Source organism: Rutilus rutilus (genome assembly GCF_951802725.1).
Source record: "Rutilus rutilus genome assembly, chromosome: 18".
Taxonomy (NCBI): Eukaryota; Metazoa; Chordata; class Actinopteri; order Cypriniformes; family Leuciscidae; genus Rutilus; species Rutilus rutilus.
In genome coordinates this window covers 16,981,862-17,103,757 of record NC_140231.1, presented here as the reverse complement: position 1 = coordinate 17,103,757, position 121,896 = coordinate 16,981,862, and the positions used below count along the sequence as shown (strand labels likewise).

The 121,896-nt window shown below is 38.3% G+C and overlaps 11 protein-coding genes across 18 annotated transcripts in view; 7 read left to right on the top strand and 4 right to left on the bottom strand.

The window, feature by feature from the left end:
* Window positions 1-423: 423 nt before the first annotated feature.
* On the top strand, window positions 424-9,509 carry sart1 (spliceosome associated factor 1, recruiter of U4/U6.U5 tri-snRNP). The gene is made up of 20 exons (XM_084387596.1): window positions 424-954; window positions 1,445-1,499; window positions 1,656-1,711; window positions 2,714-2,840; window positions 2,952-3,057; window positions 3,161-3,238; window positions 4,935-5,034; window positions 5,161-5,303; window positions 5,930-6,136; window positions 6,220-6,323; window positions 6,404-6,555; window positions 6,685-6,809; window positions 7,630-7,794; window positions 7,880-7,990; window positions 8,079-8,166; window positions 8,258-8,348; window positions 8,442-8,577; window positions 8,660-8,749; window positions 9,067-9,188; window positions 9,268-9,509. The coding sequence occupies exons 1-20, from the start codon at window positions 693-695 to the stop codon at window positions 9,284-9,286; spliced, it is 2,337 nt and encodes a 778-aa protein (XP_084243722.1). The 5' UTR covers window positions 424-692; the 3' UTR covers window positions 9,287-9,509.
* Window positions 9,510-12,281: 2,772 nt separating this feature from the next.
* hif1al2 (hypoxia inducible factor 1 subunit alpha, like 2) lies at window positions 12,282-26,250 on the bottom strand. Its single transcript, XM_084387062.1, has 14 exons — window positions 26,026-26,250; window positions 24,597-24,823; window positions 24,391-24,521; window positions 24,220-24,304; window positions 24,033-24,109; window positions 23,397-23,572; window positions 23,195-23,301; window positions 22,794-22,941; window positions 15,643-15,800; window positions 15,485-15,558; window positions 13,816-14,063; window positions 13,648-13,720; window positions 13,174-13,291; window positions 12,282-13,099 (listed from the first exon to the last, which is right to left on the bottom strand). The coding sequence occupies exons 1-14, from the start codon at window positions 26,124-26,126 to the stop codon at window positions 12,834-12,836; spliced, it is 1,989 nt and encodes a 662-aa protein (XP_084243188.1). The 5' UTR covers window positions 26,127-26,250; the 3' UTR covers window positions 12,282-12,833.
* A 2,145-nt stretch (window positions 26,251-28,395) lies between these two features.
* Window positions 28,396-38,574, top strand: dpp3 (dipeptidyl-peptidase 3). The gene is made up of 18 exons (XM_084387061.1): window positions 28,396-28,487; window positions 30,264-30,564; window positions 30,645-30,734; window positions 30,837-30,974; window positions 31,057-31,131; window positions 32,069-32,159; window positions 32,281-32,414; window positions 32,539-32,669; window positions 33,663-33,721; window positions 34,180-34,374; window positions 34,470-34,582; window positions 35,003-35,095; window positions 36,029-36,091; window positions 36,204-36,328; window positions 36,406-36,526; window positions 36,613-36,792; window positions 37,537-37,699; window positions 37,820-38,574. Exons 2-18 carry the CDS (start codon window positions 30,295-30,297, stop codon window positions 37,960-37,962), a joined length of 2,184 nt encoding a protein of 727 aa, XP_084243187.1. The 5' UTR covers window positions 28,396-28,487; window positions 30,264-30,294; the 3' UTR covers window positions 37,963-38,574.
* Window positions 38,572-47,131, bottom strand: rin1a (Ras and Rab interactor 1a). The gene is made up of 11 exons (XM_084387060.1): window positions 46,825-47,131; window positions 44,130-44,321; window positions 43,916-44,030; window positions 43,704-43,776; window positions 43,516-43,607; window positions 42,064-42,620; window positions 41,482-41,980; window positions 41,080-41,388; window positions 40,068-40,199; window positions 39,814-39,980; window positions 38,572-39,698 (listed from the first exon to the last, which is right to left on the bottom strand). Exons 2-11 carry the CDS (start codon window positions 44,316-44,318, stop codon window positions 39,384-39,386), a joined length of 2,448 nt encoding a protein of 815 aa, XP_084243186.1. The 5' UTR covers window positions 44,319-44,321; window positions 46,825-47,131; the 3' UTR covers window positions 38,572-39,383.
* A 611-nt stretch (window positions 47,132-47,742) lies between these two features.
* Window positions 47,743-54,945, top strand: rbm14a (RNA binding motif protein 14a). The gene is made up of 5 exons (XM_084386721.1): window positions 47,743-47,789; window positions 48,728-49,091; window positions 49,174-50,023; window positions 50,189-53,669; window positions 54,252-54,945. The coding sequence occupies exons 2-4, from the start codon at window positions 48,743-48,745 to the stop codon at window positions 50,469-50,471; spliced, it is 1,482 nt and encodes a 493-aa protein (XP_084242847.1). The 5' UTR covers window positions 47,743-47,789; window positions 48,728-48,742; the 3' UTR covers window positions 50,472-53,669; window positions 54,252-54,945.
* A 297-nt stretch (window positions 54,946-55,242) lies between these two features.
* On the top strand, window positions 55,243-69,981 carry actn3a (actinin alpha 3a). 2 transcript variants are annotated; one of them, XM_084388105.1, is made up of 21 exons: window positions 55,274-55,607; window positions 60,965-61,079; window positions 61,592-61,711; window positions 61,843-61,929; window positions 62,755-62,842; window positions 63,092-63,170; window positions 64,202-64,283; window positions 64,373-64,458; window positions 64,570-64,662; window positions 64,798-65,028; window positions 65,139-65,286; window positions 65,391-65,541; window positions 65,643-65,751; window positions 66,528-66,668; window positions 66,898-67,080; window positions 67,209-67,343; window positions 67,437-67,616; window positions 67,777-67,923; window positions 68,022-68,087; window positions 69,196-69,354; window positions 69,463-69,981. In XM_084388105.1, the coding sequence occupies exons 1-21, from the start codon at window positions 55,473-55,475 to the stop codon at window positions 69,619-69,621; spliced, it is 2,694 nt and encodes an 897-aa protein (XP_084244231.1). In that variant the 5' UTR covers window positions 55,274-55,472; the 3' UTR covers window positions 69,622-69,981. The 2 variants fall into 2 exon arrangements, with proteins under 2 accessions (XP_084244232.1, XP_084244231.1); XM_084388106.1 differs by lacking the exon at window positions 63,092-63,170 and having other exon boundaries at window positions 55,243-55,607.
* Window positions 69,982-70,998: 1,017 nt separating this feature from the next.
* On the bottom strand, window positions 70,999-75,470 carry slc29a2 (solute carrier family 29 member 2). Its single transcript, XM_084386775.1, has 13 exons — window positions 75,377-75,470; window positions 74,332-74,374; window positions 74,082-74,160; window positions 73,863-73,996; window positions 73,564-73,703; window positions 73,285-73,419; window positions 72,937-73,034; window positions 72,688-72,766; window positions 72,482-72,615; window positions 72,249-72,348; window positions 72,087-72,172; window positions 71,779-71,978; window positions 70,999-71,586 (listed from the first exon to the last, which is right to left on the bottom strand). Exons 2-13 carry the CDS (start codon window positions 74,361-74,363, stop codon window positions 71,475-71,477), a joined length of 1,329 nt encoding a protein of 442 aa, XP_084242901.1. The 5' UTR covers window positions 74,364-74,374; window positions 75,377-75,470; the 3' UTR covers window positions 70,999-71,474.
* A 2,089-nt stretch (window positions 75,471-77,559) lies between these two features.
* cfb (complement factor B) lies at window positions 77,560-96,470 on the top strand. Its single transcript, XM_084388005.1, has 36 exons — window positions 77,560-77,697; window positions 77,943-78,143; window positions 78,641-78,826; window positions 79,136-79,309; window positions 79,453-79,548; window positions 79,677-79,810; window positions 82,099-82,249; window positions 82,640-82,771; window positions 83,092-83,184; window positions 83,364-83,501; window positions 83,887-83,981; window positions 84,163-84,295; window positions 84,408-84,540; window positions 84,630-84,709; window positions 84,870-84,982; window positions 86,299-86,428; window positions 86,602-86,651; window positions 87,211-87,381; window positions 90,781-90,895; window positions 91,324-91,512; window positions 91,614-91,799; window positions 91,940-92,113; window positions 92,202-92,297; window positions 92,399-92,532; window positions 92,702-92,849; window positions 92,949-93,080; window positions 93,241-93,333; window positions 93,468-93,605; window positions 93,789-93,895; window positions 94,037-94,169; window positions 94,248-94,386; window positions 94,471-94,550; window positions 95,399-95,499; window positions 95,695-95,824; window positions 95,982-96,031; window positions 96,167-96,470. The coding sequence occupies exons 1-36, from the start codon at window positions 77,637-77,639 to the stop codon at window positions 96,335-96,337; spliced, it is 4,587 nt and encodes a 1,528-aa protein (XP_084244131.1). The 5' UTR covers window positions 77,560-77,636; the 3' UTR covers window positions 96,338-96,470.
* Window positions 96,471-97,576: 1,106 nt separating this feature from the next.
* bbs1 (Bardet-Biedl syndrome 1) lies at window positions 97,577-106,738 on the top strand. The gene is made up of 17 exons (XM_084388108.1): window positions 97,577-97,734; window positions 98,067-98,143; window positions 98,248-98,282; window positions 99,340-99,612; window positions 99,978-100,024; window positions 100,159-100,197; window positions 100,495-100,567; window positions 100,660-100,791; window positions 100,942-101,048; window positions 101,468-101,588; window positions 101,678-101,836; window positions 101,945-102,014; window positions 102,111-102,269; window positions 104,275-104,408; window positions 104,498-104,632; window positions 104,756-104,842; window positions 105,345-106,738. The coding sequence occupies exons 1-17, from the start codon at window positions 97,703-97,705 to the stop codon at window positions 105,429-105,431; spliced, it is 1,767 nt and encodes a 588-aa protein (XP_084244234.1). The 5' UTR covers window positions 97,577-97,702; the 3' UTR covers window positions 105,432-106,738.
* Window positions 106,739-108,019: 1,281 nt separating this feature from the next.
* Window positions 108,020-117,239, bottom strand: LOC311277713 (calpain-1 catalytic subunit). The gene is made up of 22 exons (XM_084388107.1): window positions 117,131-117,239; window positions 116,500-116,762; window positions 116,291-116,360; window positions 115,978-116,096; window positions 114,157-114,290; window positions 113,908-114,076; window positions 113,424-113,507; window positions 113,251-113,336; window positions 113,079-113,153; window positions 112,506-112,666; window positions 112,266-112,426; window positions 111,847-111,858; window positions 111,475-111,686; window positions 110,686-110,725; window positions 110,528-110,593; window positions 110,393-110,450; window positions 110,184-110,248; window positions 110,005-110,073; window positions 108,901-108,979; window positions 108,697-108,813; window positions 108,521-108,579; window positions 108,020-108,402 (listed from the first exon to the last, which is right to left on the bottom strand). Exons 2-22 carry the CDS (start codon window positions 116,749-116,751, stop codon window positions 108,376-108,378), a joined length of 2,115 nt encoding a protein of 704 aa, XP_084244233.1. The 5' UTR covers window positions 116,752-116,762; window positions 117,131-117,239; the 3' UTR covers window positions 108,020-108,375.
* Window positions 117,240-121,671: 4,432 nt separating this feature from the next.
* pacs1a (phosphofurin acidic cluster sorting protein 1a) overlaps window positions 121,672-121,896 on the top strand; it is an 18,978-nt gene continuing 18,753 nt past the window's right edge. For all 7 annotated transcript variants that reach the window (XM_084387277.1, XM_084387280.1, XM_084387279.1 and 4 more), the window contains exon 1: window positions 121,672-121,896. This exon is cut by the window's right edge and continues 1,397 nt beyond it. The gene's annotated coding sequence lies outside the window, so the exon portion shown is untranslated.

The following is a 121,896-nucleotide window of genomic DNA, read 5'->3' as shown; positions in this document are numbered from 1 at the left end:
ATAGGGGTGTGAGGTAGGCTAGGCTACTATTTAAAATTTTTATTGTAAAAAGTACTGAACTAAAAATCTTTCTCTTCAAGCTCATATCTACCATTAATAAACTGAAAGCATTGTATAGTATAGTAGGCCTATTATTTTACAAATAGCCTAGCCTATTTGACTTAATTGAACGGTTTAAAAGCCAATTATTAATTTAGCATTTTGCGAATTATTAGATTTAGCCTACATGCTACAAAAAAGTTATTACTATACTTTCTCATTATATTATTCTCATACCATTTAAATGAGTTGAATAGACTGTGTGAAAGGTTTTTTTTTTTTACTGAAGAAATTCTAAAAGTGTGGAATACTACAAGACTGCGTTGTACAGACCAACAGCTTCCATACTAGTAGGTGGCGCTGCAACACCCTCTTAGTCCATTTAACCCGGAAGTTGTCAGAGCAGCACAGCGTTCATCAAACGATTGCGTTATTGCGGTAGTGATAGTCGTGTTTGTTTGGTATTTACATTTTTCAACAAAAATAAATGCGAAATAATGCGTTAAAACCCCGATAATAGAATCTGGACCTGATACTACGATGTTTTTGTACTGTTGATATTAGATAAATAGTTACCTCTTTGCCGTATTATAATCGACTAAAGTTCATTAGAGAGACGCATAAAGCACATTTAATCCGTAAACAGAACCGAAATGGGTTCATCAAAGAAACACAAAGAAAAGGAGAAAGATCGGGATCCCGAGGATCGGCACCGTGAGCACAAGAAACACCGTCACAAGGATCGAGACAAGGAGAAGGAGAAGGACCGAGAGCGAGAGAAGAGAAAGAGATCCCGATCCAGAGAGAGGAGCAGCCGGGGAGCAGAGAGAGACAGAAGCGGTAAAGCAGAGAAGAGCAATGCAGAGCCGCGAGTCAAGAAAGAGAAGCTTGATCCTGCTTTCGAGGACAACAGCGGTCAGTCGTCCTGTCCACCCCGTAGTTTCTGACAAACTACCATAATTACTACAGTAAAACTGTGTTGACTTGGTGTTCTGCTACTGTCATCAAAATCAAAATGTAGACGGCATGTTTGAGCCTTATAGTTATAGGCCCGGTTTCACAGACAGGGCTTAGATTAAGCCAGGGTAAGGCCTTTTGTTCAATTTGGACATTTAAGTAGATTTATAAACGTGCCTTAGAAAAAAAAAACATTACTTATGTGCTTCTTGAGACTAAACAATGGCAGTGATATTTAAAGATATGTCGGTGCAAGTTGCTTTCAGTTAAAACAGCTCAAACATGCATTTCAGTCTGGGAAACCAGCCTTCATCTTATCCTCATTTCTTAATAAAATTCACCATGGTAGCCCATACATTTCTTTGTCCTACTACATTTATGGCATGTAATAATCTTTAAGGCCTTGACATTGTACTGTATTCATGTACGTCAACATTTTGTGTTGCAGAGCCAGGTCCCAAATCAGCTGGTGGTGATGCTTCGCTCAGCATTGAAGAGACAAAGTATGTACTGTAGCATACTGTCATTTGTAATTATGAGAGGGGAATGTATAATTAATTAAAATACACACACACACACACACACACATATATATATATATATATATATATATATATTTAAAAATATATTACTAAATGCTATTACTCTTTGTTTTGCAGTAAACTGAGGGCCAAACTAGGTTTAAAACCCCTTGATCTCAATGAAAACAAGAAAGGTAAGAATTTGATGGTCATGTTACATCAAACTGCTGTTTTATACACTACTGTTTATATTTTGGGGACAGGAAGATTTTTATAAAAAAAATATTTAGCAATGATTCATTAAAAGGGTCATGAACTGCTTTTTTTAGTCTTTTTTTTTTTTTTACAATGTTTCCTGAGGTGTATTTATAATCTTTATTTTTATTACATAAATTATTTGCCTAATTTATAAATAAAAGGCCATTTTCTACCCTGATTTGAATGCTGTTTGAAGGGTCGTGTCTGATGTGAGACTTAAGTGTATACGCCCACTGCTATGATTAGCTAACATCTTTGCATATGAAATAAGGGTTACATGTGGAAATCTCTCGGAATTGTTTACTATGTTTTTACTATTACAGCTGTTGAGATTAACTAATTGGGGTGTTGATTATAGCATTATATTTAGATCTACTCTCGTCGCATGAAAGATTGCAGCCATGAGCATTGTAGCCCTTGATCTCGTCAATGCAACTTGATTTCTATACTCTCACGAATGCTTTCATCAGAACTAACAGTTCAAACATGGTGCAAATAAGAGATTCATTGTGGAGTGCAGACAGCGCCATTGATTGATTATAACAAGAGTTTTGGCGAAACTCCTTTGGCTAATGTTTCCTGAGTTGCAAATCAGCATATCAGAATGATTTCTGAAGGATCATGTGACATTGAAGACTGGAGTAAAGATGCTGACAACTCTGCTTTGTAATCACAGGAATCAATTACATTTTTAAATATATTAAAATAGAAAAAAGTTTATTTTAAGTTGTAATATTTCATAATATTATTATTTATTCTTCTTTTTTTTTATCAAATAAATGCAGCCTTGGGCACAAAGAGAATTAAAAAAAACTAATCTTTTTGACCCAAACTGTAGAACGTTAGTGTTCGTATTTGCTTTATTGTATGCAATGCTTTGAATGCAATCTTATTTGAAGCATTTCTTCTAAATCTATGATTGTTTGCCGGTTCCTCAGAGACTGGAACCAAGGAGGAGCCTCTCGTGGCTGAGACCATTAATCCTGTCCATATCAAACAGCAGGCTGAGATTAGAGAGAAACTGGCTGCTCTCAAAGAGAAGCGTCTGCTCAATAAGAAACTGGGGTAGGATATTGTTGCCAACTGCAATGGATAATAAAACTTTCAATATGTTATTCAAACTAAATCAAATGCTAAATTGTACTAACATCCGCCTGTTTGTTGTGGTGTTTTCAGGAAGGTGAAGGCGCTTGGGGATGAGGAACCATGGCTGGACGACACAGCAGCCTGGGTAGAGAGGAGTCGCAAACTGGCCAAGGAGAAGGAGTTGGCGGAGAAGAGGGTGAGAATAGACTGTTGTGGAGACAACCAGATGGCTAGCTTTGTCTCGCTTTTCCTTTATCTGTGTTTTTATTTTGTCTTCTGTGTAATCCCTCTCTTAACAGGCCAAGCTCCTTGAGGAGATGGATGAAGAGTTCGGTGTTAGCAATCTGGTCGAGCAGGAGTTTGCACAGGAAAAGAGGGTGTGTGAGCTTATTGATACTTTCTTGCTGTTCTCCAGTCAAACTTTTATCCAGCTGTTCTCAACCCCCAAGTGCCCCAAGACAACATTTTAAAGGCAACCTAAAATATTTCTGTTACTTCTGCTGTAATGAAAAATCTACTCATTTTCAGACTTGCTGGTTATTAAAGGGATACTTCACCTCTGGAAAGATGAATGTGTATTTAAATTGGGTCATTTATGTATTAGAAATGTGAAATTATTTTAGAAGTTGGTGCCTTCTAGACTGAGAAAAGCCAGAAAATGTATTTTTGGCTCATGTGGATGAAAGACAACAACTCCCAGAATGCATTTGCTTCGCTGCCCTACGAGGCCACTCCCAAGCCACGCCTACCGGTTACAGAGGGCAGTATCAGAAGAAATGATACATCTAGGCTACTAGTTGACTCGAAACTGAAAAGACGCCGTTTTATCGTGAGATCCCACCCCCTATGGGCGGGTTCAAAACATGTGGAAATAGCTCCTACTACTGGCTGTAGTCTCTACTAGGGTAGGGTTTCTACTGATACAAAGCTTAATGCTAATCGGTGAAGTATCCCTTTAATGTCATATAATAATATATAAATATTATATAAAATAAATGTAATTCTAGATCATTCCAGAAGCTGCAATGAGTTTTTTTTTTTTTTTTTTTTTTTTACTCACAGATAGTAGTTTCCACCCAATTAAATATTTCAGAGATTGGCTTAACTAGAAAATGATCATACTCCTTAATTTTCATTACTTAAGATTTTATTAGTGTACGTGACTTTTCCATGTTTAGAAATCCTTAAATACAAGTTTTCCAAGATAGTGGCAATCCTGGTCTCTTAAAGGTATAGTGGAGGATTTTCTTTTTCCGGGTGGATCATCAAGACTATTGGTCCTCCTAGTTGTCAATCATTCTGGTGATATGTTTACGTAAGGTACACGTTTAATAGGCTTTCCCTCTCGGGAGCAGGTAGAGTGTTGCGCATGTGCATTTTTTCAAAAAGTGGAGAGGGCGGTTCTTTTCTAAAATTCGGGAAAATCCTCCACTATACCTTTAAATAAATGTGATGTTTGTTGAGGGGGTGAATTAAAATAAGAAATATCTTGATGTTTAACTGTTTTAGTTTATTTTAATATTTATTTAGTCTTATTTTAAGTCATCTGGGACCTTTATCAGCAGTGAGAGGAACTAGCTTTGATCATGTAACTGTTGTTGAAGAAAAGGTTTCTTATATATATATATATATATATGTGTGTGTGTGTGTGTGTGTGTGTGTGTGTGTATATATATATATATGTATGTATATATATATATATATATATATATATATATATGTATGTGTATGTATGTATATATATGTATGTGTATATATATGTATGTATATATATGTATGTGTATATATATGTATGTGTATATATATGTATGTGTATATATATGTATGTGTATATATATGTATGTGTATATATATGTATGTATATATATGTATGTGTATATATATGTATGTGTATATATATGTATGTGTATATATATGTATGTGTATATATATGTATGTGTATATATATGTATGTGTATATATATGTATGTGTATATATATGTATGTGTATATATATGTATGTGTATATATGTATGTATGTATATGTATATGTGTGTATATGTATTAATTCAGTTTAGCTGTTTTCCTAACCAGGACTCATACGGCTCACGCCATCTCAAAGGGCTCAAGGTTCAACACAAGATGGACTCTTTCAGAGAGGGAGAAACGGTTGTCTTAACTCTACAAGACAAAGGTAAGCTAACATGATGATGATGGTGAGGGTGGGTAAATGTTCTGTTGCTGTAGATGAATAAGCATCTGCTAAATCACTGATAGCACCTACACACTCACGGTTTCTCTGTGTGGGTGACTTTCACAGGTGTTCTGGAAGAGAAGGAGGACGTGCTGGTGAATGTGGGTCTGGTGGACAAAGAGAAAGCAGAGAAAAATGTGGAGCTGAAGAAAAAGAAGCCAGATTATAAACCTTATGAAGAAGAGGAGAGTGTGGATGACATGCTCGTTGTAAGATCGCCTTTTAACTTTGAAATTTCAAATTCGCTAGATGCATTAAAATATATTTAGGATGCTTTCTCACTAGCACTTTTTGTGCGCACCTGGGTTCGATTGACGTCAGAGAGCTGTGGTGTAATGATGTGAACGCTGTTTTCCAAACTCAATTGCGCACCCGTGATCCGTACCAGAGGTCGCATAAAAAGGGTGGTCTGGTACGCTTCAGGTGAACTCCAGTACGGTACCCTGCTGAAGCAAATGCAATCGTACCAAAACAATGTTTGCGGTACATTCGCGACAGATAGACGCAAGTGCCATTATGTGCTGATGCTTTGGAAACAAAAACAAAGGTTAAAAAAAATAAAATCGAGCAATCGAACTCTGTTCCGGACCAGGCAATCAAACCAAGTCTGAAAGCACCGTTAAAGAATCTCACCTGGTAACACATTAGCACTTGACGTCACACTGCCTGAACAGTTTGCCTGAAATTTGGCATCACAACATTATAATGTAAAAGTTGAGGCAATGAGCAAAAAAAATCTCCACTATTAAAATACCACTGATATTGGCTGATAGCACTGTGCGCTTCTGTCTTTCTTAAACGTAACATTCTTATGTATTCTTTTAATTCTTTCCAGTTCAAGCCAAAGTCTGTGCTGTCCAAGTACGACGAGGAGATCGAGGGGGAGAAGAAGAAGAGTTTCAGGCTGAGTTCTGGAGGTTTTGTCGGGGGTGAGAGAGAGCGAGAGCTGCAGGCCATTAGAGAAAACCTGCACAATCAGGCCCAGTCTCTGGACATGCCCTCTCTCAGCCTCGCCACTGAATACTACACGCCACAGGAAATGGTGAGAAAGACGTTTGTTTAAGCGGACTCGGTTTTAAGTTTGATGTCATTCTTGACTGATTGTTCTGCCGTGTGTCACATCAGGTTGGCTTTAAGAAGACCAAACGCAAAGTCAAGAAAATCAGAAAGAAGGAGAGGGCTGGTGACCTCTTGATTGACGACACTCGAAGCACAGATTTTGGCTCCAGGTAAAGCCTTCACTTGCTTGCTGTTGAATACTACAGCGCCACCACTGTTATTTCAACCCAAAACCGGTTCTGGCACTCAGGTCTCGAGGTCGAGGTAGAAGGCAAGATGAGGAGCAGGAGGGGGCGGAGGCGGAGCCTGGATATGTTGCTTTGGAAACCAGCAGCAAGCCTAGGGATGTCCTCCAACAGTCGGATGACATTAGAATGGCTGACATGGACATCAGTGATGAAGGTAACAGAACTTTTTAATGATTTTTCGTTTTCCGAAGACATCTTTTTCTGTCTGTGGGGCTTCCCTTTGAAATTCAAATGAATTGCATCAGTATTCTCTGCACTCACTCTTTCTCCTTGTCTTTCCCAGAGGACTTTGTCTCTCCAGAGCCTACTGCATTTGAAGAGGATGAAGCCGAGCAGGAGCTCCAGAAACAACTTGAGAAACAGAGGAAACTCAGGCAAAAACAGATGCTCAAAGACTCAGGAGAGAGGGTCAGCACAGTTCTGAAGCAATTCTTCTGCAATGCAGATAAAAATCCACATTTTTATTAATTATTCAAATGAGTCAGTTTTTACAACCCTAAGGCCATGTTTTTTTTTTTTATGGCAGTGGTTGAGTTATAAAACATGCACTTTTGCAGGACACCTCCCATCTAACAGATATCGTTGAATCAGTGGCAGATTCTCGCAGCTGACCTGCACGACACACACTTGGGGCAGATTTACTAAACAGCAAATTAGCGTGAGAGTGCAAACCCATAAAAGCACCGATGGGAGTGGCACAAATTAGCGTCTGGTTTAAGACATGCTTTTTTGGGCATTAAATAATTGCGCAAATAGCAGTAAATTGACTAGCGCAAACCTTAGTAAGGCTTGCATGATTCATTTAAATACTCTCCTCCCATAAATTTTCCATCTGAAAGGGAAACTCTTACAAATGCATATGCAATAAGATTTTATCTTTGTCTTTAGTAAATCCTGACAGTAGTTTTTTAACGCCAAAAGAGGGTTTGCGCTGATGCAAGCTGTTAGTAAATCTGACGCTTTATTCGCTACCATTTAGCCGCATCGGTTTGACAGGGTTTCACCCATTCTAAAATCTTTGACTGTTGATCCCTCTTTTTAAAAAGGGAATTGCTTTTTTCATGCAATTCCCTGTTGAAAACCCTTACTTTATATAATACTATTATATTCTATTGAATCAAGTCAGTTCAAACATTAAATGTAACTAAATACAACTTTTTTTTTAATGTATTTTTAATAATTAACAAAACATTTATTCAACTGTTTCTTTTGTACGTGGTGTTTTCAGGTGGCTGAGCACATGAAGCAAATGGAGATGGCAGAAGATGACGACAACGACCCAGACAAAAGGAACAACATTGTCTTCAATGCCACCTCCGAATTTTGTCGTACTCTTGGAGACATCCCAACCTACGGGCTGTCAGGCAACCGAGAGGACCAAGAGGATATTATGGTGCAAACCATCCCAACACTTCCCTCTTGTGATATGTTTCTTCGCCTGCAGGTCTTGATGATTTTGATTTGTTTGGGTCACACAGGACTTTGAAAAGGATGTTGAGAGAGAAGGAGGTGGACAGTCAGACTCTGATATGGATGACAACGTGGGCTGGAGCACTGTCAACCTGGACGAGGAGAAAGTCCAGGCAGATGTGAGTCTTCCGCTCACCTCATCGACTGCAATTCTGTTGGAATGTGGAACCTTTTCTTTAACGTGATCTTTTCTGTTTTCTATTATAGTTCTCAACGGCATCCACAACTATTCTGGATGAAGAGCCCATTGTAAACTCTGGTCTCTCTGCTGCTCTGCTTCTGTGCAAAAACAAAGGTGAGAGATGAACCGAATCTGATTTTGAACTAGATAGAATGGGTTATAATGTCTGATTTATTAAAAACGTATATTTATTTAACCCTTTCAGGGCTGTTGGACACACAGATGCTGAAGGTGGCTCGTGTCAAAAACCCAAAACCAGTTCTGGCAAATGATAACTACTGCATCGAAGACAAGATGTGAGTAGATGTGGAAATACTTCCCCCAGTGGTTCTTATTAAAAAAAAGAAAAGAAAAAAAGCCAAGCCTGTTTCCTTTTCATTCTACTGCAGGAATATTGATGACAAGTACAGCAGGAGGGAGGAATACAGAGGCTTCACTCAGGATTTTAAGGAAAAGGATCACTACAAGCCTGATGTCAAGATTGAATATGTTGATGAATCTGGTCGCAAGCTGACCCCTAAAGAGGTTTGTGCACGTGTGGTTCTTCACCTATCACGTTATTAGATATCACTGCTACGAGTGCTCAGCTTCATGTGTCGTCCTCCAGGCTTTCAGACAGCTGTCCCATCGCTTCCACGGGAAGGGTTCTGGCAAGATGAAGACGGAACGGAGAATGAAAAAGCTTGAGGAAGAGGCGGTATGTTTTCTTGACATCGCCAAGTATATTAGAACATGCAGCACCATTAAACTCGGCATTAAATGGAAGTTGCAATTAGTCTTTTCTTCCCTATTGTGATGAACAAAAAAAAATGTAGGGCAGGACTTGTCATTCGGGAATTGATTAGATTGCTGTCGTTTGCTATTGCTGCAATCTCATGTGAAAAAGTAAATAAATATAAGATTTGTCAATTTAGATTTTTGGCTTTAATTGATGTGGGTCTTTTTTAGTGTGTATATACACCACCGTCTGTCTTGTCAAACTATTAAAGGTTTTTTCCCCCATTGTTTCTGCAGCTGCTGAAGAAGATGAGCAGCAGTGACACTCCTCTGGGAACCGTCGCTCTTCTGCAGGAAAAGCAGAAGTCCCAGAAAACTCCTTACATTGTGCTGAGTGGCAGTGGGAAGAGCATGAATGCGTACGTATTCATTCACCATTTCTATTCCATTCTGTCTATGTTCTGGTTGCTAATTGGTTTTATCTCCCTCTTTTCACAGGAACACCATAACAAAGTAAATCTAGATTCTGGAACCTTAGAACAGGCCTTTCACAGAATATTTCTCAAAGATAATGTACTCGTTTTAGCCGTCTCTTAAATGAATAAAGTCGCAACTAGTGATGTATATACAGACATTGTCCTGTGTGTGAATTTAAATCCCTTGATTAATTTTGTGATTCAGACAATTTCCTGTAGAACACTTTATTATTTTTTCTTCATTAAAAACTGTTGCGATTTAAACTGTTCTAATATTATTCATTAACAGTACAATGTACTTATTGTGTCCATGTTGTATTTCAAAACACTTGTGCTTCTATTAATGTGTGAAATGGGTAAGGTAAAGGACCGGTTTGGTTTAAGGTGTAAGGGAAGGCTCAACAGTCTAATTATAGATGTAATTACAGAAATATGTAATTATATGCAGGTTTTTTAAAAATGAAATTACAATGAAAAAACATGCATTTACACAAGTGCGTTGCATCAAATGATTAATTTAAATATAAGTACATAGTAGTTAAGGACACCTAATATAAAGTGGGACAAAAATATGTATTATCAATGTACTATAAAATAAGTGTAGTGCCAGTAGTTCTTAGCTATTGCTGTTCTTTGTGTATTTTAATAACTGATACCACAGTGTTGTTAGATGCTGCAATTGCCATCTATTGATGTGGATCAGCATGACCTTCTATGAGTTTACATAAATTACACTAGTACTATTGAGTTTTAGACCGAGGTCTACACACTGATTAATTCCCTTACCCGTCCGACAAAAAAGAAGCACCTTGGGCATTAAATACAAATATTTCCACCTAGTCTAAGCTGTCCATTAGCGTGTTTTGCGCTCTTCGCATCACCAAACAGCACTACACTACTAGCGTATCTAAAGGGGCAGCAGCCAATGAGCATAAGGATTCTCACCGTGTCCACGGGTCAAGTCATTTCAGCATGTAAATAAAGTCTATCAATCAATGTGGGTGACCCACAACATGCATCATTAAAACTTTATACAGTGAGGAAAATAAGTATTTGAACACCCTGCTATTTTGCAAGTTCTCCCACTTGGAAACCATGGAGGGGTCTGAAATTGTCATCGTAGGTGCATGTCCACTGAGAGACATAATCTAAAAAAAAAAATCCAGAAATCACAATATATGATTTTTTAACTATTTATTTGTATGATACAGCTGCAAATAAGTATTTTGAACACCTGTCTATCAGCTAGAATTCTGACCCTCAAAGACCTGTTAGTCTGCCTTTAAAATGTCCACCTCCACTCCATTTATTATCCTAAATTAGATGCACCTGTTTGAGGTCGTTAGCTGCATAAAGACACCTGTCCACCCCATACAATCAGTAAGAATCCAACTACTAACATGGCCAAGACCAAAGAGCTGTCCAAAGACACTAGAGACAAAATTGTACACCTCCACAAGGCTGGAAAGGGCTACGGGGAAATTACCAAGCAGCTTGGTGAAAAAAGTTTGAGCAATCATTAGAAAATGGAAGAAGCTAAACATGACAATCTCCCTCGGACTGGGGCTCCATGCAAGATCTCACCTCGTGGGGTCTCAATGATCCTAAGAAAGGTGAGAAATCAGCCCAGAACTACACGGGAGGAGCTGGTCAATGACCTGAAAAGAGCTGGGACCACCGTTTCCAAGGTTACTGTTGGTAATACACTAAGACGTCATGGTTTGAAATCATGCATGGCACGGAAGGTTCCCCTGCTTAAACCAGCACATGTCAAGGCCCGTCTTAAGTTCGCCAATGACCATTTGGATGATCCAGAGGAGTCATGGGAGAAAGTCATGTGGTCAGATGAGACCAAAATAGAACTTTTTGGTCATAATTCCACTAAACGTGTTTGGAGGAAGAAGAATGATGAGTACCATCCCAAGAACACCATCCCTACTGTGAAGCATGGGGGTGGTAGCATCATGCTTTGGGGGTGTTTTTCTGCACATGGGACAGGGCGACTCCACTGTATTAAGGAGAGGATGACCGGGGCCATGTATTGCGAGATTTTGGGGAACAACCTCCTTCCCTCAGTTAGAGCATTGAAGATGGGTCGAGGCTGGGTCTTCCAACATGACAATGACCCGAAGCACACAGCCAGGATAACCAAGGAGTGGCTCTGTAAGAAGCACATCAAGGTTCTGGCGTGGCCTAGCCAGTCTCCAGACCTAAACCCAATAGAGAATCTTTGGAGGGAGCTCAAACTCCATGTTTCTCAGCGACAGCCCAGAAACCTGACCGATCTAGAGAAGATCTGTGTGGAGGAGTGGGCCAAAATCTCTCCTGCAGTGTGTGCAAACCTGGTGAAAAACTACAGGAAACGTTTGACCTCTGTAATTGCAAACAAAGGCTACTGTACCAAATATTAACATTGATTTTCTCAGGTGTTCAAATACTTATTTGCAGCTGTATCATACAAATAAATAGTTAAAAAATCATACATTGTGATTTCTGGATTTTTTTTTTTAGATTATGTCTCTCACAGTGGACATGCACCTACGATGACTATTTCAGACCCCTCCATGATTTCTAAGTGGGAGAACTTGCAAAATAGCAGGGTGTTCAAATACTTATTTTCCTCACTGTGTATGAAAAAGTAAGAGTACTCTTGGAATGGACACCATTCAGATGACGCTTCTCACACACAACATTTTCTTTCTTAATGTGTAAACTTTTAAAATTAGCACCAAACTACTATGCATCTTTAATTGGTATTTTAATAATGTATTATGAATATTGTCATATTTTTCTGATAAGATGGGAACAACAGAGTGCAAACACACTGGCGATCAGATTTAGTAAAATGATGTACGTAAAGCATGAACAATTATGAATCAAGACATACTTTTGTGAAAGCGCAAACAAAATGTTTTTATTTATTCATAAAGGTTTCTAGAATATGTTGAAATACAACACAGCAATGGTAGAAGACGCAAGACCATGTTGACCATATGTTTTTAACGACACTACAAGTTTGAATAAACCATCAAAATATAAGGAAAATATTTTATTGTTTTTAAATATGATGAACAAAACACTTAACGTGGTTGAGGTATTTATCTGACAAAATTATTTGGCAAAAAAAGGCAAACTACAGCTACAGGTTTTATTTTACTATACAAAAAAGTGCACAGAAAAACAAAAAGCTTTCATTGACTATACAACATAATCAGTCATTAATATTTAATATTAATAATACTTTTTTGCATGTGTTCTAGATGATGTCCATACAATTTGGCATGTTTCATTGCGATATCACAAATAAAACAATCGACTGCAAGCACAACTATACAATATACAAAATCTGTTACAATTATTAAAATAACATTAAAATGTAAATGTTCCTAGGCCGGACATAACTTTTGGTCACTACTGTACTACTTATGCTGTAACTTTAGAAAAGAGTCGTTTATAGCACGAAATCCAAGCTTTGCTCCAAAACTTTACCCCCATCACTCAGGTTTTAGTAATGTACACTAAGGCAATGCTTGTTGGTGTTGATTACTGGCAAATGTTGTCATCATAAGACTTGTATTTTGTTCTGTATCAGCACCAAGGTACTCTTGAGGCCACTTGGTCCAGAACAGCTATAATTTCTGTCCCTTGGAGCAAATATGATGTGGGGTCAAGTGGAGCATTGACCTCACACTCCCACCCACTCAAAATAGGTAGAGTCAAAGGTGCTGGGTCCGTTTTTACATCAACATGGTGTTTTCTGTTCTGTGGATAACGCATTGGATTCTCCAGAAGTGATCTGAACTTTGATCCAAGTGGATTCAGACCTCTGCGACATGGCCTCGGTAATGATCCATCTAGTGGAAATGCGGAAAATGTCTAATATAAATTGAGAAACTATTGTTTTATTGAAGTCTGGAAGCCATCTTACCAATGTTCCAGTATGTTCTGTTGGGTTGTTGTGAAACTTTCAGTGCATCTTCCCTCCAATTATATGTCTTGTTTTCAGTCGAGAATAGTTGATAATTATGCTGTTTACAATTATAAACCTGGAGGAAAAAATTCGTCCAATTACTTAACTTCATTTGAATCTATTTTCAGGGTTGTCTAAACTCAAAATATTACAATATAATTCAAAAATTCAAATGCAATATGGAATATTAACAGTTGAATGAACAATTGAATTTGCACTAATTGAGTAATTTGTATTTTAGATAAATATTTTCACTAGTCAATTTTTGAATAAGAGTTCCAAATTAAGTCTAAGCATGATCAATGGTTGAGCATCTCAAAGCAACATACAGTGGTGCTTCTGTGCTGAATGAATCCACCAATCAAATTGAAGGACAGGAACTAACTGTAATTATAAAGGGAATTTGCATGCACATGAGCACAGTGACAGTACCTTTGAAATTCTGTTCACAAGATCTAAGCTTTCATTCAACTGCTTGGCTGTTATCAGATTAGTATCAGCGATCCTATGACAAAGGAAATATATTTTTTATTAATAGATTGCAAAATGCATAATGAGCATTATTGTACACCAGAAAATGACCTTTCTTATTAGACATACTTGTTTGTTAGAAAATAACGACTGACACTTTGTTGGGTATGTGTCAGGCTCTTCGTAGGAAGAAAGACTGTTCCCTCTGAATTCTGCAACCTAGGGTCCAGTTTTTGATGTGGACTGTTGAATGATGGTCCATACACATTTAGTTCGTCGCCGTCCACCGTCCCGTCTAAAATGGGAGTTAGCAGGAAGTCCTCTCCGTGCATGGGAATGTATGGAGCCAGACTTTCCAAGTCTAACTCACACAGATCCTACAGTAAAGCACGACAAATAGGAAGGTTTTCACAATATGTACATTAAAAATGTGTGGTCAGTATTGAAAAAAAAAAAAAAAAAAAATGTGTTCAGCATGGATGCATTTCATTGATCAAAAGCAGAGGTGGACAGTAACAAAGTACATTTACTTGAGTACTGTACTTAAGTACACTTTTTGAGTATCTGTACTTGAGTATTATTTCTGGAAACTTTTTACTTTACCTTCACTACATTTGAAAGACAAATATCATACTTTTTACTCCACTTCATTTCTGTCAAGGTCATTAAGTAGAAAGTTGTAACGATTTTGGTTGTAGGGGTTGCATTTTGGTTGGAAATGAAAGTCGGGTTGACATCAGAATCAAACGTCAGATTGATGTCAACATCCAACATTGGACAGACGTTGGATTCTGATATCATCCCAATTTTAATTTTCAACATTGGGTTTGGTCATTTGTTTTGGAGCACACTAGCTTATAGATAACAGTAAGGCTAACATATTCATACTAAAAGCCCAAAAACTTTCAATAGGGCACTATTTGAGGGGAGAGTGTCCAGTACCATTGTGGACGTTATTGAGTGCACTTATTCAATCTCACATTCAATCCCACTACTGGAACTGTGTTCTAGAAATAAATTTGATATTGATATGAGGGTAGGCAGGCAGGCATAGATTCAAAGGCATAAGGTAGGTATTACATGCAACAATGCAACAATAATAAAACAATGCATTGACATTTACTTTTTACTTCTGATACTTAAGTACTAGTACGAGTACTTCTGTACTTTTACTTAAGTAAAAATCGGTCAAAAACTTTTACTTGTACTTTTCAGTTGTGTACTTTGTCCACCTCTGATCAAACGTGACAGTAAAAATGTTATAAATTAAAAAAATTAATTTAAAATAAGTTATAAAAAGTTATATTTAAAATAAATGTCGTTGTTTTAAACGTTGTATTCATCAAAGAATCCTTTAAAAAAAAAAAAATCACGGTTTCCACAAAAATATTATACAGAACAACTGTTTTCAACATTGATAATAATAAGAAATGTTTATTGAGCAGTAAATCAACATATTAGAATGATTTCTGAAGGATCATGTGACACTGAAGACTGGAGTAATGATGCTGAAAATCCAGCTTTGCCATCATGGGAATAAATTATATTTTAAAATACATTAAAATAGGAAAAAAGTTATTTTAAATTGAAATAATATTTCACAATAAAATTTACTGTATTTTTGATCAATGAAATTCAGTCTTTATGCAACGTTAAAAAATCTTACCAACCCCAATCTTTGGAACAGTAGTGTAAATATGTTTGGTCTATGAGTACAGTAATAATTCAGTACCATTGTGTATATATCAAAATACTATGGTATTAACATCTAATACCACAGAACATTAAGGGTACTCACACAATTGAAATTGCAGCACTCTTCTGTATTATGTGTGATCTCTCTGCAGGCATGAACTTCCTGTATGTCACCCTCTGAGCAAAAAGATTCATCATCATCATTATAACTATTTTCAATTACATCATATCCTGTGATATTTTAATATCTGTTCATTTTACCTCTTTGCTTTAGGAGTATTGTAGGAATACTGTGCTCAGTTGATGTGGTTCTAAGGCCAAAAGGCGCAGGATGGGATTCTGGGTAAAGTGAATCCTTTGGCTTCAGAACTTGTTCTGTCTGCTCCAGTAAAAATGCTAAATCGGGCTGCTCCACTCCACTACAGTATTATGAAGTGAACAAATAAATTTGTTCAAAAATAAAACAACATAACTTCAGCCTTTTACACATTTAGGGCACATTTACACGACAACAATGTACTAAAAACTGAAAAGTTTTTCCTTTGTGTTTTTCACGTACAGAGGACACTTTACACGGATCCACAAAAACGGTGGGAATCACGGTACGGAAGTAGATTTGCTATATAGTAGCATATAGTAGGCAGTAGATAACGTTGGTCATTTGGTCATTATGGTTCAGTATTGCTGTATTGTGAACTGCTGTAATCGGTCTCATGATCGACAGGGCAAACACCTCATAAATCATATTCGTTTTCCCCATTTTCGTCGGATGCCTTGGGTCGCCGCTGGTCGTCAGTATACTGCCGGACGAAAACAGTGGATTATTGCACGTATGATAAATTACTCCTGAAGTGTAACAAACCCGCATAGACAAGCTTCATAGCTCACAGAATCTGACAAGTGTGTGTGTCACCACTGATGCTTGGTTAACGATTGTTTTCTCCGCGTTTACTTTGAGGATCTGCAGATCTTGCACTCATCCATTTGTGAACTGCAAGTGAGCCTCCAGTGACAACTTTTTAAATTGATCGGAGCAGAGACTTCAAACAGAGACCACAAAGCCTTTCAAAGTGAATTTCGTTTTGCATTAATTTGTATTTTAATTTTAATAAATGTTTCATCAACCAATTGCCTGTATTTAATAAATAAGAACTTAGCAGAGAGGTGTCGGCGCGTGAACTGGAGGTCTTATAAATTAACCGAGACTCAGCATTTAAGGTAGTCTTGCCTCACAGACCTGAAAAATATATCTATATTGAAATGTCTACTTTTAAACAAACAATTCAAAACGAAAGAAAACAGATCTGCTCTCTGCTTATATGTAATCCGTTTGAAATGTGCATTTCTCTGGTGTGTTCATTGCTGCGAAGATCGCGAGTCAGCATTGTCAACCTCATCTTTGCAGCCGACTGTGACAAAAAAATCACTTGTTTATTAATAAACAATTAAAATGTGTGTGTGTGGGGGGGGCTTGAATGTTGTTGCCGAGGGCACAGGAAATTGCTAATCCGGCCCTGGATCGGAGGTGTAAGCGCAGACTCCACCAGGTAGGAGAAAATATCAGGGAAACTGAGGCTTGGTAAACATTCATAATTATTACTCCATACTTTGTTCATAGGGATCGATTCCGCCTATAATCTCTTTTTTTTTTTTAAGTACCGTTGTTTGGATTCATTATGAAGTTTGTCCGTATATGGTATAGCCAACTTTTTTTGTCACGGTCCATAACTCTTTCTGGAGACCGGTATCTTACCTACGCTCATATCCTATTATAAACCGGCTTTTGTGGTGCCTCTAAAATGGCCGCCGTTACCCACAATGCACCATTCCATAACATCTACGCCCGAGCTCTATAGACTGAACACGTAATGACGACACTGTTTTCACAACTTCACGTTTTTGTCAATACAATAGAGACAATAACTGTAGAGTTTTCAAAAACTTGCACTTTGAATCCCATTTTCAAAAGTTTTCATTTTCAGGCCTGCAAAACACCATTGTCTTGTAAATGAACAGCCAAAACGTATAAAAAGTCTCCCGTTTTAAGATGAAAACGTACTTGATTACTTACGTAACCTCGGTTCCCTTAGAGATAAGGGAACGAGTACTGCGTTGTAAATGCTGTGGGAAAACTCCTTTTCTCGAGAATATTGAAGCCTTTATTTTAAAACGCATTGCAGCTGCACAGCGAGACCATCATAGCTCGCGCGAGTGAGCTGATTGGCTGTGCTGCGGCAACTGCACAAACCTATGACGAATGAGCAGAAGCGCGCAATCCAATAGGAGCGCTTGGCGCCCTGCCAGACTCGCGCCAATTTACACGTGACAGGAGAGTATAAATTGAGAGAAAATTCGCCATATGACAGGTCTATATTGACTGAAGCGAAACACCTGATATGAGCGAAATAGCACGGCAAGGCAACGCAGTACTCGTTCCCTTATCTCTAAGGGAACCGAGGTTACGTAAGTAACCAAGTACGTTCCCTTACGAGAACGTTCTCTCGTACTGCGTTGTAAACGCTGTGGGAACCCAATTTAAAACGCCGTGCTATTTGCTTGTGACTACTCTGAGAATCCAGGGAGCCCCGGGATTATAACAGAGTCGTCTGAATATCACAGACAGGAGCGTCGGGTCTAAAATGATATGCAAGCATAAAGTGAAGCACAAAGCCACTCAGAAATCAGTATAGGGCTGGGTCGACAGAGCCAGGGACCTAGAATATTATTCCCACATATAAATGAAGTCACAACAGTGTGTCTGAGTTCCACACCGGCCTGGGTCCATAGAGCCAGGGCCTAGATGGAGAGAACTCGTGCCTGCGGAGCAGGAACCTCTAGGTTATAAAACCTTGCAAATGTGGACGGAGCGGACCAGCCGGCCGCCGCACAAATATCTTCGATAGGAACTCCACTGGACCATGCCCAAGAGGAAGCCATGCCTCTTGTGGAGTGAGCTCTTACACCTATGGGACACGGGAGGCCCAGTGAGGTGTATGCTAGAGCAATAGCATCGACTATCCATCTAGATATCCATCAAGAGGCCGAACGCTCCAAATATATTCTCAGAGCTCTGACGGGGCAGAGCATGTGAGCATCACTGTCTTCTCCCGAAACTGGGAGGGCGGATAGCGAAATAACCTGGGCTCTGAACGGTGTTGAGAGCACCTTTGGTACATATCCGTGTCTTGGTTTAAGGATGACTTTAGAGTCGTTAGGCCCAAACTCAAGACAGGAGTCGCTCGCGGAGAGCGCTTGTAAGTCCCCCACTCTTTTGACTGACGCCAGTGCCAACAGCAGGGCGGTTTTAAGAGAGAGAGGTCTTAAATCAACTGACTGAAGTGGCTCGAAGGGAGGCCCCTTAAGAGCCCCTAGGACCAAAGAGAGGTCCCAAGCCGGCACTGAAGGTGGCCGAGGTGGGTTAAGCCTTCTGGCTCCTTTAAGGAAGCGATCTATGAGGTCGCTTTTTCCTAAGGACGAGCCGGCCACCAGCACATGGAAGGCTGCGATATCTGCCACGTATACTTTGAGTGTGGAGGGGGAACGTCCGAGCTAAACACCAGCTGGAGAACACTGACCATTTAAGGTGGTAGAGACGTCTAGTAGACGGAGCTCTAGCCTCCATAATGGTATTCAGGACACCTTCTGGGAGGTCCCGGGGTACCCGTTGAGCAGCCATGCATGGAGGGCCCACAAATCGGGACGGGGGTGCCAGATAGTCCTGTTTGCCTGCGCAAGGAGGTCGCTCCTCAGCGGGATTGGCCACGGAGCTGTCACAGACAGTTGCATTAGCTCTGGGAACCAAACCCCACCAGAGGGGGGCTACCAGTAGGACTGCGCAGTTGGTGTTCCTGATCCATTCGATGACCTGGGGGAGCATCGAGACCGGGGGGAACGCATAAAGGGGGAGGCTGGGCCACTCGTGGGCCAGCGCGTCCCTGTTCTTTGAGAAGAAGATTGGGCAGTGACAGTTGTCTTCTGAGGCGAAGAGGTCCACCTCTGCCTTCCCGAAGACCTCCCATAGCAGGAGAACCGTCTGGGGGTGGAGTGACCATTCTTCTGGGGGAACATTGCCCCGAGAAAGCATGTCTGCTCCTGTGTTCATCATGCCCGGCACGTGAGCTGACCTGAGTGAGCGCAGGTTGATTTGAGCCCATAGCAGTAGCTGTGTGGCTATGGCGAACAGGTTGCGGGACCTGAGGCCGCCCTGGCGATTTATATAGGAGACCACTGACATGTTGTCCGTGCGGACCAAGACGTGGTGTCCCGCCAGATACGGGAGGAAGGTTTTTAGGGCTAGAAAAACCGCTCTCATCTCGAGGCAGTTGATGTGTAGGCGTTTCTCCAAGCTCGACCAGAGGCCGGAGGTAGGCCTGCCCTCGTACAGGGCTCCCCAACCGAGGTTGGAAGCGTCTGTCGAAATGACCCTCCTCTCTGAGACCAAACCCATGCTCACACCCTGCTGGTACCAGCTGGTGTTTTTACAGGGGTCCAGAGCTCTGATACAGCGCTGGTCCACCCTGATCTTCAAGAGGCCCGAGCGCCATGCATGGGGTGGTACTTGAGGTGCTAGCCACAGCTGAAGAGGACGCATTCGCAGTAGGCCTAGTTGGAGTATTGATGATGCTGACGCCATAAGGCCCAAAATCCTCTGAAACGTTCGGAGGGGTACATAGGAGCCCTCTTTGAACGACGCGGCGAGCCGCTGAATTGACAGAGCCCGGACCGAGGTGGGCCATGCTCTCATAAGTACGGAGTCGAGAACTGTACCCAGGAACATGATACGTTGGCTGGGAGACAGTATACTCTTGGAAAAGTTTACCCTGAGCCCGAGACGTTCCAGATGGCTGAGGAGCCAGGTTTTGTGAGTATGGGACTCCGCCTCTGACTGAGTCAGTATGAGCCAGTCGTCGAGGTAGTTCAGAATGCGCATTCCCCACTGTCTCAGGGGGGAGAGAGCTGCATCCATGCACTTCGTGAATGTACGAGGCGCCAGTGCCAGTCCAAATGGTAAGACTGTGTACTGATATATCTGCCCCTCGAAGGCGAATCTCAAGAATGGCCTGTGGTGGGGGTTCACTTGGATGTGAAAGTACTTTTAGATCCACTGAAAAGAACCAGTCTCCTGGGTGAATTTGCGCTAGGATATGTCTGGTTGTAAGCATTCTGAATGGCCGTGACATGAGGGCCTTGTTCAGATGTCTGAGATCTAAAATGGGTCTCCAGCCACCGTCTTTCTTCGGAACGAGAAAATAACGGCTGTAAAACCCCGACTCGCTTTGTGATGCGGGGACTATCTCGATAGCCCCTTTCGCCAGCAGACATGAAACCTCGGTGCAGAGGATGTGAGCTATGGTGCTCCTTACCATGGTTTGAATAAAAGCGCGAAAGCGCGGTGGTCTGAGGGCGAACTGAAGCGAGTAGCCGCGCTTTATAATGTTCATCACCCAATCTGAGACTCCAGGGATGGCCTGCCAAGCCAGAGCCCGATGAGCCAGAGGTAAAATCACATCTGACGGTGGAACGCCCAGACTTGGGGGCCCAGACCGCCGTGGGTTTATGTGAGAGAATTTGCTCGATTTGTGCTTTGTGTGGGTCGCTGTTAAAACAGCGTTTGGGTGCAGGGGTGTGTGACAGATGACGGGCCCATGTTCTGCATTTAATACTGCTCCAGCCGCCTGAACTGAAGAGGGGGCTGTGAGAAGCACTCGAGCGGTCTTCGGGGCTGGTTCTGCCGCGGCGGGACATAAACCCCTCTTTCTGCCGGCTAGGACGGCATTTTGGGCTCATGGTCGAGCGTGAGCTTCGGCCGAGGGCCCTGGTGCTTAGGGAACGGGTACCGTTTCGCTGGCTTCAGACGCAGGCTGGTTTCAGCCGCTGGGCGGGGCTGATGGACCTGCGTTGCTGTCTTTTGTGGCTGCGGCGTGCTCTTGGGGCGCCGTGAAGCCGAACTGGAGCGCTTCGGGAGGAAGTGCTTCATAGCACTGCAAGCCTTTTGGGCCTCGGTGAAGCGCTCAGTGAAGCCGCTGACCGATGGGCCGAAGAGACCAGTCATAAGATCAGCCATAAGTGGCGCTCCAAAACTACCAGGCTGGCCATATTACGGCCGATGGCCTGAGCGGTGGTCTTCGTTGCCCGTAGCGCCAAGTCTGTAGCACTTCTAAGGTCTCTGAAGGTGTCCGGGTCAGGGCCTGACTCGTCCATAGCGCGGAGGAGCTTAGCCTGGAACACCTGAAGGGTCGCCATGGCGTGTAGTGCAGAGGCGGCTTGACCGGCGGCAGAATAAGCGCGGCTGGCCATAGCCGAAGAAGTCCTGCACGGCTTGGACGGGTGCGCCGCTTTTGACCTCCAACTTCCTGCAGTGGGAGGGCACAAATGCGTGGCGACCGCTTCCTCAAGTGGCGGGAGTGTCACATAGCCCTTTTCCTCAGCGCCGTCAACAGTGGAGAGCGTGGTAGAGGAAGAAGAGCGCAAACACGCTGAAAAGGGTGCACGCCAGCTCTTTGTGAACTCTTCATGGACCTCAGGGAGAAATGGAGCGGCGTGCTGGCGAGGGGCCGTCTGGCGCCCCGGAAGGTACCACTCGTCGAGGCGGCTTCTGGCAGGTTCAGCTGGTGAAAGCCAGTTGAGACCCAGTTCTTCGACAGCGCGAGACATGACACGGAAGAGTTCGGCGTCAGTGCTCGCTCTGGTGTCGAGACGATCGCTCTGAGAGGGAGGGGCGGGGTCCGCGGAGCCCGACCAATCCTCACTCTCAGATGCCGCCACTGAAAGTGCATCATCCAGTTCCTCAGCAGATCCGCCAAAGGAAACGAGTCCCGCCGCTGCAACAGAGCGCTTCTGCTCATTCGCCATAGGTTTATAGGCTTCAAAATAAAGGCTTCAATATTCTCGAGAAAAGGAGTTTTCCCACAGCGTTTACAACGCAGTACGAGAGAATGTTCTCGAAAGGGAACTGTGTCGTGTAAACGGGCCCTTGGGATAAAAGTGTCTTCTAAGGAGCCGTTTACACAACAGTTTTCAACTAAAAACAGAAAACTTTTATGCGTTTTGGCCGTTCATACACTACAATGGTGCAAGCGCAAGTTTTTGAAACCGATACCTTTATTGTCTCTGTGTAAACTACAAAAACACGCCTTTGTGAAAACGGTAACGTCATGCGCATGCATATTACATCCGCCAACTACAGGCCTGGCATGCATAACACAGTGTTTTTAATCATTTTCACAGATCCGTGAGAACGGGGATAGTTTTGACAACGTTGGCATCAGTTCGCAAAAAAACATTATACATTGTTGTTGTATAAACGTACCCTCAGTAACTTACAATACATTTAAGGTATAGTTTCAGTATGTGTATTTCTTGGGAATTTAACCAATCAATGTCCTTGGCATTGCTACTGGCAATTTTCTAACCTAAGAATGTAATTGATGCAGACGACACACTCTGGCACACCAGTACAACTGTTGCACACCACTGACGCGTCCGTCTCTGCCCAAACATAGCCACCATGCCTGTGCAGCAGCCGATATTTCCCAGTCGACACCTGACCTGTGGAGAGCACTGTTCCGGACAGATATTTGAACATTATTAAAGACAGAAAGAAAAAAAGATTTTTTTTGTCATCATTTACTCATTCTCATGTAATTAAGTTCTTTCTCTAATAGAAAAGAGTTTAAAATAAAACATATAAAATAAAATAAAATGGCCATCCATGTTTCGCTGCCTATGGCCTGAGGTGTTGGGTTTCAAGTGGTTCGGAAAAAATAACATAACATAAAATAAAATAAAATATCTTTGAAATAACAACTCTTACAACAAATGTGTGCCTTGCGGATTTGCTGGCAGTCAGATGGATGATAGTACTGGTACACGGATTGACCCAACAACTCTGTGTCTCGAAACCCGGTCAACTTCACAACCCTGAGCCAAAAAAGAGCTTCAAATATAAAGACGACTCAAAGAGGATCAAAGCAGTTCGCTTTTTGCACTTGAAAGCTGCATGCAGAAGGTTGTACCTTGAGTGGCAGTAGGTGAACTTCATGTCTGGGCTGTGTACGCTCATAAACGTACTTGTATTCAGCGCTGCATCCACTTCAGTGATCTCCTGCATGGGCAGAACCCTGCACTGAAGAACTAGGCAACTGGATCCAAGTGTAGCCAACGTCTTTTTCTTTCCAGTACAGTGAATAATCTTCAGACAAAAGCAAATATTCATTACATTTAATTCATTACATTTATATAGCACTTTTCTACTCAAAGCGCTTTACATATAGGGGGGAATCTCCTCAACCACCACCAATGTGCAGGATCCACCTGGATGATGCGACGGTCACGGCAGCCATATTGCGCCAGAACGCCCACCACACACCAGCGTATTGGTGGAAAGGAGACAGAGTAATGAAGCCAATCAATATAGGAATGATTAGAAGACCATGATGATGGATAGAGGCCACTAGGTAAATTTGGCCTTGGTTTAACGTCCCAACCTAGTTTTTCCCAACCTAGTCTCCCATCCAGGAACTGACCAGGCTCAACCCTGCTTTCCCTCAGTGGGACACAAGCCTTGAGCTACAGGGTGATAGCTGCTGGCAAAATGTGAAAACAATGTGGTCTTTTTACTTTTGCAAACAATGGAAAGAAGCCTTTCTTACTTTCCAAGGAGTCAGCTTCTGATTCATCACACTTTTTATTCTGAGGAGCACTTCACATTCCTGCTGTCCTTGGTTTCCTGAAATATTAGCAGCAAATCAAATCAAATCACTGGCACTAGGGTAAACCAGCCTAGACCAGCATGGAAATTTCTGGTCAAAACTGGTCTTTCCATCAAGAAGTGCTCACCCATCAGTCTCGTGAGGATGTCTTTGACCTCCATGTGATCACACGGATGCAAGAACTCAAACAAACTCCTCCCGATGCAATCCATCTGAAAGACAAACGTTTGGGATTTAATAACAATGCCAGTAAAGTCATTCCAAGTTCATGCAATTCATTTGGTTTTAGTGTCATCACCTGGTTAATTCCAGTGTGTGTAGTTACGCCCTTAGTGGTGAAGATGACCATGCCATTCAAAGACAACAAAACCACAAACCCTCCGAGGGCAGAATCTAGCAACTCCCTCTCATGAGATTTAGCCGATACTCCTACAATCACAATGTTCTTTAGAAAACTTGCTTTCTTTTAACCCGTGTTCTACTTTCAAGCCCTTTTCTTTCTACCTGGTGAAGGAGGAGAGGACTGTGTACAGTTGTCTGGTGTGTTCAGAAGACCCCTCAGGTGAAGGTAAGCGATTGTGAGACGTATGACTGAAGCTTTGTCTCGCTGTCCGTCCATATTCGGGTCCAGAGGCAGAAGAGCAGTTAACTCCTCGAACAGCTGACTCTCCTTCTTCCTTCTGCTCCGCGCCGCCAAGCGAGAACATGTTTTTCTCAATTCTGTGCAGACCCTGCATTTAAAGTTATGGTGAATTTGAACAACCACAAAAGATATGATGAAGCATTTTTAACATAAACATGCAAACATTTTAAATGATATTGTTTTAGTTGTATGAGCACACTGCTGTTGACCCGATTCTCAACTAGCGTCATTCAGAGGAGGGAACATGCACTAGAATCATCATCATTTTCACTGAAGACAGAAGGCAGCACTGTTACTGATGGAAAAAGAGACGTCATGACTGCGTCACTTTGTCTTATCACTGCCAAGCGTAGTTGCCTGCAGCTTCTGATACAATGCCATGCCTTCTGATAATGCCTCCCCATGTGCATATGCTTTTACATGCTTTTTTTTTTTTGGCCTAAAAATGTAAATAAATAAAGGTAATAATAATTGGTAAAATAATTTCTGATATTTGCTGGTGTAATATGAAAATCACTATGAATTTATAAAATCGTTTTCTTTATTATTTATTTATACAATTATTTCCTTCTCTGCATTTTTTCTCTGCTATAGCTTGTTTCCTGCAATCTAGCTTTCTAATAAGACTGACATTGTATACCACGAATATTGTTGGCTCTGTAACGACTGCTTTTGCTCCTAAGTCATTTCTGGATAAAAATGTCATCTTTTAATTTATTTTCATTTTCATTTTATTTATTCTAATAAGAAGAATGAAAACATTCTTAAAACGGAAGGAAAAGGGCACTTTTAAGTATATTAACTATCAAGTGGCATGCAAATAATTGTCCAAATTCCTCTGTTAAACTTTTCAAACTTCTCAAAACTTTTGCATAGTGCCTGGCTGATTTGTTGTTTGAATATTTCATTAATTTGAAAAAGATGCATAATAACTGATGGAAATTGACAATCATTTGCATGCTACCAGAAAGTCTATGACTACATTTAGTTTATTTTAAATGTTTGTTTCCTTCACTTTTAAAGCATTTTCATTTTTTGGAGATAAATTAGTAACAAATAAAACTGAAACATTTTTAGTATGTACGTCTTGTCCCAATTCCTCAGGTTAGTTCTAATGAATGCATTGGCACTATATAAAAAATAAAAAAAAAACATAAAAATATTTGTAAATGCAGCTTCAGTGGAATGCAGACTCTAAATCCACAGTGTTTATATTCAATATTTGTTGTGTACAAAATCTTTTGTATTTGCATGTGACTATCATGGATTAAGATTAGTTTTTGTACTCACCTTCTTTTCTTCGGCTCAATGAACATTTGCTTTCTTCTAGCTTTTCCATGGCACTCTTCTCTCAGTGGATCCCTAACCGTTTCCAAATGCTTTGAAGTCATTTTAATAACTTAAGATGACTCGAGTGATCATGTGCTCATGTCAGGCATGTTACCAGGTGGCATGTGGTCATACTCACTGTTTGTAATCTCTGGACATACTTGTGTTTATACCCATTTTCTCTGTAGAAGACCCTCCCTTCATGTTCCATGTGACAGTTGGCCATTAATCACCAGTATGTTTGCATCTGTCAAAACAAGATGGTTTTTTACTTTTCTGAGAACTCAGATCTTGTAGATTTGGTTTTGGAATAACGGCCACTCATGATTCTAGGAAAACTACTACCAGTTTAAAAAAGATTGCATACATTAATCCATATAAGCAATATGTAAGAAAAATCATTTTCTTATTTCCTGTGTGCTGGCAGTTAGCTAAGATAAAGACATAATTGACACTATCATATAAATACAGACAGTGTCAAGAGGTTGTGACACTCACGGTTACATATTCCAGTCATTCAAACAAAGCACAAACACACATTTAGTAGATATTTTAACATTAAAATAAGAAGAAAACACTTTAAATAATCTATTAACATTCTTTAAAACATATGGAATTAATAAATACGACACATTGTACAACTAGTAAAATCTCTAATCGTGCAAAAGGGCCGCTGAGTAATTTTAACACCCAAATCAAATCCGAAAACTAACAAAGTTGTTAAAATGCTTGAAACATTACCTTCAAGTTAAACACTCTCCACATGGATCGCTGAAAACCATGTTTGAGTTTGGGCTTGTAATAGTAGTCCATTGTCTGTTGCCCAAACATATCTGTAAGGATAAATTTCATAGTTGGTATCACTGCAGATGAACTCTTCATTTTCATGTTGGTCCTTTGATACTTTTCCATGCACATTACTTTATCTCTGAAATGCAGATGTATGCATCTAACTTGAAGCATATTTTGGTCAAAGCAAATATATTTGCCAGTAAATAAATTCCAAGTAAAACTATAAAGGAATAAATTGTTCAAATAGTGCCTGATTTGCTCTGTTCTCCTTCCCCCCTGGTTAGGAGAATGAACATACAGGCAACAAGCGACGTGCCGCCCCAGTAACCTGTTGGATCTATGTGATTTATTGACATTTGCTTTCTGTGATTGGCTTGCTCTAAACCACAGCTTTGTTCACTGAGATAATGCATTCTGCTCAGACTACTTATTAAATAAGCACATGTGCATGTCAGTTCTGCTAACCAACTATTTTGTTTTGCTAACTAACTAGGTGTTGTTTTTGTACTAATAACAAGAGGTCTTTTTAATCTGCTTATAATGTTAAAGGACATCTACATTATCACAATAAACAGACATTTTTATTTCTGTTATTAGATATTACATTTTATTAAAATTTGAGCATTTGACATTTCACCTCTTTTAGCAACCGACAAAAGTGAAAAGCTGAGTGTTTTGTCTTGAAGTGGCTATTGAATTGTGTATTGTTGCTGATGACGGTTCATCAGCAGGTGCTTGACCCGTTCAAAACAAGAGGTTACTATCTTCTCATCTGGCGCCACTGGGATCCTGTTGATGCCTAGATTCCACAATGAGCTCCATACCCACCCTTAGAAGTGTGCAAATCTACCATGGCCGGAATAAACACTGGGCTGATTTTAATGTTTGGGAATTATGCTTCATTTTTATGATAACATTCTATCAGAATAGTAAGGGGAACAGAAATTGATGGAATTTCATGCAATATTTCAAACTTGAGGAAAAAAATAATAATACTCATAAATTAAGTTCATTAGTAATTTTACAGGTTTTAAGTATGAATTGATATATTTTAATAGTTTTATCTATTTTATTTAACTCTTATTTGGGCTGGACTATTTCATCCACCGGCATTATTTTATACCTAAAACTAAATGTATAATTATTCTCATCTGGTAGTGACAGTCAAGAAAGCAAACCACAGCACAATAAACAAATAAATGATCCTGGGTGGTCAAGATGCTGTTTAGACAATGCAGATGGACAATATCCTGTTGACAGAAAGTTTATTTTAGAGTGCTGGGAAATGAATTCCTCTTAAGCACTTAAGTGATAAACACGTCAGTTTAAAAATAAATGGCTAAGACTGAATCCACTGATACAATAAATATATTAAATAAACATTTGTATAATAATATATTAATACAATACAATAAACATAAAAAAGAATCCCCTCCTACAGTTGCCTTCATTTTCAATCACTCGAAACCTTTTTTTCACCTGCTGTTCCTATTGGATCTCACGCCAGTCAGTTATCTTCCCCGTCGTCTGATTGGCTGAGGGGCGGATCATTCCGTTGAATGAGTAGCGGAAGTAGATTCGGACGGACTCTCGCTGGTGCTCATTTTGACAGGAGTGAACACACAATTCAGGTAGAACTTGTGTTACATGCTGTTGTTTATATATGGGATATTGTTTAAAGAGAAAGTGTATGTTCGCTATTGTAGATGATAGGATATTTGTATAGGAAAATGATTTCATATTTGTTTGCATGGCACAGATTTGCGTGATTTCATTGTCTGATTTCCTGCAATATCAAGTGTGCTAACGGCACTAGCTGATCAGTTAAGTCCCAGAAGTGAAAGAGAAACTCACCGTGTCCATGCTGATTCACCTTTCAACCGTGAAGCCAATCTTTTGACTGTGTATGTCTACAGATTTAACGTTACATATCCAAAAGTATAGACTGTCAACTCTCACGCAATTGACACTGTCCTCACGCTCTCACCGACAGACGAGACAGACCAGATATGAAACAAAGTCTCAGCTTTCAAATTAAGTCAATTTTATTACGAAATTCAAATAATAAATCCGTTTTTTGCGCTTTTAAATGTGACGTGTCACGTGACAGATCTCCTCAGTTCAAGCGGGCGGCACGTGAACTGATCATATTTTCCTCCTTACTTATAGTAAATAAACACGAATGAACATTAGGAGGTACAGTACAACTTACCTAAATGTATCATGTCTCATGTAATCGATCAATCAGTGTTTCAACCGCGGAAATGGGTCAATAAAACAGCTGGAGAACAATATCATGTCACACGTAAAGTTACATTTAACGTTACCTCAGGAAAAGCCATTTAATGATCATAGCACGTTAGTTAGCTAGAAAAATGAACTATAGAGAGGATAATTTTGCTAAATATATGCACTATATTGCATATTTTATATTTTTACTCCTATCATTAAAAAATATTTTAACATTATTATAAAAAACGCATTATATTAATTTGAGTTGCGAATTTTAACCTGTAATAAAAATACCAGCTGACTGGGCTGTATGTTTACAGCATTAGCTAAGATATTTTTTTCCTTTGAGAAAAATTAACATTTATGTAGGCCTAGCTACTGTACTTGATATTTAGCCAAATAAATCAAGATTGGAATCAAGTCGCAAGCTTATGAATTGAAATCGTGAAATTTGTGTCAGGCACTAATACAAACAGTAGGCTACAAGTCATTGCACCATGTAAACATTGTAACATGTTGTCACTAAACTTAATGAAATTCTGTTTAGTTACCAAATGTTTGGACAATTTCAATACACTTATTGTGATGAAAGGTTTCACACACATCCCGTAAAGATCCCATCAAGACACGTGACATAACATGTAATGCAGACATTTTTTGTCCTTCCTTTGTTCCTTGACGAACACACACTTTTTATTTGTTCCGTTGAAGCACACAAACTTCCTACTAAGTTAATATGCAACGTGAACGTTGATCTGCATTTAAAACACCCTGTCAAAGAGTCACACGATAACTACGTCAACTACGACATACCCCTTATGGCATTGGTCCTGCCTTTTGTTCACAAAGGACTGATCCTGGCAATGTTACTAGGTCCCCATCCCGGGATCGATACTGGGATCAATCCCGGGACGTGTTTGCATTCACATCAAAGGCACTCTAGCCATTCTATAGCAATTTTCTGGGATCAGGAAATTGTGTGAAAGGGTCTCAAGCTTAACTCAAAAGTTGGCAGCCCAATGGCTTATATTAACTGTGTGTGCGAGAGAGAGACAGAGCAAGTTCAGGATGTAAAGCTATGATGAATCCCCAATAAATTATAACCAGGTAATTTTGTTCTTTTGCATAGTAGGATATTTAATTAGTGACTCCTTCATGCTTTTGTGAATTTTCAGTGGAGAGCGAACAAGCTGCCTGAAGTTTGAAATGGTGGACTCTCAGTATTACCTCCCAAATGACATCGGGATCTCTGCTCTGGATTGCCGGGAGGCTTTCAGGCTGCTGTCTCCCAAAGAGCAATTGTATGCACACTACCTCTCTCGAGCGTCCTGGTACGGTGGCCTGGCCGTGCTGATCCAGACGTCTCCTGAGTCTGCCAACATCTACGCACTGCTGCAAAAATTGTTCCGCGCACAGGCGCCACAGCAGCTGAAGGCAACGGCGACTGCAGCTGGACTGAGCGCAGAGGAATATCAGGTGAAATGACCTGTTACGAACACCAAAGTTAACATCTTCTCAATTGTTCATTGTCGTAACAAAGTTCTATCTCATTCTAGGCCTTCCTCGTATATGCTGCTGGGATTTATGCAAACATGGGGAACTACAAGTCCTTTGGGGACACCAAATTCATCCCCAACCTACCAAAGGTGAAACACCCTACTTAATATGTCCCATGTGTAATCGGTCATACTTGTATGCAACATCCCAACAGTGTTAGTATTTGATAACTATGCCTTTTTTATATGCAGGAGAAGTTCAAGGCTCTTGTGTGGGAGAGCCTGGTGTTTGAGGAGAGCCCCAGCGACATAGAGGCGCTGTGGGGCTGCTGCTCTGAGCCCCTCTACTCCCTAGAAGACAAGGTGAAACAGCTCGGCCTGGGTGACAAGGTAAAAGAGGAAAAAACGTAAGACACTTTTTACAGCTTAGTCTCAGGTTGATGTTTTACTATTCATTACTATTCTCTCCTAGGGGATCACAACTTACTTCTCAGGGAACTGCTGCTTAGAAGATGCAGAGTTTGCCCAGAAATTTCTGGACTCCAAGGTATCAACTTTGTTTTGAAATGTGGAAGATATTTTCTGTGAATATGTGAGACTTCCTATTCATTAGCTGCTATAGGTAGATAACTAGAAGAATGACAAAATGGTAAAACAATTTGAGGTACAGACTAGTGTTTATAATTACCATAATAAATTAAATTATGACAACAACCACCACTTTCCAACATCAAGCTGCATAACAGACTGTTTTTGTACAGCTAAAAAATACTGGAAGAAAGTGACACCGGAAGCCTTGCACATTCCTAACAGCTGTATTGTTCCTTGGAGTAATATGAATTAATATAGTGTATGACACGTATATAATATTAAATGTTTCATAAAATATTAACAGAAATTATGTTCCATATTTGTAAAGATTTATAAATATTTGCAAATGTTTCTTAAATTCCTGCTTTTGTTATCATTGAAAACATTTGATACGCTTTTGAAGTCCTTAATTTTGATCCTAGGGAACACACATACTGGCAACAATGTAAAACCATGAATACATTTAGAATTTAAGCATCTGCCAAATGCAGATATAGAATATATAGATATATACACATTCATTCATTCATTCATTCATTCATTCATTCACATTCACACACACACACACACACACACACACACACAATAAGGTTCATTTCATTAACATTGTTGAATGCATTGGGTGTCATGAGCTAACAATGAACAATACTTCAACAGCATTTATTAATTCAGGTACATTTCTATGAAAAACATGAATTAACAATGGTCAGGAGTTCATAAATGAACTAATCTAAATTTATAAAAACTGTAAAAGTTCATTGATTGCTCCTGATAGCTAATTTTAACCAATTGAACCAGATGTAACTTGATCTTGTTATATCCTCACTGACAGCATGAATGAACTATTACCTAAATATTCGCTCACATTTAGAGTACTCTGTCTGTCCTTGTAGAAACTGAGTGCCTACAACACCCGTCTGTTCAAGAGTGAAATAGATGGGAAGCGGTGCTATGAGGTGCGTTTGGCATCTGCTGAGAAGGCGGGTGAGTATACAGACCAATTTAAATCCAGTTTATATGTTGTGTATTACTTTTCATTTCATTTGAGTTTTTTTCCTTTTCTCCACTATTTTCTCATTGTCCTCTTTTTCCCTCCCATCTGCAGACTGCTGTGATGCTGAGAAGGGTGGTGAAACTTTTTGTGGTAGATTTGAATTTGAGGATGCTGTGTTCAGTGTTAAGAGGGGCGATTATTCCTTTCTTATGGAGAAAGTGTGTCAGAATTTGGAAAAAGCCAAGGTATGATAACATTCAACCTGAAAAAAAAAAAAACACTGAATGAATGATACTTTTGGATGTGAAATGAACAGCATGACCATTTGAAGCACGAGTAAAGCTGCTGCTGTTGTTGTTTTTGTCTCAGGCTCATGCAGCCAATGAGAACCAGAAGAAGATGCTGGAGGAGTATATCCGCAGTTTCACCTATGGTTCAGTGGAAGACCATAAAGAAGGGTCCCGTTATTGGATCAAAGACAAAGGACCTATTGTGGAGAGGTGTCTGACTCATTTTTAACAGACCTCTGGCCTTTTACACAAAGCTAATTGAACAAACTCTAAGTATAAGAGTAGGTTTAAAGTTGACAAAACCAAACAAATCCTGCTCAGTTTAGATTCAACAGTTTCACAACACTCGTTATAAACGTTCTTTGTCAAATCCCGAGTTTGTTTAACTCTGGAGCGCATGCACCTGAAAGCAACAGCCAATCACACGAAACACGGAGAGCGCCAGTTTGATTCACTTCTCACAAGAGTGTCAGCGCAGTTAAGTTCTCTGCTGAAGATGTATACAGAGATTGTTATAAGACATTTAAACACATTTACAAGGCAAGAAGAATCACTGCTGCTGCTGAGAAAGTTTGAAAAGGCTGCTGAAAGAAAACATTGTCGTTTTACAAGCTTTTTAAAATCTAATGCGTTTTTGAGTATTCAGACAGACTACTCTAATAAGTATAAATAATTAGAAATCAAAAGCTGAATGATTGCCTTTATGCAGATAGTACAGTTGTAGAGAGAGAGGGGGGACAGGATTGGGAAAGGGCCATGTGCTATGATTTGAGGTCTGTGATTTTTGTCTCTTAAAATTCTTTTACTGTGTAGTGCTTTAATTTGGAGCAAGAGATATAGGAGGAGTGAGTTTACTGCATTAGATTAATGCCACTTTGTTCACAGCTGGTTGGTTCAGTTTTAGTTTGCGATCTCATACTCTGAATAAAACATGCTTTGAAGCATGTTAGCCTTGTAGCATTAGTTAACATGGTGATGAACACAGCTAAAAACTAATACATCATTTTGAACCGCCCAAAAACAGAGTTTGTGCAAAGTAAACTCAAACTTACCTGGATTGCCACAGAAACCAACTCTGTGAAATAGGCCACAGGCTATTGATATAGGCTTAAATGTTTGATTTCATTGTTGAGCTAGACTTATTGTTCTTTCCCATTTGGAATTTCTATTACAAACCTTTTTATTTTATTTATGTTTTATCAGTTACATTGGCTTTATTGAGAGCTACAGAGATCCATTTGGCTCAAGAGGTGAATTTGAAGGTAAGATCAAATATTTTTTGGTCATTTCTTGTCCAGATCTATTCATTTATTAAAAAAAATACACATAAAAATGTAATTCATACATACGATGGCTTGAATACTCCTCATCTATGATGAACATGTTTTTAATTCCTGAATAAAAACTAATTTTGTTATTATAATTAAAAGTCTCATTAAAAGAATGAAATTCATAAGTAGTTAGGAATAATCTTTTATTTGTATTATTTAATAATATAGTAATAATAATATTTATGATGATGATTATTATAATCTCAAAACTTTTTGTCCACCAAATCAAAGTCATGTGGTGCAACCAACATGCAAAAAAAACAACAACAAAAAAAGACAGGAAATCATTTCACATGAATTGCTCAAACAACCAGTAACTGTTGTAGATTCCCAGTTATGACTTCTGTTTCTCTCTCTCTCTCCTTCGCACTTACCATCTTACCCAACAGGTTTTGTTGCCGTGGTGAACAAGGCCATGAGCGCTCGCTTTACTCAACTGGTGAGCTCGGCCGAGGTCTTGCTTCCAGAGCTGCCTTGGCCTCCAGCCTTTGAGAAGGACAGCTTCCTCAAGCCAGACTTCACCTCTCTGGACGTACTCACCTTCGCCGGCAGCGGCATCCCTGCAGGAATCAACATTCCAAACTGTGAGTCCTCTGAACTGACATGGATTTTTCCATATGCAGTCAAATTTGATTGATAAATGTTCTATGAGAAGTTTGAACCATTTATCTGTCTGTAGATGACGACATCAGACAGACAGAAGGTTTCAAGAACGTGTCACTTGGGAATGTGCTGGCTGTTGCGTATGCCACGCAGAAAGACAAGCTCACCTTTCTTGAGGAGAATGACAAGGTAAGGCTGACGACGGCTGTCTGTAAGCTTGTAATGCAGGGGTGCCCAATCCTGTTCCTGGAGATCTACCTTCCTGCAAAGTTCAGCTCCAACCCTGATCAAACACAACTGAAGCAGCTAATTAAGATCCTCAGGAGCACTTGATAATTACAGACAGGTGTTTGATCAGGGTTAGATCTGAACTCTGCGGGTAGGTAGATCTCCAGGATAAGGATTGGGCACCCATACCCCCGGTTTCACAGACAAGGCTTAAACCTAGACCCAGACTAAAATGCATGTTTGAGCTGTTTTAACGGAAAGCTATTTGCACTGACATATCTTAAAATATGTCACTGCCCTTTCTGTGAAACCAGGCCATAGTTTAATGAATCAAACATGTTGCAGTAGAGGTTCAGAGTGGTCATTTTTCTTCCTCTGTAGGACCTGTACATCAAATGGAAAGGGCCTTCTTTTGAGGTGCAGGTTGGACTCCATGAGCTGCTGGGTCATGGCAGTGGGAAGCTCTTTGTTCAGGTAGAGAAACAGAAGCAGATCAACATGTTGCTGTATATATGTGACTTGTGGGATATATAAAAATATATATATTATAATGATATATATATATATATATATATATATATATATATATATATATATATATATATATATATAATTGGCTAACTACATCAGTTAACATGAACTAACAACGAAAAATAGTTCTTAAGCATTTGTTAATCTTAGTTAATGTTAATCTAAAAATTTTAACTAAGACTAAAAGTTTTGTCTGTTAACATAAGTTAATAAACTACAACTAACATGAACTAACAAAGAACAGTTGTATTTTTTTATTAACTAATGTTAACAAAGATGAAGAAGTACTGTAAATTAGGTAATATTAATGCAATAAATAACCTTAATTAATGGAACCTTATTGTAAAGTTTTACCAATAAATGTGGTTCTTTTGAACTTTCTATTTATCAAAGAATCCTGAAAAAATAAACGTATCACTGTTTCCACAAAAATATTAAGCAGAACAACTGTTTTCAACATTGCTAATAATAAGAAATGTTTCTTGTGCAGCAAATCAGTAAATTAGAGTGATTTTCTGAAGGATCACTTTATTTCAGCTTTGCCATCACAGGAATAAAGTACATTTAATAATATTTCACAACATTAATAAATAGACTTCTTTCACATCATTTAAACATTTTATTGATCCCAAACTTTTAAACGCTGGTGTGTGTGTATATATATATATATATATATATATATATATATATATATATATATATATTTGAGTGGCATTTATAGTTCTCCATACTATGAAGTTGTCTACATTGTCTTTTTAGCAGAGCGTCTGCTTGGAGCTTAAACTCTCAATAGAACATAGTTGTTTTGAACCCAGAACATTTCATGAATACAAATGTTTCACAGTTTCTTCATCTTATGTGTTTGTATTGAAACAGGATGATAAGGGAAAATTCAACTTTGATGAAACTGCTGTACGTAATCCAGAAACAGGGGAACTGGTGAGTTGGTTACCTTGTCATCCTGTTCATTACTGGATTCAACTGTGCTTTACCCTCTTTATGAACCTTGCACTGCCAATCAAAGTCATAAAATTTACGTTTTGGCTTTCAGATCTCGAGCTGGTACAAGGGCAGCGAGACATGGGACAGCAAGTTCTCCACCATCGCCTCGTCCTATGAGGAGTGTCGGGCTGAGTGTGTAGGTCTCTACCTGTGTCTCAACAAACAGGTGCTCAGGTGAGTCACTGAACCTTCAGTCACTTCTGTATGGATTCACTCAGATATAAATGCTGAGCAATTTGTGTGTGTGGCAGTATTTTCGGGCATGAAGGGGAGGATGCAGAGGAGGTGGTGTACGTGAACTGGCTGACCATGGTGCGTGCTGGCCTTTTAGGCCTGGAGTTCTACACGCAAGAGAGCAAGAGCTGGAGACAGGTGAGAATTAGATGTGTGCCTGTCCAGAAATCATTACTCTTTTGCTTGATTATCTTCTCGTCTTGACATTGTCCTGGCTGTCATAGGCACACATGCAGGCCCGGTTTGTGATTTTACGGGTTCTGCTGGAGGCTGGAGAGGGGCTGGTTGGTCTGAAGGAGTGCACGGGGACAGATGGACGACCAGACGCTGTCATAACACTCGACCGCAGCAAGATCAACACAGTGGGCAAGAGTGCCATCCAGAGGTTCCTCTGTAAACTGCAGGTACAGCCAGTTTACTGTTCAAACGGAACTAGCGTTCTGCTAACTAAATTATTCTGCACCGCATACACTAGCCTACCTGTTATTAAAAATAGTATGAGAAACAGAATACATTATGCAATAGAAAACGTTTCCTGCAGTAGTATGACCACATGACATTGCATTTTAGTGAGTTATTTAGAAATAAAAGGCTTTATATCGATATATGACTATAGCTGAAATAAAATGTAAAGTTTTATTAATATGTGATTTCAGTTAATAAGTGTTTTTTAATTTTTTTTATTATTATAATAATTTTTTTACTCTGAACTGAAGGGTCGTTTACACTACACTGCTCATTCCTTCCATTGACTTCCATTCATACGCATATGAATGCTGGAGACTGGAAAAAGCTCATGTGAAAAAGTTTGGCATTTCGGTGCGTTCCAAAGTTCATATTGACGTGATACATACATGAAGATGTGACCAATAGAAGATGAATAAGTCACGGCGAGAGTTAAAAGAACACACATATTTTTTGCATTAAAGTGGAGTAGATTGTATATTTTTACTTTCTGGATTTATTATTATTTGTTATATGTTGAATTTACGTTTTTATCAAAACAGATGCCGCAGAATGTGACGTCATATCACGACCGTTGCCATTGCCGTGTCCGTAGAACTTTCGCGTGCTCAAAGTCTAGTGTGAATGCAGCTTGATGGAACAGAAACGAGCTTCCATAATGATTTGCTTTTTTTTTTGTAAAGGTGCACAAGGCGACAGCCGATGTGGAGGGAGGAAGGGCTCTGTATGAAGGCTACTCTGCTGTAACTGCTGACGGCACCCACGATTTCCTGCGCCTCAGAGAGACGGTTCTGCTGCGTAAGGAAGCTCGTAAGATGTTTGTCCAGGCTAACACCTTCTTCAAAGGTTTGTTTAGCCTCCTTCCTTCAGCCATATATAAAAAATTACCATTCTTGTATGATCAGTGACAGAAACACAGATACACATATACACAAATGGAATAATGTGCTGCTGTTTGTGTTGTAGATGACGCTGTGAAGCTGGTTGAGTATGAAGGCAGCGCTGAAGGGCTCATCCAGTCCTTCGTTGAACGCTTCCCAGACGATGCCGAGGAGGTAGAGGCCCAGCTACTGGAAATGACCCGCACGGATTCCACCTGCTGGTGCTGAGAGGACACAGTGCTGTGGAAGTCCTCTCAGACGAGTATTGGACCACACTGAGTCACAGCAACTTTTCGGAAATGAACAAAAGGCTGCAGAGTGCACAAGGAAGGGACTGGTAATGATTATAAAACCATTCACATGTAGGAGGAAGGAAGAACCGCACTTAAACACAGGAACATAACCCCAAGTGCTTTACCTTCCCACTATTTTTCTTTCTTTTTTGTCTATTCACTTCTAAACAAAGGCAATTCTGATAAGAGTTTTAATTAGAAATTTCTGTTCCTGCTTCGAATCCGACCGCAGCCCACGCTTCCCACATAGGCATGTGAAAGCACTGACAAGAGTGAACTTGCTGTGTGAGGGCGGTACTTATGTAATCACAACACGTAACACACTTTCTCAACTTACTTTAAAATGGAAACATATTCTGTGCTAACTGCAGATCATATCTAGGGTAGAGTTAATATGCTGATTCACTGATATCTAGGAGAAATGGTTGCATTCATTCTTAAGAATATAAGTTGTTAATTTTTTTACAGGCTGTTCAGTTCCTCAAAGTGTTCAGTGTGGACTGTGAAAATCAACAGTCCCTACCAAATAAAACCAATTATTTCCGAAGATATTGTATTGTTGTTTACTTTCAAAATACCAAAACATTTGTACAATGCATTTCATATAAATATTATCATGATACAAGGTGAACAATAAGATAATATCCAGTAACTCATTACTGACCATCTCATAAATGAGAGATTTACATAACTGGTTGATTACCCACACAGTTTTTACATTAGAAAAGACTAAAAGGGGAGGGGGGATTGAAAACTGAAAGTCGGGATAATGAATCAAGTCATTAATAACCAACCTATGAGAAAATTTTAAATAATATAACAAGAGGAAATACTTTATAATTTAGCCCAATGACATCTCACACAACACCAGCTGAACATTATATATACCAGTAATGGACACAAAAATAGGCTGATTTTACATTTTGTACTCTTAAAAATGTAAGTTTCAAAAGAGGGATTTTGCTGCAAAACCATATTCAAATTTTGGCATCCCACAGAACCTTTCAGTCAACTGTTCTTCAAATAATTCTTTTTTTTTTCCGTAAGAACACAAGATTTTTTCTTAGATTTAAGAATCTAAAGAACCTTTTTTACTATAAAGAACATTTTGTGCAATGAAATGGTTCAGTGGATGTTGAAGGTTCTTCATGGAACCATAGATGGCAATAAAGAACCTTTATTAGAGTGTAATCTTGCAGTCAACATTAAATTAATTAAGTGAAAATACTGCTCAAATCATTTTTGAGCTCCATTACAAGCATATTATTATTATTATTATATCAGCTTTTATGTGACAAACCAGGCATGCTATATAAAATACAGAATTTGCTTTGACAATTTAAAAAAAGCCCTATATTATGAAGCCTCCTCTGTGAGATCGACTGCGCCCCCTCTGTTCAGCTTCTGGGAACTTTCAGCCTGATTGGTCACCTGGTAAATAAGGGGAACCCCACTCGCGCCCATGCTCTGCAGGTCTTGAACCTGGGCGTTGGACGGGAGAGGTGTTAACTCCCCGTCTTTCCTCCAGTACAGGCTGTAATCCTCCGGCCGGTCCACCCCAAACTTCGAAGCACAGAGCTGAGCCATAGCCTCACCGTCGAGCGCAGTCTTCCACATTAGAGTTTTCACTATGCTACGGTCATCATCTTGAAACAGCACCTTTATAAATCTCTGTGGCATAGAAGACATAGAGCTCTTGTTTTTTGTTGCTACTTTTGATGTAAACTTTAATGCACGATTCAGCAAGTGATGATGTACTTTGGTTTGTTCAACCAGTATATCTGACCTGGGGCAATTGGTTGTCTTTCTGTTTTGTGGTTTCGTTGCTCCGACGCCGACTCCATTCTTTCAGAGACTCTCTGGCCTGGTTTGTGAGGCAGCTGGGTGGCACATCCTCTGGCTGACTCTGAATCAGACTCAGACTGGCATAGAGACTTGTCAGATAGTAACCCCCTTCAAGACAATAATAATAATAATGATTAATAATAATAAAAATAAATAATAATAATTAGCTAAAGATTCCAAAGTATTTATTCATACCTTCTCCTGTAAGCCAAGAGCTTTCCAAAAGCTCCATCATATACTCCACCTCCAGAGAGATCTCTGGCATATTGCACAGGACCATCACATAGGATAGAGCGGGCAGGAAGTCATCAGCTCCAAATTCCTGACCTGTTTTTTAGAAATACAGATAGCAAGGACTCATTACATTGATCAATAGTGACAGTAAAGACATTTATAATCTTGCAAAAGATTTCTATTCCAAATAAATGGCATTCTTTTGAAGAATGCTGAAAATCTTTAGCATGGGTTCCACAAAAAAACAGTTTTCAACATTGATAATAATAAGAAATGTTTCTTGAGCAGCAAATCAGCATATTAGAATGATTTCTGAAGGATCATGTGACACTGAAGACTGGAGTAATGATGCTGAAAATTCAGCTTTGCCATCACAGGAATAAATGACATATTAAAATATAATAAAATAGAAAACTCTTTTAAATGTTAACAATATTTCACAAATATTACTGTTTTTACTGTATTTTTGATCAAATAAATGCAGCCCTGGTGAGCATTAGAGACTTTTTTCAAAAACATTTTAAGTCCCCCTGTGGTGAAAATCCAGCTTTTACTGTTGTTTATATGTCTATGTGGTGTTTTTAATATGCTTTAAGACAAACCATGGGCAAATTCATAAGTCAACACCAGTGAACCAAAGACAGACTCAAAAGCGCAGTTTAAAATCCCTGGTGTTGCTGACGTCACAAACTAGCCTACCTATCACGTCAATGTGTGATCGTCAATGAGTGGATCTTTGAGCTGGTGTGAGTGAGTGGAGGCGGGGCTACTTTGTATATTCATAGAACCGCGTATACTAAATGAGGCAACGGTGTAGTTACATTCAAGTTATTTTAAAGGAAAAAAGGTTTACAGGACTACAGGGGGACTTTAAAAAATATCTTACTGACCCCAATCTTTTGAACGGTAGTGTATGTGCACGAATAAATCTACATGTATATAATAAACCAATGCTATTTAAGAACTTCATTACCTGATTTGTTTTTCATGGCTTTGTAAATGAGTTTGCAGATCTGCAGGAGTAGCAGCACTTTGTCAATGGGTGAGTAAGCCCTCTGCATTAGAGTCAACTTGTGCTTAATTTTCTCAATGCCCTGGGCGTCAGGAACGCCCACCTGAACCCCAAAGAGCTTCTGGGGTGAGGCTCCTTTGGCTCTTTGCAAGCTGTCCGTCATTCTCTGGAAGGAACCATCTTGTTTGTGCAGGGTCCGAAGAGCCGCATCAATCTGAGGCTTCAGAGGTTTCAGCACACAGCGGAACATGGCTTTCTCCAGCGCTTGGTCTGCACACAGGAAAATACAGTGGTATTTCACCATTTAACTTGTTTGAATGAGACTGACAACAGTATTACATTAAATCATACTGACTTAAATACCTTTCTCGTTCTCAGTCAGAAGAGTTTCGATTGGAGGTTCAAGCTCTCCACACTCCAGAAGGAACGCTTTGGCCTGACTGATGAAGAGACGCAAATCCTGCAGCAGCTGTACAGGAGAGTTCAAGCACTGGGGCTTCAGTGCCTCTCTCTGCTGCCTCAGGAAGTCCTGAACCAGAGCGCCAAACGCCATGCGGCGATCACGAGACAGGTCCTCCACCATCCGCGACACTCGCTTCTCTGGGGCGAAAAAGGATATGAAGGCGGCGCTCATCTTGCGTAGGGCGGACATGGACTTCCTAGGAGGCGACATAACCGGGTTGCTAGTTCCTCGCACGAGGGGAGGACGCTCGGGACTCTCCTCAGTCTCGTCGAGGCTGCTAAGCGAGCTGCTGCTGTCCAGCTCACTAAGGGACGGAGCGTGTCGCTGTTCCAGAACAAGCCCTTCCTCCTCATCCTCGTCTTCTTCATGTCCTTTCTGCTCCAGGATTTTCATCTGGGCCTAAAAGCGCAAAAAGACAGTCAAGAAAACACATAAACTAAACTAAAATGTCCCGTAAAATCAGTGCTGAAATGTCTCAGTACCTTCTGAAGAGCCTTGGGCATCTGATAGTCGTCTTCTTCAGCAGTGGGTGAAAGAGTTGGGGTGACCATGATCTTCTTCTGAGACACTACACAAGGTTGCATATAGTCTGTGGCTTCCTGCTCAGTCTTCTTGATGGCTTCCTCGCCAGCCTGAACTGCAACAGGTGGGGTCGTCTGTTTTAAAGCTTTTAATCTTGCTTTGCATTTGGCTTTAGCCAGTAACGGTGGTGGAGGTGGTGGGATGACAGGTGGTGACAGGGGGCTGGAAGTTTCAGTGGAGACTCGAACCTTTATGCTGGTTTTGAAATGATGGCGTCTGCGCATGGCGTTGCGACCAGGGTAGTCTTGTAGGAAGAGGGGGTTGACAAAACATAAACCTTTGCCTCCCCCGTAATTCAGCTCACAGGGACTCCGTGTTTGGATTGGACAAAGCTCCTGGAATGTGGTGGGGTTTAGGTTGATGGGCGTTGAGCAGTCTTCTGGGCTTGGAGTTGGGGGCAAGAGTTTGTCAGGTTCATTACGAGGACCCCGGACATTTAGGTGGGAATTCCAGAACTCTGTGGAATACAAAAGGGCATTGAGATCATGATGAACATGTTTTATGATGCATATTAGCTGACATTTATGAACTCTAAAATCGTTTGAGTGAACAATAAATTATCGTATCAGTCATTGGATATCGTGATCGATAATTAATTATCGATCAAATTAATTCAATTTCATTTAGACAATTTTTAGATTAAACTTAAATATTTAAAGTAATATTTACTTTACTTTTTAAATATTTCTTTACATGTAAAAAATGTTTTTACTACCATACTATGAAGCCGATAACTAATATGTATATTAACCAACACCGCTGTTTTCAGCATTATAATAATAAATGTTTCTTGAGCTGCAAATAATCATATTAGAATGATTTCTGAAGGATCATGTGACACTGAAGACTATAGTAAATATATATCAAAATAACTGTTTATAATATAATTTAAAATTGAATTTATTCCTGTGATGGTGAAACTGAATTTTTAGAATCATTTGATCCTTCAGAAATCATTCTACTATGATTATTTGCTGCTCAAGAAACATTTCTTATTATAATGCTGAAAACAGTGTTGGTTAATATTTTTTGTGGAAACCATATTGCAGGTTTTTTTTTTTTTTTATGAATAGAAAGTTCAAAAGAACACTATTTAATTGAAATGTACATCTTTTGTAACATAATATATTTATTTGCTATCACCTATCACCAACTGAATGTATCTTCACTGAATAAAAAACAGACCCAAAACTTTTGCCACTTTTTTGTACAATACAAAAATAATATCTACAAGAATCTATGCTCTACCTATAATTCTGGGATTGGTGCAGCATAAGCATCATAAAATGCCCGACAGAAAGCGCCTTTCAAACCTTCAATTCATTTCAACAGATAATCAAAGTTGTACCTACCCACACCCATATGAGAGATTGACTCCAACTGTTTGTGTGAGGAAGCCTTGGCTATTGCTTCAGGCAGCTCCAGAGTGAAAGGAAGCACATCCCTAAAATACAGATCCACAATAATGGAATAAAAATATCATATTTAAGGAGTGCCTTGCTGTTGTTGACGATAGAACATAGTAAATACTAATCCATACCGACTGACACAGTAGAAGGCAACGAGTCTGCACAGATCTGGGAAACTGATAGCTGAGCTTTCCAAAGAGAAGGCTGTTAATGAAAAGGAAATGGTTTAGTCACCAAAAGTCAATAACTAATGTTGACATAAAATGAATAACAGTATGGCCAACTCATTGCTTACTTGCTTAAAATCTATTCAAGATGACGAGTAATTTATTAACAAACTCACCTGAGTCCTCTTCTCGAATGACAACCTGTTTAATGAAGGACGGCGTGCTGTCGTCTGCCAGCCGGACGCACAGCATTTTTTTCTGTGATGTACTGGACTTGCGCACCAGGAACGTCTGCAAGGCAACAAAAGTTTCCAAGAATGTTGTTTAAGTTTGACTGTAGGCTAACTGTCTCTTATCAAAGCAGGTGGTGTTTGGAATGTGCTTGCTCACCCCGGGGGGCTCACGCCGCAGGATGTGTAGAGCTGTAGCCGAGTTACCGGAGAGCTGGAGCCACACAGGGTGCGTCAGCAAGAGCCGGTCCAGTACACTGATGCTCCTCTGGGATCCTCTCTGTGGACAAGCCCGTCGGTCCCCCACGGGCCGAGAGTCAGGATAGTCGTACACAGGGTCACCCTGCATCTTCTGAACGACAGTGAGATCTCAACTCCTTTGACAATGAATCTCTGTTTCTCTCACATTGGCAATTGACAAAAAAAGGAAGTTCTGACCAGTTTTGGAGGATGTCTGTCAGTCAGTGACTTAGACCTGTCTTACAGTAAATTATTCATGTGCACATCTTAGTTTTTTCTCATGTGTGTTTCTCAAACATTTTGTCACTGTTTTTCCTAGAATGGCTATTTTCACGCAATCATGTGCCTACTTATTCCTTCTGACCTTTGCTTTTCAATGGCTACGGGAAACTCCCTCGCTGGCTCTGTTTTTCTCCCGGCCATGTGAGAACGGTGTGTCACGGTCTGACTAATACCACATCTCTACCGTTTTTGTTCTGCATTCACACAGACCATTCAAAAAAACACTTGCATTGTTCTTAAAGACGAAACAACCGAATGTGATGCGAGGTGAAGAGGAACTGAGAATTACATTTTCGAGAAGTATTAGTGTAATAAAGGCATTTTATCATGACGCGAATCAGTTCTATTTAAAAAATAGAAATAAATTAAATACAGGAGTGGATGCATTATTTGAAAACTTTCTTTTTTCACTGATACATCTTATATAATGAATGAACACTCTTTAGTATCTAATGCTGACTCTTAAAGTAACTTGTTCACTAGTTGAGTGAGGTTGGGTAGCAGGTTGACTCTGTGTGGGCCAGTATGGAATACTTTTTGGCAAGAGCCAATGGCTGCTATGGCAACAGAGGCTTACATATTCCACTGGGCATTCCTACCCACGGACACACACGCCTCCACTGTTCAAATTTAGGAAAGGCCAGATACCTTTTCCAAAACTTCATACAAACCAGGCTCAACTGAGAAGAACTGATAAAATGTAGTCTAAATACTTTTGAATGCAAGTGGCTTTTTGATAAAAGTGTCTGCCAAAATGCATAAATGTAAAGTTTTTTTTTTTTGTGCAAAAGGAAAATAAGTATTATTATCTTTTTGACGTTACTTGGAAGATAAAGAACATATGGGTAAAAACTAAATTAAAAGAGTGATATATTAAAACTTTCCTCTCAAGGGAGGCCAACTGAGATATGCCTCTATTAATACTTACTAATAATATTTTAACAAGTCTGCTTATGGGGCAATAAAGTATGAAACGTGAAAAAAAAAAGCCTTGTAGCCTTTTCTACTAATACTTTAAGTGGTCTAACCACTACTTGCACCTTGAATACGTCTGAGTGGACTTAAAAGTACTTAAAAAAGAAAGACTTTTTTTTTAAATTCATGATTCAAAAAGTTGATATTTGCAAAAAATGTATTTTGTATATATCATCAAGTTTTTAAGTCATGAGTCAAACAACATTTTCTTTGGGTTACTTCATTTGACCTCAACAAAATGTTCAAACGTGTTTTTTTGTGTGTGTTTTTTTAAGTAATAATAAAAAAATCTAAATAAGGGATGTTTAATAAATAAATTAATATTGTCCTTCTCGCATGACAACAACGTGGATTCCTGGTTAGGCCACACTACTTTTGATTTGGAAAAACAATTTTTTCGAAAGAAAAAAAAATGCTGTAACAAATAATAAGAGAGTATGCCAAACACCTTAGGCCAACATCTCTCCTTGAACATTCTTCTATGTCCTTATCCATCCCAACGGTGAATTCAGTTTTAATGGATAAATAAGGGCGGGGAAACTGTAGTCCTGTCCGCCTGAGCTCTGAAATGATTGCTGCCTCATTTATTGGTGTCTGGGCATGAACAGAGCAAGTCCAGACTGGTGAGATGGAAGCCTTTAAGTATGCACTGGGAAAGAGCTGCTATTATCTCTGTTCTGTAATGCAGGCTGAGGTTTTTTAATTGTTGCCTGAGCAAGATATTTCCAGGAGCTGTAACTGGATACAGCACTAAAGGGAATGACAGTGGATATATGTCTTTTTATTTAAAAATATATAAAATGTCCTGTATACAGTAAGTATACTTAGGTACTGCACCATTTTTATATAAAGACAGGAAACAGTATAGCCAGAGTAATGGGATTTATAAATAGTCATTTACTAATGATTCAACAACAACCTAATAATAATAATAACAACTATAAACAGATGAATGTGTTTAAAAGAATGTAACTGCAACAAATGTACGTTATAAAAGAAACATACTGAAACTATAATTTGACAGCCCAGTCCAATATAGACTACGCGACTTTCGCAAATTTGTAGTATATATATATATATATATATATATATATATATATATATATATATATACGTGTAAAATAGGAGAATGCAATAGATAAATCTTGACAATCTTTGTCAATATGATCAGTGAATCGTACAATCTTCATTATTTAAAAATAATAATCAACATCTTACACTTTTGTGACTAAGCGCGAACTTCCTCAATCAGTTCTCTAATGTTTTACTGTACTGTAAATATAACCTGGCTCTAAAACACTATAGTCATCATAACACATGACCATATTTAAAAGAGATAGAGAAGAAGAGCCACTTACCTCTTCATCAGTCGCTGCTATTCAAAAAGAACAAACTACACTAGCCTACTTCGTGACTTTTCCCAAAGTGTCAGATCCATTAAATGCTCTGAATTACTTTTGGAAATGTGGAAAGTCCGGGAATATATAATTAGGGGGGTTTTGCTTGTTATTCCACCATGTACACGTTTAAAAAGATACCAACAGGAGTCTGTGTGAAACTGTGATTCACACTGTCTGTTTCGTCTTCTCGCACACATGTGTTTTGTTTCCAGGCGAGCGCGTTCTCGTACATGACAAGTCGTGTTTCACACCTGGGCATGCGCATGCTGTGACGCGCTATAACATACGAACACAAAGAGAGAGAAATATAATTATATAATTTATTGCCCCACATTCCCACTTTGAAATTATTAATAATAATAATAATAATAATATTAATAATAGACCTATGTCGTCCACATTCCCTCTTTAAAATTGATAATAATAATAATAATAGCCCTAGTAGATGTCAGCTTCCACATCCTCTTTGAAATTAATACAGCGTCGTCATAATGACTTTTCATCTGAAACCTGGACTAGTTCATCTTTTTAATATTGCGAGTAAGATTATAATAAATAAACATTACAATCACTTGCATACCGAAATATATAGGGTATAACAGTTTGATAAACAGATATACAAAAACAAAAAGAAAACACACACACACACACGTTGGGTTTCCATGTTTTATGGGGACTTTATATATTTATGCATCTGGCTACCATTCTGTTTATCTTTGTGCATCCCATGCACGTATTTCCAATACTTAAAAAAAACAACGTTCTTCCCTATGAAATTGTGAACGTTCCCTATTTAAGTATAGCCTACTTTATAATGACAAATTCCGGATCCTTCCACCTATTATTTGCACTCGCACGGACCGGACGACTGTCACACCGTCAAACAGTCGGGAAACGGATATGAAGTCTGTCCACCGCGTTCGGTAAGAGAGAGGGTCGACAAAACATTTTTGTCCTGTTGATAACTTAGCGCTTCGACTCTATTCATTAGCTTTTGGTCGTATTTGTTCCCGCTTCCCCTGAATTGTTTTAACAGTGAGTATGATGAGCGTTCATTTTTGTATTTCCTTGTTTATGGTTGCTAACAAGCTAGCGCGTGGCTAGCAAACTACGCGCGTGCTAATTATGCGAATTTTAAATTCCTTTAAGGCTTATATGAACACAAATGGTGCGTCTTATGGGGCTGGCAGGTGCGAATGTTTCGAGGAAGCTGTTTAAAGTCAGCTGGCTAACACTATGCGTGTAAATCACCGCCAGTTGTCATTAGCTAAACTCGGTGAGCTCAGCGCTTTCTAGAAGCTACTGCGCAGCTCAGATTAGTAGCGCGTCCCCGCATCTGGCGGGCTACAATGTTTATTTTTTTTAAATAACTGTAATGGTCTGAGATGTTTGCATTTTGCCTTTTTCTCTTGTGTCTATCACACCATACAAATGGCGATATATGGGGCTTTTCACACAAAACGCGTTTTTGCGGTTAAAAATGCGAAACGCAGGTTAGTGGAATTAATAAACCACGCAAGGCCTAGAGACGCGGTTTTTAATGTTACAACTTTTTGAACGTAGCAAATTATTTAAAATAAATATTTTAAGCACAACGGCCAAACATATTTACCACATTTACAATAAACAATGGAAAAGTAGGCCAGTGGAGTGGAAAACGTGCGTAATTTGATTTGCGGTGTCTCAGTGTCTTTATTCAGCTGATCCGATTTGATTTGCGGTGTCTCAGTGTCTTTATTCAGCTGATCCGATTTAACTTACGTTTGATAAGTCCTCCTCCAATTTCAGACCCGTTTAGTTTTAGTATGAATTGGTTCTTGCCGCCAAAAAGTAAGAAATAAGGCTTGTTCCCTATTTCTAGGTATTCTGGGGTGCAATGGACGACAGCAACGCAGTGAAGCTCTTTGTTGGGAATCTGGATTTGGAAACCACACAAGATGACCTAATAGCACTTTTTGCCCCTTATGGAGAAGTGGTGCACTTAACTGTACTGAGGCAGTTTGCCTTTGTCCATCTGCAGGGAGAAGGGGCTGCTGACCGTGCCATCCGTGATCTGAATGGTCGAGAGTATCGTGGCCGGAGCCTTGTAGTTGAGGAATCCAAAGGGAGGCCCCTCAATTCCACCAAAGTATTTGTGGGGAACCTGTGTGCTTCTTGTTCAGTTGAAGACCTGTATGAGCTCTTCTCGGCTTACGGCAAAGTTCTTGATTGTGACAAAGTAAAGAGTAAGTGTGTTTATAATACACCTGCTTTGTGTCAGTGCATAAATATTGGCGTTATATGACATTATAACTTGTTCTCTTGCAGCAAAGCTCTCCTCTTTAACAGGCTACGCCTTTGTGCACATGGAGCGCAAAGAGGATGCAGATCAAGCCATTGAGGGTCTTCACGGGACCTCATTTATGGGACGTCCGCTCGCAGTGGAGCTCTCAAAGGTACAGCAGACCACAAACAAGGTCCCTTGTGCCAGTTGTGGTGCGCATGGTCACTTTGCAGGAGAATGCCCAATCAACAGGCCTCCCATGGAGCATCACCAGAGTCAGGCTGCTGTCTTAGCCGCAGCAGCTGCCGCCGCTGCTGGGCTTCCTCTTCAGGTGCAGCAGAGTGTCCACAACTCTTTCTACAACACTGCGAGCACTGACCCGACGTTTGCAGCTCTGAAAGACTTGACCACTTCCAGGGTTGATGGCAAACCTGTCAGTGCTGCGGTCTACGGGGCCCTGGCAAGTCAAGTCTACAGTGCTGTCGCAGACCAGGTGCTCAGCTCGAGGACAAGCCAGGCTAGGGATGGCTACCCCACTGAAGGAGAAGCTCCTCCGGGCGCTACCGCAATTAACCCTGCCTACGGAGCAAATTCCTCTCTGTACGGTGCCAGTCCAGCTTATGGGACCATGGGAGGCACAGAGCCTGACCCCCAAGCCATGTTTGAAGCCGCTCGGGCCCGATTCTTTGAGCAGGGACAACAAGTTTTGGCCGAACAGCAGGCTGTGACCAAATCCGACCGAGACCGAAGTCCAATACGGCGCGCGGCCCCATTACTGCCTGACCCGGTTCCCCAGCCGTTCTCCCAGACACGACCCAAACGACGGGCCCTGCTCCCAACACCACCTGGTGGTCCAGAATTACCTGCAGTTAAAAATGGAGACCCAATTGCAAGGTAAAGGCATCCTAAATGTTTTGCTACGTAATGATGCATATAATATTTTTTATATATATATATATATATATATATATATATATATATATATATAATGAATTACATATACAATATTTTTATATAAAATGAATTACATATACAATATTTATTCTTTCTCCATACCAGGTGCTATGCAGAGTACTACCAACAGTACCAGCAGTTCCAACAGTACCAACAATACCAGCAGTACCAACATTACCAGCAGTACCAGTACAGCTATCCGCCGCCTCCGCCACCACCTCCTCCGATGCCCATGGTGCCTCCAGGCCCAATGGATCCGCAACAGATGGCCGCCCCTGGCACCACAGCTTCACCAAGAGTGTATGAGCCAACTTCAGCACACAAGGAGCCCCTCCTACGCCATCCTGATTACTCTCACCAACACACATCTGAGTCCCCATATCGATAGCCCCATTACATGAATGTGTGCACACGTGTATGGCTGTGAAAATGTGTGCGTGCGTCAGTTTTGGTCCTACATGACAAAATAAACTGGAGGAAAGGGATAAATTGAATTATTTTAGTTTCGCAGTTATCTTTCCCCTGCATAATGTCAAATATGTCATTATGTACAGAATGTAAAAGTTTACGAGGCCATTTTGATTCTGAGCCTCTATCGTTTTTTCCCCCTTATTTTTTCAAAGTGCTCAGAATTACATTAGCTGTCAGTTTTATAGATAAAATACCCTTTGACCGTTGTGTCAGGTCAAACATTCTCTGAAGTCAAATGACTGTGCCTTGTAAAAATAAACCGTTTTTTTTTTTGTACAGACTTTTGTAAAACCAAGTACGCCAGCTAAGGTACAGTTTTATTAGATTCATTGTTCAGCAAAGGAGGAGAAAATCTGTCAAATATCTTAATCCAAATTGTTGTCAGTATATTGTATTTGGCTTAGACTGATGTTAAATTTCACAGCGACTAGGAAGACAGCATAGTTTAGAATATAAAGAGGACCTGTGTGACTGAAGTCTGTGTGTGTGTGTGTGTGAGAGAGTGAGAACACAATGTTAACAGTTTGGCTGATCCCTTTGCTTACATGAGCACCACAATCACATGCACATCATACTTATTTTGTATAGTCCTATTTGAGTAAGGGTGGTGCATATGGATATTTTTAGGTAAATCTGTACCAAACAAATCCACAAATCTGTACTTAATCGCTCTAACCACTGCCTCACTAGTGCAGATGGTTACGCCTGCCCAGTTCGTTCGACTACAATAAAACAGATATTAAAATCGCCTGTCGCAAAAGAGAGGTAAGAACAGATTAACTGCAAAAGGGACACCTTTAATTTGTCGCTCGATAGGCATATTCAATGTTCTAAATGTTTTCCATTTGGATACCTATATTGACTCTGAATGAGTTCGAGATGTCGTTGTTGCTAAATAGCAAACAGAACTGGTTCTATAGCCTGCCAGTAGCAATTATGCATGTTTTGCAGGATTTAAAGAGCAAACGACTGCCATCTCTGGCCTTGCATCGTTCTCTTACATGGACAGAATACTTGGGAGTATTGACTTACTAGTACGGGTGGTAACCCCTCAAATGTCTTTAAAAGAGAATGAGTTTTTTTTACGTTCTTGTCTCCTTTGAAAGTAGCCCCATGCAATTACTATTGTTTCTCTGACCATTTATTTTGTTCACATTATTATAGTCTCTTTATTATTCGAGTCATGTGAAGTTATTTCAGGGGCTTTGGGGTGGAAACACTTAGTTATTTAGGGTGGAGGGGAGGGGGGGTTGATAAACTTTTTCAGGCCTGACATATAGTTAGTTAAGGCAATTGGTTATAAGAGTGAAAAAACAGTGAAGTGCTTCATACAATTGTATTTTTGTTCTTAAGGAAAAAAAATGTGCTGTCCCAGTTTGAGCATTTTAGGCAATTCAATTAAACATACATGTTATAACATTATAAACTGAAAGTGTGTGAATAATTCATCCAGGTTAAAGTCCATGTAACTAGTGCCAGAAGTTTCAAACTTTTGTAAATGTATGAAGGGAATCTACCCAAAAATTCATACTATCTGCAATAGATGTTTTGCTAAAATTTCAAAGTGATACAGATGTAATGACAGTTGAGTAGCTTCCCTTCAGACACAATAAAAGTGAATAATGATTGGAAGGCATGATAAAAAGAATGGTTTGTTTAATCATGTTATGTATGTCCTCTTTTCCTAGAATGCCCCTCAGGCAGTCTTCAGTCTTTCATTCCAAAGAAATATGGTGGGGTACACACACAAATCTCACTTAGCACACGTAACCCATTATCTCACCACTCTACATTAAAATTCATCTCTTTGATTACACTTCACAGGCAAACAACCACTGTAGTGTTAATGTTCTCAATTTGATGTATGATAGAATGGAGATGGAAAGGTGGTGGCGGTGTAGCTTTTTGCAGCACACCAGGACTCCACACAAATTATTCTACACAGTAAATTGTCTGTTTTGTATTATTATAAATAGTGTATGTCTTGTTATTATTACTGCTGTTCCAGCCACATTTTCCCTTTTCGCTAACTACAGCTAAAATGGCTCCCGGGCCTCAGGACGCCAAGTTGAGCATGACGGGGGAAGAGAATTAGCGCCCCACAATGCCTCGGACGTGCTCCCCACTAAGGTAAAGCCATTTGCCCCCAACCACGCCTGCACCTCGATTATACACTTCCCCATGATTCTAACACGCCTACTAGAGAGGCTCAGAACAGACCCACATCAATTTATACTGACAGTACAGTCAACACAATGGGGATGGCACATATTTTCTGCTATGTGGTTGGATCAGTGCCTATTGTGGGGGAATTGTGTTGTTGTTGTTTCTGTTTTTTCTTTAAGCCTGGAGCAGTAGAATCAGCTTCTTTAGCTTCCCCAAAATGCTCATGGTTTGGTATTTTGTCTGAAACTTAATTGGTAGAAAATCTAGTTCTTTTCTGGGTTATTTGTTGGATTTTTCATATCTTTTTTTTTGTTTTTTTGCCCCAAATTCTCATGATAAAAGGTTTTAGTGCCTTTGAGGTTTGTTTTCTGGCAGTATGCTTTCAAGTCAAGCTGGAAATAAATTTCCAAGTGTTTTCTCAAGCAGTTAGAGGGAAGAATGGCTGACATTTGCCTTGGCTTGTTCTCTGGCATTTAGTCTTTTTGAAGCACTTCCAGTTGGCGAGATGAGGCGCTCCAACTGTGTTTGAATACTTAAGAAGGGTGCAGAGCTGTCCAAAAGTAGGGCAATGATCTCGTAGGTGAGTAACCAATGCGTCCAGCTCACATCCACCTCAACTTTGTCTACTACCACCATTTCAGCCTCACAAGATCATAGATTCCACTCCAACACACTGATTTTAGTTTTAACTCTAAGAGAAGGGTTATTGATTCAGATATCTTCTGCAAATTGCTCATAAAAGAAAACCATACATTTTTCTGTTTTTTCAGTTCTCTCAGGGTAAAGATTGTGCATGATTGTGAATGTTGTCCACATACAGATTTGAATAAGCAAAATGAACTCTTTCAGCTTTAAGGTTTAGTTCACCCAGAAATGAAATTTGTCATTAATTACTCGCCCTCATTTTGTTCCAAATCCGTAAGACCTTCATTCATCTTCAGAACATAAAGTAAGATATTTTTGATGAAATCCGAGAGGTTTCTGAACCAGCCATAGGCAGCAATGTCATTACAACTTTTATGGGCCTTGACAGTTTAAAAGACATAGTTAAAATAGTCCATGTGACTACAATGGTTCAACCTTAATGTTATGCAGCGACGAGAATACTTTTTGTGTGCAAAAAATAACAACTTTATTCAACAGTTTCTTCTCTTCAACGTTGTTCCGTGCAGCACTTCTGGGTTCTACGTCAAAATGCCGCCTCATTATTTGCCAGCTCCAGCGTCAGCATCACGCGCATGCATCGTGCTCACGTGAACAGCGTTGGCCAATAAAGAGCCAGCGTTCTGACTTAGAACTCGGAAGCGCTGCACTGTTAACTATGTGATTAGCGTAGGAGACTGACATGGAAGAGAAGAAATTGTTGAATAAAGTAGTTATTTTTGTTTGTTTTTTTGTGCACAAAAAGTTCTCGTAGCTGCATAACATTAAGGTTGAATCATTGTAGTCACATGGACCATTTTAACAATGTCTTTACTACCTTTCTGGGCCTTGAAAGTTTCAATGATATTGCTGTCTATGGCTGGTTCAGAAACCTCTCAGATTTCATAAAAAATTTCTTAATTTGTGTTCCGAAGATGAACAAAGCTCTTACGGGTTTGGAACGACTTGAGGGTGAGTAATTAATGACAGAAATTTTTGGGTGAACTAACCCTTTAACATGGGGACCATCTGCTGCAAATTTGTCAAATTTATTTTGTGGGTATTTGAAAGCCCTTGTTTAAGGTAAGCCTATTCAGTCAGTCACTTGATACAAAACTCTTTCCTATCTGAAATCAACAGTTTTTCGAAATCACAGTTTGTGCATTCCTTTTAATTATCAAAAAGGCTTTAACCTCAAATCTTTCGTTCAAATTTTAGAACACTTTACAGTTGATATATATTAATATGATACATTGATTTGTGTCTTTTCACAACCTTCCAATGACTTAAAGCTTCACCTCTGATTGATTTTAAAGGTGCTTTGAAAAGCTGGGCAGTGGAGCATTATTTGTGGATAAACTATGATTGTAGATAATCCAGAACTGAAATATTCAGTGATTCAGGGAAGTTCAAGTATCATTGATCCTTTTTTCTAGGTCTGAATGGGCAACTTTCATTGTGGTCTATGTAATTGTCTTAATGTCTGAATCTGAATCCAAACGTTTTTTATTTGCAAACTGGCTTTAGTGCCATGATCTTTGTATTTTCTTCTTGTAAAGTTCAATAAATGATGCTTAAAGCGATTCATGGTCTTGTTTTATTCATTCATTCATTCATTTATAATTTTGTTTATTTTCATGTTCAATTGATTTATGTATTGAGATTGTTATGCGTTTAGATTTTGGACACAATCTAAACGGTACAGTCACTTTTGCTTGTGCGTGAGACCTTACAAGCGATAAACCAAACTTGCTTGAATCTCTGTGTCTCTTATGAATTTAGTTTAGGAACGTGCTTTTGTTTACTTGACTCAATAATCGAAGTTAACTCCTTTCATTCTGTACCGTTCTTAAATCCCGCCCATCACCTTTTAGGAAATTAAGTTGTGACCAAATACTGCAGCAGTTAGTCACTCATATTGGGCGCCGTTACTTGTAGAGTTTTGGCAGCAGCTGTCAGCTCATCGGCCGGTGGGAGCAGGGTCTGTCTTCTCTCCAAACCCTCACGGGACTTCGATTGTACGGCACAGGGCGTGTATGTTGAATTAAGTGGTAAATAATTAGGTTGAGTAGGTTGAGGGGATACCAAGCACCCCAGGAAAGACGGCAAAATGACAGCGATTGAAACGCAAGTGCAATATAGTTCTTCTTACATGATGACTACGACTGAGGAATACATGACCCAAGAAAACGACTGGGATCGAGACCTGTTACTGGACCCGGCCTGGGAGAAGCAGCAGAGGAAGGTCAAATCTCACTTTTTAATTTTCTTTATAAAGGTTTACGTAAAATGAATGAGTGTAACGTTACAGCCAGAAGAAAATAAGATATTAGATTATATACAAGTTTTAATCGTGTTTTAGCCTACTTTATGGACTGAAAAGCAATATTGTAAGGTCAAAAGACTCTTAATGAAATTACTTTGCATTGCACTCGGCTGCATCACTGCGCTGGTATTGTCGAATCTGCACGTTGTATACCGCTTTGTAACACGGACCAATCAGCTGTAGCCTCATTGATTTAAGCAACTCGAATGATTGGATAATGTTGTCTAACTTTAATTTCAACCATTGATTAAGAATAATTAACTATATTAATTACTGCAACCATAAAAAAATAATTTAAATGAGGAAACGAGAAATTATGTTCTGTCACTAGTTACTCAAATATATAACAAATATCAAAAAATCAAATCACATATATTTGTATGTGAAAGCGTTTTACTTCACAGGAATTGAGAATCTTTTATTTGCCTGTTAATAGCTTTATTGAGCAGAAATTAAGTAGACTACTTGCATTATAGAGCACCGTGCTGCACCTACATTGCATTAGACAGCTACACCAAAGTGACAGTAACAGCTGAACAGATGAGGCAACAGTTAGAGAGGAGAGTCAGTGTTCAAAATGGAGGAAGTGGTTAAGCAGCACTGAGAGCTGCAAATAGATTCTACAACTAAAAATACTGGCCCCATTCTGTCGCCTTAACCCATTAATCCAAGGGTTCCAGTTTGTTTATCATCGTCTGTTGATTGTAATTAAATTATGTTATGTTGAGAGGTGTTTATTAATAAGCAAGGATTTATTTACATCTCGTTGGAAGCGCACACCTTTCTATCTTGCTGAGTGCACTCACTACTAAACTGAAACTCACATTCACATAGTTTTGTGAGTTTCAGATTGGTAGGTCAACTTGGTTTAAAAAACAAAGTCTAACTCTAAGAAACTGGCACTTTCCATGAGTAGGTTACAAAATATATCCTGATGGTGCTTTACCTTAAAAAAAAACATCATCATCATCATCATCCTCAGGAGGTCAAACTAAATTGTATAATTTGTTTTTCATTCAGAGTTTTGCAACCCTATTGTGTAATGCAGTTTAGGCCAGCCACTTAAAACTAGCTACTATTATCAATTATGTTTGCATTATATGAAATTATGAAACACAATAGTTCTCCCAGCACAAACAACACACATTATAGCGCCTTTAATGCTTAAAAAATAATTTGGGTTAAAACCCAAAGTGAACCATTTCAAAAGATATGCTAACTTTGTGTGTGTGCTTGCTATGTCAATTACTTATAGAATTAAATTTCCCAATGAAAATGCGTCATTTTGTATGTTCACTGTATAGGGTGATAATGTTTTGGTTTTTGCAGTAGCATTCATTGTTTTTGTCATACTGTTGATGTATTTTTATGTACTCCTGGTAGCCTAGCCTAGCGAACACGTTGTGGAAGCTGAAGGGGATCTAAATAAAGCTTCTTTTTTTTTTGCACTTGAATGTGAGCAATTATGTCAATGCAGAACTGTCACACTGCACGAATCTCTTCACAAAACTTGACTCGATGCTGATATCACAGGCTTCCTTTTACTTTGGTTTGTTATTCCTGTAAGTCTTCCTGCTTCAGTGAATTAGGCTACTTTTTAAACCTAAGCATCCTTGTGTTTTTCTTGGTCCCTTTGCCACCTGTTGGGACTAGTTTATTAGAGAACTCATCTGTGCAGTTTTGCATAACTTTAATGTGTCAGATCCTGCATGGACAATTGGGCTTTGATAAAGAGAGATATTCTGATTCTGAATGTTTTTATTTTATTTTTTATAAATTTCTATGTTGTGTCCCAGAACCTTTCTACTCTCCTTGCCTGTAAAGTCCTCAGTTTGAGCCATGGTGCATGTAGTCCAGGCCTCATCCATTACCTGCATCAGTTACATGGAAAATGTCACTGAGTTCTCCAACATGAGGGTTTCATGGACACTTCTATGGTCTCAGCACTCAAAGCACTTTTTACTTTTTTAGCACTAATGCACAGGTATGCATATTTCATCAAATTAAACGTGTATTTTGTCCATCTTTTTATGAAATCTGCAAATCAAAGAGGAAAAAAAAAAAGTTCAATTTTTTCCCTCATTCCATTAAGGAACCCTAGTGCCACAGAACCTGAGGGTTTCAGATAGGTGTGCACATTCTTCAGGCATACGGTAGGGGTGTGGGTAGAGGTGGGAAATGGTGGGGGGTGGGGTGAAGAAAGTCATGAGTACGATCGAATGGCAGTTGCTATTCCAGAAGAGGTGTCCTTGTAGGGGAGCTTCTATAAACTACCTAATGAAAGCATGGGGGTTGGAAAGGGGTGGTTAACTGGAGAACAGGTCAGACAGGTAAATTTATTTCAGGCTGGATTTGACTTTCATGGCCGTTTAAATGCGAACAATAAAAGAGGGTGGAACATACAATAGGACAATAATAATAACTGGTTGCAGGTCACAAGTTTCTGTTGGTCAATCCCCTTCCCACTCGAGCTATTGATTTCCACTTTAGGTGTCTTCCATAGGTTTTATACCACCTTAAAGTTAACGAAAGGTGCTACGGTGTATTTAAATAGCTTATATTGCTTTTGCTGTGCAAACGAAAGTCAAATGCAATGCCATAGCTAGGTTATAGCTTTAAATGCCAGGCCTTCAAACTGTAAATATCATGTTACCCAGAATCCTAAGTTCAGCCCTTTCACCTGAATGTGCCTCATCCCTACAATTTCTCACAACCACATTTATTCCCTCTATAGATTCTGTCAGTAATTATGATGTGACATCCTGGTCAAAACGTAAGGAAACGTTTTTGTTAGTGTCGATTGCAGTGGCGTTATACCTTTACAGCTGGGTAGTGTTCCCATTATCTAACTAAAACTATAAAAATGTAATAAAAAAAATTTAATGTAACAACAAACTTACTGTATTTCAGCTAGTTGACCAGGCAAAATTTCTCATCTTTTTTTGTTGAAGTACTAAAATAACTATAACTAAATAATTTAAAACTAATAAATAAAATGAGCTAAAACTACTAATAAAACCCCCCACAAAATTACTAAAATAAAATTAAAGTGAATACAGAAAATATAAAAAGAAAATCTAATTCAAAATATGAGCAAAAATCATCTGTAGATCGTAAATGATCTGTTATCGGCTGTTGTCATCCCCCAATAAAAATAAGACTATAAGGTTTAGGTGAAAGTCTTTATTGGGTAAAATATTTGGGTAACACTTTATGGTTACACTTTATTTTAAGGTGTCATTGTTACAGTGTAATTATAAGTACTGAGTAATATTAAGTAACTACTCTAAATGTACCTACTCTAGGGTTAGGGTAGGATTAGGATTTGGTTGAGGGTTAGTTGCATGTAATTATGCATAATTCACTGTTATTACTATGGTAAATACATGTAACATAATAACAAGGACACTGTAAAATAAAGTGGTATCCACTTTATTTTAGTTTCCTTGTTACACATGTAGTTACTATTATTATTATTATTACTACATAATTACTGTAAATTATGCATAATTGCATGCAACTAACCCTCAACCACACCCTAATCCTGAAGTAAGTGCATGTAGTTAATTATTATCACTCAGTCCTTAAATGTATATCATTACACTGTAACACGGACACCTTAAAATAAATTGTAACTAATATTTGCAATAATCCACCTTTTTTTTTTTTAAGGGTATATACTTACCTGTGAATGGATCAATATAACCAAATGTGTTTTGTTTATTAAAAAAAAAATGTTTTAATAAAAATCCAAATATGCTGTGGTCCTTTAATTGATAAAAATATACAATAACATGTAGAATATATTCTAAATATTTATGTGTGCATGAGTCGATGGGTGAATTGTCTTCATTTTAAACAATGCCCTGTCATGATAGCATTGAGGCTGCAGTCAGCTTGACTCATAAATGCAAAGCTTTTGCACAGATGCATGCATGGTTGAAATGATGATGTAACTGGAGTGCCATTGGATCGCAAGGCTAAAATGACGGCTCAGTGATCGAGACTGTATTTGCTGTGGTCATCATAGTACAGTATCAGAAATTAGAACAAGAAGATTCAGGAAATAAATCAGTTTCAGTCTGTGTGTGCTTTATATGTTTTTTCAGGCTATTTTAGTCTTAGTCTTAGTTTCTTTAGTATCTTAGTCTTAGTTTCTTAGTTCAAATGTCCATTAAGCATGACCCTTTCATTAATACTCAGATCTGAAGCTATTTAAAAGCTATTAATCAAAGCTGACTGCTTTGTATATGAAAAATATCTGTCAAAAGGATTACATGCAGATTTTTTAAAATGTTTGATTGATTTAAAGAGCTGATAAATCATCACCGCTAAAGATATAAGCCTGCGAAAACGCAATGAAACCATTACTGACATGCCAAGTTATTTCTGTACGACCAACCTGTTGCTTGACTAAATATTTATTCTCTCATTCGCAATGTAGTGAGTTCAAGGACGTCCAAGAAAAATGTTTAATGTTCCTGGTGCTCATACTTGGGTGGCCACTAAAATAATTGCGAAATCAGTGTTATATCATCCAGTCTTTTCAACTCCAATTTAACACAACACTCAGCAAAGTGTATTGCTTTTGATTATAATTGAATGTTTTATGAGTATGTTTTATATCAAATAAATGGGCCCAGCACTGTGGGACATCAAACTTTTCTTTCGCTGTAGTGTTTTGAGCGTCTGTTCCAGGAATGCTGTGCTTTCAGCTGTCTGCTGGTGTCTCATGGCTCCCCGATATAGCTTCCTTCACTCCCCCTTTCCTCTTCCTCCTCTTCACCTCCCCCTCCCACGGGACACAGGCTAATTTTGGTGATCTTTGTCAGAGGAGGGGTGATTTGAAGGGTGGCCACCTGCTGCAAAAGAGTCTCCACTTCCAGCCTTACATCAAATTACGTTGGTCCTTGGCATTCTTCAGTCACCTTATTCGCTCTCTTTCCCCTTCTCTCTTACGCTGGGGCTCCCAGTGAGGCATATACAGTCAACACTGTTTATAGATCCAACTCTATGTGTAGGTCAGGGTCAAAAATTAACCTTTGCTCAAGAAAAAAATGCCACCAAAACAAAAAATGCCAACTCAGATATTTAAAATGTGGGTAGTACCAAAACATAGTACCATTTTATTTTGTTTTGATATTATATTGCAAGCCTAGGCCTGCTCTTATGCGTTTACAGCCGTTTCTTTATTATTTGATGTTACAAATTATTTCAAGAAAAGGGATGTCATGCTATATTTCTATATGACCTATATTGTATTTTTTCCCCCTCAGACCTTCACTGCCTGGTGCAACTCTCACCTGCGTAAGGCAGGGACACAGATCGAGAACATTGAGGAAGACTTCAGGAATGGACTCAAACTCATGCTGCTGCTGGAGGTTATCTCAGGTAAGCGTCTCACTTGATCTGTTGATTATACGTGCTCAGTGTCCCATATCAGTGGCCATTGGCCAATATCAGGTTTGTACCCGTGAAGCAATCTGGACGTTAAATAAGTATACTGTAGCACCTCTGGGTAAACGGACTTTGATCCCCTTCTGGGTCATTGATTGGGACGGTGGGAGATTACAGTGAACAGTGCTGCACATGTCATTTGCAAGGTTAAGTGTCATAAACACATTAAAAAATATATAAAAATATCAATAAATATAGTATAAGCTTGAATTCTAAAGACCCTAAAACAAAAAATGTTGCAGTTATGTGTGGATTTCCTCCCACTTTTATATTATTTTCCTATGGATTTGATTTCTGACCTTTGTAAATGCAAATAACTTTTTCATGTTCCCAAATGTAGCTAATGTAAAGATGTTGTTACTTTACACTTCCCCTATTAATACCCTCGCATGAAGCAAAGGAATATACACATGTACTTATGAATTGATTTGTGTGTGTGGTATCAGGTGAGAGACTCCCTAAACCAGACAAAGGCAAAATGCGTTTTCACAAGATCGCCAACGTAAACAAGGCCCTGGACTATATCAGCAGCAAGGGAGTCAAGCTGGTTTCCATCGGTGCTGAAGGTAAAGATAAAAACTTCATCTCCTTCAGATTCTCTAATATCGTCACCGTAAGCCCCTCTATTCTTGTCCATTTCCTTAACTTTACTCTTCTGTCAAGTGAAACTGTTTTTTCTGTCTGTTCTGACTTGCAGAGATTGTGGATGGCAATGTGAAAATGACCCTTGGGATGATCTGGACCATCATCCTGCGCTTTGCAATCCAGGACATTTCAGTGGAGGGTGAGAGACTCCAAACATTTGACACATTAGCACCTCTGCGCTCTTGTTTATTTAAAGGCCCACTCATTTTGTTTGTCACACTGGTTGGTTTGAAAGTCGCTTTGAACTTTTATTGACACCAAGCGGCATAGATGAGGCATCGCCGAAAAGTACGTTTTTATAGTTACCAGTGCCATTGTAGAAGTGATTAGTATTTGGCTTAGTATTAGTAAATTTACACCTGCTCACAACCACACATAAATGCATGGAATACAGGAATACAGGGCAGGTCCGAGAGCCGTGGGAACGGAGTGATGTCTGTGGCGCAAGTGTTAATGAGCGTGACCTGCACGCCACACCGGTCTCGAGTCCCACTGATGTCACTTCTCCTTTTATTCTTCCGGAGCTCCTCCATGGGACTCGAGAATGGTGTGGCGTGCAAGTGACCCTCATTAACACGTGCGCAACCGGCCTCACTCCGTTCCCATGGCTCTCTACCCTGCCCTACTCGCCACAGTAATTGTTGTAGGCATGTTGGTCAATAAGTCTCTTTTATATTTCTGCAATATACTGGAGTCAAATCTGAGAGAGGAGTTCAGAAGAGACTAGTTGTAATTTTCATGGAAGGGGATTATGCTGAAATGACTGGAATTCATTAACATACACGTTTAACTGTCAAATCTGAGGTTTACGAAGCATTTGTGAATCCAGAGGCGACTTCCATTTTAGGAGCAAATTGCTTGAATTTACTCATATGAACGAAAGGTCAAATGAGCGTATCTTTAAAATGAAATGTTGAAGGGTAAGGTCAACTGACCTGATGATCCACTGACCTGATCCTTACAGAGACCTCTGCTAAGGAGGGCTTGCTGCTGTGGTGTCAGAGGAAGACTGCCCCCTACAGGAATGTCAACGTGCAGAACTTCCACATCAGGTGATTTCTGCTTTACTCCTGTTGACCATTGGAGAGAACAGCATGTTGGCTTATTTTCACTATTTCATACTCTGTTTAACCGATTAAAGCTCTTGTTAGTGTGCACATTATCTCTGTTAAAACTCATCATGCTTCTAAACTTTCACCGAGCACCTCTGCACAACACTTATAATTTTGTTAATCATTCCCATGACTCTCTTCTTGTTCTTTCTCCATGTTTTCCTCTTTTGCTTGTGGTCTGTGTCTCAGTTGGAAGGATGGCCTGGCTCTCTGTGCCCTCATCCACAGACACAGACCTGACCTCATCGATTACGCCAAACTGCGCAAGGTGCCATCACCCCCTTTCAGTCACTCTCATCATGCATCTCTGCCTTCTTTTTTGTTCATTAGCTATATGTCCATTCATCTGCTGTTTCAAACTCACCTTTTCACTCACACTATATCTGTCATCTTTGACCTGTTTGTAACTAACGTTGTCTCTTGGGCTGTGAATGCACTGTTAATTGCTTCTAAAAAAAGGGGGCTGAATTTTACACTAAAAAAAATTAAAGGAGCCGTTTGTAAGATTGTGGCCAAAACTGGTACTGCAATCACTTTCAAATTACTGTAGAGCGGTGTCTCCCCTCCCCCCTGACTTGAGGTTGCCAGATAGGCTGCAGGATCCAGCAGGAACGTAGGCTGCTACGTAGCTGTGGTAACTAGAGCAGAGCTGGCAACCCCGATGCCGAAACACTACTGACTTCGTGATTGGTAGATAGGTGGAGGGTGGCACATCAGGCCAAAACACAAGATGACAACATCAACATCAGTTGAGGGCTGCAACTTCACTTTTTAAATGACAATATCCTGGCGGGACTACTGTTGTCAGTGATATAAGTATTTGAAATGAACATGATTTCTTAATGTCTAGTGACATATCAGGGCCATTTTATGATTAATTGAAATACATTTCTTACATACAGCTCCTTTAACACTATTTTTCTTATTTAGAGTGGAGAAAAAGGTCTCATTTGGTTTGTCTTTTTTATTCCATGAAATTATTTAAAGTATTTCGGTTTAGCACTGTACATGAATATGGTAATCATGGTATAACTATAAATCATGGTAGATATCAAAGTGCCATGGTATTTGCCATGGTAAAATCAGAAATGGATTACATTTTTGCCTGTTTAATGATGTCACTAATGGTCTGTAGTGTATAAAATGGCATGTGTCACATCTAAAAATGGTGTTTATGATGTAAATGAGTATGACATTTTTTTTTCTTGCAAAGTTCAGTTGAGGAGTGTGGAAAAAGTTTCTTTTGTTTATATATTAATTCTTCATTGGGTTTCTTCCTGGCTTTGTCTGCCATTGCAGGATGACCCCATTGGCAACCTCAACACTGCTTTTGAGGTAGCAGAGAAATACCTTGACATCCCTAAAATGCTTGATGCAGATGGTACAACCTCTTGGAGAATCATGCGATTTCATTTTTCAAAATGTAAAAATAAAATGGTTTCCCGAATAGTTTGTTTGTCTCCATTTCAGATATTGTGAACACTCCGAAACCTGATGAGAAGGCCATCATGACCTATGTGTCATGTTTCTACCATGCTTTCGCTGGTGCAGAGCAGGTATGGGAATTCTTCTGGAGATGAACATCTGTATAGGAAGGAGAGTCGCTCCTTTTAGAATGTAATTGCCCACCTTATTTTCCCTTTGTAATCAGTCACACTGTCCTCCAGGCTGAGACAGCAGCTAACAGGATTTGCAAAGTATTGGCTGTGAATCAGGAAAACGAGAAGCTGATGGAAGAATACGAGAAACTGGCTAGCGAGGTGAGAACACTCAAATTCTCTATTATTCTCTATTAATATTTTGTTAATTTCTATAAACATGTGCCTGCTAGTCTTGATTATCCCCAAGGTTTCTTCTTCAACCCACTTAAACATACACTTACATTTTCTCCTCAGCTTCTGGTGTGGATCCAAAGGACCACCCCCTGGTTGGAGAACCGTGTGGCCGAGCAGACAATGCATGCCATGCAACAGAAACTGGAGGATTTCAGAGATTATCGTCGTGTGCACAAGCCACCCAAAGTTCAGGAGAAGTGTCAGCTGGAGATAAACTTCAACACCCTGCAGACCAAGCTGAGGCTCAGCAACAGGCCTGCTTTCATGCCCTCTGAGGGCAAAATGGTTTCAGTATGTGTTGCTCCATTTTTCTTAACACATGTATATGGGGGTAAATGACCTTGGCTTTTAAGTACCCTATAGAGTTGAGAGTACATTCTACCTGCTGTCCCCTTCTGCAGGACATTGCCAATGCCTGGAAGGGTCTGGAGCAGGTAGAGAAAGGTTACGAGGAGTGGCTGCTCACAGAAATCCGTCGTCTGGAGAGACTGGACCACCTGGCTGAAAAGTTTAAGCAGAAGTCTACCTTGCATGAATCATGGACCACAGGTATTAAGCACAACTTTTAGTCAGCCATTTTAACTCTACTTTGACAACTGACATGTTCCTCCTCGTTTTTTCTCATTCTTCTCATTTTGTAATGCTCAACACAGGAAAGGTGGAGCTGCTGTCTCAGAAGGACTACGAGTCAGCATCTCTGATGGAGATCCGTGCTCTGATGAGGAAACACGAGGCCTTTGAGAGCGACCTGGCTGCTCACCAGGACAGAGTGGAACAGATCGCTGCCATTGCACAGGAGCTCAAGTAAGATAGATCCACCTCAGGCCCCTTGAAATAAGGATAGTACTTTCTTACAGATTTTACTGTAGGTAATGAAAATGATAATAAAATACGCTGTTCTTTAGTGAACTGGACTTTTATGATGCTGCCACCATCAATGCCCGATGCCAGGGCATCTGTGACCAGTGGGACAACCTGGGCACCCTGACCCAGAAAAGGAGAGAATCACTGGAGGTACATGTATATGATAAAACTCTTCCCCAATTGTCTATTTCTTGAATTGAGAATGGGGTAAAAACCAATGTAGATTCTACTTCCAGAAACATTAAGACTCTTTTGCATGTTTAGGCAATAAAGAGTTAGCCTGGAAATCCAGACCTAAATCTAAAAGATTAATGGTCTGGCATCGACTAATGAAAATCGGCCAGCTCGAGGGGCGGCACCAAGCATGCATTTGAAAATCTCACTGCACGCAATTGGATAACACTACGACCAATCACAACAAGCCCCATACGCTTAGCTACCAGCAGAGCTAACTGGTAGATTAGACTCTGTCTCTTGCCGTATCTGGTCGGCAAAACAGCAAAAACGTCCTTCTTGCAAAGGAACGATTCGAGCTCTGTCTTCTGTTCCTCTTTTAGATAAAAAGCCAAGTCTAACTCGTTCATTGTAGCGGCCAAAGCCGTTTCAAACAACTGGTGTTCATCCATAGCCATCTTGCAATGTTTACTAATGACTTCGACATCACAGCGCTGTCGTCATCATCTGTTTAGCTCGCCTCTGGCCCGCCTATATCAGATAACCCGATGTGATTGGTGCAGTTCGGATACAAGGGCATATTTAATGAGCATCATTACTTGACGCCAGAGTAAACTCGCTGAGCAAATTCAACTTGTGCTCTTGCGAGAACTCTGGATTTCCAGGGTAATAAAGAGTATGAATAAAATGTGATATTTACAGTGCGTAAAGTGTGTGGGCTTGCTGTAATCTTTCTCTTTGCTTTGCCATAGCGTGTGGAAAAGCTTTGGGAAACAATTGACCAGTTGTATCTGGAGTTTGCCAAGAGGGCTGCGCCCTTCAACAACTGGATGGATGGAGCTATGGAAGATCTGCAGGACATGTTCATTGTGCACAGCATTGAGGAGATTCAGGTGAAAGACAAACGCTAAATGCTTGAAGGAATGCTTATCTTCCTAAATAACATTGTGTAAATGAGCTTCAGTATCTTCTCAATATGTTTTGGGCCTAGGACATTTTTGTAGTTCCCTTAAATCTCACTTAACTTCTCTAATGATCCCCTTTTTCTACCTTCTTTTCATTGACTACTTACTCACAATGTCTTAACATCATTTGGTTCTCTCCTGCTTTTATCAACCTCAGAGTTTGATCACAGCCCATGACCAATTCAAGGCGACCCTACCAGAAGCTGATAAGGAACGCTTGGCCATCATGGGCATTCATAATGAGATCCTGAAGATAGCTCAGACGTACGGGATCAAGATAGTGGGTGAGAATCCCTACACTGTCCTCTCTCAACAGGATATTAGCAACAAATGGGAGGCTGTGAGTACTTTACAATCTATATTTTACAATTTCAGAATAATCAGCAATAAAAATGGTTCAATATTTGGAGTCTTTTAAGCTCCTTTCAGCTTTCCCACTGAGAAATATTGCTTCCTTCCCAACAACAGGTGAAGCAATTAGTTCCAATGCGTGACCAGGTGTTGCAAGAGGAAGTGGCCAGGCAACAGTCCAATGAGAGGCTGAGGCGCCAGTTTGCTGGTCAGGCCAATATCATTGGACCCTGGATTCAGACCAAGATGGAGGTGTTTCACCATACACCTTACTCACATTTAGAGTACTTACATATTACATATTAAAACTGAAATATCTGAAATAATCTTCCTCATGGTCAACAGGAGATCAGCCATGTGTCAATTGATATTTCCGGCTCCCTTGAGGAACAGATGAGCAATCTGAAAACATATGAACAGAACATCATTAATTACAAATCCAATATTGACAAACTGGAGGGAGACCACCAGCTCAGCCAGGAGGGACTGATCTTTGACAATAAGCACACCAACTACACTATGGAGGTACTGACGACCAGCTATTTTCTATTCATTCTGAAATGTATTTCCTCTTTGAAGTTTCATGTGTCATTAGCTAAGGTGTCTTACATAGATGTCCATTTCCATCAAGTTCCTTTAATCTCACCTTACCTACAAGGCATGTTTCCTATTATGTACATTTCAGCATGTCCGTGTGGGATGGGAGCAGCTCCTCACCACTATTGCCCGCACAATCAATGAGGTTGAGAACCAGATCCTGACTCGTGACGCCAAGGGCATCAGCCAGGAGCAGCTGAATGAGTTCAGAGCCTCATTCAACCACTTTGACCGGGTTTGCAATACATGGAGTCTTTGGTTTCTACTTAGAATACACAAAGTTGTGCAACATTGTCCAAATTGTAGAATAAGCACAAATTTTTTTATTTGCAGAAGAGGAATGGCATGATGGATCCTGATGACTTCCGTGCCTGCCTGATTTCAATGGGTTATGATCTGGTGAGGGCATTTAGTCCTGGTCAAAATATGACTGCCAGTTTTATTTTTATGTTGTTGGTTTTTTTTTCCGTTGCTTTAAAGGGTAACTAAACCCCTGGTCAGAGCCTGACTCCACCCACTGGCAATATTTGAAAAATGCTAGAAAAGTGGGCAGACCCCAGCGGAGATAGAGGGGACGAACCGTGAGCGGAAGGGCGTGCACCTGAGAGTCCTGCTGTCAGACTGTCTAAAATGGAGAGTTTGCTCACAGGGTCGCAAGACGACGTAAATGCATCTGATGAGTTTTATCGAGTTGATGTCAATAGCGCGCGCTCTGTATAGGCATATTCATATTTTGCAGCTCTGTGAAAAAATCCAGCAAAATGCGCCGACGCGTTTGTCGACCCCAGAGGATTAACTTTAGCCTAACCATAAATTGTGATTAAAATATATATGATCACTCACATCAAGACGCCGCTGCGGTGGTGGAGTCCATGCAGGATCGAGGAACAGCGTTTGGCACTGCGTCGCTGTTCAGCGCGAGCTGTGTGGAGAAGCCAATGTCCACCTCTATTGCGTTGGAAAAGCAATTTCGCGTAAAATGCAGGTTTTACACTCACGGTCTTCCAGGCCAAGTGCATGCAAACACTGGCGCCTAATTTCCAAGTCTGCTGGAAAGCTATGCAGTTGCACCCAGCAACACTATACCTACCACTGTACTAAATACAGATAAATCTACGCTAGCTCATCCAAGGGCGTGGTGAGCTCGTACCAAGGGAGGGCGTGGTGAGCTGGAACCAGCCTACGTCACGCAGTACCGTTTACGTCACGCAGTACCGCAACATCCAATAGGAAAATTCAACTGCAGTAGCCACCGTTCAACCTGAAGAGGGCAGCACTCAGACGTTTTTACACCATATATTGTAGAATCAAAACACTTTATACCCAAATGTCAAAAAAGTTACTCGAATCAATGAACAACACTAATAAAGCCCCATTCTTACAGATCATTAACTAAAAAAAGTTGGTTTAGGGTTTAGTTACCCTTTAAAATCATCCAGAAATACCAGGACACAAAATCAACTTTCTCTCTAAGGACTTATTTCTCATATAAACCTCCTTTTTTTAGGGTGAAGTTGAATTTGCACGCATTATGACTCTGGTAGACCCCAACAACACAGGAGTTGTCACCTTCCAGGCCTTTATTGACTTCATGACCAGGGAGACAGCAGAGACTGACACTGCTGAACAAGTTGTGGCCTCCTTCAAGATATTAGCTTCTGACAAGGTAATTCCAAACTAAGAACCATCAAAATAACCTATGTGTGCTTTATGAGAATCTGCTAAATATGGCTCCTGTTGTTAAAAAGCATCCATTTTTTACTATATTCTGCAGGCATACATTACAGTGGAGGAGCTGAGAAGGGAGCTGCCCCCAGAACAAGCCGAATACTGTATCAGCCGCATGACCAAGTACATGGGCAGTGATGCTCCCCCAGGCTCCCTTGATTATATCTCCTTCTCCAGTGCCCTGTATGGAGAGAGTGACTTGTAGAGCCCTTTGTCACATCCACCACCTATAGTATACCCTTCCCCTAAATTCATGAAACCCTTAAACATCTAACTCCAAGAACAATGTCAGATGTAATGGATGGCCTTGCTGCAATGATTTGGTCCTGTGCGTCACCAGTTGATATATCATGATGAGGGACACCATCAATTGCTGTTTGATCCTTGTTAGTGGTCTGTCCCTTTTGCAGTGAAAAGTTTTCACAAGCCAGTAGGGATTGAAGAGTACAAAAACCTGTCAGAACATCATTCTTCACATTGACAGTTAATTAAGAGACATCTGCTCTCCCTTCATACAAATGGCTTACATTTTGGAGGAAGAAAAATAAATGATCCTAAAGAATATAAAATTTTGTGTATTTTGTTGTTTAATATATATAAGTGCTATCAAATCGATTAATCTAACAAAAGTTTTTATTTATATGTGTATGTATATTTATATACACACACACATATATATATATATATACATGCACATATTATAAAGAAAAACACCAATAATATATGCTTAGTGTATTTCATTAGTCTTGAGTGCTAATGTTAGTTTTCCATTATGCATAGAACGTAATGTTGCTCAGTATGTAAAAACTGTCAATTCATGCTAAGCCCACAAAATTCCACATAAGGCACCAGCAAATCTAATCTTTTTTTTATTTCTATAGAGGGCTTAAAGGAGAACTCCGGTCAATTTTAACATTGAGCTCATTTTTTTGTACATTTGGAGTGCTGTCAGTACAGAGAACAACGACAAAAATCGGTGTTGCCTACACCGTGTTATCCTCTTTTTAAAATTTGCACCCTGTTGACTTCAATGGGGCAAGTTTTGAACCTGCTTTTAGCCTCTAACAACATTTACATCCTGTTTTTGGTCGAAGTCCACAGTAATCGATTGTCGAGTTCACGCGCATAGGTTTAGTACCTATGATCACGCGTGTGAACTCGACAATCGACTACTGTGGACTTCGACCGAAAACAGGATGTAAATACAGGTATGTGCGCTGGCTGAATAAACATCATTTTTTATTAATATCTTTCACATCTACTGCAGTCAGATTCACCCGCGTTCACTCCGAAGGAATCACTCACATGACCTGTGCACTTGTAATGACACATCAAGGATGTTAAGAGGCTAAAAGCAGGTTTAAAACTTGCCCCATTGAAGTCAACAGGGTGCAAATTTTAAAGAGGATAACACGGTGTAGGCAACACCGATTTTTGTCGTTGTTCTCTGTACTGACAGCACTCCAAATGTACAAAAAAATGAGCTCAATGTTAAAACTGACCGGAGTTCTCCTTTAAGCTGTTACTGACAGGTCAGCGTGACTAATCACATGAAGCGTTTATATTTTTACATTTTATTTAAAAAAAAACACACACACAAAGAAATAAAAAAGCATACAAAATATAAAAGGTAAATAGCTGCACCAAGATACAACTTAAAAGATAAAAAAATATAATAATAATAATAATAATAATAATACAATTCTTCGGAATCTCGGATCACAAATGTAATAAAAAAAAATCGTAAAACATGTTAAAAGTGAAATATTTCCCTTAAAAAACATCCTATGGAAATGGAAAGTGATAGGAAGGAACATAAAATACCCCATAAGATTAAGATAAAAAGTTTATAACAATTTTTTGGTCTCTAAATTTGTTTCTCCTTTTTTTTCCTTCATGAGATCTTCAAAATCATGACTACAAAGTGCTATAAAGTTCAGAGTATACTTGAATAGAGCAAGGAAAAATTAATATACAAAGGCCTCACTCAGACAGTTCTCACTCGAAACATGTTGGTGAGTAATGACATAACAGCAGTGTCAGCTTGTGAGATTTTCCCTAAAGAATTTTTTTAAGGCCAAAGGAGAGAGCGGCACCCAGAGAGAGTCCCAAAGCCAGGAAGAAGGTCATCAGAGCCCCTGCTGTCTCTGCATCTTTAGGCCTCACCAGCCTAGATAAAAAATAAACGGAAGAGTTTGTGGGTGTTCCGAGAAATATTATGTGGGGCAATGGGTTTGTCAGTATGTTATGTGGGTCAATGGGTTGAAAATACCAGGAATAGTGACATAACAGAATAAATGTACTATTTACTTAACCCAGTTGATTTTAAAAATATTTTTGTGTTATCTTTAAGAGTACTTACTGTGGAGCATAGCTCATGGAGAGGCAGGCAAAATATCCACTTGAGATGGCAAACAAAGACATGGAGATAATATAAGCCAAGTCATGATTGAAAAAGACTGGAAGATAGGAGCGAGGCTGAACGTTGCAGAGCATGAGGGCAGGAATGAAAACTACCCGTAATACCACGAAAAGAGGGAATAATTTACTCTTCATCGAAGGCTGGGAATTTGGGAAAAGAAAAATTAGATGTTAGATAAAGAATCATTTCCAAAAGTAATCATTATCGTAGCACTGTATTGTGTTGATACAGGATCCGATGAGACTCACCCACTGAAGACGAGAAGTGAGACTTCTGCCTATCCAGTCCATCACATTGAAGACGATGAATGAACACAAAGGGATAAAGATGTTCTCTATAAGATGAAAAAGGATATAAATCAAAGTGCTTTGAAAAGCATAACGCATAATTATAATCTTTTGTAGACTCACCTTCAAATAAGCCGGAAGATTTTGTATTTACTGTAATTGCTGGGAAAACGGACAGTGTGACGGCAAACACGCATGTCACACAAAATGCCATCACCCATATCTAAAAAAATGAAGTTAAATAAATTATTAAATAAAATAAATTACTATTACTTGTCTTAAAATAAACATACTACATTTTTCCTGAGGTTTGAAACAAGGATGCTGGTTATAATAACAAAATACTTTCAGTATACCTTTTTGAAGACCTGTGGCACAGTTGACTTCTCCTCAGGTTCTTCTTTGAGCTCATTCAGCTTTTTACATGCTTCAGTTTCACCAATGTTATCGAATCCATTGTCAGCATCATCTAACTTCATTTTATCCATCTCTGTAGCAACAAAAATAAATTGTCTTTGCTGTAGTTTGTCCAAACACTGGAAAAATGTGCAATTTGACATACCAGATCTATCTGCTGGTGGCTCTTTCTGTGTCTCTGCAGTTTTAGGGGACGCATTTTCCAAATAAAGTTGGGCAAATCTCTGAAATATAACAAGGAATTTCATTTATACAAAATAACATAAATAATCAGAATATCGTTAATGCACTATTTGCATATTTTAGAGCAATTTTTAAATGAGCAGTAAATGCTTTTATCTGTGTTGTTGATGCTCAACAGTTAAAATAAATCATGATGGCCTAAGGCACCTACCAGATGCGGAAGTATGAGATAGCAGCACAAAGTAAGTAGAGTGGCGGCACAGGGGGTAATGAAATATCCAAGGGCAGAACTCTCAGAGTCAGTTTTAACTAAAGGAGGCATAAAAACCTAACTGTCAGCATAAATGTTTTTCTCTCAGAGTTTGAATAAAAAGCACATTGTATTATTTAGGTTCAAGTAGGTATGGTGTGGAATAGGGCTGCACATTAGAGGCCTGCATGGGACTGTGTTTTTAAATCCTGCTCCTGCAATGTGTGTTTCCCTCCTGCCCGCACCCACAAACATTCTGTTACAGCTTAAAGAAATTGTGAAAAAATAAGGTACTTTTAAGGTACTTACAGATATTCGATAACAGCATGGCAAGACCCGAGAAGATTCCTGCCACCGCCTGTCCACTCATAAACAGGGAGCTGAATTTTGGGGGTAGTTTACCGACCAGACCAAACAGACTACCTTGCAGAACGGCCCCAAACACTGAGAGAGAAGAAAGTGCAAGAACAACGAGGGGAGTTAGATTTGTCCACTGATTCACTCACTGAAAGATGCTGAAGTAGAAGTGGAGTGGATCTATTTTAATACTCTATTCAATATGAAGTGAAAAGGTAAATGTGAACATACTGTTAATAAACCAGATTGTTGCCATGGTAATGGAAAAGAAGTGGTCCTGGTCCATCTTAACTTTCACTAAAATGGCCGTGAGAATGAAGAGAAGTAATATGAAGACCATGCTACCCGCAATCCGCATCTTCTCTGCAATGCTACATAAAGCGAACGAGAACAAAATAACTCAAGATTATAATACGACCTATACACCTCTGTACCAATATAACACTACGACATGCAAAATGAGTGCCATTTTTGCCATTTTCATTTTTGTTTACTAAAATGAACTTTGCTTGACTGAACCAAGTACTCACCGCTGGTATAGAAAGGAGTTGAGAAGTGTGAATAGCAGCAAGGGAAGCTGGGCTAACAGCACACTCATGTTATCAAACATATACGGGTCTGACTGTGAAGAATCTGTACCATTTCTCAAACGGTCAGTGAAATACTGCAAACAGAAGAGAATGGAGGATGAGCACATGACATTTAAAGATAAACTCAAGTATTAATCAGTAAAAGTATGTCTGTCTTACATTCATTGCAGTTATGAAGAAGTTCCATGGAAGCAGAGTTCCCATTCCCAACAAGAAAAAGATAACAGCCACAAGGCCACTGTCAAGGTTAGAGAGACAATTATGCTAACATTATGTCATAAACTAAACAAAATGAATGAAAGTTAACATCTTATTATTTTTCCTGAATAATTCCTGAAAGCATGGCCATGATGCCAACTGATTTTCTGTTCTCTAAATCAGTTGACATCGGCATCAGAACTCCACTCACTGCGTATCTGATGTCCCCTTACAAATCCTCATTTTGAAATGTTCTGAGAGAAAAAAAGAAAAAGTTACATTTTTGTTGTTAGATCATGACAAGTTAGTGACATCAATACACAACCATATAGCACTGATTTTGTATTACTGTACTGACATCTACAGGAGTTAGGCTGTTTCCTCAGGTATTTCTGCTGTAATTTTGCAAGCACTGCTTGTTTATTAACAGAAACCGTTATTGTTTTTAAAATACATTTAATTAACCATGATTTGTTTTGTGATTCTAGAAGATTCTAGATTCTAATTCAATAAAAAATATTGAGAGGGAAACATTTGATTTCAGTTTACATTTTGATTTTTGTGTTTTAGCTTCATAATTCATTTAATTTTTATATAATTAAATTATTTAAAGTCATCCTGTGGCTGAGGCCCACCAGTAGGAACTTGTTTAAATTATTACTAAACTCATTCTCGTCACCAGTCTATGCCAAAAACACAAGAAACGCGGGAAACGTCTTTCCCGGATGATGTCATCATCAGTTAACTAGAAAAACCCGCGTCAAGTTCAGCTTCAACGACGAACTACTTAAACTTTCGTAACGTTGATCAGTATTAATGTCTAGTTCTTGTTTAATTTATTGACTTATTGAGTTTTATAAATAAAATAAGCATTTATATCAAATAAAATATACACTAAAAGCATAATTTCATTTCCTGCGTCACGATATGCGTTAATCATAAATATTTTCAATTTTGTTAAAGATACTAAAAACCTAGTATCCTAAACGTGAATCACTCATCACTCAAAATCTGAAAGCAACTTATGCCCAAACAATACCTGCTCCCTTCTACATCTGTCAACCAACTTTCCAATGGATTTTGAAAAAAAAGAAAGAAAAAATGAAATAGAGACTACATTCGAGCATTTACTGCTGGTATAAATAAATATTGATTCAGTGACTGCACTGAAATAGAATATATTATTCTAAAATTCGATGCGTTCATTTAAAATATTTTAAAAACAGAATATTCAGTATATTAAAATAAATACTCACAGAGTCGTAGACACACGTCGTCTCTCCTCAAAACAAGAAGCGCGCGCGGGTATATTTTGAACCATGAATGAGCAAATGATTGACATTTGTGAGCACCTATCAGCGAGGAGGAGCTGGTTGGCGCCTGTGATGGTGATATTACACGTCGGCTCCTCCCCTTTCTGTTGTTGACACTGGCTGACTTCACGCTCCACCCATGGCTCTGCAGTGAGCAGCCTCTTCGCCTATGAGTCGCTTCTTCATCCGTGTTAGTATTTATTTTGTTTTCAGTGTTGAAACGGCTATCAGGAAAATAGGACATGTTTTTAATACTTTTGTTTATTAATATTTCATTAACAACTGTTGAATTGTTTAATATATTAATAAAGTCAACACTCATATAAGCACAATATAATCCACTATGATTTTTTTTAATACTGCAAATAGCCTGCATATTGATCATTTTTATATTGCAAAAAAGCTTAAGGCTAAGTACATTTGAAAAGAGCTGTGATTCAAATATGGATTTTCGAAAATACATTTTTATTCAATATTCATACATGGTAGTGTTCTTATTATTATTATTACATTGAATTTATTGCAACACTTCAATATGTGAATTATATTTTCAGAAAACTGAACACATTTTTAGCGTTATCAGGCTTTTATCAACGGAGTTGCGCACTCGTGGTGTAGGCTACGGCTACTATACATTGGCCTGCCACAAGATGGCACTGTTTTCAAAACTCCTGATGCTTCGAATCTTTTGCCAAAACAATGAGAGAAAAGCTCCGAAGCTTTAAGAGGCTTAATTTCTTAGTCCATACCTACCAGACGTCGGAATATTGTGGATAGTGTCATGACCCCAAGAATTGTTTTCCCTTACATATCCACTTATCCAGCCTTTTTGATCTAAAAATACAAACGCATTTTCACACCAATTATGACCTAGCTAGGCCTACTAATTTTATATTGTCAGTGTTAGAATGCAAACACGGAATTAAAAGAGCAAGATATGGATATGCAATCAGTCAAATTCTATTTAAAAAAACCCTCAAAATTACACTTTTTCAAGAAATCTAGAAACAGAAACAGCAATCAACAAGATCAGACAAAGAACTGAAAATTAGGACTATAATATACAACCTCAAACCAATCAAAGAAATGTGGTGTCAAAACTTAATCAAACCACAAACAACTACACTGTAAAAAAATTAGATGATCAATATGGTATGACAACATAGGCTTTTACATTGTTTTAACTCAACTTTAATTATTATTTTTTTGTTTTTTTTACAAGTTATACAAGATTCCACTCATTATTTTAAGCCAGTTTAATGTAGTTTAAGTTTAAATGACTTTAACTCCAAGTTGAGTGTACTTTAAAATTTATAACAACCTTTTTTTTTTCTTTTTTTTTACAGTGTATGGTAACAAATGCAAACAAGGAAACAGAAAAGTAAAAAAATGTAAAACCATATCAAAATTCTACAGAAACACAGACTTATCATGGTATTCCTTTCTTTCTCCTTTGTTAGTCTTTCTTTTTCTCTTGAAATCAAGAGTTAAAACACGTTTCATGAAAATAGGCCACGTTTATTATTACCAGCAAAGTCAATAACAAATGTAGGCTATTTAGTTCCAAAGATGAATCTATTGCCCATAGCTATAGCTTTTACAAAATTAGTTAATTGTTAGTTTAAAATGAAAATAAGTGTTTTGCATAAGTTTGTCATAGGCCTGACAACAGTACTAAAGTATTTTCCCTCCATCTACCAAACAATGTCCCGTCATACCTTTAGTTCTTTGATAATATACTATGAATTTATCTAATTAATATTCATGCATTAAGCTGGTGTTAATGTATGAGGCAAGCAGTTTAAAAAAGTTTTCAAATGACCCCTTGAGTTTGAGCTGCTCTCTGGACCCAAGAAATACAAATGATTGTGGTGTTTAAATATTCAGTATTCCCCAAACAAATGTGCTGTTCTCTACATCTGTATATTTTATGAAAAATTTCAAATAGAATCCATGATAGTTGGAGATGAACATAATTATTATTATTTTTTTGTGATTTTTTTAATATATAATGATGTACTGATGACGGTTATTATTTTGTTTTGTGTGCCGGGAAATTGATTTGCTTTATTTGACTTAAGGTTAAACATTGACCACTGAATGTAAATAAAATCCTCTTGCTGACCCCACTATAAAAAGATGTCCCCTGGTCCATTTGCTTCAATGTTTTTTTAATCTAAGCTGAAGAACTGGAAAAAACAGCATGGAGCGTGAGCAGCGGTTGAACTGGTTAATGCTTGCAATGATATGTCCTCTTATTGCAGGTAAGTCTTTTTGCTTAATCAGGATAAATACATTCTGAAATTTAGAGACAAAACGTCTTTTAGCATGAAAGAGATATATTAAAAATGAAGGTACTTTTAAAAACTTTGTGATAGACAGCTCACAAATAATTCTCATCTAAATCTGTATTTTGGCTTATATATAGATATGCATTTTCTCTGGAAATGAAACCGTAACAAAAAAATTTTTTTCTTGTGACCTCCTCCAATGATCTGATTGTTTCTAGGTGCTCCATCCTCCATGTCCAAAAGACAGGTATCATGTCCAGAGGAGAATCTAAACATTACTGGAGGGAGCTATACTCTTTCAGAGAATTTTCTAAGATACATCTGTCCGGATGGATATTACCCATCTGTTCAGTCACGTCTTTGTCAATATGGACTTTGGACCCCAAAGCCTAGTGCCAGAAAACCCGCAGAGTGCAAAAGTAAGAAACAAGACATTATCATGTGGGTGAACGTGATTTCACCAAGTAAAACATGTGCCTTGATCAACAGCTTTGGTGATCCTTGAACAACATTCCAATCAACCAATCAAATTAGAGGGATACGTATAGAGTTTATGTCAAGTTTAGGCTTACAAACCAGTTTAGGTGCTTCTACATCTGTGTTATTTCCCTCTGATTAGGGATAAGTTATGGATAGGGTATTTTTTAGGGGTAGGGATAGGGTTAAAAGTAAGACTACAGTTTTGGACAGGAATGTTGTTCCAGGATCACCAAAACATGTCAATCCAGGAACATGTTGTGAAATCACGTTCACGGTCACCGTGATTCATGAATAAATGCTGGACTATTTTGAAGCAGAGTTATATATATATATATATATATATATATATATATATATATATATATATATTTTTTAATCTGAAGCTTTTTCAAAACATCTCTTCTACTGTATGTGTTTATTCATGGTTTTATTCTAGTGATCACATGCCCCAATCCTCGCGTTTTGGAGAATGGAGAGGTGTCCCCATTTAAAGAAAGATACTATGTAAATGACACAACCACCTACTCATGTCATTCCGATTATAAGTTCCGTGGCTCGGCGGTCCGTGTTTGCAAGCCTAATGGGAAGTGGAATGGAACCACACCAATCTGTGGACGTGACTGTGAGTAATTGCCATTATTTTCAGCAGTTTCCATGAAATAATCGGATATAAAAATGCTAATTTAGTTCCTGGTTTAATATCTCTCCATATATAGAGTCCTTGAGTTTAGCTTAAAAAAATGTTGTACTGATGTGTGATGTGTATTCTGTTGCATTTTTATCTGATGTCATGTGAGTTCAACAGTTTCAACAGAAATTTCATCACAATCATTTCAAATTTCAGCAGAAATTCCTCTCCATGCATCTGCCTAGATCAAATGGAGATCCACAGATCTTCACTTCAATTTGTCTTTTTGTTACTTCCTCACAGCTGATCACTGTCCTGATCCTGGCGTTCCCCCTGGTAGCAGTCGAACAGGCCACGTGTTTAACATTGACGACAAAGTCACGTACCGCTGTGACAGTAAATTGACCTTGATTGGTTCCAAAGAGCGAGTCTGTCTGGATGGTGGCCAGTGGTCAGGGACAGAGCCACAATGCTACGGTGAGTCTTCTGATCGGTACATTGAAGCTCCAAAATAATGTGCCTTGTATGGACTTGTGTTCTCAAAAATAAGAGATTTTGCTTTAGAAATGTGGCTTTTCTGGATAATGCACCTATAATGTTGTTGTGTAAATATTGTGCAGCACATTTCACATACGACACCCCAGAGGAAGCGTCAGAAGCATTCAGCAGTTCTCTAAAGTCAAATCTAGCAGTTTCTCAACAGCATGAAGGAGAAGGTATATTTGTGTGGTTTAAAGCCTTAATCATATTTATACACAAACGCACACGTTTTTTCATCGTCATTAATAATTGGCGTGCTCAGAAAAAGAAAATAATGTGAATGCCTTGTTCCTTCTGTCTTTAGATCAGCAGGGGAAGAAAATAACTTTGGATAAGGGTGGAAAACTTGATATCTACATTGCTGTGGATGCATCTGACAGCATCGACAAGGAAGATTTTGACAAGGCAAAAAAAATCATTAAACTGCTTATAGAGAAGGTATGTCCCCCAGGTTGATGTAATAAAGTTGTAAGACCACTTATTTTTTAGGCTACTGATGTCGATAATGAAGTTTTCTTAAATCGTTCTAAAAACAGTCCAATTGCTGTTTATTTTAATGTTAAAGGTTCTGTAAAAATTCATCTGTAAAAATACCAATATTTGAAAAGGAAGCATTACGATTGTGATGCTGTCAATAGTGAACTTTTAACCTCACATTTTTATCATAAGCCTCCAATATGAGCCTTAAAGGGTTAGTTCACCCCAAAATTTAAATTCTGGTCCAAACCCGTAAGACTTTGGTTTATCTTCGGAACACAAATCAGCATGAGAGGAGACCTATATATACTTAGCCCACACACACACCTATGTTCCTTGACAGTTTTCGAGTATGGGGTCTCTGTGGAACAAAAGTGGGCGTTTCTAAATTTGTGGGTTTTTTCAAACTGGTGGGTGTATATCATGCAATGAAAATTTTGTCCTTCTCCCGACCCCACCCCTAAACCCTACCCACACTGTGACATGGACAAATCAGGTAACGCGGTCGAAAACGCCCCTCTGTTTATGGCCTTGCCCTCTGATCTGGTAACTCATATTACTGTCCTGGAGAGACCTATACTTGTAGTTTTCTGCATTTGGCTCCGAAATGGATAATAAGGCCTGTCGAGCACCAAGCTCGCGTCTCAGGCAATGATGCCCACTTCCTGTGTAGGAACAGGCCTTCCTCCAGCATCAGGCCGCCACAGCAGGCCCTCAGCAAGCCAGGGCCGCACCGCAGATTCAGTCCCAGCCAGTTCGCATAGGGTCAAATCCTGCATCATAGCTCAAATCCTTCTAGTTTTCAGTCACCACACCAAAATAGTTTGTTTTTAGCGTTCCCCCATAGACGACGCAAATTAAATGATAATTAGCTCAAGAAGCCAACATATTATTATACTATTTATACTTATTATTATTTTATATATTCCTTTATTTATTCATTTTTGACTGCTACTTCTAGAGCTTTAACGCTACAAGCATCAAACTCGGCTGTTCTGACTACTGTATTTTTTCTGAAGGACATAATGCTGTCCACAAGGGGGTTTCAGGATAAGACATCTTTCAAGTTCACTCTTTACAACTTGGACAAATAAATGCATACTCTAATAATAAACTGTTATGTTTAGGGTTCCTACCTACGCAGTTTGGGAAGTGGAATTTAATTTTGAGTTATTTTCAGGTCTGGATAAGTATGGGAAAAGAGAACTTAAAATTAAGAATAAAAAAAAAATGAATGTATCATACAAACAGTGTGATTAGACCATGTATAGAACATGTATAGTTAACCTCGATGAAGTGCTATTGGAAGACATGTTGTCATAGCTTCTTGGTACATAACGGCTACTGTAGTTGCAACACGCATTTGAAAAAGCGAGGCGCTAGAGAGCACTATTCGTTTGAATGCAAAATACAATTTCACCGCTAGATGGGTGAAATTCCTACAGTGTACCTTTAACTCAGGATAAATCAAGGGTCGAGTCACATCAATTGAATTTCTGGGCATTAGATACAGTTAATTTCCAGGCCTCACTGCCCAAGGAAAATAGATAATTGGATAATTCTGGTCACGTCCTCCACTCAGCATTACCGCAGCTCCTCCAGTCATTGCGCTGTTCTTCGGTATGCCCGTTGGCTTCACCCCCAGCCTCCCAATCTTTACTTTTCCCTCCTGCCACCACCAACTCTCTCCTTTCCGTTGCCTCCAGCTCCTGTTGCAGACGCTAGTGTGAGGCTGCCTCCACTTGCGACACAGGCTCACTCGTCTCATTTTCACAACCTTCACATTGTAGAGCATGTCTTCTCGACATGATGCTGTCCAGTATCCACAGGAATCAGCTGTTGGTTTGAGGTTCAAGTTTTCCCTGGTGTCTGCGCACGCAATAAGTGGGAGGGCAATATGCTAATGTTTCGTCTTGACGTCACAACGAAACGGCTTATGACTGGTTTGAAAAACGATTCATTTCATTGACTCAGAGTCGACTCTTACTTTTGAAAGACAATAACTTTATATACAGTGCACTTTCAGATTTAAAACTTTGCAGGATGTTTTTCATTCACTTAGAGCTATGTTACACACTACATGAAATGTCATTTTCAAAAATCCATAATAGGGGTCCTTTAACATCTTGATATTTTGTTGTTCATGCTATCATTAATGCTAACATAACCACATTTCAATCCAGCATTTTGATTGGATAACCGACAGATGTTGCTTCCAACTCTGAATACTTATTGCTCTTTCCCAAAAGATTAGTTATTACCAGGTCTCCCCAAACTATGAGATTCTGATATTTGCTACGGACGTTCACCGGATAATCTCTATGAGGAACTTTAAAAGTAATAAAGATGAAAATAAGCTAATAAAGGTTGAGGAAGAGCTGGACGATTTTAATTATGAAGGTAAGTACGCCTCTTATTGTATACATTGAAACAGTCATATTTAGAGATGATAATTACAGAAAAATGTGCAATGCCAAAATAGTACATTTAGGGGTACAGCAACTTGTTACAGTTCATTTATGTAAGTGAGGAAAGCAAGGTGTCTGAATAAATTTTGGAAGACTTGTGATATATACAGTATATATATATATTACAAATCATATATTCTTTTTAAACAAAATCCCAATTCATGTTCTAATTTAGATTGATTTGAATTTTTAAATTTGAAATTTTTTGATTTAATGTAGTCACTTGCTTTTAGAATTATTTAGTTAATGAGAAACTTTTTTAAAAAAAAGTTTCTCATTAACTTGCCGATTGTAATATTTGTTTTTGGTGTTTTTGTGACAGATAAAGGTGATCGCACAGGTACCAATCTCGCCAAACTCTATTGTGAGATTTATGAGAGCTTGAAAATAGAGGAGCTCAATGATACAGCGACCTTCCTTGAGACCCAACATGTCATCATTGTGTTCACTGATGGTATTTACATCTATTCCATTCATAATTTGCGTAATGTCATTTTTTTTGGTCCCCATGAGGGAATAAAACAACCTATAAATCACACTAAATTGTGTTTTTTGAAAATGTAAAAATGCATAATGTTTCCTGTTAGGGTTGTTTAGGGGTATGGGTTAGGGTTAAGGGATGGAATATACAGTTTGTACAGTATAAAAATCATTATGTCTATGGAAAGTCCCCATAAAACTTGAAGACCCAACAGGCATTTTGCCATAAATTAGAGATCAACTTTGAAGCAAATATTCACTGTAATTTATCTCAATTGATCTCCTACTTCATAGGTCAAGCAAACATGGGGGGAAATCCTCTACCTAAAGTGGACAAGATCAAAAGTCTCATCACCAAAAATGATCCAAAACGAGAGAAGAAAATTGGTAAGCAATACATTTTATTAATCATTTTTATGAAATCAAATATTTAGGACTTGTAGTATTTTTCAAATTTGTCTTTCATTTACAAGCATTATCATCAGGGACAGCAAAAACTGCACATATTGATTTAGAAGACTTTATTATTGATTTCTTATTGATACGAATGTGTCCTCTCTTTCCAGATCTTTATGTATTTGGAGTTGGAACTGATGTGAATACAGAAGACGTGAATGGCTTGGTGTCACAGAGGAACCAAGAAAAACATTTCTTTAAGCTTCCAGACTTGGACAAGGTGCAGGAGACGTTTGACAACATGATTGGTACTGTAGCTATAATTTATGTTTAATATAGATATACATTGTTAGAAATTATATTTAGAGATTTATAGATATAAATTTCCTTCCTGCTTCTGTTCAATTCAAACATGGTGCCTTTAGATGTGTCATAGCAGGTTTGACACCATTGATGGAAATTGTCATTAATTCTCGTGTATTTGAATGTGAGAGAATGCATTAGTTTGAATATGTGGAATGGATAATGGGATATTCTTCAAAATTTCTACTTAGTCATACAGGTTTAGAACTACATGGAGGTTAATGAATGTTGACAGAATAGAGAACTAATGCTTTAAGCATTGACTTAAGGAATCTTTAGTTCTTATCATGTAGTGAATGATTGTTCCTATGTACCTGCTTCCTTACACAGATGAGGGCACCAGTGTTGAATTGTGTGGGATTCATCAAAACTATGACAAGACGAAACGGAGTGCATTTCCCTGGTTGGCACAGATTCATGTTGCTGTAAGCTTAACCTTTTTATCATATGTATGTCTATATATAATTATAGATAGATTCATGTGTATAATACTTCACTCATTTAAATAAAAATAAAAAAACACAAGAAGAGGCAAAATAGACATGCAAGTTATATGGCAATAGAGATGAAGCATGACAACATCTATCTTCTCTGCTCTTCATGTAGCGTTCTCCACAAGGTTCAACCTGCATGGGGTCATTAGTTACCTCAAGTTACATCTTGACAGCAGCTCATTGCTTCAAAAGCGGAGACACAGTTGATAAGATAACAGTTAATCTGGAAAAAGGCCCGAGAGCAGGTAATGTTATGTCCTGAACTGATACACCCATAATGTCAGATGATTAATGAAGAAAAATGTGTTACAGCATAAATCTTATCAATGACATTTACTTGTCCTTTTGCATTTGTAGATGTGAAAAAATTCATATGTCATCCTGAATATAACATCACAGCAAAACAGCATTTGAAAATAAAGGAATATTATGAATTTGATGTAGCTCTTATACAGCTGAAAAAAAGTGTTAACATGAGTGCTAATCTACGGTGAGGAGTATGTAACTTGATGTAACTTTATTAAGAATAATAAAAAAAGGCTGAATTAATTAAAGAACATCATGTGTATCTCTGTACAGACCTATCTGCATCCCCTGCACCAAAGAAACCAATGGAGCTCTGAGACTTTCAGACAGTGAAGGGACGTGCAAAAGACATGGTAATGTACCAGATAAGACATCTGTCAGACATGCTGCATGTTAGAATCCTATCAAAAAGTGTGAAAGATTAATTAAATGTAGATATATTAAACATGTGCCACTGCTTATACAATGAAACATACCAAACATAAAATGTCATACATTTTGCATTTGTTACAGAGGAATTACTAATGAGCAACGAACTTGTGGAAGCTTCTTTTACGTCCAAAATGGAGACCAAAACTGATGTACCACGAAAAATAAGAAACATCAAGATCAAGCGTGGGAAATATGTAATGATTTAAATTTTTTATTTCTAATCTGATGTATAGTAATTTAAAAAAGTAATTTAAAAAAAAAAAAAAAATATTCCAGTGCATTATGAGTATAAGAAAGGAACAAAACTTTAACTTTGATTTTATGGGGCCTAAATGTCACAAAGTTCGGTAACACTTTATAATAACTGCACACTATTAATCATTAATTAAGCATTAGTAAACAGTTAATTCATCATTTATAAAGCATTAATAAACATTAATAAGCAGTATATAAATACAGCTATAAATGCTTTATTCTTGATTTAAAAGCGTATCTATAATGTGTTTAATAATTGTATTGTCATACTTTATTAATGATCAATTTATCATTTCTAAATGAAGTATAGCATTATTTACAAAGCAGTTATTTAGGAGTTGCCAGCTGATTCATAAGATCCCTTAGAAATTGTAAGTAAATGTAGTAAATTCAGGTAGTTATAAAGCATTTAGTAGTGGTCAGTTAACTATTTTTGTGAGCTCATCTAAAGTGAGGACTATTTATGCCTTGTAAAGCATGTATAAAGGATATTTAAAGACTCAGTTATCTTCTAAACAGAAAAAGGAAACAAACACAACACAGTGATATAGAACATATAAATATTAACAGCCTTTAAATCTCCCTTGTAAATGCTTTACAAGGCATAACTAGTCCTCACTTTAGATTAGCTCACAAAAATAGTTAACTAACAACTACTAAATGTTTTATAACTACCTGAATTAACCCTGAATTACAGTAGAAATACATGTTACTAAAGCATTTATTAACACATTAAGTAACTATTACCATATGTCTGAATAATAAGATATATGAATGTACATTTAAATAGTTTATTAATCATTTACTTACAATTTCTAAGTGATCTTATGAACCACTGACAACTCTTAAATAACTGGTGTGTAAATAATGCAATACTTCATTTAGAAATGATAAATTGATCATTAATAAAGTATGAAAATACAATTATTAAACAGATTATAGATATGCTTTTAAATCAAGTATAAAGCATTTATAGCTGTATTTATAAATTGCTTATTAATGTCTATTAATGCTTTATAAATGATGAATTAACTGTTTTCTAATGCTTAACTAATGATTAATAGTGTGTAGTTATTATAAAGTGTTACCCAAAGTTCATATACAGCACAATCATTTGCTAGGACTTGAATTTCATTTAGCCATTTAACATTAATTATGTGCAATATGCGACAGAAAACGTATTATTTGAATATATATATATAAACATTTGATCCACAACAATCTAAGAACACTTCTTGGTGTACTTATTCTTTAGCGGGATGCTTGTGTTGAAGATGCAAAAAAATCAGTAGGAATCAACGTGACAAACGCAAGAGATGTAGTTACAGACAATTTTCTGTGCAGTGGTGGTACTGAACCACAAACAGATGATGTTTCCTGCAAAGGTATGTTTGATTTTTGCCATTGTGACAGCAGCTTATATTTAGCTCTAATCTTCATCATAACCATAACCTTCATCTAATCATAACGTTGGTTGAAAACATTCTAATCAGAGATCTGAAATGAATTGATATAATTCTTATACAGTTCCATGTGTCTGCATGTCATTTTGTAATAGGTGAATCCGGTGGGGCCACTTACATAAGTAAAAAAGGTCGAATGATTCAGGTGAGATTTCCATTTCCTGTTAAAAACAGTATTGGTGATGTGGCTGTGAAGTCTCGTATAAAATGACTCTTCAGGGAGGGGACGCCATTAAATAGAGGCGTACCAAACTAAAGTTAACACCTTCATGAAGGGCCCTTCCACAAGTCCGTCAGTGAAGGGTACATGCCATGCTCACTTCAAAGGCAGTAATTTTACCATTTATGGTCATATGATGAGGTGGTGAGTCCTCGTGATTGGATGGTATGGTATTTGTTTTGTTGTGACATATTGCACACATTTTCATCACGCATTATTTCATATGAAGTTTAAATAAGTTATGTATAGGTAAGAAATACGTTTAAATGGTAGAACTGTTATGTTATTTGATTAGCTGCAGGGTCCAAAGAAAAGACAGCAAGTTTTGAAGAGCAGAGAGGAAACTCTCACACATACACACATATATAAAGCCATAGGGATGTTCACTTCCAATTGGAATTTGTTGTACAGGGTGAATTTAAAGATTAATTTGAGAGAAGCTGAGAAATAGGAACCTTTTTTAATATCTGTAAAATTTTGATAGGTTGGTGTCATAAGCTGGGGAGTGAAGGACATCTGCACAACAAGAAAACCGGACCCCCCTTCCCAAGCAGACACCAGAGATTACCATACAAATCTTTTCAGTGCTGATATACAATCATTCCTTAAAGAACACCTTGGAAATGACGTAATAGGCAACCCTCTACAGTTCTTCTGAATGTTTTAGCAGACTGAAACTGTGTGAGTGCAATTTGAGAAAACACTTTGATTCATTTTCATTGATATATTAAAACAATTTTAAGTCAAATAGCTGGTCTTTGTTAAAAAATTAATCCAGTTTATTATCAACAGTCTTTCATGTGTTATTCTTTTAATTTTATGTCTATGTTATGTCTATGTTTGTGCAAGACTATCTGGATGTCCAACCAGTGGCAAGCAGGGGAGTGTCAGTCTTTTTTTGCTATTTTGTTTGGTGTAATTACAAAATAATGACCACTGACACAGGAGTATATTTTGAAACACAGTGCTTTCGGGCATTTTGGTGAAATAAACCTACAAATTGCTTAGTCTCTGTGCACACGCACACAACCTTTAATCACATAACTTTTTTTAAGGCTTTTTAAGAGAACATGCCTTGATATAATATTGTTTGTTATACGCTCTGATGATTTGCACATATATTTCAAAATGACAACTACAAATGTTTTGATTTATACTGACTTCATCAGTGCTACATTCTGACTTGCAGTATTACAATTTGTTTCAATCTGTTTTGAGAATGATTACAAACTGTAATAAAAGCCTTACAGTTCATCACTGCAGTTCCCAGTCAGTTCATTTATGGCTGAAGTAAATGAAGGTAGATTACGTCCTACATGAAAAATGACAACTATGGGTCAGACACAGACCCCTGGACAAAGGAAAACATGTGACTAATGAAAACAAACTGTGACACATACATTGTCTGATGAAGCTTTCATTAAAATTGTTCTTTTTTTGCTCACAGTTCCCATAAAGTAAGTTTCTAACATATTTCTAAGCAAGGCTATTATTACAGTAAAATATTATGGGAAGTATAATTATGGAAGATGAGGAGCAAACTTTGTGAGAAAACACGACTCGGCATCCCATCTTCCACATTAAGTTTAATATATTAAATTGTTATAACAGCATAAACATGCTTATTTTGTAAATTAATAGGACACATTTTTGGAAGTATAAAGTATGAATTTGACAGTCTCGTCTCACATACACTAGATTAGCAGTGCCAATTAGACTGGAATTTGATTATGTGAAACTTGTGTAACTTATTGAAATTATAAATCATGCAAAATAAAATTGGACAAAAAGTATATGCAGGAAATTTTTAAAAAAGCATAAACCATAAAATGGAGGTTTGTATGATAAGAATAAAAATAAAACAAGACCTGTTCCCTGTTCCCATTTCTTCTTTTTTTGTACTAAACCAAAATGTCACAAATGTCACAAATTTACAAAATGTCACAAGAATGTCACAAATTTAGACTCTTTATTCACAGAAACAGCCAAATTCTTGGTGAGTGCTAACATTTTCAGGAAATTGTTTATGATTGCAACAAAGGTTTTTTTCAAGGTTTCATCATAGTGATTTGGGTGGTGCAAAATCAATTTCACAATGCAACAATTACAAAAAATAAATGTAGGCATATAAAAAACAGTATACCAAAGAGACAACATTAACAGCACATTGCATGTTAATATTTTGCTTTGTTTAAAGGTTATTTGTTTTAGATAAGTCAAATACTTTCTCATATAAAATGTTAACTTTTTATGTGATACAATAAGGCCTAGTAACAGGAGATCCTGGTTTTGCTCAAATAAACTAATGTGGAAGGAAACACACAATATCCTTTACTACAGTGACATGTTTACACATGGTGTGGATTTAAATGTTCTATATTGTTAATATTACCATGAAGACAAGATAACAATATCTAGGCTACCTCAGAAATATTGCATTATATTACAGAACATTACTTCTATTGAAGATGATGCTTTGACATGAGGTTTCTGTTTTAGGAGGTGTTTACATGACACCATTTTCAACAAAAACTAACTTTTTTTTATTTTTTATAAACGGTTTGGCCGGTTATTTACTCAACGGTGTTTTGGGGGCCGCCTGAAAACGCAAACTTTTGAAAACGTGTTTCAAAGTGTAAAGTTTAAAAAATTATACCATTTTCATCTCCATGTAAACTACAAAAACGTGTATTTGTGAAAATGGTGACGTTATGCGTATTACGAGGTTATTTTGGAGTTGTTTTTTTTTTATATACAAAGTGACATCGCCTACTACTGGCCTGGCATTAATAATACAGTGTTTTTAGTTGCATAGTTCTGGGTGAACAGGTCTCGTTTTGACAGTCATCTGTATGTGAAAAACACAAAGGAAAAACTTTTTTTGTTTTTAGTAGCTACATCAGTTTGTATCTCCTTTTACCTTTGTTAGCTCTTGTTTCCTCCCTAATTAGTATGAATAGCCCTCATTTTCAGTTGGTTTTTGGCTCGTTTGTATTTCCAGTGCTCTCTCTTGGTCTCCAATGTGTTTTGTTTTTTTGTTAATAAAAGTGACTGCTGTAAATAGTTCCTGCTTCTACTCTCCCTTCCTGCAACCAGCCTTGACAGATGTTGGTTCACTATGTAATAAGTCCAATTTTATCTCAAATCCAAAGTCCATTTCTTTTTATCCTTTCATTGTTCTTCATTTCCCCATTCCTTTACTTTATTTAATTTCAACCAATGTAATCCTAACTGTGCCCTTTTTGGGCATAGACGTGAAAATGCACTATCCAGACATAGCTGTAATTCATGAATGCTTTTGAATACAGACCTTAGGTTGGTATCTTTTAAAAGACAATCAGCAAAATGAAAGTGTAAAAAAGTTATAGAAGTTTAAGTTTACTGTAAAACAAATTAACTGTAGCCTACTAAATTTATTTTATTTTATACAAAACATATATTTTAATAAATAAAATTTACTGTAAAATTGCTATAAAACGAAAGCCATATGTCTAACCAATTTTGGTTCAAAATTTGAAGCTAATATCACAAAAACAGGCCAATTTCACACTTCCGGGTTTTTGGCTTCCGGATTGGCCCTTGCTGGGTAAACTTTTTTTCCGGAAACAGCAATGGCTGTGCCTAAAAAGAACCAGTATATAATCTAATCTAATAAGAAATAATAGTTATCAAGTAAACCAATGTCTGCCAAAGACGTTTGCCTACTGTTCTTTTAACGCATTTTTTTTTTTCTATTTCTTACAGAAATGACATAATGATTCTTGATAATCGATAATTAAATATAAGTATGGAAATTTGGCTTAGAGAACATTGCAACACTTATGTTGTTGAACTAAATTTTCAGCCAACACCCACTAGGCCCACTTTGCTTCTGTAGTTTTTCAAAAGACAAAGAAATGACTTTTCAGGATAATTTTCCCATTTTTAAGAGAACTTTATACAGTTTTCTTTACTTTATAATTATTTTGATGTATAAACAAGTAAGTTTTACCATGACAAAGTGTTTGACAGATTAGTTTGTGTCCACAGTCACTCCCTCTTCGCTCTATAAATATGTGGCCTTCCTCGGTTTTTGCTTCACTTGCTTTGCGAACCTGACGAGAGCATCATGGAGCGTGAACCATGGCTGAATCTGTTCGTGCTTGCAATACTGTGTCCTCTCATAACCGGTAGGTCATCTTGCCTTGGCTTTAACCATCAGAACCATCAGGGTTTTTTCTCAATTTAAAAGTTTTGTTTAGCTGTTTAACTGAAATGCTGATTTGAGGGAACGTTTCCTATAAACAAGAGATGTATTAAACAGCTAATTGATTCTAATAATAGTCTGTAGTCTATAGTCCAAAATGAGTCTATAAATAATTTATTGTAACGTTTAGACACTTTCAAAAGCATGATCTTTTATGATTTGAGCTTAAAAAGCACAACTTTTATTTGATAAAGCATTGTGAAATAATATTACAGCAATTGTACTTGAAAAGAAGGTTTGGGACCCAGAATTCGAAACTATACAGCCCTACCGAAGGGTCACACTAATGTTTAGTGTTCTTTACAGTGTTTTCTTGCAACACCCTTTTTATCCATCTGATATTCCCCAAAGGTGCTCCATCCTCTAATTTGTGCTCTGATGAGAATCTCAGTATTAGAGGAGGCAGTTTTTCTCTCTCAAGTGATGGGAGCCTTGTAAGATACAGCTGTTCTGAAGGCTATTACCCAACCGTTACAACCCGTCGCTGTGACAAGGGAAGATGGACCCCGATGCCAGGAAGAAACCCCCCACAGTGCAAAAGTAAGCAACACATTATGAGACAAATATGATCTTACTCTTATTCATAACTGAAAACATTTTCCATTTCAAGGCTACTCACAAAACCATTCCTTTTGTCTCAGAAGTCACATGTCCTAATCCTCGTGGTTTTGAAAATGGAGAGGTGTATCCATATTCGCCAAGGTATTTCGTGAACGACACAAGCATCTTCTCATGTCATTCAGGCTACAAATTCCGTGGCTCAGGGACTCGTGTTTGCCAGTCGAATGGGAAGTGGAGTGGAAGCACAGCAGTCTGTGGAAGAAACTGTGAGTGAGAAGTCTCTCTGTGCTGTATAGTGCAATAAAAAAGCAGTAAATTCAACAATTTCCTGGTTCATGAATGCCCTACAAATTCGATAAACAATTGTCCTTAATCTCTTTAATTATCTGTTCCTCTTTTCAAACAGCTGATCACTGTCCTGATCCCGGCGTTCCCGCTGGCTCTACAAAAAATGGCAACAATTATAACATTGACGACAAAGTCACATACCACTGTGACAGAACATTGACTCTGGTTGGTTCCAAAGAGCGAATCTGTCAGGACGATGGCCAGTGGTCAGGAACAGAGCCAGAATGTTATGGTAAACCTTCCTCCTTCCTGTTCAAAGTACATAGCACTAATTTCACTGAAGGTTCAGCTTTGCTAATGTTGTTGTTGTGTAAATACAGCTGGTTTCACATACGACACCCCAGAGGAAGCCTCAGAGGGTTTCAGCAGTTCTCTAAAGTCAAATCTAGAGCTTTCTAAACAACATGAAGAAACAGGTAGTCTTGTGCAACTCACGCTGCCTTCTTCCTCTGCAAGACAATATATACTTCTTTTTGTCACCACAACTTTTTGGAACCAAACCTGTTCCCTGTGTCAGATCAGTACGGGAAGAAAATACAAGTGCAAAAAGGTGGAAAACTCGATATCTACATTGCCCTGGATGTATCTGACAGCATAGATGAAGAAGATTTTGAAAAGGCAAAAGTGGTCATCAAAACACTCATAGAAAAGGTATATGAGATAAATAGTGACTGATTTCATTCTTCGATATTTCTGCCTAATTATGTCCCATTAGTATACTTGTGCACCATTAGTGCACACGTTAATGTAATGTGTTATATTTTTTATGTAACTACGCATGAACATAATAAAGATTTGATCCTATGTTAATTACCAACAGATCAGTTATTACGAGGTCTCCCCAAACTATGAGATCCTGATTTTCGCCACTGACGTTAACAGGATAGTCTCGATGAGGGACTTCAAGAGCGGGCAAGGAAATAACCTGGGACAAATCCTTAAAAGACTGGAGGATTATAAATATGAAAGTAAGTGTTTTGTTCCAGTATAGCAAAAGTTAAAATGCTTTTGTTCAGCGTTGTACAGTCTGAGAGTCTGTAAGGACGTATGTTTTAATATCCTAACAGGTAAAGGTGATCGAACAGGAACTAATATTGCCAAGGCCTATAAGTACATTTTAGAGAGTATGAAAATAGAACAGGAGACCAATAAAGAAGACTTCATGCAGACCCAGCATATCGTCATCATGTTCACTGATGGTATTGATGACAATATTTATACTTGGTGGTTACTACTGAAACTGTTAAAGTGTCTTTTGTCCTTAATGTAAAAAAACAATGAAATTATCACAAATCAGAAAAAAAGTAAACTAACTAAAGCTCAATATTTACTATACTTTACAACTTATTTTGTCTTTAGGTCAGGCCAACATGGGTGGTAGCCCAAAAATACCGGTGGACCAGATCAAAAATCTTGTGATACAAAGTAATCCTTCAGGAGAGGACAAACTTGGTGAGGAAGAACATGAATGATCTTTGAGATTAAACTATAGAACATTAACAAAAAGTAGAGCAAATCTTCAAATACTCAGTAATAACTCAGTTCTATTGTTTAATTATTGATATATTGTTTTGTTTGTCGTACAGATCTGTATGTGTTTGGGATGGGAGATGACGTGTATGCTGAGGACATGAACGATTTGAAGACTGATCGGGGAAATGAGAAGTTTTTCTTCAAACTTAAGAACTTGGAAGAACTGAAGGAGACATTTGACAACATGATTGGTACTTCATTATGTGTCTTTTCCATTTAGGAACACGGTTAGAAAAATAGGCTAAATTTAAGATAGTCATTGTCCTCCATATTAGTTTCAAAGCACAGTCAATATAATTAATATATAAGTTAATATTAATATTTATAAATTAATATATAAGTTTCTCCTGTTCTCTTTGCCTCTCCCTTAACAGATGAGGGCACCAGTGTAGAATTATGTGGACTTTACAGAGATTACGAGGATGGTTTTGAGTCCCATAACCGCCGTCAATACCCCTGGTTGGCAAAGATCAGTGTGACTGTGGGTATATATATATATCGTAGTCTTATTTCTTATTTAAAAATCCATTTAAATAAATAGCTTAGCATCACCACACTAGTTCTGTGAACATATGCTAAGTTTTTGTTGAATTATAACGTTCATTCTCTGATGATTTTGCAGCGCAGCAATGGAAAAACCTCTAACTGCATGGGGTCACTAGTCACCTCGACCTTTATCTTGACAGCAGCTCACTGCTTCAACTTTGGTGACACACAGGATAAGATAACTGTTGATCTTGGCTCAGATATCCGAGGTAATGTTATGTCTTCAATCATATCATTTAGAACATGTATAATGGTGTAAATCTCATCAGTGGCGTTTCCTTTACTAGGAATAAAAGTGAAGCAGTACATACCTCATCCTCGCTATAACCTCAGAGCAAAAGTGGACAAGGGAATACCCGAATATTATGAATTTGACGTAGCTCTTATTCAATTGGAGGAACCAGTAATTATGGGTCTCGAACTTCGGTGAGGAATGTAGCTCATGCGTCATTTTACGCAACTAAAAAAATACTGTAATGAATGAATTATATATTTTGTATGTCTGTACAGGCCAATCTGCATCCCCTGCACCAAGGAAACCAGTGGAGCTCTGAGACTTTCAGACAGTGAAGGAACATGCAGAAAACAGCGTGAGTTTCAACAGATATGTCAGAAATGCTGCATGCATATTAGTTTTGTGGATACTCTAAAAATATGCTGGGTTAGAAAACAACCATTTCTGAATTATTTGGAAACCCAGCTCTGGGTAAAAAAAGTACCCAATAAAATGACCCAACAGGCTGTACTGCATTTGGGTTAAAAAATAACCCAGCATGTGTGTGTACAAATATAGTAAATATATAATATTATCATTGCACACTGCCATGCACAATTTATAGTTTAAACACATTGTGGCAGTTGAAAATATGTGTAGCCTATAGACCTTATGCGCCAGAGAAACGAGGGCGCCGCCATCTTTAGAATATTGTCTTTTAACTTCCGTTTTTGCGGTCGCTCTGTATATTTTTATGGCATTTCTGTCCAGGACTAATTAGCTTTTGAAGAGGATTTACTTAATGTAAAGCTAAAGAAAGTTATCATGAGGACTGTAATGTTTAAAGCAGATGACTTAACAAATGTAAGTCGACTGGGAAGATTTGAAAACGAGCCGTTCATTAATAAACACGCTGTGAAAATACAGACCGGAAGTCAAAAGACAACGAGCGCAGCGCTGAAAAGAGGCGGAGCTACATAAGGTCTATATCTTGTAACATTAGGCTTGTTCGACTTGAACCGGCGCTGCACAGACCGATCGGTTTATGACATCAAAGTACCGCGAGAGCAATTCAAAAGCATAAGGAGCCGTCTACTTTCTATTCGCTCTCGCGGTACTTTGATGTCATTCACCGATCGGTCTGTGCAGCGCCGGTTCAAGTCGAACAAGCCTTTCGCTTAAATACAACATATATTTTTATTAACATTTAAACTGCTTTTACAGAGGAAGTGATAATGAGTGCAGACACTGTGAATGCTGCTTTCATGACTAACAGGAAGATAAGCTTTGAGAAGAAGTTCATCAAAATCAAGCAGGGAAAATGGGTAATGATGTGTTTATGCTGAAAACTGGGTTATCCTTTGATTGTTCTCCTTATATTTGTATTCATTTGTGGTTTCATTACGTTTATACAGGGCTTGATTGTTTTTTGGTGGATCTCAAAAGGGAATGGACTTAATAGCAATTAATTAAATGCATGCTTACCTCAACAATTAAATTAATTTGTCCTTTTTCTTCAGCGGGATGATTGTGTTGAAGATGCCAAAAAAGCTGAGGGAATTACTGCGAAAAATGCTGAAGATATCGTTACAGATAATTTTCTGTGCAGCGGTGGTATTGAACCTACTAGAGATGATATTGCCTGCAAAGGTACGTTTGATTTTTGCAAGAGTGCATAATATTTGGCTCTAATCTACCATTGTTGGTGTTGCTAGAATCATCAAAATGTCATATAACAACTGCTTATCCTTATAAATTGAATTTGCTAAAAGATCCAAGCTCTTAATGCTGTGCATGTCATCAACAGGTGACTCTGGAGGGGCCACTTTTGTGGTTCCTGGTAATCGAATGGTCCAGGTGAGATTTTGAATAATTTTTCATTTTCGTTTGTTGATTCCTTTTTACAGAATACTGAACTATTTCAAATCACCTGCATACTTTTTATTTTATTTTAAGAGATGTTTGTTTTAATATCTGAATAATCTTGGACAGGTTGGTATCATAAGCTGGGGAGTGAAGGATCTGTGCGCGCGCAACCCGAGAGCTTCGTCTGATGCAGAATCCAGAGATTACCATACAAGTCTGTTCAGTGCAGAAGTACGCTCATTCCTTAAACGCTACCTAGGAGATGGCACACTGGGAACCCCTCTTACGTTCTTGTGAACATTGTTTTTAACAGTAGTTCAGAAATGTTGTGTATGCCTCTCAGTTAAATAAACATTTCTATTGTCCTTTCCTAAATGTGACACAATAAAAGCATTGTGTAGGCTAATAATAAAAAGCAATAACATATTCATTTAACCTATATGTTGTTTTTGTCATTTTGAGTTTTAAATTATAGTCCAGTGCAAGTAACAAGTGTGGTTAATTAACATTGAATTGAATGAATATGAATGAATTTTTGTATGCGTTTTTGCCGTTAATTTAGGAGGCCTGAAAACGCAAACTTTTGAAAAATTTGCTTCAAATTGCAAGATTTTGAAAACAATACCGTTCTCGTCTCCATATAAACTACAAAAACGCAAATTTGTGAAAACGGTGATGTCATGCGCATATGGTTAAGTCAATAGACCTTATTCAGAGCTGCGCCATGACAGGTATGATAGCGAGGGTTTGAGGGATAGACTTGCCTTTCCTTGTTTTCAATGTCACCTGCTGTAAGCGTATAGAACACTTATAATTTTCCACAGCTCATGTATGGAGTTTTTTGTCGGCTGAAATTTCTTGGAAAGATATTTCAGCAGTGTTTCGTCAGCAGAACAATCCAAAAACACATTAAATAACAGTACAACCCATTGAAAAGACGTAGAGATCACAAGCTCGCTTTCGATTATTCCCATTACAAATCAAAGATGCGTTGTGAGGTTTTGCGCTCGTGCACGGCTGCCTATGACGGCTGCACGCGAAAACCTCACAACACCCACCCCTTGTCGGTGATTGGTTGGAACACTATTTATTTTGGTTTTGAGTGGTGGTGAAACCAACTGTTGGTTTGCCAACCGCCATTGAATCCTAGAAGAAGAAGAAGAAGAAACCAACTGTTTTTGTGTGCAGATCTCAGAGCCTAGTCTGCCTACAGAGACGCGGTTTTTTGACGACCTGCTCATGGGGCGGGCAGCTAGCGGATCGTTAGGAAAGATTAGATGAATGTGATCATTTATGTTTGGGCCTGAAATCACTGATACAACCTTTAATGTTCATTACTAGATAATATTAAAAAACAAATCACAAAAGAGTTTATAAACATTTAGATTTTTTTAAATATTTATATATGTTTATAATGTAAACGTGCTAATAATATAATATAATATAATATAATATAATATAATATAATATAATGTTGTGTTTTTTTTTTCGGAACTAATTATTACAACGAACCTTTCCTGGAGGAAGCATTTTAATGTAGCGACTTTAAGCTCTTCCGCTGGAGTGGTTGTTATAGGAACGAGGAAAGCCGATCTGAGGATTACAGCAGACGATTTTCACTGCCCAGGTTAATAAAAAGCATTTGAAAATAGCCAAACCGTCATGTCCTCTGTTTCCCAGGAGCTGAAAGACACGTGAGTAGTTATGCGTATTTATGAAGCTTTCTCCAGAAAATAGCGCGTTAAAATGCGATTGGCATTAGCATGCTGATATAGCAAATTCGAATATCTTTGGATTTTCTTTAAAAATATAATAAATGATGGCCAATCCTTTTATAATAGGAGTAGAGCTGAGCTTCTCTGATTTGCTCAAATATGGCGGCACAATAATACAACAGAGTTGGAGTGTTTTCAAATCCTGTGGATATAACGTTAAATAAATTCAGATGTAACATTACCGATAGTTTTATAATAAGATGCTAGCCTGTTGGAAGTAACGTTAGTAAGTTTCCCCTGTGCTCTTGTAGTTCAGTGGCCAGCTCCAAATGGCTTGATGCCCACTATGACCCAGTCGCCAATCTATACACCTTTTCCTCTTGCATTGGTAAGTCCCTTGAGTCACATGAACTCTCACAATAACTTGCATATCTGCAGTTTAGCCTGCAACTACCAATCTCACCAGCTCATTCTTCCTGTTATTTTTCACAGCTCTTTCAGATTTGCATGGAGATGGTGAGAATAAGGTGAATGTGTGTTTATGGCATTGTGTCCCTTGTGAGAAAGATGTGCGCTTATAGTTCACCAAAAAATTCAAATTGTCCCATCATTTACTGACCTTCAAGCCATCCTAGGTGTTTATGACCTTCTTCTGTCAGACAAACACAATCGGAGTTATTAAAAAAAAAAAAATCCTGGCTCTTCCAAGCTTTAATGGTAGCCTATAGATTTTGAAGCGCATGGATCCATCATAAAAGTAATCCATACGGCTTCAGGGTTTTAATAAAGCTCTCCTAAAGCGAAGCGATGAGTTTTTGTAAGAAAAATATCCATATTTATAACTTTATAAACTATAATCACTGGCTTCCGGTAACAGCGACTCGCGTACGGCCATTACCGGAAGCCAGTGATTATAGTTTATAAAGTTATAATTATGGATATTTTTCATACAAAAATGCTTCACTTCAGAAGGCCTTTAACAACTCCCTGGAGCAATATCGATTACTTTTACAAGGGATGAATGCGCTTTTTTGGACTGCAAAATCGAAGGTACCATTCACTCCCAATTATAAATCTTGGAAGAGCCAGGATATTTTTTTATGTAACTCTGATTGTGTTTGTCTGAAAGAAGAAAGTCATATACACCTAGGATGACTTGAGGGTGATTTTTTTGGGTGAACTGTCCCTTTATTTATATATATATATATATATATATATTACTACATTTGACAGTACATTTTAACCATATTTCAAAGGCAATAGACATATTTATAAAATTACTTATAAATATGTACTTAATATGGGAAATATGGGGAAAAAATTGCATTTAATATAAATTTAAACTGTAATACAATTTTAATTTATTTCTAAATAATATTAAGGGTATGAAAATATTACATTCGGTAAGTATATTATTTAAAAAAAATAATTATATATATATATATATATATATATATATATTAAATCCATAGAAGTAATTTTAAAAGTAAGAAGTTGAAGTGGAATGTTTTTTTTCCCAGAAGATAAGAAGTTACCTTTTTATGCAATGGCAATAAAGAGTGATTTGAGCTGTCTGTGTACCAGCTGGTGGTGGGTGATCTTGGCACGGGAGTGTGTCACATGAAGCTAAAGGTGTACCGTGGCACTGGTCTGTTGAGTGAGAGCACCCTGCTGGACTTGCCCACTGGACTGGTCTCCTTCCTCATGGACCTGCATGAGCCACGAACACCGGCCATCGCCGTGGCCTCTGGTCCCTTCATATACGTCTACAAGAACCTGAGGCCCTACTTCAAGTTCACGCTGCCTAGTCTAGAGGTGAACCCTCTGGAGCAGGACGTCTGGAGTCAGGCCAGGGAGGTGAGCTGTTAATATCACACATTCAGCTCTATGCATTGAGTGAATGAAAGAGGCATTTATACAGTGCTTTACTACTGAACACCCAAAGCGCTTTACAATCATATGATGGGGTCTCTCCTCAACCACCACCAGTGTGCAGCACGGCAGCCACAGTACAACAGCACAGGTGCGCTCAATACACACCAGCTATACGTGGAGAGGAGAGAGAGAGAGAGTGATAAAGCCAATTTAGTGGATGGGGATTATTAGGAGGCCATGATTGATAAGGGCAATTGGAGGGAATTTGGCCAGGACACTACATCATGTTGTGTGTGAGACTGCCATATGTTTACTGTAATGATTACTGGATGTGTTTTGACTCTTAGGACATGATTGATCCAATGACCCTTAAAGAGATGTTAGAAGGATTAAGGTGAGTTACTGTGTTAGTGTTTAGACCCAATGCACTGCAGTTGTAATGGCTTTTAGAGTACAGCCTGATACATTATACATGTGTATTTCACAGTTAGAGTACTGTAGATAATTGTATTGTTTTCTCTTGAACAGGGACAAAGCTGAAATTCCACTCTCTGTCAGATCGCTACGGTAAAAACTGTTCCAATATTATATCTGTTCATATTAAAACCTTATTAAGATTATTAATGTAGTATATTCATTATATACATATATTTATTTATATATATATATTTATATATATATATATATGTATATAGTAAGTACTTGGAATTGGTTGGCTCAAAATAAACCTTTATACAAAAACAGTTATTGATTTAATATAAAATATAAATCTTTGGCAAAGTGATATGGTACAACCAACATGCAGAAAAAGCATAACATTTTTTAATCTATTAATTAATTGCCCTTCTCGTGTGATTTATTCAGGTTCCTCATGCTTGAGCCACAGGAAATGGAGAGTTTTGTTCATCTTTACAAAGAGCAGCCTATACGTAGACAGGTGCCAATATCGGAATATGACACAGTCACTCACACATAGATGGCCAAAAACAATTGCAGTAGCATGGCTTTTGTCTCTTTTGTTTGTCTCAGACGGTCATCACCTGTATAGGGACGTTGAAGAAGAACATGGCAGATGAGGATGCAGTTAGCTGCCTAGTGATTGGCACAGAGAACGGTGATGTTTACATATTAGATCCAGAAGCCTTTACCATTCTCTATAAGGTCAGCACATTCATATCTGCTTCATATGTTTGTAGTTTCTGGTTTTTAATATCAGTGACTAGTTTAAAATGACTTTACATGTAGTTCTAAATAAACCGATTTCCTAAAAAGAATGAACTCTTTACTATGAGTTTCCCTGTGTGTTTTCAGATGTCACTGCCTAGTACAGCCACCCTAATGGACGTGACGGGTCAGTTTGATGTGGAATTCCGTATCACTGTGGCCTGTCGCAACGGCAACATCTACATACTCCGCAGGTAACTGAGTGAATTTAAACTTATTTACACATTTTTGCAGTCCAAGAAACTTGCAATCAAATTATAAATAAATCTCAAAGCACTCAAAACCAGGCATGATGAGGATGTCTGCTGGTTAAATACATGTAAATACATTGTAAATGTGTTTTCATTAAAATTTCATATGTTCATATGTATTTTTAAAAGCATTTTCTCCTATAAATTCTAAATGTTCTGAAGCAGTGGGACAGAACTAAGACTCATTCCTGAAATCATGTGACTTGGTCAGTTAGATACGTGCTCTAAAGCAGTGATTAGAGCTGGCAGATATCTCACGATTCTGATTCTGGTTTATATCTCGCAATTCTGAGTGACTTATTTTCTCAGTATTCTAAGTTTACATTTCACAAGTGGTTTTTTTTTTTTTTTTTGTCTTAAAGGGATTCCCCAAAGCCCAAGTACTGCATTGAGCTGTCCTCTCACCCAGTAGGACTGGTGAGGATGGGAAAGAATGTAGTTGTAGGATGTACCGATGAGACGCTGCATGGTTACACTCAAAAGGTATGATACATGATGTATCCATGTCTGTCACAATAACAAAAATGCCTCTAAAACTGATAATGATAACTTTCTAATGAATTCTCCTGTAGGGGAAAAAGCTGTGGACGGCTTATTTGCCAGCCCCTGTTACCACCATGGCACTGATGGACCTCCCCACACGAGGATTCCAGGCTGTACTGGTGGGTCTGGCCAACTGTGAAGTACACATGTACAGAGACAAAAATCTGATCAGCACCATCAAAACACCAGTAAGTACTGTCATGAATTCAAAACTCAATGGCATCATATTGAAGTGTGAAGTTGAAGTGTCCCTGTTCTCGTTATCATTATCAGAGACTTTAATTTCTGTTTTACAGGACGTAGTGACAAGCATTTGTTTCGGGCGCTATGGACGGGAAGACGGCACTCTGATAATGACCACCAAAGGTAGTAACTTATGTTACATGGTAAATAAAGCAGTTTACGTCAACTGTAAGATTGGATACAAAGCATTTCAAATGTTTTTAACTGTCTGTGATTCAGGAGGAGGTTTGATTGTGAAGATCCTCAAGAGGACGGCTGTGTTTGATGACAGAGACTCGGCCCCTGGACCCCCAATAGCCCAGAGCATCCGCCTGAACGTGCCCAAGAAGACCAAGCTCTATGTGGACCAGACTTTGAGAGAGCGTGAAAATGCAGTTGGTTAGTGATGAACGGAAATGATTTTTTTTACAGAACCACCTAAACAGAAATTAACTCTTTCCCCACCATTGATGGACAATTCTGGCAATCCATGTTTTCACTGTTATACAGTAGGGGCACTATTACACATTCTGAATCCAATCCGGACGTAATCTTTGATTATAATTTTTTTTACATTTTCTCAACTTTTTGTTCAGAAAGTGTCTTTTTTTTTTACCCACATTCAAGTGTTGATAAAAAAATATTGCATGTAGCTTGCATACATTTTTATTTAATTGTTTTTCTTAAAGCAGAGGGTCTGTTCTTTTAATATATTGTAAATTCTTGTGGCCTTGAATATTTTGTGAAACTGATCAAAAATGCTGACTATGCTTAAGTTTTCCCTTAGCTGAAAACCGAAACCGGAAGTCTAGTTTTTATAATTAACAGTAACTGAACTTTGTTTGCTGTTCAGGGTGTTGTGTTCTCAAGTGATAAATTAAACCAATTTGAACAAATTGTACATATTGCATATTACATACTACAAGATGTTTAAATGCTTTGAAAAAAAGTCTCTTATGTTCACTAAGTCTGCATTTGTTAGATAAAAAAAAAAAGTAAAAACACTAATATTATGAAATATTATTACAATTTAAAATCACTTTTTTATTGTAATATATTTTAATATGTAATATTCCTGTGATGGCAAAACTGAATTTTCAGCATCATTACTCCAGTCTTCAGTGTCACATTATCCTCCAGAAATCATTCTAATATGCTGATTTGCTGCTCAAGAAACATTTCTTATTATTATCAATGTTATATCACTATCAATATTTATATATTGTAGCATAATTTTTGGCCATGGTGAAAAGTGTCTGCCCAAAACATCCGATTATCTTTTGTATTTGATCCATGTTGTGCGAACAAAATAGATGCTTACACAGTCAAAACACGCCACTAAAGAAGCGGTTATTAAACGTTAATTTTTAGGTCAATGGTTCTCCAAAACCATTTAGACTGAAACCAAAAGTTCCTTTTTTTCCGTGTTTCAGCCGATTGTTTCCGTTTGCTGAAATTTCGGTGCATCGCTACAATCGGACCATCTGTGAAGCAGCATTCACACAGTACTAGAACAACTGAGATAATTTAGTCATTTTAATAACCAAAGGTGATTATATTGGTCCAAATGCCGGTTCGCCAATACACGGGGAAGGTTATCACGTGGTCTGTCCTCAGTCCTCACTCATGCAAAGTATTGGTTGGTTAAATTTGTAATACATTAATCATATGTATTTACTCGTTAATTCATCTGGCTCCATAAATGAAAGGTTTTAATAACATCTGTGCCTCACTAAAAGTGAGCGAATGTATGACTATTCCTTTTAACCATTAAATGAACAATGTCAAAATCAGTTAGCATAATCACATGTAACAATTTAATATTTCAGATATCAGAGATCAATTCCACAATCAATTCAAATATCTAGAACATGGTTATACATTGGTTACACCAAAGAATCTTACCCAGCTTGTACCTGAGATAGAGAGAGAGAAAGGGAAAGAAGGAGAAAGTGAGAGAGAGAGAGAGAGACCACCTATTCCATTCGTGTCCAGCAAAGAAGAGCACCAGAGAGAGGGAGCACACCTTCCTTTATCCTTCTGACCAGGTGACATGGGGGATGGGGGAGAGCACCCTCAAATGGCTTAACCAGTTTTCTCTACACTTCTCTAAATCTTATTACCTTTTATTTTTATCTATCTGGATATGAGATATCTGTACCACTCACTTTGAGACATTTCAAATGACATCAAAAACATAACAGTCAATGATAAACATTCACATTAAACCATGTTCTTGTATGAGTTCTTAGTAGTTTGTGAGAGGAAGTCAGGCCGTGTGGGTGAGGTCGAATGTTAATTAGCCATCAGGGCCCTTTTGCCTCATGCAGGCCTCAACCAGTATTTTCAGTCTTACAATGTAGTTTTCTGTTCTTATTAGCCTCTTGTTGCTTTTTCTATGCAGCCATGCACCGAGCTTTTCAGATGGACCTAAGCAGGCTGCGTCTAGCTGCAGCACGCGCTTATGTCAAAGCCCTGGAGTCCAGCCTCGCGCCCATGTCCGCGAGCCTGACCGAGCCACTCAAGATGAACGCAGTGGTGAGTTGTGCAATACTGAGTGCAGGAACAAGATGAAACCGGATGACCGATACCGATCTCCACTTCTGCTTTCTGTTCCTGTGTGCAAGGTTCAAGGGCTGGGCCCATCCTTCAAGCTCACTCTGAACATCCAGAACACCGCAGCATCTCGTCCGGTCATGAACCTGGCCATCAGTTTTCTGTATGATGAAAGTTTGTACAGCATGAGGACAGCCTTCTTCAAGGTGACCTCAGCTGAGCAGTTTCATGATCACTATTCTTACTTGACACGTGCTGACTTTTTATGTGTAGTTATTAATGTTGAGGAAATGTTTTACTGAAAACAGTGAATTGTTGTGTGTCTGTAGATTCCCCTACTGGTTCCAGGACTGAATTACCCCATTGACACTTTTGTGGAGTGCTTGAGTGACAAAGGCATCTCTGACATCATCAAAGTAAGACTCGCACCCAGTTAGAACATCTGCAGTTAGAACATTTATATTCTGAATGGCTAGAAAAATATGCAAATTGCACAATATACCAATATTAGTCCTAAAGTTTTATACAAAACTGAATTAACCATTTTATTTACAGAATAATAACTAGGCGTCGCTCACATGCATATGATATGATTTTTATTTATTTATTTAATCTCTTTGGATTTAATAGAGACTACTTTCAAACATTCAAAAAATCTTATTGATCCCAAACTTTTGTATGGCAGTGTGTGTATAAAATGTAGGTAAAACAGTGTTTATCTAAAATGCTGTGGCATAAGAAATCTATTCATGTCTACGTTTGCTTGAAACTGAATATTCTATTATTATTCTATCACTGTTGCCACCTCAAAAAATAGGAGCATGATGCCCCTGTACAGTCTCATGATGTACAACATAAATGTTGATTACTGTATGCATGAAATCAAGCCGATGTTTGTTGTTACGTTTCTGATTTCAGGTGTTTGTGTTGAGAGAGGGAAAGAGTGCTCCTCTCCTCACCGCCCACATCAACATGCCTGTGAGTGAAGGACTTGCACTGAACTGAGTCGTGTCGTCTAGCCGAGCTTCACATGCATCTTCAACTCTTGCTGTGCTCCTAGCAGCAGCAGTTAGCAGCGAGGCTTCTCCATGGAGCGGCCTGAAACGTCACAGGAGTAAAGAGAAGCTTGTGCTGGCCGTAGAGCCGGTGCTTCCTGTAGTTTAGATCAGGATTGAGGGAGGCGTGTCCTCACAGGCAATACCTTTTACTGGATAGTGACTGGAGCCTCTGATTGACAGCTGTGGAACCAAGTGCTCCATAGTTTGGATGTAAGAGTTGTTCTGATGTTTATTTGTGGTAGTCATGTATATTTGTATGTAAATTCATATTTATTATTCCTGATGTAATGATCACACACAAACTCAATTATGAGGCTTTATTGACTTTTGTTGTAATATGATTCATAACATAATCAGTGTTATGGTTTTTGAGGGTAATCTTGCAAAACCGTTCAAGGCAGAGCAGTAAGTAAAAGATTAGGTGCGTCCCAATTCACATACTTATGCACTATTCTATGACGTTTTGTAGTATAAATAGTGTGAAAAGCACTTTAAATACCCGGATGATGCACTTAATTAACGGGAAAATGAAGTGTGGAATGTTTGACACTTCATGCACTCAACTGTCGTATCAGAGGGGCATCAGAATTCAATGATGAATGACAAAATAACCAAATGAAATTCATACACTACATGGTTGAGTACATAGAGTATAAGTGCACAGTGTTTCATCTGGGACACAACTATTGCATACTACTTTTAAAGCACACACATGAAGAGGCACAAGGGTGAAAGGTCACAGGAGAATCTCATGTAAAGGGCAGCCAGAGCTGTTGACGACTGACCCTTCGCTAAGCCCCGTTACTGACCAGTCCTGCCTTAGCATATGTTGCTGCTCACCATATTATCAGACAAGCTTTTGCTCATCTATTCTGTATGTCTATGGAATTCCAATGTGTTTTAAAGATTATAACCGGGTTTACAGGTAATATAAATAGACACGGTACCAAAAGAGGATACAGACAATATTTTTCCCCCTTTTCAAATCTTTAAGAAAAAAAAAAAAAAAAAAGGTCAGAGTGAGCATCAGTAACCAAATGGAGTGGGGCTTAGCGAAAGTTCAATTCATTTTCTCCCTCTATACAGTGCAACAGTGCCATCCACTTTTTCAGAAGTATGTTTTCCTTTCATTTCTCCCATAGGGATTTAAAAAAAAAAAAGTTTTCGTTAAAGCGTCATAAGCCATGAATCAAGACAACCAGCTACAAGGTGAATCATAACATTACAAACTTTGATTTGAAGCAAAAAAGTATTTAAAAAAAAAAAAACACGTACAAGACTGCATTTACCAGCTTTAGAGATGGGAAGACCTACAATCCCATGAAAAATTGCAAACAGCATAATCAATTAAAAACGATGGAGAAATGTGAAACTGCTCATTTAAAAATGCTGATTATATATATATATATAAGCAAAATATTTTAAGTGTATTGCAAAATATGACCATATACAAATATTTAAGCATTTTGAGAGTGCAGGGAGACTGACTCGATTACATAATTGGCAGTGCTTCATGGGATTGGGCAAAACTAATTCGATTTTTTGGCGTTTCGACTCTGGTGGAATTTTCTATACTGCATCATGGGTAATGTAGTTTTTCACCACAAATTCTGCTGTTAAAACTAAGTATAATGCAGGCTAACGGCCTGTTCACACCAAGGATGATAACTATAAAGATAATGATAAAAATATATTCATAAAAATCTTTCTCAAGATTAAAGAACAGCAGAGTTCACACCACAGCGTTGGAATCACTTTCACAATGATTTTATCCAGCTGATGATCGATAGAAATATTGACAGCCAATCAGAATCAATCCTGCTGTAACGAGCTTGAGCATTTAAAGTGACAGACAAGCACGTGCTTCTAATGAACAGAACGATATCATCCGCTGGTGTGGACGCTAATATAGTTATCTTTATAGTTATCGTTCTTGGTGTGAACAGGCCTTAAGGCTGTTTAAAGGTTTAAAAGTTATCATTAAAAATCAATTTCCCTATGGAGAAAACAAATGGAGTTTTTACTTCCTGAAACCCAACTGTTGCACTCTATTTCACAGTTACAGACTAAACTTTTTACTCAGACTAGTCATTGGCATAAGTACAAACGTTCCTCTTTGGCTCAGATACTTTTAAGTTTTGCCCCATATATATCTTGCATCATGCTTGTAAACTTTATTGTACACTACCATTCAAAAGTTTGGGGTTGGAAAGTGGTTTTTAAAAGAAGTCTCTTCTGCACACCAAGGCTTCAATTATTTGATAAAAACAAAACAATAAAAACAGTAATATTGTAAAATATTTTTACAATTTAAATGATCTGTTTTCTATTGTAATATATTACAAAATGTAATAAATTCCTGTGATGGCAAAGATGAATTTTCAGCATCATTACTCCAGTGTTCAGTGTCACATGATCCTTCAGAAATCATTTAAATATGCTGATTTGCTGCTCAAAAACATTTATTATAATAATGTTGAAAACATTTGTGTTAAAAAAAACCTAATATTTTTGTGGAAACAACATTTTTTTTTTCAGGATTCTTTGATGAGTCATAGTTCAAAAGAACAGCATTTATCTGAAATGGAACATCCATTTCTGAACTGTCACTTTTGATCCATTTAATTCATCCTTGTCATCTCAAACCTTTGAACAGTAGTGTAAACAAAAAAAAAACAGGTTCACTGCTTTTTCTGAGTATATTCTATTAGCTGTTGCATCTCAATATTTGCTTTCCTTTCCTAAATCGTGCATTTTGCCATATACTGCTGATAGTATGAGTGCTATACTGCTGGTCAGGCACCCGCTTCATAAACACAACTGAGGTTACATGAGGCATGTAGTAAAGAAGATTTGGGACTGAGGAAGCAGAGAGGACAAGGAACATCCATCTAAGCAAACATAGTGAGGGTGATCCACTATAAGAAGACAGGGAACAAACAAGAGGGAGAGAAATGTTGCAAACATATATTACTGAGCCACAGAGAGGCATTTGCTTTTTGAAGTTCTCATTACTAATGACCAGTTTAGACCAACCTGGGAGAAGCTGAAGGATACCAAACCATCTTCATCAGCGTCCATTGTTTTAAAAGTTTCTGTTGGAATAAATGTGAACTCTCAACACATCTAGTCCTACTGAATTTTGATGGGTTACAGTAATGGCACTGTGAAAATTATCATAAAAAATTGAGTTTTCTACTTGGCACACTTACTGAACATAGTCTCCAGGCGGATCAGACAGGCCACAAAGTTGTCGAAGTCCACGTCGAGGTCTGCCTTTGCATAGCGCAGGATTATCAGCTGGAACAGGTTGTTGGTTAACTTGAAGCCTTATTGAAGCATAAAATCCAAAAAGTCATAATTTACCACAGTAATTATAGATGTGCTTTTTAAAGAGTGTTGTATGTGGCAGATACCTGCTGATTCTAATGCCAGACGCATTTCATAAGAGCTCATTGTGCCAGACTTGTCCAAGTCAAACTTCCTAAACACGGCCTAATGATTTATTGAAGAAAAAAAATAAATACTGTCAAGATCTACTCTACCATTCAAAAGTTTGGGGACGGTAATATATATATATATTTTGAAAACAGTCTCATGTTCAACAATGCTGCATTTATTTGATCAAAAATACAGTAAAAACATTAATATTGTGAAATATTAAAATGTCTGTTTTCTATTTTAATGTTCTGTGATATCAAAGCAGATTTTTCAGCATCATTACTCCAGTCTTCAGTGCCACATGATCCTTCAGAAATCATACTAATCATATACCAATTTGCTGCTCAAGACTTTTTTGTATGCTTATTATCAATATTGAAAACCGTTCAAAACAGCATTAATTTGAAATAGTAAAAACTTTTGTTAGAAAATATTTCTGTCACTTTTGATCATTTTAAGGTGCCGTAGTCTCCCGTAGTCAATCACTTTTCATAAAACTAATCTTTGATCACCAAAGTGGCATATTTAAAAGTTTTTCCTGTGAACATTCTTTTTATTCATGCTTTAAAATAGCTTGGATGTAACTCTACACCCTTGCTTCATTTATTATACGTGGATCCATGAATATGCAAATGAGCCCTGCCTCTACTCATACAGCCTCGTCAAGTCGATGTATCAGAATTGTAATGCGTTTTACGTATCGCTCTCTACAACGTCGTACACATAACGGTAATTAATATGATTAGCCTCTATAAACATCTAATAATAAGTTACTAATGTTACACAAACCATATTCCCATTCACCATCTCAGAGTCAGACAGCTGCCTTCTAAAAATCAGCTTCCTTAGAAACGCTTAGGCCTATAGTTCATCATAACATCGTAATATACATCATTTTGATTTTTCATACTATATAAGCCTATAGTTCCTTATAACATCATAATATACATCGTTTTGATTTTTCTTATCAACAGAGACTGAGACTACTGCTTTGCAGGAGTTAATGATATGCCAAAGCCCGCCCGCATGTTGACTGGGTTGGTTGCACCATAAAGTAAGCATAAAATGTAGCCACTGACAAGATATCGTTTGATCTTCTCCCAGAGCACGTGGAAGTCTGTCAGTCCAAGCTTTCCAACACCAGTTGTCTTTATAGCAGGTCAAGGTTTGTTCCAAGACTTTAATGCATACTATTCACATGCCTTCAAAGTGGTCTGCAAATGCTAATATTCATTAATGTGGAGTCTTAAAAGGATACATCCATAAGATTTATCATGGCTCGACAGACCTCTTTGCCAAATCCGTCAGTTTTTATATCTTTATCTGTGAGAAGAACCAGAAATAAGGTCATTTTATACATCAGTTGCCTCCTTTCAGGGAATATACAAGGTTAAATATGACCTTAGCTTTATTCACAGCATATGTGACATGTTGTCAATTAGCAAAACTGAAATATGCGTCACTCACGTTTGCCAACCACCCGGTTCAGAATCATCTGGAGTTTGGACACATTGATCTCCAGTTCCTGTAGAACAACGTGAGTAGTCAATGAAGCTATTGGGCATAACAGCAACCCATTAACACCACTTCCTGCTGTCTTACCGGCCCTGCCAGCTTTGCGAAAAGTGCCTTAAAGCCTGCGTCAATGTCACTCTCCTGGAGTGCAGGCTGCCGTAGAAACAACACATTCATTAGCAGCGAAACTTCCCAGTATTCATCTATGTGCAGTATTGTTAAAAACATTTCACAGGGAAACTCACCTCCTCCGGTACATCTGCTGAAATTTCATCATCTAGCTCCCTATAGTGAAAGAACTACATTTTATTTTCTCTCAGAACCATCCACAAGAAAGATGGGTTATGGCTCACCACTTTGTGCCAAATTTCCAAAAAAAAAAAAAAAAAATCACATTTCTCAATGCAAGATTGCAAAGTATTTAGGTCTTTAACCATCCAAACATGCAATAATATTGTGAAAAGATTCAGGGAAACTTCTGTTAAATGCAAGGCAGGAAATTTCTGTTAAATGTGTGTGACCTTCAAGCCCTCAGATGGAATTGCATGAGAGACCATCATGTTACTGTGTTAAATCATAATCACATGGGCTCAGGAGCACTTTGAAAAACTGTTGTCACTTAACGCAGTCAAGTTAAGAATAAGTCTGCATCAAGAAATGCCTCTCGAATCTCTATTACGCAAGGTCAACCCTATACATCAATTCAGTGCAGAGATGCACCAAGTTCTCTGGGCCCGAGTTCATCTCAGATGGTCCAAAAACAGTGGAAATTTGTGCTGTGATCAGATTAGTCCACATTCCAGCTTGTTTTTGGGAAAACGGACATTGAGTCCCAAAGAAGTAAGGGACAGTTCATACTTTCATCAGCATCTGTCATGGTATGGGGTGCATCAGTGCAAACAGCATGGGTGACTTGCATGTGTGTGAAGGCACCATTGATGTTTATTTAATTGTATTAAATTGTATTCCATTTCTGAATCTGAATATACTGTATATTATTTCTTCGTTTGGAAAAAAAACAAATGGTCACTCACTGGGAGTCAGCAGCCTTTTCTGAAAAGACCCTCAGCACAAAGTCTCCTTCTTTCTGGGGCTCAAAGGTGGAGGGGACGATGATATATTCCCCTGCTGGCAGGCAGAAGCGCGAGCTCACCTCTCGAAGGTTGATGTAGAGCTCGGAACGAGCGCTGGACGTGTGGGTGAGGAAAAAATCACGCTTCAGATGCACACCCACCCTGCCCAGATACTGACAAGTGGAGGAGATTCATATCACTACACACATGTCATCAGCTATCGGACCATGTGCAGGATCTCTCAGCGTTACACTATCTAAACTAAGAATCAATCTGCAGTTTAGGCACTGATAACAAAAGGTTTACCTATGTTAAACAGTGCTGATCTCGTACCTCTTTTGGGACCTGTAAGATTCAGAAATAAAGTTTAGAAAAAATTATAATTAATAATAAGTATGCATCTTTCAATTGGAATCACTATTTTAGCAACCTATAATAATTATTACGTCCAGTAATGTAATATAGGGAACAGTGGGGCTAGTTGTCACACATTTTATGCCAGTGAATATTTCTCAGGGTGGGTTTATTTTTTTAAAGTTGACTTTCTCTATAAAACATACCTTAAAGCCTAATAGTTAGTGAGGTAAAGCCCATGTGACAACTTGCCCCAGTCTCCTCTATAACATGGAAATATATTTAACGAAACAAGGGTTTATTCCTGATACATAAAAAGCATCTTAAAGCTGATTGATTCTTCAGCAATTACTCAAATCAATTTAGTTACTTGTGCCCATGTCAAATGAGTTTTCTACCTCATAAATGGCAAATCCAATCGTCTCCATGTCTTTGCCCTCCCGACGTAACTTTCTGCGATTCTTCTGCATCAGGGCCACTAGAAAAGTGCATTCATCTTCATTTTGAATATCTGGTTCCTTCAAGACTATTTTAAACTGGGGATTGATCCAAAATGTTGCTGTGTAGAGAGAAATAGACTTTAATAAGAGCACTGTCACTCATGTCAGCTCACAAGCATCCTTTCATAGAGAACATGCCTGGATAATTCCTGCAGCCACCAGCAGTGCTTCCTCTTCTCCATTCACCAGGATACAGGGACGTGTTCCACTTCTTCACCTCGCTGCTCTGTAGCGCATCCGCTGTCAAGTTACAGATCTCTAGTCTGCTGAACTCTCGCATGAAGTCACTGAACGACATCCTGTGTGTGGGGGAGTGAACAATCCTTATATTTAAAGCGTAAAATGATAGTTCAGAAGAAGATATTGGAAAAAATGTTTTTGTCCAAACAATGAAAGTCAGTGGGGTCCAATGTTGTTTTGGTCCCCATTGACTTCCATTATATGGACAAAAACATTCTTATTTTCATTCTTTTGGACATTTTTCTTTTTTGGGTGAATTGGGTGAATCCCATATTTCATATTTGTGTGTCATATTTTGGATGACGTGCCATAGATGTCCTTGTTGTGTTTAAGTTGTATTTAACACAGGACAATTGCTGTAATGGTGCCATAAATATTGAGCAATTACCACATGTGTAACTATTTAAAAAGTAATATGCAAGAGAGGAACAGATTCCATTGATTAAAAAAATACTGCAAGAAACACTGTACCAGAATTCTCCATCCTCTTGGCAGTTGTGCAAACGGGACCTTACAGATGGGTCGATTTCACGCCATTCCTTTGACCTGAATTGACAGATGGTGACAGTATTCAGCAAAGCTTTCTGACATTATTCATTAATATTTTAGGAATAATCTTCCCTCTTCACATCATTCGCCTTACTCATCACTCCATGGCCCCATCCACTCCACTTCTCCCCAAGGGTTTCTGATGCGCAACAGCTTTGTGAGGTTTCTTCTGTACTCCACCTGGCCAAGGCCAACAGATTTACATCTGCCAATGATGAGTTGTCTGTGATTGGTTGAGTTTCTTGTCAATCAAAATCCAACACTCACCTCCTCCACTCCAGTAATGGAGTAGGCGTGACCTTTCACCAGCTTTTTAAAGGTGATAGCCTCCATGTCAAAGAAACTTGTAATCTGAAAGTGAAAATAAAATAAAGTTGAGTACTTTTGAATATATTAATAATAATGTAAATATGAGAATCTAAAGTTAGGTTAGCATGGCCTCTGCTGGTAGATGCTGAAATTACTTAATCTAAAGCATTTCTCTCCATTGACAGTCATTCATAAGTATTATGTTATCCTGTGATTATATTATATTATACTATATAATATGACTGAATTATATTTATTTGAAGGGCTCTAAAAAGCTCGAAATGGACTAATATTTTATGTCTTTTATGTATTTGAATTCAGGTTGTTGAATTGAGAACAAAGTTTCCTAATCACCCTGAATTCACCTAGATGTTCAAGACACAGACTTCTCCAGATAATACAGACTGATTGGTTATTGGTTATGTTGTTCCTGAGCACTAACGTCTATCGAGCAGCCCATCAGGGAGCCTCTCTCCACAGCTCTTCTGATGATGCTGAAGAGGTTAGGTGGAGCTTTTTTCAGCTCATACATCTCTGTCACTCCACCGGTGAAGTCCTCAAACCCCTCAGACGTGCAGCCTCCGGAAAGAGCCTCGTAGCAGCCGTTCAACCTGTCACATTCATAACAACAAACGCATTACACAACCAAACAAGATCCTGGTCTGAAGTCGTATGACTGAGGCCTTCTTACTTTGCATAAGCCTTCTCCACCAGGGCGCTCCAGAACTCTGCTCCCTCGGCTGAGTGGACGAAAAGTAGCTTCCCGTCTCTGACAGGCAGCCGGTCGTCAATCACCACGTCCACCCAGTCCCCGAACTGCCAAAACTAGAAAACCCAGTAGGAAACACATTGGGTTTAATGCTGCGCTCATATCATGTCACAATTATTATAATTGAAAGAATAACAAAAAGGAATCAAAGAGTATACTCTGAAGCTTTGACATCCTCTTACTCTAGATTTGTTTCTGTGGAAATGTTCACAATGCCTAAATGCATCCATGTCTGACATTGATGACAATTAGTGATTTTCCAACTTTTCAACTTGTAATTACGAGTTTGACGAAGACGTGAATGTTTTTTACTAGTGAGGAACACGTAATTATGATAATATCACTATCCTCACTATAAGGCCTGTCATATATATAAATATAAAAGTCCCTTTTTAGGATACTGTATTTTAAATTTGATTTTGTAAAATCCAATTAAGCTTTGCAGATCATTATTGTAAAGGGTTTAAGCAAAGTTATTCATGCTTGTTCATTGAAACATGAACAATTATTGCACATGCACCTGTGGAACAGTCCTTAGGACACTAACAGTTTACAGATGGTCGACAATTAAGGTCACAGTAACAATAACTAAGGACAATGCCTGAGGCATTCTACCATTATAGTGACTGCTACTTTTGATATTGACATTTTTGAGCTCAGTATGATTTTTTTGTGTGTAAGAAATCGACACTTTTATTCAGCAAGGACACATTAAATTCATCAAAAGTGAACGTTAAGACATTTATAATGTTACAAAAGATTTCTATTTCTTTTATGCTGTTCTTTTAAACTTTCTATTCATCAAAGAATCCTGAAAAAAATATATAACAGGTTTAGGCAGCACAACTGTTTTCAACATTGATAATAATAAATGTTTCTTGAGCACCAAATCAGCAAATTAGAATTATTTCTAAAGGATCATGTGACACTGAGGACTTGAGTAATGATGCTGAAAATTCAGCTTTGCCATCACAGAATAAATTACATTTTAGAATAATTATAAAATTGTAATAACATTTCACAGTATTAGTGTTTTACTGTATTTTTTTTATCAAATAAACGCAGCCTTGGTGAGCAGAAGAGACTGGTAGTGTATATTATTAAACATTTGTTTAAAAAAAAAGAAGATAAATAACATATTTGTTCATTTTTCTCTCTATGTAAACATCAGTTCAGTAGGTGCTGCTGGCTGTACTCCAAGTCTGTCTGCAGCACTAACCCTCTGAACATTACACGCATTCACTGAGTGACTGAGCCTAAATGGTTCCTGGCTGGACAACAGAAGGGGAATTTGGCAGAGAGGAGTGAGAGATGTGGCCATTTCATTTTCTGGGTGAGGCTTGTATATATAGTCACTGCAGCAGATAGGGTGGGCTGAGGTTTAGGGACTGTGGCTTAAAGTAGATCTGCTGAGCTATGGAGAATCGAATGGAAGGGGAACAGATCAGTTTACACGCTGCATTGGAAGGAAGGAAATGTTTGGGATTTTGCACAAAAACCAGAAGATTATGAAATGTGACAGAAGATTAACTAACTGTACTAAATGTATTTACTATTTACATTTTCTTGTGTGACTAAGTGTATAGATTACCTCTAAATGATGTCTCTCTTTTATAGGTAATTGTAAATTATAAATACATTTTAAGAGCAATTTGGCTGGTCATATGATCATATATATTGTAATTATATAATATATATATTACTGAAAAAAAACTTAAAATCTGAATGTACACTGCTCAGTACCTGAAAGTGAAAGATTCCAGCATATTGTTGATGGAAGCTCTGGCCATGAGGCACCACCCGATGCAGCAAGGGTTCATTCAGGGTGAGGCACGCAATGGCTGCCAGCAGCCAACAATCTCCTACAATCAATATATTGAAAAGAAATTAAAAAGTGTAGTGAAACAAATGGGAAACATGCTTCATTGCTGCTTCAGCAACGTTTTCACTGGCAAAAACATGCACTTTCTTGTGAGTTAATTGGCAGGAAAGCATCCATGCCATGTTTTTGAGTTCTTCGTTGATTTTATTCTGTTTTAGTAGATGCTTGTTTTACCTAGAGCTCCTTGGCAGATGTCTGTGCGAGTGGCCCCATCTACGATAAAGTGTGGATCAGTGCAGAAATCCTGGGGTACATAGAGAAGACCTATGGGTCAGACAGGGCATACAAATGACTGGAACGTCTCTGCTTATTGATAGATAAATAGTTGGTTGGTTTATCAAACAGTGTTTTTTTTTTACTTTTTACTATTCTGATATTCTCACCGTCGGCCTCATCCAGCGAACACCTTTGGTTTTGGCAGTGCCGGGGCCCAGCTCTTTGAATCCTAAAGAAGACTGCTGGGCTGGGAATGTTTCATCCTCAAATAGACATCCACTCTGAAGGCAGCGGTCACGCAAGTATTCAAAATCTTGGCCTAAAAACTTCAGGGCCATATGGTTCTGACCAAATCCCTCATTTCGATCCCATTCACTCCTCAAACGAGCAGCGATTCCCGTTGCACAAATTTGCTCCATCCAGGAAAGAACTGTCAGAGACACTCAAAAAAACATATGGATCACTGCTACATCACATCACTTTCACATCAAATTCACTAATCCTTACTTTACAACAAAGTTTATCACTTTGATCAATCATAGCAGCCACATTATTATTATTTATTTATTATCATATCTACCCCCAAAATGTAATTATTTAGAAGCAGATGTAATGTAAAAACTGGAAATAAAAATCAGGGGAAGAAATCCTTCCACTCTTTATGTTTATATGGTTGGTGGTTAAATATAACACATATACAGCTTGATATGACAACCACTTATGAAGAGAGTGAAAACATTTGACAACGACAAGAGACATACTTAGGCTTCTACCAAGTGTAAAATGATTGTACCTTACCTTAAAACGGCACTCTCCAAATCCTGTTATGACTGTCCTTGCAATGAGGTTCTGTTTAATTAACTTAGCCTATACCATGTTAGGCTTGTCCCAGCATGTAAAGGCTGCTGTAAAGACTGCAGTGCGGAGCGCGCGCACGCGTGTGGTTCCGAATGTTACTATTTACTTTGAGACAAGCAGTTATATTCCTCTAGAGGGCGCAAGGGTGCTGGAGACATTTGCAGGTCATCATTACATTCATATTTTAGTCAGGGACCGATACATGACACACACACAGAAAAATCGCCTGAAATAACATATTTTTTATAAATAACCTTATTGAAAAGGCAAACGACTGACAAGCACAGACAAAAGTAACAGATTACACGTGGCAACAACGTTACTGCGCTATATCTGCAGGAAGCCATTCATTTGGACAATAGAATAATTTTAATTATTATTTAAACCCACTGTACATGACCAGATTTCAGCTTCAGCATTGCAGAAGTGACTGCGGTAGCCAGTAGCTAAAGCTAAAATGTGGAGTTACTACCATCTAAAGGCGAATACAGGTAAACACTGGATTTTTAAAAAAAGATTCTAGGGAACAAGAGTTCAGTTTTATCAATTCTATATCTATTGTGCTTCATAATTTAAACCCAGAGATGAGTGAATCACTTGAAGAATCACTTGAAGAAGCACTCTACCTTTTCCATTCTCTGCTCTTTGAACTGCCAGAAGTGTTTCTTTTTTTTTAACACCCTGTCTCATCTCAACCTGACTGCCAGAGCTTTGGTCAGCAGGTGTTCTGGAGCCTCCGGATCTGATCTCAGATCTGTTGTTGACCAGGTGAGAAGGTCCAGGCTGTTCATCATCTGTGCTGGACACATCCATAGATGATCCTTAAGCTCTGGCCTCACTGTTGTTTCTGTGAGTAGGTCCAGGCTGTTCCTCATCTCTGGATGTCTTTCTAAATGATTCTGGAGAAGAAATGCCCGAGCTGAGTGAATCACTTGAAGAATCAGAATCAGAGTGGTGGTCTGACCTCTTCCTTTTCCGTTCTCTGCTCTTTGAACTGTCAGTAGTTTTTCTTTATCTTTTAGCACCCAGTCTCTTCTCGTGCTGACCTAATCTCAAGCAGTCAAGTTGTCTTCTGGATGCTCCAGATCTGATCTCACTGTTGTTGACCTGGTGAGAAGGTCCAGGCTGTTCATCATCGGTGCTGGACGCATTTAATTGTGATCCTCCAGATCTGATCTCAGAGATATTGTTGACCTGGTGAGATGGTCCAGGCTGTTCGTCATTAGTGCTGGACTCACTCATTGGTGTCTCCACACGTTCTGGCAGTTGGCTATTAATATACACTGGATAAAATGCAATTTTCAAGAACTCAGCCGATACGTGCAAAGCGACAGACCAGTAATCTGCATTCCAGGCCAGTATGGAGAGCAATGGATTGTTTTCAGGACCATGTGTCAAGGAATACTGAGCATGTTCATTTATAGATCTTCGAACCAACCCAATATAAAAACGTGGCCTGATAACAGTTAAATGACGGGGTATGCGTATTTCTGGAAGAGTCCTCTGGACATCACCTTCTACAATTGTAGCTTGAATCACATACACACACACACACGCACACATATTTATATATATATTGTGTTGTTTATAAATACCACTGATTTCACGTAACATACATGAGAATAGTGTCACTGGATCCAGGACAGTCTTTAGAAAGCCATCAGAACCATCTGCATAAAATAAGATTCACAGCCCAGCTTTAACATCAGACCACACTCATTGCATTCTCTATCACCAAGTTAAATTGCAATATCCTCAAGACAATAAGAACAGGAAAGTAAATAGACAGCTTTTTATAATGTAGGCTACTTTTTATAATGAAACTCCTCAGTCTCCTTCTCAATCATTGTCAGTTACGCTGGAATAAGGGAAACACTGTAAATTGTCAGACACCACCTCTGTTTAGAATAGAACTGCCTTTCATAAAAAGCATATTAAATTGCATGTAACGTTCAAACTATACTTTGTTGTCACACAACCTCAACACTTTGCTTGTTTAATTCTGTCCAATTGTCATCTGAGGCATAATTAGGGGCCGAGCACCGAGGTGTGAGGAGCCTCTTGGAATTGCTCCGTTTATTATATTGCATCTTTATCCAGTTTTTTTTTAAAATTACCACTCTGTTTGCAATTTATTTCTAATTGAAAATGGAAGGTTGAGCACATTACATTGTCGGATATGAGAAACTGTATCTCATGCAATATAAGAAACTTCCCACTTTCCACCAACTTACCATGGTTTTCCAGAAAAGCAAATGATTATTTTTGTGTGTGTGTGTGTGTGCTTTTGGCAACTGTGACATCTCACAATTTTTTTGTGTTTAAGTTATGGTAAGCAAGACATTCATTTCTGAATAACAGTACTTCATATGGGCCTATAATAACTAAAAGTAACATTGCTAAAGTTATTTTAGTTGTTAAGTTACATTTATCTGTTCAAGTATACTGCTGTCCCCCTCAGATTCATTCACTTAAATACACTTGTTTTTGTTTCAGCTATGGACAGCTATATGACAACAACACGGTTCTCAATGCATCCAAATAGGCCTACAGAAACACTCTGCAAATACTCACAACGCACATACGATTAGGATGTTAAAATAAACAAAAAACTCACCTTTCAGGTCATTGACAACACCACTAACAAGTAGACATTGAACAATAAGCATGTCACAGCCAGGTTGGTCACTTAAAGGGTAACTCTCGCAAAAATGCAACCTAAGGTCTTTTTGTGAATCTACCCGAGGCAAACTTTCGTTTAAAAGTTTAATTAGGATGGAAACGCCACTTTTAAGATTGACTGTATTTTCGTTTTCGGTCAAATTGCGTTTTGAATGGGAGTGCTTGGAGCACTACTATGATAGCATCAAAATCACTATATTTAAAACACTAAGAAGGCTCGACACAACATGAAACTTTGCTCGAAGTGTCACCAGGGGCTCTACACATGAACTCGAGCATTGAGAACATTGTTTGAGTACACAGAGTTTACTAAAAAGAAAGGTTTTGAACAACTGTTGTTGTTTCCGGCCGCCAGCATTTTGTCAGTCAAAAATAGTCTATCTATATCGGGAATACGAAATGGTAATACTACTTTTACCATGTCCGCAGTACAGTTTTCTGTATGCATAGAATACCTATTACATTTGCCAAAATGTGCAGCATGCAACTGCACACTGCACAGAATACTGTATCTCACAATGCAATTTGACAAATAAACCAAATCATCTACAACTTTTCAATCTCCTTCACTCATTATTTGATCAGACTGCATAAAAGTAAGACATTTTTATACTAAATTGGATTGAAATGTAACATAATCATGAAACAATAATAAATTATTGGATATCGTTAGCCTCATAGCATAATTGCCTAAGTAATATAAAATAAAATAAAAGACTTTTATGCAATTATGCTATGAGGTTAACGATATGATGATAATAATGATACGAACAGATAATTGTTAATGGGGACAAAAACATACCAAACTTTTTTTTTAATGTTTATTTTTCCATAATGTGCTGTTTTAAATGCTATCAAAAATAGCAAGCTGTGTATAGTATGCAGTATGATATGAATGAGGGACAATTCATCCCAGCACATCTGTCTGTCTCCTCACAACTCACCTGTCATCTTCTGTAAACGAATCACCTGCTACTACAGGCAGGAATATCTGACAAACATCTAACAAGATGTCATTTCACAGTGTATCTACGTATCATAAGCTTTCAGTTTCATAGTCTGGGCTCCATAAAATCCCTTCTAGTTTGGAATATTTAATTACATTTTAACATAATGCCCAAAAGAGGGCAGCAAAGAGCTGTAATAATTTGAGTGTCATTTGATTTGTGGTTTAAAATCTTGCACAACCTTTAGATAAAGAATCAGAATGATCTTGTCCTTTGATGGAAAGCTCTTGGTCTCCAGAGCTAGATATTTTGTGCCAACAACAGCATCCTACATGTGTTTGTTTGTCTGGGAATTCTGGTGTCTGATTACAGTGTATATGAGAGATCATATCAGAGACTAAAACATTTACTCAATACTATTTTGTTCTTGATTTTGCTTGTTTTTTGCTTGATTCCTATCAATGTATGTATTGGAAGTGGGAATGTGTATAGTAAAAGCACAGGCCTTAAAATCCAATACAATCTGAAATAGAGCAGACATTATAACCTTTAGGGAATACGTCTATTCAGCTTCAGCTTTATCCGTAAAGATTGAAATGTAGAAAGTGTAAGGAACTCAGAGCTCTTTTTGATTAATCCTTGGCAGCCTGCATGTTTCGGGACTCGATGTCATGAAACTTCACTTCTTTCATGGCTCCAATCTGTCAGGGAGAGATAAACTACAAATGGTGCCAGTGTGGGTGGCTGCAGTGTTTTAGGAGCTGCCACTACCATAATAGATTCAAGTGGGTTGCGTTTTAAAAATAGATAGATAGAAAGACAGTAAGAGAGGGAGATTAGAGCTTATGATTATGACTTAATTCAAGTCACATTTATTTGTATAGCATTTTTCACAATAGATACATATCGTTTCAAAGCAGCTGTACAGAAAATGCATGTCTACATTACAATTTAGAGTTATCTGTTACCAGAGGAGAATGTAATGTTCAAGTAATGCATTTCAGAGATGTACATAATACAAATCACGCAGTTAGCTAACAATATATTAATTTTAGGCAGAAACAGTGAGCTCATTGA

Coding starts and splice junctions, on each gene's coding strand:
- sart1 (XM_084387596.1), top strand. CDS start 693: ATGGGTTCATCAAAGAAACACAAAGAAAAGGAGAAAGATCGGGATCCC. Junction 3,239..4,934: donor AGTTTGCACAGGAAAAGAGG/GTGTGTGAGCTT, acceptor TTTCCTAACCAG/GACTCATACGGCTCACGCCA. Junction 7,795..7,879: donor AGGACCAAGAGGATATTATG/GTGCAAACCATC, acceptor TGGGTCACACAG/GACTTTGAAAAGGATGTTGA.
- hif1al2 (XM_084387062.1), bottom strand. CDS start 26,126: ATGACTTCAAAGCATTTGGAAACGGTTAGGGATCCACTGAGAGAAGAG. Junction 23,573..24,032: donor AGAAGCTGACTCCTTGGAAA/GTAAGAAAGGCT, acceptor TTTTGTCTGAAG/ATTATTCACTGTACTGGAAA. Junction 15,801..22,793: donor TGCATCAATTACATTCTTAG/GTTAGAAAATTG, acceptor ATAATACTGTAG/TGGAGTGGAGCAGCCCGATT.
- dpp3 (XM_084387061.1), top strand. CDS start 30,295: ATGGTGGACTCTCAGTATTACCTCCCAAATGACATCGGGATCTCTGCT. Junction 33,722..34,179: donor CTCAAGAGGTGAATTTGAAG/GTAAGATCAAAT, acceptor CTTACCCAACAG/GTTTTGTTGCCGTGGTGAAC. Junction 36,092..36,203: donor ATCCAGAAACAGGGGAACTG/GTGAGTTGGTTA, acceptor TTTGGCTTTCAG/ATCTCGAGCTGGTACAAGGG.
- rin1a (XM_084387060.1), bottom strand. CDS start 44,318: ATGCAGGGTGACCCTGTGTACGACTATCCTGACTCTCGGCCCGTGGGG. Junction 41,981..42,063: donor TGCCCAAGGCTCTTCAGAAG/GTACTGAGACAT, acceptor TTGCGCTTTTAG/GCCCAGATGAAAATCCTGGA. Junction 39,699..39,813: donor AAGACAACCAATTGCCCCAG/GTCAGATATACT, acceptor TCTATGCCACAG/AGATTTATAAAGGTGCTGTT.
- rbm14a (XM_084386721.1), top strand. CDS start 48,743: ATGGACGACAGCAACGCAGTGAAGCTCTTTGTTGGGAATCTGGATTTG. Junction 49,092..49,173: donor TGATTGTGACAAAGTAAAGA/GTAAGTGTGTTT, acceptor GTTCTCTTGCAG/CAAAGCTCTCCTCTTTAACA. Junction 50,024..50,188: donor AATGGAGACCCAATTGCAAG/GTAAAGGCATCC, acceptor TCTCCATACCAG/GTGCTATGCAGAGTACTACC.
- actn3a (XM_084388105.1), top strand. CDS start 55,473: ATGACAGCGATTGAAACGCAAGTGCAATATAGTTCTTCTTACATGATG. Junction 65,752..66,527: donor AAAGGAGAGAATCACTGGAG/GTACATGTATAT, acceptor GCTTTGCCATAG/CGTGTGGAAAAGCTTTGGGA. Junction 66,669..66,897: donor ACAGCATTGAGGAGATTCAG/GTGAAAGACAAA, acceptor TATCAACCTCAG/AGTTTGATCACAGCCCATGA.
- slc29a2 (XM_084386775.1), bottom strand. CDS start 74,363: ATGAGGATTTGTAAGGGGACATCAGATACGCA. Junction 73,997..74,081: donor TCTTCATAACTGCAATGAAT/GTAAGACAGACA, acceptor TTCTGTTTGCAG/TATTTCACTGACCGTTTGAG. Junction 72,767..72,936: donor ATCTCATACTTCCGCATCTG/GTAGGTGCCTTA, acceptor GTTATATTTCAG/AGATTTGCCCAACTTTATTT.
- cfb (XM_084388005.1), top strand. CDS start 77,637: ATGGAGCGTGAGCAGCGGTTGAACTGGTTAATGCTTGCAATGATATGT. Junction 79,549..79,676: donor TCAACAGCATGAAGGAGAAG/GTATATTTGTGT, acceptor TTCTGTCTTTAG/ATCAGCAGGGGAAGAAAATA. Junction 92,298..92,398: donor TAAACAACATGAAGAAACAG/GTAGTCTTGTGC, acceptor TCCCTGTGTCAG/ATCAGTACGGGAAGAAAATA.
- bbs1 (XM_084388108.1), top strand. CDS start 97,703: ATGTCCTCTGTTTCCCAGGAGCTGAAAGACAC. Junction 100,792..100,941: donor CCTTTACCATTCTCTATAAG/GTCAGCACATTC, acceptor GTGTGTTTTCAG/ATGTCACTGCCTAGTACAGC. Junction 101,049..101,467: donor AACATCTACATACTCCGCAG/GTAACTGAGTGA, acceptor TTTGTCTTAAAG/GGATTCCCCAAAGCCCAAGT.
- LOC311277713 (XM_084388107.1), bottom strand. CDS start 116,751: ATGGAGCAAATTTGTGCAACGGGAATCGCTGCTCGTTTGAGGAGTGAA. Junction 113,154..113,250: donor ATGGGGCCATGGAGTGATGA/GTAAGGCGAATG, acceptor CTGTCAATTCAG/GTCAAAGGAATGGCGTGAAA. Junction 112,427..112,505: donor TGGCTGCAGGAATTATCCAG/GCATGTTCTCTA, acceptor CTCTCTACACAG/CAACATTTTGGATCAATCCC.